This window comes from Cervus elaphus, chromosome 22 (genome assembly GCF_910594005.1).
Source record: "Cervus elaphus chromosome 22, mCerEla1.1, whole genome shotgun sequence".
Lineage (NCBI taxonomy): Eukaryota > Metazoa > Chordata > Mammalia > Artiodactyla > Cervidae > Cervus > Cervus elaphus.
The window spans coordinates 26,344,270-26,488,448 of NC_057836.1; the positions used below are offsets into that span (position 1 = coordinate 26,344,270).

The 144,179-nt window shown below is 37.3% G+C and overlaps 1 protein-coding gene across 6 annotated transcripts; it reads right to left on the reverse strand.

Moving 5' to 3' along the window:
* Positions 1 to 16,443: 16,443 nt before the first annotated feature.
* Positions 16,444 to 80,001, reverse strand: LMO3 (LIM domain only 3). 6 transcript variants are annotated; one of them, XM_043882304.1, is made up of 5 exons: positions 79,983 to 80,001; positions 77,940 to 78,006; positions 72,279 to 72,492; positions 30,314 to 30,439; positions 16,444 to 19,334 (listed from the first exon to the last, which is right to left on the reverse strand). In XM_043882304.1, exons 3-5 carry the CDS (start codon positions 72,482 to 72,484, stop codon positions 19,229 to 19,231), a joined length of 438 nt encoding a protein of 145 aa, XP_043738239.1. In that variant the 5' UTR covers positions 72,485 to 72,492; positions 77,940 to 78,006; positions 79,983 to 80,001; the 3' UTR covers positions 16,444 to 19,228. The 6 variants fall into 6 exon arrangements, with proteins under 6 accessions (XP_043738239.1, XP_043738238.1, XP_043738240.1 ...); XM_043882303.1 differs by lacking the exon at positions 79,983 to 80,001 and adding an exon at positions 79,855 to 79,924; XM_043882305.1 differs by lacking the exon at positions 79,983 to 80,001 and adding an exon at positions 79,284 to 79,302.
* Between the last annotated feature and the right edge of the window lie 64,178 nt (positions 80,002 to 144,179).

Below are 144,179 nucleotides of genomic sequence, written 5' to 3' on the forward strand. Positions count from 1 at the left end.
TTTTCTTCAGGAAGCCGCTGGTTGAGGGAGAAAACCTCTCTCTTGTTTCTGATTCTGTTCAGGGCCACTACAGTCTCGTTCTTGTTTGCTTGCTTGGGGGCATGGAAAGCACTAGGGCTGGCCCTGCTAAATGTTTCATTCCCTCTGCATCCCTGGTCATCTCTGTCAAAGAAATTGAGCTAAAATGGTTGCTGGGAGTTAAAAGAAAATTAACATTCTCACCACAAAAACTTCAGATTGGAGGAAAGAATCTGTGAGTGGTGTTTAATGATCCATCAAAGCTATAGGGTTTAATTTTAGACCAGAAATATTTTTCATTTATGTTTATTAACGTGTGAGATTATTTTCCACAGAGGAAAAAAGGAAACTTGGAGCTATAAACCAGAAGCATAAACAGTTGACTTTCTCATCGGGGATAACAGTCCTTTTAGCTATATGGAGTTGGAGTGTTCAGGGGTCCACCAAGGTTCATCCCCATCACAGGTTCTTATTCCAAACAACCTGGAATTCTGCCGTTTCCCGAGGGTGAATGAGATAAACGTGGGTTTTTTTTTTTTTTTCACCTCTCCATAGCATACCACCTGAGCATTTTGACAAGTATGCTGTTTTGTGGAATGCTTTGCTCATATCATTTTACGTTCGGTAGTCAAACAATACTGAGAGACCTATAACACTTCTGCTTGGTCTTAATATTTGAAGTCACTTTGGTAGCCAACATATGAAATTTTGCATGGCTCACCTGAGACATGCCACAAATCCCATGAGAGATTATTAATAACGCTGATCAGAAATGTCCTCTTGTTGAATCTCACGTGAAGCTCAAAAAGATGTGTTACCATAGCTTGGGACCGTGGGCTGTCACAGCACCTCCTTCTTCTTTCTGCTACTTTAAAGAAAGCTGGTGAGTTGAGTTGACTGCATTTTATGCACTTGTATTTAAAGAAACAAGTCTGGTTCTCTCTCTCTTTTTTGTTTTCTTTCATTTTGTTTTGCTCTAAAGAGCTGGCATGGGAAAGACAGAGGACTCTAATTTCTGTCTGTTTTACTGGAAGAGGGGCTAATCTGGCACTCCACTGTAGTAGTCACTTGTCAGGGAAAATGTGAAAGGTGAGGCTGTGCATGGTTCATCGCAGCCTCTGGGTGTGAACGAGGGGCTGTGCACCCTTGATGTGCAGAACGAGCCTTGCCGGCGGCGGTGTCACTTAGACCCAGCAGCTGGGAGACGCGGCCCCTCATTTGTCTCTAGGCCACATCCCCCGCAAACAGGCACATCTGCTTTTCCGTGAGCCATACTTTATTTATGGAGTCTTGCTTTATCCCAGGTTAATTTGTTCCTAAGTTTTGTTTCCCCCCGGGCTTCCTAGGTGGCACTAGTGGTAAAGAACTCTGAGGCCAATGCAGGAGACGTAACAGAAACGGGTTCGATCCCTGGGTCAGGGAATATCCCCTGGATGAGGGCATGCCAACCCACTCCAGTATTCTTGCCTGGAAAATCACATGGACAGAGGAGCCTGGCGGGCTCCTAGTTCATAGGGTTGCATATGGTTCATAGGGTTGCATATGCATAGGGTTGCATACAGTTCAGATGGTTGCAAAAAGTCAGACTGAAGCAACTTAGCACGCACAAGGTGTTTTCCTAGCTCATCAGCCTCTTTGGCACATTATTGAATACTTTAGCCATGAATTATTGAACTGGAGACTCCGGATCAATTATATATCAATTTAGATAAACATTCCCAAATGGTAAATCTCTTTGTCCAATTGAGGGATTAATCTGTCAAATTTTTATTAAGCACCTATTCTCTGCCAGATATTGTTATTCATCCTGGAGAACTCTTGAGGTGCTCATGGTCTAGAGAGAAGGATGTGAAACACATTTGCCACCAACTAGAACACAGTACTCTGAGTGCCGGAGTGAAGGGATACTGAGGAAACTAACTCAGTCTTTGAGATTAGAGAAGCTTTCCCATGAGTTATTTCTTTAGAGCAGGCACTTGTGGGTGAGTAGGTGTTTGCCAGGCAGAGGAGTCAGCCTAGACAGAAAGAGGAGGCTTCAGAGAATACGCTTACGTAGGGAAGAGTGAAAAGTTCAGTGTGGCTGGAGCACGGGGCATACAGAAAGTAGAAGATGATTCTGGAATAGAAGACGCCATGTTTGCTATTGGGAGGGTTGGAAACTATCGAATTTTAACTTTTGCTTTAAGGCAGTGATGTGTCAACTCAAACTGAGCATATCCTTAGGTTGTTACTTCCTCTGATGAAGAAGTGTTGATAAAATACTCGGAAAGAGGGAATTCCCTGGCGGTTCAGTGGTTAAGACTCTGCACTTCCACTGCAAGGCAGCACGGGTTCGATCCTTGATCTGGTAACTAAGATTTCACATGCTGCATGGTATGGCAAAAAAAAATTTTTTTTTAAATACTCTGAAGGAATAAGTATAAATGATTTAGAAACATGATCTGTATGTAATACATAGGGTAATCTAGACAAAAATAACATGAAATGCCTACCTTTGATATGCATGTCTGAGATGAATACGGTATTTGTGACAGCATATTCCTTCCTCCCAGAATTTTCTGGCAAGACTAGCTTTTGTATAAAGAGCATGTCTCCCCCTCAATATAGCCACTGTTTCAAACAAAACATCTGCAGTCAACACTGGCTGGATTCCCACCACTAGGTTCATTTCTAATGTGCTTTTCATTTATCTTTTTATTATGTATTCTAGGGGGCTGCATATAGTCAGGGATGGCATATGAAACACAAGGCTAAATGTTCCCTGATGTATTGTGTGGAGCAAGGATACGGATGGTTTTCTAAAGAGCCAGAAAATAACCTCCCCATATCAAAGACTATAGAAGCTCTGATTTTTAATCCAGAAAATAGAGTTGCTAGGAGAAGAAAAAGGGTATTGCATCTTTATTTCTCCAAACAACGACTTTTTTCTTTGGTTTGAGAGATAGTGCTCCACTTGGTAGGATCAATGGGATATGATAGTCATTCTCAACTTGAACTTCCTCTTTCCAATAGCGTACGTGCTCAGTTGGGTCCGACTCTGCAACCCCATGGACTGTAGCCTGCCAGGCTCTTCTGTTCATGGAATTCTCCAGGCAAGAATACTGGAGTGGGCTCCCATTTCCTTCTCCAGGGGATCTTCTCAACCCAGGGATCGAATTCGAGTCTCTTGCATCTCCTGAATTGGTAGGAGGATTCTTTACCACTGCTCCGCCTGGGAAGCCTGGTAATCAGCCAGGAAATTTATCCGTACCCCCTAGCTTAGGTCCTTCTTCCCAAGCCTTTTAAGCAGGCTGTCATATCCCTGATCCCTACCAGATCAGTTCATAATGGGAAATATAAATTATTTTTGGGAAAGATTGTTCCTGGGTAATCACCATGTGTCTGCTCCTTTCCACCCATTTACTCTCATGGGTTCTTACTTTTATAACCTGGATCTTAGCCTTTGACCTTGAACTCAGTGCCTCCCTCTGGTCTCCTTCAGGTTTGATTCCCTTATAGGTTTTCTTTCTGGTTCTTCTGTTTTCCAGTATTTAAAAAAAAATTCTGCTCTCACTTTTTGTTTGGGTTTCCTCATTGCCTTCAGTAATAACTCTTCTTACTAGTCCTTAGCCTTCCTCCCAGATCAGACACAACTGAGCAAACACACAGACACACACACACACACACACACACACACACACACAGGTGGACACAAAACTGAAAATTTTACCAAAAGAGTGATCATCAATGAACAAGTAGTTTTCACAAGAGTGGGCTGTAGGCTCCATGTTGAATATAAACAACGGCTGACAAAAGAGAGCTCACAAAATATGCCTGGGAAAGGTAGTGATATTTAGCAATTTTGGGGAAATTCCCTGGTAGCTCAGTTGATAAAGAACCTGCTTGCAATGCAGGAGACCCCAGTTTGATTCCTGGGTCCAGAAGACCCCCTGGAGAAGGGATTGGCTACCCATTCCAGTATTCTTGGGCTTCCCTTGTGGCTCAGCTGGTAAAGAATCCACCTGCAATGTGGGGGACCTGAGTTCAATCCCTGAGTTGGGAAGATCCTCTAGAGAAGGGAATGGCTACCCACTGCAATAGTCTGGCCTGGAGAATTCATGGACTCTATAGTCCATGGGGTCACAAAGAGTTGGGTATGACTGAGCAAATTTCACTCACTAAGAATTCTAAAGAATCTTAATATAAATAGAAGACACATTCTTTTGCTGGATCAATTTCAACATAACAGATAGGGACAGACACATTCATTTGTGACAGAGAAAATCAGATAATACAAACATTGTGAGAATCCCTCAGCAATATGAAAAAATATATCTCTGGTGCAAATTGGCCATGAATTAGTGAAATTGCATTTTCATTAGGAAAAAAGGTGCTTTGATATTGATATCACCATAACCATGGTTTGATCCCTGGGTCAGGAAGATCCCCTGGAGAAGGGAAATGGCTTACCCTCTTCAAGATTCTTGCCTGGAGAATCCCATGGACAGAGAGACCTGGAGAGCTACAGTCCATGGGGTCACAAAGACTTGGATACCACTGAGCAACTAACATACACACACAAACCCAACTAACGCAATCAAAATAATACATAAAAAATAAATACAAAAAATAAAGAAAACATTTTGAATCTTACAGTACAGTAACTTGAAAAGTATGGTAGTTCAGTACAACAGCCTACATATAGGGACTGGCATCAACGGAACTGGCAAGGAGAGTTACTGACTGGAGGAGGGAGAGAAGGAGAGAGATGGTAGAGCTGGAGGATCATCAGCGATAGGAGACAGAGGGCAAGCTGCAGTTTCACGCACGCTTGACATTGATGGCACTGGTTCCAGTTCCTTGTTGGATTCAATTCTAGCTACCCACTTGAAAAAAAAAAGATCCAGTGATGTTTGGGTAGTAGTTCTTTTTTCTTGTCATAAGTGACATTGTAGCACTTGTTTGCATTCTGAATGACTGCTGCAAACTTTGTGTACTATCCTTCATTTGGGTTCTGTGCCTCAAAAGCTAACAGGGCACATTTGCATCTTTGAAAGTTCCTAACTTGAAGGTTCGTATGTAGGAGATTTACTGTATTACCACATGTCATGGCACTTTCTGTGGCTCAATGTGTGTGAAAGAAGCAGGTGGATGAATAAAACCCACAATTTCAGAATCATAAATTCCAACTAGTTCTAACCCTAATAGTCTTCTTGAAGGACTAGTAGAAGAAATGGTTCTGAGAGAAGTAAAACCGTTAGAGACTAGTTGTTGGGATCATGGAGGATTACTAATAGAAACTGGTCCTTCTGTTTTGGTGCTAAAAAGGCAACCCTGAAATGACACCTTATGCAAATGAATAAGGTGGGTTAGGGTAACACATAACCTGTCTCTCTAATTTCTTTACTCCATTAACCCTTGCATATCTCACCAGCTTCAGATAACATTTAACATTTAATTGAGATTTTACACTCTAAAGAGTAAGATCTGTGTTACGATTCAGTGGGTTGTCGAAGTAACACAATTTAAAGAGTACAGAGTAGTACCTTTACCATCCAGTGGCACAAAATCCAATTTCTTCAGGTTCCTCATTGTGAACTTTTAAAGTGTAAATACCTGTATTTCCAAGTTCTGTTCCAAGGCCATTCAAAAGCAATGTGCTAAAACTCATCTTCTTCCCCAACACACTACCACCCACTCCTGTATTGACTGTCTCCTAAGTGTCTTTGAAGTGTACCTTTTCCCCAGTTCTGCTCTATTGCTTTTAAATCATTCTCTTTAACTGCATCAGCTGGTCTCCCAGCCTATAGTCTCGGCAGACTCCACTTCACCTTTCATAAGATCACTAGACTGAACTTCTTCACATGTATGTCTGATCATGTCTTCTTCTGCTTTGTAATCCTCCAGCCTCCCTTCATCTAGGGTGGAGATATTCACACCTGATGAATCATTAGAATCACTGTGGAGTTATTCGGATGCACAGAATTCAGGGTATGACAACATACCTAGTGAATTGGAATAGCTGATACACACATATGCATACACAGGCATACACACACACACACATCTATACTTCTAGAACTCCATAAATTTGGAGACCAGTATCCTACACTGGGGGCTTCCTGGTAGCTCTGCTGGTAAAGAATCTGCCTGCAATGCAGGAGACCCTGGTTGATTCCTAGGTGGGGAAGATACCCTGAAGAAGGGATAGGTGATCTACTCCAGTATGCTTGGGCTTCCCTGGTGGTTCAGACAGAAAAGAGTCTGCCTGCAATGTGGGAGACCTGGGTTTGATCCCTGGGTTGGAAAGATCCGCTGGAGGAGGGGATGGCAATCCACCCCAGTATTCTTGCCTGGAGAATACAGTATTCTTGCCAAGGACAGAGGAGCCTGATGGGCTACAGTCCATGAGGTCAACAAGAGTTGGACATGACTGAGCAACGAAGCACACAGTATCCTAGACTGGTGTAGGGAAATAATCCCTTCCTCACTGGACTTGAACCTGTAACTCTTCATGTTAATTGCAGTTCTTTAATCCACTGAAATCTCTTCAACTTTGAAGTCTTTATACATGCCTAGAACAACATTCCTCTTTTCCCTAATCTACTGGAAACACTTCTGCTTCTCAAGACTCAGCTGATTTCTCTCAGAATTTACGACTGATGCTCTCGAAATTAGGCACTCCTTTCTTTCTGCCCCTAAAGTATCTTGTGCATACTACAATAGATTCCAGAAGTACAGAGTTGTTTCCCCCTCATTTTACCAATAGACTGTGAGCTCCTTGAGGGTAGAAAGTATGCCTTGGACCTTTGGTGTGGTGATTCTTCCACTCCATTTCTTTTGTCTCCATGCTCCTGGAGGTTATAAGGTGACTGGTGTATAGAAATTAGCAAATAAGTGATCCTAGAAGCATGGGGAGGAAGGAAAAATGATGAATAGAGATACTCTTGAGATGATACCTTGGAAGATAGTGAATTATTAAGTTAGCTTTTTCTGTTGACAGAGGAACCCATGGTACTTGGAATCTGGACAGAGCAAAGCTTAAGATTAGTATGGAAGCTAGTTAAGAAATAGGGAGGTTTTATTTGAGGGACGTAAGGTTGAAAAGAGATTTTTGGATTTACAACAAAAAACACCCCAAATTAATGGATTTCACAAATTTATATATCCACATTTAAATACATCTATATATTTTCAAAAGGGAAAACAGAATGAAGTGGATGACTGTTTATTTCATCAAGTAAGGTAATAAAGAACAAAACCTATTATCTACTATCACCATATTTCCATAAAGGAGAGACTATTTGTACAACCCCCCAAAGTCAGAAAGGTAAACATCAGATTGAAAAACTTTTTGAGTAAATACAGTCATGTAAAACATATGTAAATATGTTTTTTTTTCCTTTTTTTAAATTTCATCAGTCAAGAATGATCTTCAGACAGAATTTTAGAAGAGGCAGAAAAACTTTCAAAACTTCCTTTATATCCAAAGCAGGGATCTGACATTATCTCCTCAAGGTGAAATAACCTTGAATGGCCTGACATTTGCACAATGGCTTTCTTTTGATCCGTCTGTAGTTCTAACTAATTATTTAAAAATACCTTCCCTCTTTTCCTGCATCCTTCTACCTATAATATTTTGTGACTCTTTAATAAGAACTCAGGCTTATCCACTGACCATGTGTAAAATTAGATAAATTGTAATATTCCAACAGAAATGCTACCTTATGTCAAAAATCCAGGATAGAGTTTTGGGAATATGAATTGTGGTCACCTGTATCCACTGACCATGTGTAAAATTAGATAAATTGTAATATTCCAACAGAAGTGCTACCTTATGTAAAAAATCCAGGATAGAGTTTTGGGAATATGAATTGTGGTCACCTGATGCAAAGAGCCAACTCACTGGGAAAAAGTCTGATGCTGGGAAAGATTGAAGGCAAAGGGAGAAGGAGGGGACAGAAAATGAGATGGTTAGATAGCATCACTTACTCAATGAACATGAATTTGAGCAGACTCCAGCAGATAATGAAGGACAGGGGAGCCTGGCATGCTGCAGTCCATGAGTTTGCAAAGAGTTGGACGTGACTTAGCAATGGAACAACAACAACAAAGATCAAAGAGAAAATAAGATATACACGCTAGAAAATTTATCTTCTGGCTCCTATTGTTAGAGGATTATGGGTGCTCATGTGACAAGTGAAAAAGAAAGTGTTAGTCACTCAGTCATGTCTGACTCTTTACTGTCTGAGCCACCAAGCAAGCCTACGAGGGAGATAAACTCGGAGGAGAAAAAAATAAAACCATAATGTTGGGGCCTTATAAACTCAGTACAAAGTTTCCCTTCTTTGAATCAGGCTGCAACTGAAATCTTATAATGTACCGATAAAATTTCAAAGTTTCTGTAAACAAATATGTCAGTTCAGGGCTGCTTTTTACCACATGTAACACAAACCTAACCACATTGACAAGAAGTAACCCAATCACAGGGACAAAATGTCTAGAGGTAAGTTGGACAGTTCCAGTTCAATCTCCCACTGGGATTTGTTCTGCAAGCTTCCACTTACATTCCAGGCAGGAAGAAGGGACCAGTAGAGAGGAAGAAGAGGTGTTAGGATCAGGAAAGGCAAACATTGCCCCCAAATCTCCCAGTGACTCATTTTTGCATCCTATGATCCAGAATGGTATCAAATGACCCCAGGTGCCAAAGAAGCTGTGAAATGGAAGTGTGTGCTTTGACACATCACTGCTTCTTATGGTGTTAGTAAGAATGAAGGAGAAATGAAAGAAGTAAGAATGAAGAAGTATGTGGACACCAACAAGAATGATAGCCCTATGTTTAATTTTAATAGCCCTACTGACCGATAGCCCTATGTTTAATTTTTCCTTTAGAAGCCCAAAGAATTTTTGAAGCAGGACTATAACTCTCTACTTGAGATGCATGAGATATCATGTTCCTTACATCCAGAGCATCATCAAACAGGATACATTTCTTATTCTCTCTTTTAAAGGTCTGTTTGCTATGTTAGCTATAATAATTTAGGGTAAAAAATCCCCACATCTTAAGAGTCATATTTGACCTTTCCTCCTTGTTCCTTTTACATTTAGCCAACTGTCATGTTTGGTACAATTTGTCTCTTTTGTATTGTGTCCACACTTTTATTCCCCAATAGCTATTATGCTGCTTAGGTGCTTATCTCTTTCCTTGTTTTGTTTTTGATTGTTTCTTTTTTCTTTTTTTTACAAAGTTCTCTTGTCTGAAAGAACTATCAACTTCCCCTCTTGTCTCTCCCTAGTCCCCTCTGTACTTTTCAGGGAGTCAGTTTGGTCCAGTTCAGTTGCTCAGTCATGTCCGAGTCTTTGTGACCCCATGGACCGCAGCACACCAGGCCTCCCTGCCCATCACCAACTCCCGGAGTTGACTCAAACCCATGTCCATTGAGTCTGTGATGCCATCCAACCATCTCATCCTCTGTCGTCCCCTTCTCCTCCTGCCCTCAATCTTGCCCAGCATCAGGGTCTTTTCAAATGAGTCAGCTCTTCGCATCGGGGGGCCATAGTATTGGAGTTTCAGCTTCAACATCAGTCGTTCCAATGAACACTCAGGACTGATCTCCTCTAGGATGGACTGGCTGGATCTCCCTGTAGTCCAAGGGACTCTCAAGCGTCTTCTCCTACACCACAGTTCAAAAGCATCAATTCTTCGACATTCAGCTTTCTTTATAGTCCAACTCTTAGATCCGTACATGACTATTGGAAAAACCATAGACTTGACTAGACAGACCTTTGTTGGCAAAGTAATGTCTCTGCTTTTTAATATGCTATCTAGGTTGGTCATAACTTTCCTTCCAAGGAGTAAGCGTCTTTTAATTCCATGGCTGCAATCACCATCTGCAGTGATTTTGGAGCCCCCCAAAATAAAGCCTGCCACTGTTTCCACTGTTTCCCCATCTATTTCCCATGAACTGATGGAACCAATGACCATGATCTTAGTTTTCTGAATGTTGAGCTTTAAGCCAACTTTTTCAGTCTCTTCTTTCACTTTGATCAAGAGGCTCTTTAGTTCTTCTTCACTTTCTGCCATAAGGGTGGTATCATCTGCATATCTGAGGTTATTGATATTTCTCCTGGCCATCTTGATTCCAGCTTGTGCTTCATCCAGCCTAGCGTTTCTGATGATATACTCTGCATATAAGTTAAATAAGCAGGGTGACAATATACAGCCTTGATATACTCCTTTTCCTATTTCGAACCAGTCTGTTGTTCCATGTCCACTTCTAACTGTTGCTTCTTGACCTGCAAACAGGTTTCTCAAGAGGCAGGTCAGGTGGTCTGGTATTCCCATCTCTTTAAGAATTTTCCAGTGGCCAACCACCATCACCATGGAAAAATTAGGGTTAATTGGGACTAAGCAAATTGTGTTTTGAGATAAAGAATAACAAGGTTTACCTAAAAATTAATCAAGGTGTGCAGAAACCCAATGATGACAGTATAGCACCAATGCGTCTTGTTAAATATCCTCAGTGAAGAGTGAGGTCAACTCTTGCAGATGTGGGTGGTTAAGTCACGGTATCAGCTCTTGAGTTCCCCTTCTGTTTCTTTACTCTCTTCTTTTCAATGTCCAGCTAATGTCGTCCTGATACCCTCCTTCTAAAATGATTTCTTCTGCCTCTGCTTTTACACAGCCTCTGTTTGACTGCTGCAATTTTCAGGTTGAGTACCCATTTCTGGAACAGTTCACCTTTGCTCACCTTGTTGTATTACACTCTGCCTTTTCTCTCAAGCTCTTTATTTTTGGCTTTCTGAGTTTCTAAGATAGTATCTTTCAAGACAAACGTTTTTGATTGACACCTACAGTAAGAACTACACATACACAACACACAAATAGTTGAAACATAACCTACTGCTAAATCCACCTGCAATGCATCTGAGTCTATGAAAGCATGGGTCTACAACTGTACTCAAATAGGGAAAAAAATGTCAAGTACACATAACAGTTACAGTATTGAACAGTTAGATAAAATGGTACACAGTTTTATAAAGTTAAATAAAGTGGCCTGTTTCTCCTGAATGTATACAGTGTCAATTCGTATTTGTTTGTTTTCTGAGTAGAGATTAAATGTAGAGAGTTGTAAGTGAAATCATACCAAGAACACAAAGTACTAATCAACATAGGTAGTGAGGCATTATAATCAGTTCAAAAGAAGCTCCAATAATTTGTGCAAGAAAGAGGATTAGCCATGTGTCCTAATAGGAAATTTGACTGGATTGATTCAATTCCTTACTTCTTAGGAGATAAAAATCTCTAACTGATCCTATAGCTTATAATAAGATATTAAAATGGCAGACCTAAGCTTTCAATAATGTCAGCACATATCAATTTAGGAAAAGCATTGAGTTGTGGGAAATTATAACCTAGGTGAAAGACTTAGACTTTGAAGAGTTCCATTGATGTAAAAGAAAATCATGGCAATTAAATTATTGGCCAGTTGATGTCACTGACTCAAATTTGAATCATTTAGATCAAAGCAGTTCATTCTCGTGCCCTAAACAAGTTTCAGAGAGTCAAAACCACAGATTCTATAACCTCACCTAGTTGAGACAAAATTCTCTATTTTTTTTTTTTTTTTAATTGGCTGTGTGGCATGAGGAATCTTAATTCTTTGACCAGGAATCCCTGCAGAGGAAGACTGCCCAGAGTCTTAACCACAGAACCACCAGGGAAGTCCTCCAAATTCTCTAATTTTAAAAGGATTTACTCCTTAGAAAGATATGAAGCAAAATATAGAAATGTTAATTTTTTTTTTACAGCTTTAAATTTTTTTAAAAGAAATTTTGACTTGTGAGAATGTCTGGTTTTAAAGAATTGAAGCTTACTAGATGACATTTTATTGAAATGTTCAGAAGAATTTGACTAAGATTCTAATCAATGTTTAAATGGCTGGGTTTGATTTATTAAGTTTACAAGTTTTGGCTTATTAGCTGTTTAAATGGTGTACAAATGTTTAAAGAAATTGCATTTGTTAGAGTGGTATGTTTAGTAAATTGAGCATTAAACAAATAAGAAATAGCAGTGAACATTATATTTTATGCACCGAAGTTTCTCCAGCACAAAAGTTTAGAAAGGCCTAATATGGTGCTACACACATGGAAGGTGTGTGATTTGTTTTCTTTTCTTTACAAAGTTTCCTGGCTCTTTCCATGTAAGTTTTATTCCATTTTCAGTTTTTCTCCCATATCTTATTCTCATATATCAATAACTGCTGCAGATGTAGTTTCTGTGTTTTCACTGAGCTCCTGATATTATTCATACCAAATTGAGGATTCTCTAAGAATAATATAGGAATTATAGGTCAAGATTGACTTTGAGACAAACTTCCAGCTCCACCAAACTTGGGCTGTGAGAGTTTTATGATTTTTGGATATTTTAGTGAGTCACGTGGAATTTAACCCAAGGTCTCACGAAATTAAAAATTCCTGGGGCTTCCACTGTGCTTCCTAAGTTGAGGAATTACATGTTGTTTATGCAATTGTGTTTGACCACTTTTCTCCCTAATCATCACAGCTCTAAGCTTTTCTGATTAAGTACTAATTATATATTGAAAATACAGGAGCTGCTTGCAGGATGGAAATTCCCACTGCGACCACTTAATCTGGAATGATTTATGTTTGGAAGGATCCCAATGTATGGAAGTGGCCGTGGTAATAGTAGTAAGCAGTTGAAGCAATGGAAGGAAGAAAGTCTCGGGGATCTTTCTGTGGTCAAACGAGGATGCTGCCCTTGGCTAACTGCATTTGGTTCTAGTCTGTGTTCATGATAGCTACTTTGGCTCTAGTCTATGTTAAGGATAGCTGCTTTGTCCACTGGGCTTCCCAGGTAGCACTTGTGGTAAAGAATCGCCTGCTGACACAAGAGTCTAGGGTTTGATCCCTGGATTGAGAAGATCCCCTGGAGAAGGAAATGGCAACCCACTTCAGTATTCTTGCCATGGAAATACATGGACGGAAGAGCCTGGTAGGCTACAGAGCATGATGTTGCAGAGTCGGACACAACTGAGCACGCGTGGACTTTGCCTACTGTGGTTTCAAACTTGTTTGCCACTGTAAATCTGAGACTAGAGAATTCCCTAATTATTTGGCCACTGATCTGGACCAAACATCCCGGATACCTTGTATATTTTAGCCCAGTGGAAACACTGTTTGCCACAGATTGCTCTTCTGACTTTCAGTTTGTTACATGTCATCTTATGGAAGTAAGTTATAAAACATCAAATACAGGTAACACGCTTTCAATGTTTTGACTTCTGAGAGCAGTCTAGCCTCACCTCATCACAGCATCTTCATCCTGATGCAGAAAATTGAAGGTTTCTACTAATGCTCTCTAGTCTATGGTGACTGCCTCTTGTTTCTGACACAGTACTCCTCTACTAGGGATCCTCTATTATTCCTAGCTTGGCAGCTTCAAATAAATTCCTTAAAGGTTGAAAGAAGGAGCTACTAAGTGGATTGCTTTTAGGAAAACATAGGGAGGCCTCATGTGCGGCGGTTCATGGGGTTGCAAAGAGTCGGACACGGCTGAGCGACTGAACTGAACAGGTCATTTTTGTTTCCAATTTTCATCTTTAAAGATGGCATTCACTCTGAAATGTTTGGAATTTTTCCTCAAGCACAGATTACTTCTAGTTTTTGGCTAGAATATAATAATAGTGATGATGATGACAATGACAAAATAATAGTAACAAGAATGAAAACACTCTGAAACAGTGCAGTGGTTAAGCTCTAGTCTGAAACCTTATATTTAAATCTATTTAGTGTGTGACTTTGGACAAGTAATGTTTACTTTCATTTAAAATCTGCAAAATAAGGATAAATAGAACCTATGATGTGAGGGAGTTTACATGTAATGAAAACCCAATACATGCCATGTTTAGTAGGCATGTGTGTGTGTGTGTGTGTGTTCAGTTAAGTCCGATTCTTTGCAACCCCATGAACTGTAACACACCAGGTTCCTCTGTCCATAGGATTTTCCAGACAAGAATACTGGAGTGGGTTGCCTTTTCCTTTTCCAGGGGATCTTTCCAACCTGGGGATCAAACCCATGGCTCCTGTCTCCTGCATTGTAGGTTGATTCTTTATTGCTTGAGCTACTGTGGAAGCCCTTAAGTGTTGAGTGTTAGCTATTATTAGACACTACTGATAATGAGGCACATAATATTGTGTGTTAAAAATGGACTGTTTTCTTTTATGTGATTCAAAGTCTTTTGCAGAAGCAGGGTTAAAAAAGATTTGTATCATCTATTACCTGAAGGCCTCTTGCTCCTGTTTTTCTTTGTACTGTGTCCATTAAATTTGGTATAGTTAATGATGACCACCTTGCCAATAAAGCCAAAATATCTGCTATGCCGATTCATGAGTATTCAGCTCCTCAGCCCACAATACCCATTGTGTAAAAAGTGCAATGAATTCTAACTCACTTTTGATTGCAATGATCTGAACCAAACACGAAACCTATCTGATCCAAGAGGACTTGGGCTTTACAATGTTGAACATTATGTGATTGGCACGCTCCAAACAGGAATATCTTTGAATTTCTTTTTCAGGAAACAGAATTCTTTTAATTAACAACATTTTTAAAAATTTCAGTATGTGTAATTGTTAACACCTGCTATGTGTTGCCAACAGATGTTTCTTTCTTACCTAAGGGAACTGTTATAATTATTCTATAAGCTTAATGAAATGGCATTTACTATGATAGTTGGAAAACTTTAGTTGGTGACTTTGTTTGTAATATTTGGCTTTTCTTTTAATCTTGTTCCCTATTAATGCCAGTCCCCACACACCCTTCCCAAGCTGGGTCACCAAAAGCAAAAATGCCCTTTTTTTCGGAGGGCGGGGAGAGGGTTGCTAAATGTTTCAAAACTGATCATGCATAATCTAGTGGTTGTGAAAGTTTTCTGACATTATGTGTATTCTAAAATATTGTAAAACTGTACTTGTGTTTTAGTAGCTAATCCACATAGTGTTTAACATGTAAGTTTTACATCTTGATTGTAAATATAAAAATATACTTTTTAGAAAGGTAATGATACTCTTCCAGTAACTTAGCTTCGAAAGAAGCTACAGCAAAAAATGAGATTTTTCTTGATTTTTTTTCAATGATGTAAATCGTTTTATTTGTAGCAGACTTTCAGAATTCTTCATTTATGATACTAATCACACAATTACCTACAGCCATGTGTTAAATATGACCCTAGTTTCAGTCAAATAATAGGCCAATTGCAAACAATGAATGGAGGCAGCTCCATTTATAATGGCTGTTTCAACAGAGCGCTATTGTCATCATAGTGATCTGAGGGTGACTCACTAATTAATTGATGTTCTTTTTTATTATGTGCTATTGAGTTAATGAGTAATTTGTGTGAAATAATTCTCTGAACACATTGATTACTTGAGATATTTTCTGGGGCTTTCATATCAATGACATGCTGACTAGGTAGAAGATGGTATGTGCTTTTGTGTGCTCACTGCTCCTAGGTTTGAGATAAGAGCAAATCAGTGCAAAGACTCCCTAAGGTGATCAGATGTAGGAAGTATCCTAAGGCAACCCTCAGGAGGTTGAGGACCCAGGGCAAGACCTGTCACATAGTAGGTACTCAATTAATGTCACGTGAAAAAATGGCTCTGCTTCCATTTACCTTGCCTTGCATTAAAATCACACTTAGGAAGTATCTGTAATGGCATTTTTAAAGAAAAAGTAATAATCAAAGGGCTTTTGCTAAAACTGTACTAGGCGTTAATGGTCTATTACAATAAACATGCAGATTGCTTTCCCAACTTAGTTAAGTGAACACTAAATATGTTTGGCCTGTATCATTTCTACGAAATTGTTTAAATGACTAATCAGAGAGTAGTTTGCCTCAAGTGAGAGTTAAAAGGAAACCACTTGCGAATGGTGTGTTTGACTATAGATGTAATTTTCAGCACCCTGGTTCAGTGAAGGTAAAACATTTCTTCCTTGAAGAGGTAGGATTTAGTTGGGTTTTGTGTTTTAATTCATTATGCAGGAGTGAGGAAATCTGAAATTTAGTCTGACAAGAGCAACATGGTTGCTTTCAGAAAGATCATTTAAAATTTGTATAAACGTACAAAATTATACCCACCAATTGCTACCTTCATTTTGACAGTTTTATTTTCCCCACAGAAGTAAATAGCAATAAACTACCTAGATTGGAGATCCTGCATATAACATTTGGAGAAAGCATTTGGGGTACTTTTTTCTACTTCTGACCTGTTAATACCTTTTGAAAGTAAATGTTCTTAGACACTTTTTTTCCTTTTGCATACTATGCTTTCTAGATATCATCTTAGATTTTTGCCAATTAAGTGCAATCGAATAGTGTAATGCCCCTTTTATTAAAAACATAAATCCAAATATAAAAAAGTGAATGAAAGAAGCCAGCAGATATTTATTAAGCAAGATGGAAGTGAAATTACAAACACAGGTCAGCTTTTCAACTCAGCCAGCACTCTGGTGGATGGAGGAGCCTGGTCCTTCATCACAGGCAGCCTACATGAGATGCATGTAGGCAGCTTCCGCTGCTTGAAGAAAGCAAAGCTCCACTGGAGGTGTCCTACTGGAGCTTTCAGACAATAAGCTAAATGACGTCAGGGTCACACAACACAAAGAGGAAAGTTGACAACAGTTTAGGGACTCTGAGGAGTCAAGACAATAAACTTAGTACTTCAGGTCAAAAATGCTACTATTTTCAGGCAATTAGCTGTCAGATGGCCTATTTCTATCTTGTTCCACCATTTTATGGAGATTAAAGATAATCTAAGGAGATTAAGGCCTTAATCTTTAATCCAGGTGAGTCATTTTGTTTGTAGAAAAAGCATAAGAATGAATTCCCAAAGGATTAAGCAAAAGGAAAGGCAGTAAAAACCTAGTTTGGTTTTTGGGTGGCAGGAATAATGGAACAGCTTCAAGAAGCTGAGAGACGTTTGTGCCTAATTTACAAGTATTTTGACATATTGATAAACATATGCAAAAGTATTTAAATATAAAAAAGATCATTTGCAAAAAGATACCGACAATTCGAATTTTACATTCACATGAATTTCAAACAACTCTTAATGGGGACTAGGAGGGCTGCTTTAGGAAAACCACTCCCCACATATCTCCCCCACCTCCCTCCCATTTGTTCAGTTTTGTTTTTTTGGTTTTGGCTATGCAAGTCTTTTCATGAAACAAATATAAGTTTCTAAGGCTAAAACAATAATTTTGTGGACCACATACTGCTATTTTTGAAACATCTCTGGGGGATATCTCAAATTTGGAAGACACGTGACTTGAACACTCTTAACCATGAATCCTTTGTAAAAATACATACCATTCACTTTTCACAGTACCATCTTCTTAAAAATGAGAGGCAATATCCAGATCCACATGCATGTTCATAGTAAAGCTTTGTTTTAAAACAACTCAAATCCACACCAGAGTTATTTTCAGTTTAATGTTTTGGCCCCAAATCAAGAATTCAGGTATCACATTTAATTTTCATCTGCAGTGCATATTCAGCAGGACAAAGAAAGGATGCAAGTAACACTGGGAAATATTGTTTCCTATACAGGTGATCAATGAAAAATAAGAGAGAAAGCCCACAGCACTAAAATTTGCTCTAGTAAAATATGCTTCATTGTGTCTGTTGTGGAATTAGGTCTGTTGAATAGTTTGAATACAGGGAGCAGAAGCAAAGAAGCAAAGTGTGAACAACCCAGAAGAAGGGAACACAGTCTCATCTTTATTTCCTTAATTGTAATTTAAATAATCAGTCTCCATAATTTTTCTTTCTAGAAAGCTTTCTTCTTTATCAGCTATCATGTAGGTAAGGGAATAATTTTTCACCTTTCAAAAATGGAATGACAGATTTCAGCCTAAGTGTGATCAATTCTGAATGGGTAATTACTCAGAGAAAGCAACGAAGAGTAAGACACATCAAACTTTGAAAGTGTTCACTTTGGAACATTAAAATAAGAGGCAGGTAAATACAGAAAAATATATAATCACCAGTTCTCAGCTTTTTATCAATCCCTTTGTTTCTCTTCTTCTAGAAGATTCTGTGAGCACTATGTTGCTCTGATCAAAAGTGACTTCAATCCTCAAATATCATCATAGCTTCAATGTGCATTATCATGATTTCAGTAGATTCACACTCAAAACCTTTTAGTGCCAGAAATGCTTCAAGCCATAATGTTATTATACCCTTAGCTCTTATGGAGAGGTCTGGGCAAAATTTGCACAAGAAATTTATCATTTTAAGATTATCTCATAATTGCAGTAACACTTTTTTAAAGTAACCCTTTGGAAAATTTTTAAATGATACCCAAAGGCACTAGTTCACATAAGGGGTGAATGGCGCTGAAGGAAGCAAAACAAAACCACTGACTAGGTAAAGAGCACAAAAAAGGATATTAAAAGGATAACTGTTAAGCTTTAAAGTTATTCTAAAAATGGCACTTTTCACGTTGGTAAAAAATGAAAGTGCTTTAAGATGAAATTTTTATGCATTATTTTAAAGCTGATCTTTAACCCCCTGAAAATAGGGGGTTATAAATGAGAACACTGATAAAGACTCTAAATCATAGCGGCAATAATAGTGGATGTTGCTAAAATGCTTTGTGTGTCTTTCTTTTTCTGTATTTTTAATGATGATAGACTTGTTTAATCTATACGTATCATTAGTGAGATTTGATCTTCAATTCTTTACTAGAAAGTTACAGCTCATTTAAAATAGCTGGTAGATACAGAAAGCATAAATATACAGTAAGTTTAAACACTGATTGTACTAAATGCAACAATACAAAGAAGCAAACAGAACACAAATGGTAACACAATAAAACTGTATTACATTTGTGCTTCAAATATTACAATACATTATATACAATAGTCCAAAATAAACATCTCATGCCAAGTGACACAAAAAAACGAATAGCAAGCAAAAAAATCCAGCAATATGTACATTACATTTTTCTTTAATAATAAACATTCAACTCTGAACTGGGGCAATTTCACTACATACAGATGCAGTCCGCCTTTTATTCCATATAACCATCCTGCCTTCCTATATCTACGCTATTCAGTTGGTTCCCGTGTCAATTCTTATATACACGTGGAGCAAAAAGGATAAAAGAATGTAGTGCTTTGTATTCTTAATGGGGTGATGTTGATAGATCAGCGAACCTGGGGTGCATAACCTTCTTTCATTAAACCTTCCTCGTAGTCCGTCTGGCAAAGGATCATGTTATTCTTAAGGAAAAATTTGTCTCCAACACAAAATCTGAAAATATTTATAAAAATAAAATGGTTAAGATGACTTCATTCAGATCTCTAATTTTGAAGATTTATTTTCCTAATCATCATTTCATATGGTAATTCCCTGAGTTTGAAAGTTTGGCTTAGAAAGTTGCCTTTAAGTCAAAATTAAACCATCCAGGTCATTTAATAAAACACTGTACACAAAATTTGAGATCCCACGTTTATACATAAAAATCATAAGAACATTGAGGAAAACACCTTGAGCAGCAAAGATTATAGTTTTTTCACATACATTGGAAAGAAAAAAAGAACTAACCTGTATTTACACTCATTAATACAGGAGACCTGGGTTTGAATCCCTGGATCAGGAAGATACCCTGGAGAAGAGAATGGCTACCCACTCCAGTATTCTTGCCTGGAGAATCCCACAGACAGAGGAGCCTCGTGGGCTACAGTATATGGGGTCGCAAAGAGTCGGACACGACTAGGCAACTAACGCACATAAAAGAAACAATGATAATATTTCATGGCAGTGATTATGGAAGCTTTCATCACTGCCCATTTATCCACTTTATTAAAAAAAAGTAAAAACATTAAAATGAATCAAATGATTAGGGAAGAGCCAATTTTAGAGTTTCTCATTTAAAGCTTCCTTTTATTCCCTGTTATTAAAATGTGATTAAATTCTGGTAATTTGGAAGTGATTGTTCTGAACTGAAAGCTGTTTTAGCGTCAGACTTAGATGCTGGGCCATGGGGCTTTGTTTGTGGCAAGTTCACTAACTATGAAATAGTAAGTGGACTTCTTAGAGTACTTCCAATTAAACCTAAAGGAGTAACCTGATGAACTTCTTAATACTGATGTGATAAATAAACTAGTTTCTAGTAGCTAATTATGAATTTTATTCTATAAAGCATTGTTTAATGTGCAAGATAGTAATGTTTTTAATAAGTGCTCTGTTTGTATAATTTCCCAGTGGTGACAATTTGGACACAATTAAGGTCAGAAATAAATGCCTATGCTGTTTCCGGTACATTTAACAATAAAGTAACTCTGGGGAGATCTGTATATATTTTTAATTGTAACAATTTAACCTTCAAACAGCAGTGTCTGGTAGAGTTGACCCAGTAAAACTACTTGTAATTATACAAGTTGACCTCACTGACCTTTGATAGTGGTCTCCCTTTATCAGATAGTCAATTTCAAATGATGTTCAGGCAGAAATCTTAGTGGATAGATTAAATTGTGTCGTGAAAGCCACACTTTAATGTTTTGTGAAGTTGAAGGTTTAAATGAGGAGCAGTTGGGCTGATTTACATTTGCAAAGATTGGAATGCTAGACAAACAGTGAACCTATTTATTTTCCAACTGGGTAGCTTTGGAAATTTATCCTTATTCTAGCTAAGTAGATAGAGGGGAAAATAGTGTAATAAAAAAAGTAGATTGAAAAGAATTAGCTTTCCTCTTAAAGGAAGATTGGTCTGTTTATTTGTGGAATTTACTCTTTTTTCCCCAGGATTGCTGCCTGCTGATGATGCTGATTGAAAGTACAGACTATGCCCTGATCTTCAAATCCTGCAGTTGTTTGTGGTCAAGGCTATTGGATACAATGGACATTCAAGTCTGGACTTCAAGTATATCTTCTTTTTATTAGTTGCAAACTATAAACATGAAATATTGTGCTTAAAAAGTGGTGTTTGGATAAACCCGTTTTTGTAGATTATCCTGATCATTAGGATATGTTGAATAAAAGGAAATATTTCTTTTGTTGGGCAGGCTTAAATAGGCAAATTAGATACTTATCTTTTATGTGAGATTATATAAAATAACACGCAGAATACATTTGATTACCATTCAAATTTTTCACTTTATATTAATAATGAAATTAATTCAAATTGACTAACAAACTAATAAACTATCACATCAAAAATAATTTTAATAAAATATTCTTGTGTTCCAGCTGATGTTATTGAATCTTCTCTTTTCCTGAAAACCAACTAAACTAGAAGTACTTCTTCAACTCCATACTGTCTAAAATTATGCTTTAATTTTTAAAATCAGCCTCCAAATTCTATTTGCTGTCAAATAAAAATGTCATTTTTAAAAAATTTTGTTTTGCCATGTTGTGTCATGCCATTTTTACCTTCGGGGGCCTTGAAATATAGGTAATTTTATTTGTAGATTAATAAAGTCAGAGTAATTATATCAACAAAAGCACTGAACCAAGAGCCTGGGGATTTGGTACCGAGTGCTGTGGTTCTCATCTACCCAACACAAGATGTAGGATGTATTTCATACTTTGTCTGAGTCATTTCTCTATGGGTAAGATAAAACAGTTACATCAATGAATGGTTCAGTTCAGTTGCTCAGTTGTGTCCAACTCTTTGCGACCCCATGGACAGCAGCCTGCCAGGCCTCCCTGTCCATCACCAGCTCCGTAGGAATGTTAAAATAAGAAGTATATTAAAGGCAGAGAGACATTTGCAATGAATTGAGTTCAAATCCCAACCTTCTACTCACAATATTAAAAATGAAACTTCAGGATTTTTGTCTTCAACATCAGTAACTTTTGTTAAGTTGGTAGTAAAGAGTAGAAATGTAGGTGTAAAGCCTTCCCTCAATGTTTGGAATGTAGGTAATTAAAATAAACACCCCTGATAAAGTACTTACCATGTGCTAAGGCTGAATATGTATATAGATATAGTCATTGCATTTATTCCTTAAATCTAACCAATTTATTAACATTGTCCTTTTCAGATGAAAAACCTAACACCTTCTCCAGAATTTTTTAAAACCTGCTCAACGTTCCATAGCTAGAACATGTATGGTAGAGGAATAAAAAGCACCCTGATCTCTTTGGATTCAAGATTCAAGCTTTTATTATTCACAATAGGCAAGATATGGAAAACACTTCAATGTCCATCAACAGAGGAATGGATAAAGAAGATATGGTACGTGCACACACACACACACTCTCTCTTCTCTCTGGAATACTCCTCAGCCATAAAGAAGAATGACATAATGCCATTTTCAGCAACATGGAGGGACCTAGAGATTATCAAACTAAGTGACTTAAGTCAGGCAAAGACAGACAAACATCATATGATATCACTTACACATGGGATCTAAACTATGACCCAATAAACTTATCTACAAAAGAGAAACAGAATAATAGAGTATGGACTTATGGTTGCCAAGGAGGAGAAGGGTAGGGCAGGGATGGGTTGGAAGTTTGGGGTTAGTAGATGCAAACTATTATATATAGAACAGATAAACAACAAGGCTCTACTGTATAGCACAGGGAACTATACTCAACATATTGTGATAAGCCATAATAGAAAAATACAAGAAAGAATGTGTGTGTGTGTGTGTATCTGAATTACTCTGCCGTACAGCAGAAATTAACACAACTTTGTAAATCAACTATAGTTCAACTTAAAAAAAAAGCAAATAGATGACTGAAAGCAATTTAGAAAAAGACCTATGCTTTTACCTGGAGGCAGGAAAGAAGGAGGGTACGAAGTTAAACAGGTTTTTTGTATTATTACTCCTCTTTTACATAACTTTTAAAAAAGAGTGCTTATCATTCAGTGAGATATAAATGGAATACATCTAAAATATTCCTTCCTGAAATATGTTGTTACTAATATGTTGTTGACTGGATAAAGTACATTTTATGTGTGTATCAATTTATATTTAAAGGTCAAAATGAAACAGAACACAGGTGAGGAATGTCACACACATAAAACTTAAACAAAACAGCCTTGAAAGCTTTGGTTAGGAGCCGATTATGATTGCTTTGCAACAAGAGCTGATATCCTCCTTTAAAATGTTCTATACACAAACATGACAAAATTAGAGAAACAGCAACACAGATATCAGACATCTAACAAAATGATCTACAACTGTGATTTTGTGAGAAAGGCTAATTTCCAGTGTTCTATAACCAGATCCTGATGCGATTTAGCATTTGCAGAAAAACATTATAAAAATAGTGATGGCCAGAGGATGTTGAATATATGTATATTAACAGGTCAGGCTAAAATTATTGAAAATAAACTGATATTCTTTTTTATAATTTAATCATAACTGCTTGTGATACAGTCAGTTCAATTAATTCTGACATCATTAAAAAATATGTTGCTGCTGCTGCTAAGTCGCTTCAGTCGTGTCCAACTCTGTGTGACCCCATAGACGGCAGCCCACCAGTCTCTGCCATCCCTAATATGTTAAGGAGTAAAAAGATGCCCAATCAGTTTATTAAACCATCTAATCTTAAAGTTTAAGAATTAATCATAGAACTAATTTCCCGGTATTTTGGAGTAACTCTAGTTAAATTCATATGGTCTTAGATACTAGAAAAGTACAGACAATAAGTATAATTAAGAAATAATCCCTGTAAAATGTGGGGCTTAGAGTGGTTTTGAACAGGTTATCCAATGCCTCTGCTAGGAAGCCTTCATTTGCAACATCCTTTCTGAGAATGAAAAGGTTAACTTGGTCATCTTACTTTCCTAAGGTGAGTGACTGCCAATTATAATTAATTTCCATTTCCAGAGCACTTGGGAAAGAAAGGGAATCTAGTCCATATCTCCAACGTTTCTACCATCCTATTTAGCATACCTCTGTTACTAAAAGATGGAGATTTTGATACTGTACTTCAATAAGAAGTGCACGTTATATACTCATTGTACACTTGTGAACAAATTTACTGTCTTTTCCCAATGACAGCATAGTTATCATCACACAGAAACAATCTTCTCTGTACCAAACTATACTACCCATACCCCAAATCCTGCTATAAATGATTTAATATCTACCTCACTTAACTCCACTCTATCTACTCACATTTATATCCACTTAGCCGTGGACAGGGGCTTCCCTTGTAGCTCAGATGGTAAAGAATCTGCTTGCAATGCGGGAGACCTGGGTTCGATCCCTGGGTTGGGAAGATCCCCTGGAGAAGGGAAAGGCTACCCACTCCAGTATTCTGGCTTGGAGAATTTCATGGACTGTATAGTCTATGGGGTCACAAAGAGTCGGACACGACTGAGCGACTTTCACCCATGGACAGGAGGAGCCTGGCAGGCTGCAGTCCATGGGGTCGCTAGAGTCGGATGTGACTTAGCGACTAAATCACCACCACAGTCAGCAAAGAAAATACCCACCTTGAAACAGGCCAGGGTCCTCATACTGGATCTGAGTCCAGAAACTAAAAACCAGACTTTCTTGGTTCAAATTTTGAATCTACCTTTTTCTATCTGCGCAATCTTGGACAAGTTATTTAAATTCTCTATACTTTCATTTCCTCATCTGTTAAATGAGGCTAATGATAGTGACTACTTCTGGGTTATTTTGAGGACTAAATGAGCAAGCACATGTAAAACAAAACAACGTCTGATCATCACTGTACGAGAATTTGCTTGCTACCATTATTATTTGCTACTGACAATCTTCTCATCTTTGCTTAGCTGTTCCCTAGTCAGGGATATTTCTTCCTTTTTCTACCTACTTAAATTTCAGAAATTCTTTTTTTTTGGGGGGGAAGGAAATATAGGAATAGGTGAGTAAGAGGTACAAACTATCAGGTATAAAATAAGCTACTAGGATATACTACACAACATGAGGAACATAGCCAATATTTTATAATAATTATAAATGGAGTATGACCTTTAAAATTGTGGATCACTATACTGGGGCTTCCTTGGTGACTCCGTAGTAAAGAACCCGCCTGCCAATGCAGGAGACACAATTCAGTCCCTGGGGTGGGAGGATCCCCTGGAGGAGAGCCTGACAACCCATTCCAGTGTTCTTGCTTGGTATATCCCATGGACAGATGAGCTTGGTGGGCTACAGTCCATGGGGTCACAAAAAGAGTCAGACACAATTAAAGCAACTGATCACACACTATATTGTACACCTGTAACTTACATACTATTATACAGCAATTATATGACTTAGCATGCACATACTTCAATAAATGAATAAAGATTTTTTAGTTTCTATTCCTTCCTTAAGTATTCCCTGACCCCATCAACGCATTCTGATCTTGTCCAAAGCACTTACTTTTTGGTGTATCATTTACTGTGGCATTTCAAATTTTCTCGTGAATGTGTAACAGATTTCCCACTCAGAGTGGTAGAGCTGAGGTAAATGACCATGAGTTAAATTTTGTTTGACCCCTTTGAAATACCACCATAAACTATACTACCACTTGAAGTGGGTGTCCCATAAATGTTGGTGAAGACAGACTTATTCTAGAACTGAATTCTTCAAATAACAAAGCTATTTTTGATGAATAATTTAAATTTGGATTCATGTTGACTTTAGTTCACTGACTTCTTACCTTCACAATTTCCTCTCTGTTCCCTCCTCCTCCACATCCTCACCAAACTACTCCACAACTGCCAATCTCTGAGCCTCTGTTCATTTCCAGAACACATTACATGGCTTCACACCTCCATGTCTTGCCTCTGCTCCATCTATTTGGAAAGCCCTTTCCTCACCGCACCAAGGCTTTGTCACCTCCCCTACCCCCCAACCAGACACACTTCCTAACCCTAACCAGTCTTAGAGAATCCTTTAAAATCTAGCACATCAACCCTTTGATGCTTTCATAAGAAGGACAAAAGGGACAGACCTCTCTTCCCTCAGTATAGATCTGTTTTGTATATTTAGTAAACAGATATTTACATTCTTCTCTTCTGTGAGTCTTTGATGTCCAGTCTCTTCTATAGTTCTGAACACCCCGAAGACAGAAACTAGAATTTATTCACCTCTGTTTCCACAGAGCCTAGCACAGTGCTTTCTTTTTTTTTCAAATGTCACACAGTTATATATATTTGAGGCCATTTCATTACAAAGGAGCACTTTTTTCCCTTCTCTTATAAAACCATCACTTAGCTTTCTAGAATTTTCCGGGGGGGGGGCGGTCACTCATCTTTAAGAAATTAACCAGAATTTCCCAACTCTGAATAAGATTCAAGTTATCATACAAGGTGCTCAAAATAATCTTATTCTGGTCCTTTCAAAATAGACATACTTTTAGATATCTTTAAATTCAGATCCACACATTTTTAGCCATGAAGTGAAGAAGTGTTGGTCACTCAGTTGTGTCCGACTCTTTGTGACCTCACAGGCTGTAGCCCTCCAGGCTCCTCTGTCCATGGGATTCTCCAGGCAAGAATACTGGAGTGGGTAGCCATTCCCTTTTCCAGGGGATCTTCCTGATCCAGGGATTGAATGTGGGTCACCTGTATTGCAGGTGGATTCTTTACCATCCGAGCCCCTAGGGAAGCCCATTTTTAGCCATACCCTTTTACTTAAAGGACAGAGAAGACCACCAATCCTGAAGGTTCACTGTTACTACTACCTTAGTCAAAAATTTCATTTATTTATTTATACTTGGCCATGTAGCATGTGGGATTTTGGCTCCCCAACCAGAGATGGAACCCACACCCCCTGCAGTGCAAGTGCAGAGTCTTAACCATGCGACAACCAGGGAAGTCCTTTTACTATCTTTTTTAGACATTCAGCAATGCTTTATATCTTACTGATACTTTGATTTAAAAGTTAAGATGAAACGGCTTGCTAAATGATTGCTCTTATTGTAGTTCTGTCTCTAAGTTGTGTCCGACTCTTCTGCGACCTGTGGACTGTAGCCCACCAGGCTCCTCTGTCCATGGGATTCTCCAGGCAAGAATACTGCAGTGGGTTTGGGATTCTCCAGGCAAGAATACTGCAGTGGGTTGCTAATTCCTTCTCCAGGGGATCTTCCAGACCCAGGGATCAAATCCATGTCTCCTGCATTGGCCGGCGGATTCTTTACCACTGAGCCAGCAGGGACTCCCACTGCTAAATAATACTCAGAAGCATTTATGATACCACAATTTCAGATATCAAGAAAGTTTGCTTAAGGGCAAGTGCCTATAAATTACCCATTGGTTTTGCGTGTCACTTGCAAAGGTGTACTACTGGGACAATGATGCGGCTACTATGACTACAGGCTCCTGTGGTGAATGGCTTTACTGGGGAGATTTCCCCAAGCAAACATCAATGTAAAAGGAGAGTCTCCTGTACTGAAAACCTTCTGGATTCAGAGTAACACAATTCGTCTGCTTTGCTTGACTGATGAAGATTAGCTGACTTCTTGCATTAAAGGAGTTTGTCTTGTAGGGATGGAAGTGACAAGACAATAACTAAGTGCTAATTGTGCATAGCCAGCACTAAAGATATGCAGTCCCATTATGGCATGTAATAAATGAAGCGCACACAGAAATATATTACGCACTTTAATAATGATACTAGAACAGTATTTTGCAGCAATAAGAAGGTGAACAGTTTTAGAGTCAAAATTTAGGAGTATTTGTCTTACTTGACTGAGTTCCACTGAGGAGACAAACTTAATTGTGAATGCAACTTTTTATTTCAATGGTGAAATAAAATTGATATATGATTTGTAAATAGCATTAACAACCTACAATTACTTTGCATCATAATGGAATTTAGGCTGGGCTTAGCACTTGAATGATGTTTTAATTTTCTGTGTATAACATGGATAAAATAGGTAAGTCTGCCTTAATAGAAAAATGAATGAAAGGAATAAACAGGCAGTTTCCTAATAGAAAAATATCAAAGGGCCACTAGTAATCAAATAAATGCTAATTAAAAATGATAATAAGATATCATCTTTCATCCCTCAAGGTGACAAGGATATCTTTTAAAATAGTAATTCCCAGTGTTAGAACTTCCGTAAGGGAATGCATTATTTTTTCATTTCTGGAGTAAGGATAATTGGTACAATTTTTCTGAAGAGCATTTTGGCAATATATAACATAAACCTTACACTGTTATATGCTTTGTCTAATTAAGCATGTGCCTGCAAATTTAGCTTGACACAGATTTGAGTATTTGTTTATAAAGTCCATATTAAGTTGATGATACTGATACACAAAACCAGAAGATAAAAACTACACATTTGATGATAAAAGACTGATTTAACAATATATGAAGCTCTATCCATAAAGCTGAACACAAGAAAGCTTAAAATATCATAAAATAATTTTTAAAGGCAGGTAAAAAGGCTCACTATATTAATGAAAAAGTACAAGTATCAAATATTAGGATTCTTCCTTGCTACTTTCCTTTAAGATGTTTAAGTGTGGATATAATATAAAGCATATGTTATGTATCACTTGTCACATGTGCATAGAAAAATGTATGACTAGCTAGACAACAAAACACTGAAATAATTTCTTTCAGAGTAGTGAGACATGGCACAATGTTGTTTTACATCCTTATTTTCTAAATTTTCCACTATCAATCTGTAACATTCTATAAGTAGAAAAGCAGTAAATATTAGAGTTACAGAAAGATATCTCTATTGTTAGTAAATGTTTAGTGGATCAATGTGATAAGTAAACAAAAAAATTCTAAATTTACTACTAATATACCTTTAAGACATACATATGCATGGTAATGAATCTATAAGGGTGTGCAGGTATTTATATTTTTGTATTCCTATCTTTATAATAAAAATATGTACATATGCCAATTTATTTCTGGCTAAATGTCACCACAGACTGAATCAACCTACTATGATTCCAAACATCTGTTGAGAAGACTCAAGATGCTGCAAGGTGACTTCTTGAATTATTTCCTGGGTCAATTACACATCGTGAAGTATATTGGGCAACATTCTGAACATCTACATTTAGCAAGAGATACTTCGTGTAAAAACCAAGTTAGTGAAATATTATAAGGTTAAAAATAAATCATAGATATCAAGGTAAAAACTGATTTTTGAGAACCTATTATATTCCTCGTATTTGTAAGTTTTTTTTCATTTAATTTTCAAAATCTGCAGGATAGGCATTATTGTCTGCATTTTAAGGATGCACAAACCAAACTCAGAGGAATTAAGCAACAAACTGAAGCCTGCACAGCCAGTTCATGGTGGGACTGAAATCTGAATCCAGTTATCACTGTAAATACATGTTCTTTCCATTACTCTACAGCACTTCATAAGAAGATACTACATTTGACAGTAAAACAAGGCCAATTACAGTAACTGAGAACTGGACAAAACTAACTGAATATTTATTACATTCAGGTGTTTTCACCCACATGCTGAATTTATTTTCATTAAACTCCATCAAGCACAGTAATTTTTGAAATGTATTTTGATGATGTATCTTTTAATATTCTAGTATCCTCTGCATTTATCACATAAAACAGGCATCATAGTATATAGCTCCCACTAGAAATAAAAGTTATAATTTTCACTTTAGAAAAAATGGAATGAAATCATAATACTTTGAGATGAGAGAGTTCTCTAAAATGGACTAATCTAACTCTATTTTGTTATAAAGGAGAAAACTGGGGTCCAGAGGACTAAGATGGTTGGTTTATGCTCATATATCTTGTTAGGGAGAGTCCAGGCTAGAATTTAGGTTTCTAGATCCCCTCTGTAACATCCTTTCCATCCTTCAATGCTGCCTCTCCGATACTGATAACTATATCCAGCCTAGTTCCCAAAGAGCTTTGAAGCAACTTTAAAAGTACATATACAACAAGGTTAAAATTCAAGATAAGAAATCAAGAGATAGAGCAACTGTATAGAAGGAAAATAAGATGAATACACACTGCTTGCCATAAATTTCTGTATGTTTTCCTCTGCAAATTTGTTTGCTCAAGTAGTAAAGACATTTTAAATTTACTTTTTAAAAGAAAAACAAGAGAAAAGAATGAGTAAGAAGAGAAAGTTTTCATCTCCTATCACATCCTGTTCTTTGATGCAGTTCTTTGAGGGACAGGATAGAATTGAGACCTTTCTCTTCCTCAGTGATGTGTTTCTGGCCTCGAATGAGTTGTTGCAGAAAACAAAAATGCTGAGATAAGTTGCTTTAAGTAAAGGATACTAAAATAATTCCCACCATGAAACACACAGCCAGCAAAAGGAGATTTACCACTTTTTTAGAAGCCAGAATGATCGGTGCTTACCTCTGATTACAAAGCTGACATGCAAAGCAGTCGAGGTGGTAAACATTGTCCTTCGCGCGCATCACCATCTCAAAGGCGGGGATGAGCTTACTACAAGCAGCACAGTTTCCCGTTACTCCGAAGAGCCTAGAACAATAAACATTTTTTTTTCAGACTCTTCCAGGGAAATCTGATTTGGTGACCAGAGAAGATGCTAATAATACCTTGTAAAACTATCAATACACAAGTGAGTTTTATCCTACGTGTATACATAAATATTCTTCGCTGATACATACTCAGTTGACCTTTCTTGATGAAAATCACATCTTGTTTGAAAAGAAAAGAAAAAGACAAATACATTAGGAAGCTTACATAACCGCACACAAACAGAAGTTAACAGGGGTGAATTCACAGCAAAAATCTTCTACTTGTTAGAATATAAAATATAAAAGCAATATAACTTTGATCTCAATGCCTCCTATTAAATGTTTTCGTTGGGAAAGAAACCCATTTGAATGACTCACTATTTTCTGATACCTAGTTACTAAAAGCTTTGCCATTATTATTAAGGAACGTTTATGAACAAGCCCTTAAGTAGTCAAAAAACATTAGCGTTGCAGGCACCCTGTGGCCCTATACCATAGTTATAGCTATGATTATGTTATTCAGGTAGCATATTAAAGTAAATGAGGCTATAAACTATAAATAGCTAGACCAGGAGCTGAAATATACTATAAGAGCTACTGGAATTGTCTGGGAAAAAAGGTATTTATTAAAAAAAAACCTATTTGCTGTAGATTCCTGAAAATAGTTATTGTAATGACCTTAAAAAACAGTACAAAATAAAATGTCTCTATAGTTTCATAATGGCAGGAAATAAAATATTTTATCCATTTGCACTGGCAATATTTAAACCAAATTTCTTTAAAGTTGTTAATGGTGGTGAAGAGTTATTATAAATAATATTCCATGCATACAAGTTAATGCACTTTTTAACTAGGAAGCAAACTAGATGAAAAACACCACGTCTGCCAGTTTTCTTTTTTCTCCAGCATCAGGCTGACAGGAGAAAAATATAATGGCTCTCATGGGAAAGACCAAATTAAAAGCAGTTCTAAACTAATGAATTCAAAGGTGCTACGGAGAAAACTCGTTTTAGTTATAAAAATGTACTTTAAAATATCTTAGCCTTTCATTCTACTGAATTTAAGGATTATGTACAAATGTGCTGAAGTTTCTCTTCTTATTACTTTCTATATACTCCAAAGATAGTATGCCTTTCCTTAAGGCATACATATTCATTTTCAAGTTTATAACTATTTCCTCTTACCAGGATAATGGCAATTGTCAAAAAGAGTTGTGAGAACAGCTTCTAAGTATCTGGCAAAATGTGTAATAAATGTTTATGCTTGTGTTTTTGTTAGGTGTCTCTTAAAGAACATAAGCGCCTTGAGGGTAGAAACTGTAGATGCTTGTTAAAGACTTTGCTAGCAAAATCTGGGCTCTTGATAAAAGTAAGCCAAGGTTTCTATTCACGAAGACTAAATTCAAAACCATGTTCTTTTCTTGAAAGAATTTTAAAAACGTTTTAATAGGCTTATTTTAACAAATGTAACTCTAATAACCTCTGTGTTCTCAGTTTATAGTCCCTGCTTTGGGAAATAATTTCTCTTTAAAAAGAACTTCACTGAAAACGTAATATGTCCCATCTCCTACTGCATTGTTACAAATGAAACCACCGCAAACTAAAGCTTTCATCTTATTCTTTTGTCAGCAGAATTTTCCCTGTGCCGTCTAACATTTCACATTTACTTTTCTGTGCACCTCACAGAATCAGGAGTCCCATCACTTATGTGTGCCATTTGTTTCTTCTGGTCTCTTGTTTATTATTTTTGAGAAAGAAGGAAATCTTCAAAGTTCTATATTGTTTGCATGTGGATGCACTTGTGGATGTAAAATGTGGTTAGGACGAGAGCAAGCAGTTTTTCAGAACGACTCAGTTTGCTTATATCTAATAAACACACACACACACACACACACACACACACACACACAATGCCATTTTGAAATTCTGGACATAGTTTCCCCCAGTTTCAATTGCTCTCGCTAGCTGAGCATTTATCAGCTACCTGATTAGAATTTGTTTCCACACAAACCATTGATCATCAGCCTATTACTAGGCAAATGACAGTTAATTACCCACTACATTAACCACTGGGACCTGAGACCTGGTTCTGCTGCCATCAGTCAACATGATAAATGTGGCAAGTTCGGTAATGCATGGCCAGCCCTGAGCTGCCTGCAATACTGCGAACAACCCTCAATCTCACTTCCAGGCCCAGGAAAATCTATGGCAATCTGCATAATTACAAGCTCTGGGTTAATAACAGACAAATGATTTGTTGCATCTAAACAAAGTCCTTGGAATGGTCCTGGTCTCTGGCGGCTGCCCGTACAGCCTGCTACCACGAATGTACTTTCTACTCCACTGTGCACAAAACAGTCCTCTGACGTTCCAGCCTTCCAATTTGTGGCCCTCCAATTTATGGATTCTGCATATGTGATTTTTAATCATTAAAGGACTCTTGAAGCAATATTATCTTAATTATTCTCTGCTGTAACCAGGGAATTAGGCTTCAGATAAAATTTTCTTCTTCCACGCACTTTCTCTGCCTCGCTGGAGGGCTCCATCAGTTTCTATCTACACCTGGACTCTGAAATCCTAATGATGAATTATTGCCCCTTTTCCTAAGAGGGCGAACCTTACAAGGGAACATTTTACTGAACTGTCAGCTCACAGACTGAGTGCGGAGATGCGGAAATCTGATCTAATTTACTGCAAAACGATGCATTTGTTAGACTTTTTCCTCAGTTTTGTCCAAGGATCAAGAGATCATTCTATAGCCACGTTCATGTTCTCCTTTTTCTCTGTGGGACGAACCAAGATTCTCTGGGGGCAGGAAACAAAATGTATTTTCTTTTTTTGAAAGTTGGGTTTTCAAAATATATAATGTTATCCTTTGGTTTTCAAACACACCATTTGGATTCTCAGACAAAAAGAATTTTCACATATATCAATTAAACTGAAGGAGTGCACAGTCCTCATTTGCAAGATTTTTTCAGATATGTCTAAGAAATATTCAAGAAGAGTCTTTTAATTATCTAATTCATTTAGACGATTCATAATCTGAGAAATTCCTGTAACCCCTTCCTCTCCACTCCTTACTAGCAGACTCATTTTTAAAGAAGAGGGATCCGCTTGTCCGTGTAAGCTAAAGATCCTTGGAATCTGTTTATAGTGCTCATATCATCTTAGTAAGTCGTACACTGAGATAGACAAATCTTTATTTCAAAAAGAAATCATTTGAGATTTACCTAAATTAATCAAACGGCACTAGTTCCATAAGGGATTCCCAGCTGGTGCAATGCTAAAGAATCTGCCTGCCAATGCAGAAAATACTGGAGATGAGGGTTCAATCCCTGGGTCGGGAAGATCCCCTGTAAGAGGAAATGGCAACACACTCCAATATTCTTCCCCCCAAATCCCAAGGACAGAGGAGGCTGGTGGGCTATAGTCCATGGGGTTTGCAAAGAGTCAAGACACAACGAAGCACGCATATATGTACTGTACTGGCTCATAAATTTACAGTAAGGAAAGAAAATAAGTTTATTGATCCATTTTGTCCATCTTAAGATGTCTTACAGATTACTAAAACATAGGAGGGGTTAATTTGTTAATTTATGAGCTGGATTGCTCCCTACCATTTATGCTCATAATTGGCTTAAGCAATATGACCTTTATCTTCTGACAGACTACCAAAAGAAGACATAAAATATAAAAGGTAACAACTATCATTTATACAATATCAGTGCATATTACTGTTTGCAGAAGTCCCAAAGGACGTTTCTATCCCTTTTCCATTCCATTTTCTTTTTCACTACCTGGTATTGACAATCTAAACACAGACCTGAAGACAACTTTCTTATGGGTAAAAACGCTGCCTATCTATGTGCTGTATAGCTCCTCCCAAACAGTACTGAGCATGTTTGAGAAATACCTAATAATTCTTGTGTATGGGTGGCATAGCAAGAACTAAGGCAACACACATTTGTACATTTTAAAGATACACAGAAAATTCTGCATTTTTACTAAATGTTCAACAGCTTTTGTAGCATAGTTATAAATCAAGTAAATTCTGTATAGGTTAGTATATATCCATTACTAAAGTTCCTGGGGGTGGTGGGGGTGGAGAAAAACTCAAGACATATAATCATTTAACACAGCAATAATGAATATGGTTTACTACAGGCATCGGGGGAAAATGAGTGTTCATTGTATTAGTGTCTTTTATTTCACAGCACCAGATGTTTCTATAGATTTTTTACCAGGTCAGTGGCTCAAGTCACTAAATCAAATTCCCCCAAGCCAATGGAAAGCACAGTATTTGACGCAAATTAATTTATTATTTGGGGAAAAAAATGCATAAATAAATATCACTGCAGTAAACTTTAATTCTGAACAAAGATCAAGTAAATCTTCTAATATTCAAGCAGCTTAAATACACATGAATTTAATGAATGGTAAATATTCTTTAAAGTACTGAGGATAAGACAGTGTAGTTATCCTGTTAAACCCCGCCCCTCTTCAGAATAACTAGAGTGAACAGAGAAAATTTAGTTTTCTAAGGATCTGAAATTGTGATCAGTTGAAAAGATCTTTAACTTTTGACTGCCGAATGGGGAAGTTTTTACTGAGTATGTTCTGAGGGAAGGAATGGAACATTTTCACAGATCAATAAGGGCAATTGCTTTTTTTGTCTATTACAAGTATACTCCTCATCTTCTTTTCCATTTCACTCTTTTAAACTAACGAATGTAGTGTTAGCAAATGAAAACACTTTAAACATTCAATTCTTTTATTTAAAATGGAAAAAAAAAATTCACACCCATAACGGGCTGAAGAGAGTTCAAGCTATTGTTCTCTCTTGCTGTTGGGTCAAAGAAGGCATACCACTGTCACAGAGATAAAGATAATGTGGGAGAGAAAAGCAGCAAAAAAAGGAAACACCGAACATTTGAAAATACATCAAGGAAAACATAAGAAATGTTTAACATTAGTTTGAACTATGCTTCTAATTGTTACACAGTTAGGCTGCTTAACACATATTTTTAGAATACATTGGTACATGGAGATGACTTTGAATTTTTCTAACATTAAGCTAAAAAAAGACAGCTGTAAAAGTTGACCATATTTTTTTTGGTTTTGGCTGCACAGGGCGGCATGAGGGATCTCAGCTTCTTGACTAGAAGCCATGCCCCCTGCTGTGGAAGCACAGAGTCTTAACCACTGAATGACCAGGAAGTCTCAAAAGTTGATCATATTTTAAAGTAACTAGATATATCTTCTGTTTAAAGGAGACTTACAGATTATTCCTTTCATAATAAGCACTTTTATTCCATGAAATTAACTCTAATTTAATTTATTAAGTCCAGCCTTGGCAAATGATAGTTTTTATTAACATATGTAGATTATGACAAACATAAACATAAAAGCCATTTGTTAAATTGTTACTACATATATTTGAATATATACAAGTATATTCTCAATGTATGTTACATATTCTCATATATATGTATTTTCTCTTTATATATAAAATTTTACAACAGATAATGGATAAAATCTATATATCTATATATAGATATCTACACAGATGGATATATATATATATATATATATATATATATATATATACACACACACATAGAGAGAGAGAGTATACACATACTTACTAGGTAGTCAGATATTACATTGAAAAAAAGGAAATAAGGTTAAATGGAAAAGTTAAGTAAAACTAAGTGCTTATATTATATTGTGTATTATGAGAAAATATGCCACCTGCTACCTGAAAATCCCACAGACAACTTATGGTACAGACAGAAAGCTCAGGTTCAATGAACCCTTTTTAACGAAAGTGTGTATTAATTGCTCAGTTGTGTTCAACTCTTTGAGAACCCATGAACTGTAGCCTGCCAGGCTTCTCTATCCACAGAATTCTCCAGGCAAGAATACTGGAGTGGGTAGCCATTCCCTTCTTCAGGGGACCTTCCCAATCCAGGGATCAAACCCAGGTCTCCTACATGGCAGGCAGATTCTTTACTATGTGAACCTCGAGGGAAGTAGATGCCTATATGGGCAAGGTACTTAGTGAGAGATGCTGAGGTGAATATGTCTGGGCGTGTGCCGTGGAGGAATTAGTGAGGACAATACCAGGGCAGAAGGTGAGGAGTGTTCTGTAATCAAAACAGGATGGGCAGTCACTAGGTCACTGTGCTGTAGAGTCAGTGGAAAGATGTCATTTGAGGCAGGACTGGAATGACAGATATCATGTCAGAAGGCACAGAACTGGTGGGAACTGAAAGTAGAGCATCTTAGGAAGTTAGAGGGTAAGCAGAAGCCTGGAGATGGTCAAGATCACGGTTTATTTACAGTTCATTTGCAAAAGGGCAAATATGAGAGCTGTCTGTTAGGCTGAGGCTAGGTTCAGTAAGAAGAGAAGCCTGGAAGATGGGTGACTCTGGTCTGGGTGCCTGAGGCTTCATGTTCAGTGCAGCAGTAATTTTAAAGTTTTCTCAGCACGTATCTCTCACCCATGCTGGGGCAAAATTCCACTCTTCTTTGAATCAGGCAGAATTGCCTCAGGCAGCCTGAGGCTGGGTATTCAAACAGAACCAGAGGTCTAATTTCTCAGCATCTGCCAACCACCCATTGGATGTAGAGTATCAGCTCATGATCCAACCCACTCAATGCGGTGAGGATAACAAAATTAATAGGTTAAAAAGTTACCCCTGAATAGGAAGGGAGATGATTTAACTTTTTAGTTTTCAGACTTAGAACTACATTGGGAACAACAGAAAGATAAAAAGGAAGGCTAAAGGTGAAGGAAGAGATTTTGGTGGAAGCTAGTGCCATTGATCTCTCTGGGTCTGGCATTTTAGGTAAACAAAAGACCAAGGAGACATTCTAGGAAGACTTTGTTCTATACATGTGCAAGAACCAAGTCGAGCTCCATGAATGATTGGTTAGGTATCCCTACCCTAAATGATCACAGAATCTATTCCAACTTGGGAACTATGATTCAAAATAGGTTGCTTTTGACTTTAGATAGTCCAGGAAAACAAAATAAAGCAGCAGTACCTTCTACACCTAGAGTACAAATTTTTAATTTCACCGTTGAGTTGGTTTCTTCTTTACCTCCAAACAAGTCATTAGCCAAGCTTTGATCCTTTCACTCATTGTCTATAGCTAGGCTGACCAAGATAGTAACCAGAAGCCACATATGGCTACTGACCACTTGGCATATGGCTAGTCTATATTCAGATGTGTTCTAAGTGTGACGTACACACCAAATTTTGACATTTAGCACAGAAAAGTAAAATATCTCATGAATAACTTTCAAACTATTGACTATATGATGAAATGATAATTTCTTGAATCCATTAGGTTAAAGAAAATATGCTTTTTAAAAAGTTAATTTCACCTTTAAAAAACTTTCCTTTTAACAAGGTTGCTAGAAAAATTAATATATGAATCATATTATATTTCTGTTGGACAGTGTTGGTCTACATTCTTGCAACCACAGATATACAAGACTTAAGGCAGTTAAACAAATGGAGAGACAGAATTTTCTAATTGAAATTCATCCTAGAAATCTCTCTGCCAGTGTCCTATGTCTATAGATAGAAAAAGTTAAGGTCAGAGGTATTTTATTATTTTTTTCATTAAACTACAGTTGATTTACAATATTGTGTTAGTTTCAGGTGTACGGCAAAATGATTCACATATGTATATAAAGAGTATATATATTCTGAGAAAGAATAGTGATATATAAATATATTTTGAAAGAGAATACATATTCTGAAAAACATGTATACATATCTTTTTCAGATTCTTTTCCATTATAGGTTATTACAAGACATTGAATATAGTTCCTTGTGCTATATGGTAAATCCTTGTTGTCAGCCAAAGATATTTTATTCCAACCTAAAAAGTATATATGCTAATAGTGTGAATCATTATAGTACATACATAATCTGAAATAGAAGACGTTTCACCTACTTTTCCACTTATAGGCTTCCTCAGTACTAACTTTACTCTAATTATTTTCTGCTCCATGAAGGCAGCAAGAGAATAACATGTAAAGAAAGTGAGCTGATGGCTTGTGCTTCTTCCCTATTCCAGTGTGATATGAAGGGTAGGGGATACCCCATGTCTTTATACAGAAGCTTACACCATTATTTAGTATCAGAGTTGACGTGATAACCTAACCCTCCCAACCCAAATCTGATCCTTTTCTCACTATACTTCTCTGGGTTTTTTTTTTTTTTTCATCTGTAAAAATCTGGCAAGAAGGGACTGCTCTGGACAAAAGTCTCTAGGTTGCAGACCTGAGGGCTGATTTAGTTAAAATTAGCGTCTCTCTTCACACCTGACTCAGTTTAAAGTTGCAAACAGGGTTTAAATATTATACTTTCCCTTTCAACAAATAACTGTCAATTTCTTCTCATACCCATTTCCCAAAGCCTTATGAGCAGGTGTTTCTGCTGTTTATGATCTTCACAGCAACCTACTGGGAGAAGTGATTCAGAGAAAAGCAAAACTGTATTTTTCCTTCAACATTTGATGAGGATAACACTTCTGGGCAAGTATGGCAATTGTACCAACATTTCATAGAATCATAAAAATTTTAGTCCTCAAAAGAATCTTCAGCAGTTAGAACAAAAGAAATGTGTCAAGCCTGCTACTTATTGTTGTGATACTTAAAAGACAAGATTTTTCAAATTTTTAGATTCAGTTGTGGAAAAAGGCTAGAATAATAAGAGGCAGAAATAATAAGAAACAGTAAAATAAATAATAATATACATGAACTGAAATTACAAATAGATTTTTTAAATAACAAAGGTGGATATTTCAAATAATTATTATAGCATCTCTGCTCTAATTTTAAGATAGGCTTTTAATGAAAGGGAAGGCAAATCAGTCACAATTACATGAGCATAAAAAATCTATGACTATTTTTACAGATATTGTGGGCAATTTAATTACTGTATATCTCTTCCTTGATATAACTAAGGAAGTCATTGGTACCAAAATAAATTACTCACTGGTTTCAGCCACAGTATTATAAATGCTAATTGGAATATGCTATATACATTTTTATAATAAAAGTTTTAAATAATTTTGTAAAGTGATAATCTGTTCTATCATGTGTTTTCCAAAAAGCTTTGTCTGCTTAAAATTGTAAAGGTCTTTCAAGGTGGAAACTTTTAAAATAAGTAATATTTTCCTAAAAATCAGCAAGGAAGTCTTTTTATATCTTTACAGACTTTCTACAGCAACAGTCCCCAACCATCTGAGGTGGAGCTGATATAATAATAATAAAGTGCTCAATAAATAAAATGTGCTTGAATCATCCTGAAACCATCCCTCTGGCAGTTCGTAGAAAAACTGTCTTCCATGAAACTGGTCCCTGCTGCCAAAAAGGTTGAGGACCACTGCTCTAGAGACCCATAACTACCTTCTCTTTTATCTCTCTTTTCCATACCTTTCTTTGCATATACCATATAATAAATGAATAAGAAAGTAAGTAGACAGGTGTCTTATTTAAAACTATTATTTTTACCCATTTTATAACTAATGAACTTGAAGTACTGTAACATTTCAAAAGAAAAGGAAAGAAAAACAGGGAGGTGATAAGGGTCGTTTTATAAACAGTTATTTGAGAACTAACCATGAGAAAGACCTTTTATTTGATCTTCAAATAAGCTACCTAATATTTTAATGTGTCAGTTTTACCATATTTCACTCAGTCATTCATTCAGGCACTGACCAAGACTTACTAAAGCTCCACTGGTAAACTCTGACTCTATGATGGCAGTGTAATTGGAACTGCAATGCAAAAGTCATTTATTCTAATGTAAAGTGTACCTTTCATATCCAGAGATAATAAGTTAGTGACAGTAATTGCTTGATTATTTATAAAAGGTAAACAAATCACTTAACCTAGAATAGGTAAGGCATTTATTTATTCTTGCAACTAGCAAGTAAAATTTCTGACAAACATTTCTTCTAGGATTAATTATTATGACTTACTTCAAAGAGAAAGTGCTTTATGGCAAAATAGTGACAACCTATCTAAGATCTTATCTACAATTTAGTTTCAAATTTTATTTAAATCTTTTACCTTACTTCCTTGAAGAAACAACTTAATTATAATTTTCTTTTAAAGTATATAGCAGGATTTGGGACATTGTGTAACTGATTTTGTAGGTTAGCTTTACTAAAGAAAAGAGGTGCAAAAAATGGTATCACAGATATTCACCCTTGTTTTCTTGGAGGGCAATCACATATACCCTAGCTCTGAATTCTATGAACATAACTACCACAGATTCATGGAATATATCTTATTTGTTTCTTTAAAAAATTATTATCTGCAAAGCAAATTTAACAGCTGACACCATTTACTTCTTTAGGATTTTAAGGACAATTGCTCTTAAGTCTTATAAGAAAATGCTTTTAAAACTACCACTAAAAATATTATCATTTAAAAAACTATCATTAAAAAATCATATATATGGTGAAACAGATCACCAGCCCAGGTGGGATGCATGAGACAAGTGCTCGGGCCTGTTGCACTGGGAAGACCCAGAGGAATCGGGTGGAGAGGGAGGTGGGAGGGGGGATCGGGATGGGGAATGCATGTAAATCTATGGCTGATTCATATCAATGTATGACAAAACCCACTGAAATGTTGTGAAGTAATTAGCCTCCAACTAATAAAAAAAAAATCATATATATGGGTTAATTATTTATAATAGCAAAAGTATTCAGAAGTTAAAGTTTGTCCAGGACAATCTGGTATACATTCTTTTGTGTGCCCGTCAGGCTCCTCTGTTCATGGGATTCTCCAGGCAAGAATACAGGAGTGGGTTGCCATTTCTTCCTCCAGCGGATCTTCCTGACCCAGGGACTGAACCCACATTGCAGGAGTCATCAGGAAAGCCCATATATACCTTTAACCCAGTCTAATTCTCAGCAGTGGTGTCTTTATTGACAGCATCCTGGGTTGAATAGAAAACTATATGGCAACTCTAGCAAAGCCAAAGATCATTGAGAATTCAGAGGTTTCAAATTTCCTGTTCAAACAGTTCCTTTTTTTGATCCAGTTAGGCATATTGAGCTAAACACCCTTCAAGGGATTTTACATAATTTTAAAATTCTGTGATTCTTCATTCTAGTTGAAGTGGTTGATGCGGGTAAAAGCTAGTTTGGAGAATCTGACTTTTAGTTGTCAGACTAAATTTGTAACAGTCTCTTAAAACTCAGTTAAAAAGGAAGGTATATAACTTTTATGCAACATGAATATAATATGTATATATCATGTTATGTATAGTCAAGTTGAATTTTTAATTTGAGAAACCTTTAAAGGATTCTTGAATTGCTTCAAAGTAGGATTTAGGAGAATTATAAAAATAAAGCTAAGAAAACAATTATTGGTAGGATTAGACAAATTTCTTTTTGGAATAAGAAATCAAAAATGATAGACGACCTCTCCCCACCAAGGAAACCAAAACAGTTTCGTGGAAAGAAGCGTAATTCTTGAGTATTAATTTGCCCAAGCCTAATGCTTTCCATAATAAATTAGCATAATACAGTATTATGGAGGAGATATATTAAAGTTAAGTTTTTGTATAGTAAAACTATACAAAAAGAATTATAACCCAAATCTGCAAATTTTTGTACATACAAATACAATATTATTCATAAACATAAATGACTTTTTCTGTATGGTTTTTAAAGCATTTTTCTTTGTAAAATGTTATTTCCATAGCACTGAGTTAAGTGAAGACTTCATTTTTGGAATGTGTATGTATTTTCTTACATACATAAATAGAGCTACTAAGGTTATTTCCTTTGTTGTGCCACCTTTAGGACTTATTATTTGAAGTACTTCTTAGAAATTGCTATGCCACAGTGTCTAGAATTTTAACTATTCCTTAAACACTTCTAAAGCTGGATGTCAAACCCTTCATAAATAGAATGTGTAACATCAATAAGTATCCAACTTCCAATTTATAAAATACACTGAGTTCAGTTATCTGTAGAACCACGCATATATTATTAACTATATAAAGTTCTGCTCAGTGTCAATAAAGTAAATAGTTTTGTAAGAAATCGAGGCAAAGCACTCTGGGAAAATCTGTTTATGTAATATATGTAAGAATAATTTACTTGAAGAATATTACATTAAGGTAGACTCTGCTAAAATATTTGAAATTAACTCATTCAGCTAATTTTCCAACAGCATGATAATACCAAGCGGATATGAAAGTGGGTTATCAAAACTGGAAATTACAAATATAAAACCTAATAGTGAATGAAAGTAGAGATGTTTTCATTGTAATGAGTACAATTCTCAAAATATTTTTCTATGCATTTACTATGTTTTTTTGCCCAGATACATGGTATGAAGGAAAAAAAAGTTATGCTTAAAATCAGTTAAATTTTGAATTTTTCTATTAAATTTGGCAATAAGCCATTTAGTTAAATCATAGATAAGGAAAAAATATTAACTACATATATTTTAATGCTGATGCATTAATGCCCATTACATCAACCTTCAATTAACACACATTATTCACGTTAAGTATTACCTGAAGTTAAGTGGGAAAAAAGGCTCTGAAAAATTTAAAATTATTTGTGAATGAAGTCACAGTAGAAATAAAGATTTTGAACTCAGACATATTGAATATAGAGAAGTGAGGTATTAGAATCATTTGACAGCTGATATTTACCAGTAACCAGAGGCCATGAAAAGACAACTTAAAAAGATATTTGAACCTGTGCGCGTGCGTCTTTCTATATGCTTGTGTGTCCACATGTATAAATAGAGTACTAACCTACTAGTTATCTCTTTTCACTCTCAGCTTGTCAAAAAAAAAAAAAAAACTGTCAGCTGCAAAAGCGATAAGGGGGGCAGTTTAAAGAAGATACTGGAGCTTTAAGCTTCTTAATGTGCCAAGAATCAATCCCATGAAAGCGAACAACTTGAAAAAGGGTTCTATGCATTTAGGAAAGCTCTCGGGCTCCCTTCCCGGCTCTGCTCAGAGCCCGAGCTGGTGTTCAAGTTTTCTCACCCTAATGACCCCTGAAGCAGCCCTGAGGGATTGCAAAACAAGGCCGTTACACAAGGCAGCTTGCTAATTGAGAAGTTGATCGGGGGTAGAGAAATCCTGCTTTCCCACGTTAAGTGTCGAAATCAAGCATGACTGGATTGACGTCGCCAAATCACTGTCTAGAGGCCACTCCACGCCGGGAGCAGCAGGGCTTTTCACACCTGATAGGCCCTCACTCCATCTACATCAAGTCACATTAAGAAAGGAATGTATTAGGAACCGGAGCCCGCGCCCAGAAGCACGTTACTACACCGCCTAATTGCTGCTCCTCTGCGCTCCCCAAGTAGCAGACGTGTCCACGTGGTGGATGTGCAGCTCACCTGTTCCCTGCGGAGGACCAGCCTTCCTCCACCCACTCTGCCCATCTTCCCTATTACAGACCCTGGGATCGGCTAGAGGAAGAAAGTAGGGTTAGAAATTCGGTATTATAGGTGGCTATCACATGGATGTAAATTGCAGAGCCCTTGGAAGGGTTTTTAAAGGATGGTTCTTTACAGTCTTTTGTTTGTTTTCTTTCCTTTTCTCTTTCTTTCCTTTCTTTCTCTTCCTTTCTTTCTGTGTTCTTTCTTTCCCTCTCTTTTTGTTTTGAATGAAGTTGCAGATTCACGATGTATGATCAATGGAATCGTCCGCAAACGGAGAGTGATTTAAACGCTGTCTGCTGTGCAGAAGAGGAGAGACCTCCTGCTTTTGAACTCCGAGTCCCCAGTCATGGATTTGCTGCTCTCCAACCTAAAATCTCCTGTGACAGATGGCATAATAGATACTGCTGACAGCCCAGACTGGCAGTCTGATATTACTTGGTGTTTTTTCCTACTATTTCTGACAGGTTCAAAGGGATTCACCAACAATGTGTTTCAGGTGTGTGGGGCGGGGGGTAGGGTGGGGGGCAGGAGGGCTGAATCAGGAAAATTTCTCCTTTTACTTCTCCCCCTTTTTCATTTTAAATCTTAAGTTTTTTTTAACTGAGACAATGGAATTAATTCCTATCTGTCCTCTAACTGCAGGGCACATGGGGAAATAAACAGCGTGTTTCTAAATGCACAGTGATTTTTTTTTTTGCCATTATAAAAGATATATTGTGAATCTGTAATAGGAAAATTAATATTTACCATACTTATCAGGCAGTGGGAGTGGCAGCCATTCTATAGGTGGGGAAACTGAGGCATGGAGGCAGCAGTAACATATCTCAGAAGTTTCAATGGGCTAGTAGCACTGATGGAAACCAGGCAGCTCTATGTTCTCTGGTACCCAGACAGGCACTCACCACATGCTGGATTTCCTCTCTTGCCCTTAATCCATATGATAGAAAGATAGTATGGTAATAAAGAGAAACACTCAAAAAATAGACAAGAGAAAAGATATTTTGTTACCCAGCAAAAGATGACAAGGCAATCCAATGTGTTATATAACCCAGCACTGCCTTCCAAGGCATAATCTAAACTTAATGTTATGACGTCTGTCATTTTTTAATAAAAAAAACAAAACACATTCTCTTTTGGAGCTCAAAATTAATAAATAAAGCCTCAAGAATAACACACCACTAAAACTGAGGCTTTACTTCTTTTAGAAAACACAAGCATGAGATCAATTTTCACACATTAGAGGTAATTCTGTCTACAAAGTATTTTTAATGGAAAAAGCAACCAAAAGACTAAGTTCTCGCTGATAATTAGACCTTAGCAAATTAGACAAATCAGTCAAAAGATTTTCCTCTGCTTACATTTTAAAGAAACATCTCAAATCAATATCAATATGAAATCTGGCCAATTATGTAAGGGCTTAGCCTGCATGGGCTAATGTTTATTTAGCCCTACCTCTGTACCTGATTCTGCGCTAAGCATTCTGTGTGGGTTATCTCATTCATCCTCACAACAACCAAATGACCCATTTTATGGGTAAGAAAAATGAGGCCTTCCAGACTTTTGTAAATGCCCAGAGTGAACTCCATGGATCCCCTTATCCCAACAGAACAGAAGGAGGAACCTCAAGGGCAATTCACAGTTAGGACCTCTTAAGAATCCCTTTTCACTTCCTGACATCTAGGAAGGGCTTGTACTTCAAGCTAAACTCTGACTCCTTAAACCTTCCACTCACTGGGGCTTTACAGGACAAGCTTAGTTCTCCTCACATAACATCTTGCTCTTCCACAGACCACATCCCCGTCCTGCCCCGTCATATTCAATGTCAAAATGAGGACGTCACTGGTGGCCCAGAGGTTAAGAAGCCACCTGCCTGTTCAGGGGACATGGGTTTGATCCCTGGTCCGGGAAGATCCCACATGCCATAGGGCAACTAAGTCCATGAGCCACAACTACTGAAGCCCGTGCGCCCTAGAGCCTGTGCTCTGCAAGAAGAGAAACACCGCAATGAGAAGCCTGCGCGCTGCAACCAGACAGTGGCCCCCAACAGCTGCAACTAGAGAAAGCCCATGCATAGCAGCAAAGACCCAGGACTGCCAAGGAAGTAAATACTTTTTTTTAATGAAGAAATGAACATCGGAACTCTCAAACCAGGCTTTTCAAATTCATTTCTGACCATTCCTTCTCTCCTCGGACCCCCAAAGCTAACCCTGCTAGTTCATTCTCATAAATGCCATCAGAACCTGTCCTTTTTCTTCTCCAAGACCTCCTTCTAGTACATGTAATTTCTCCCCTGGACTCAGCTGTGGTCTCCTAGCTAAAAGACTTTTCTACCAGTCTGCCTTGCCCTGCTCACCACTCTCTACTCTGCAGCCAGCTACCTTTCTATGACACAGATTCAATTCATTGCTTCGGTCTATAACCTTCTATAGCTCCCCACTGCATGTGAGGTAATTGCACTAAGGCATGAATGGGCCACTCTATCTGGCCCGTCTGTCCTTCCACAACTGTACCTCACCCCCAAAATCTTCTTTCCTCTCTGAACTTATCATCTACTTTCATGCCTGATCACCTATCATACTTGCCTACTGAACCCCTACTAAATTTATTCTCCCTGGCTCACTATGACTCTTTTCTACATTCAGCTCAAATGCCACTGGATCTATGAAATTCCCCCTGCTTTCCCTAAGGCAAAATAAATAACACTTTCCTCTGGCTATATAACCACTCATTTTCATATACTACATGGCCCTTAGAGCACGGGTACTAGTTTATGTCCTTCTCTTTGTCAATTTCTTACTGGATAATAAGCTCCCTGATAGCACACCCTTTCCTTTCCTCAATGCCTAAAATGTTAATATTCCTGTGATTTGAAACTACTAAACTAGAGAATTGGGTCATAACTGGAAATTCGTACTCTTTCCTTGACAACTGAATAGATTCTACAGAGGAATTTACTACCACATTCACATCACCTATTTTTTTTTTTTAAGCTTTATTGGAGTATGGGGCTGTCTTGATGGTTAACCAGTAAAGAATCCATCTGTAATGCAGGGGACACAGATGACGCAGCTTGATCCCTGGGTGGGGAAGATCCCCTGGAGGAGGAAATGGCAACCCACTCTAGTATTCTTGCCTGGGAAATCCCATGGACAGAGGAGCCTGGGAGGCTATAGTCCAAGGGGTCATAAAGAGTTGGACACGACTGACCACAAACACACTGGACTATGGTTGGCTTACAATGCTGTGTTAGTTTCAGGTTTACAACAAAGTGATTCTGTTCTACATATACATACATTCATCCTTTTTCAGATTCTTTTCTCATATAGGTTACCATAGATAATTATTGAGTCAAGTTCGCCGTGCCACACAGTATTTTTGACATCCCACTTTGAACTCAGTGTTCAGGCAGAATAGCTCTAAAAGCACACCCACATACAGCCTCAGTGTTATGAGGAGGCCCGATTCCTTCTTATTCTCAAGATCCATCTCCTCGATCTCCAGCTTCTAGAACCTTGTCTCATTGCAACTCTCCTGTGAAGCTGAGCTATTAAGTCACATTTTTCTAACCATCTGATAATTATTCTTGTTTTTTTTTATTATATATGTTTTCACTTTATTGCAATCCTGGAAGCATTGCTAAGTATTTCAATCTACCCTGCCCTCTCCTCTGGCTTTCCATCAGTGTTTATTGAGCACTTACTACCTGTCAGGCTTTCTACCAGATGCTGATATAATCAAATAAATAGGACACTTCCCTGCCCTCAAAAGGTTTACAGTCTAGTTCTGGAGTGACAAACAAATAGGCATATCAAGAAGTAAAAAGTGCATTTTCTCCTCATAGCAAGCCAGTCTGCACACATTCTGAAGAGGGTTTTTCCGTAAAACACTAATTTCCTCATTTCATTAATATGTTCAATGACTTTCAGTGGCTCCATATTACCCATATAATTATATCATTCTGTCCAAGATGGCTCCCTGAGCCAACTCTACAGGACTACAGTTCTCTCTGTTTTCTAAATTTAAGATTCCCCAATATAGCCTGGGGTCCACTAGTACTAAAGATATTACCTATTACTGCCCTGAAATTTAAATTTAACTGGGGATGCTGGATTGTATCTGGCAACTCTATACTCAGGTTTAGTTCAGTTCAGTTGCTCAGTCGTGTCCGACTCTTTGTGACACCATGAACCGCAGCACGTGAGGCCTCCCTGTCCATCACCAACTCCCAGAGTCCACCCAAACCCATGTCCATTGAGTCAGTGATGCCTTCTAACCATCTCATCCTCTGTCGTCCCCTTCTCCTCCTGCCTTCAGTCTTTCCCAGCATCAGGGTCTTTTCAAATGAATCAGCTCTTCACATCAGGTGGCCAAAGTATTGGAGTTTCAGCTTCAGCATCAGTCCTTCCAACAAACACCCAGGACTGCTTTCCTTTAGGATGGACTGGTTGGATCTCCTTGCTGTCCAAGGGACTCTCAAGAGTCTTCTCCAACACCACAGTTCAAAAGCATCAATTCTTTGGTGCTTAGCTTTCTTTATAGTCTAACTCTAACATCCATACATGACCACTGGAAAAACCATAGCCTTGACTAGATGGACCTTTGTTGACAAAGTAATGTCTCTGCTTTTCAATATGCTGTCTAGGTTGGTCATAACTTTCCTTCCAAGGAGTAAGACCAGTCCATTTGTCTCATTGTTAAATTTGTAATGGACTCCAGCACTTGGATGGGCAGCTACCCCATTTGAAATGTATTCTCTCCTCATCTTTCATGCCAATCTCATCTTCTCCCATAAATCTTCCCAAGCAACAGAGGCTGTGGTTTGATCTCTAATGGTTTAACTGAACTTAGAAAATATCAAGTAACTACCTAAAGTGACAGTACTGCAATGGTCTCAAATGGAATGGAATAATCTGGGGGATTCTGAGAGATTTGTTTTTTCCTTCTAAAGCTTGAATAAAACTACTCAAGCTTGAGAAATATTGTTTTACCTAGTTTACTTGGTCAATATAAATTCAAGATGACTTCCTACCTCTTCAATGGGAGGAGTTGAGTAGAAAGGGAGCGGATGGGGGGAAGGGTGGAAATTGTGCTCTCTTTAGTATAGATCCATCAGATGGTTGGATGGCATCACTAACTCAATGGATTTGAGCAAACTCTGGGAGATAGTGAAGGAGAGGGAAGTCTGGTGTGCTGCAGCTCATTTGGTCTCAAAGAGTTAGACACGATTTAGCAAGTGAACAACAATAACTTTGTAACCTGGTGCAGGCTCGGTTCTCACTCTAAAAATTCCATACATCACACCTGTTAGAAAGGCTATTATCCAAAAGACAAGAAGTAACAAGAGTGGGTGAGAATGTGGAGAAAAGGGAACCCTCATGCACTCTTGGTGGGAAACTAAACTGGTATAGCCACTATGGAAATCAGTATGAAGCTTCCTCAAAACTTTGAAAATAGAAACCTCAGATGGTCAAGAAATTCCACTTCTGGATATCTTGCCAAAGGAAACAAAAACACTAACTTGGGAAGACATATGCATTCTCATGCTTACTGCAGCATTATTTATAATAGCCAAGATGTAGAAACCACCTGACTGTTCATCAGTGAACAAATGTGTAAAGAAAATGTCATACACGATGAAATATTGCTCAGCTATAAAAAAGGAAATCTTGCCATTTGCAATATGGATGGTCCAACATGGATGGACATCAGAGGCATTATCCTAAGTGAAATACATCAAACAAGAGAAAAACAAATACTGTATGAATTAGGGTATATATGAAATGTAAAAACAAATAGCAACCAAAAAAAACCCCAAATTCACAGATGCAGAGATAAGACTGGTGATGACCAGAGATGGGGGTTGTGGGAGTGAGCAAAATGGGTGAAGGGGGTCAAAACGTACAAACTTCCAGTTGAGTATAAAACAAACTAGTCCTGGGGATGTAATGTACAGAACAGTGACTACAGTTAATAATACTGTATCACATATTTGAAAGTTACTGGGACAGTAGATCTTAAAAGTTCTCACCAAAAGAAAAAAATAGTAACTATGTGTAGAGTGTGTGTGTGTTTGTGTGTGTGTGTATACTTAATCGTGTCCACTTCTCTGCAGCTCCATGGACTACAGCCTGCTAGGCTCCTCTGTCCATGGAATTTTCCAGGCAGGAATACTGGAGTGGGTTTCTATTTCCTACCCCAGGGGATCTTCTCAATCCAGGGATCGAACCCACGTCTCGTGTATCCTGCATTGGCAGGCAGATCCTTTATCACTAGCGCCACTGGGAATGTGCATAACTATGTGTGGCAATGGATGTTAACTAGATTTACTGTGGTGATTATTTCACAACATACGCAAATATTTAATAATTATGTTGTACACCTGAAACCACTGCAATGTTTATGTCAATTACATCTTAATAAACAAAAAACTTTAAGCATTAGATTAAGTTACCTTAATTGACCAAAGGAATATATTCAACAAGAACTCATTCATAGTTCTATATTTTAATAAAGTCTCACTTGAAATAAAAAGCAAAAAAAGTTCTTCATTCCAACGAAATATATTACATTGTTAAGGTCTAGTATATTACACTTATACATGCTCTTGACAGAATATATCATTGCAAATAGGTGACCTTTTCCAACCCAAACACTCTCTAGAGCCTAGTTTAAAAAAGAAAAAAAAAAAAAAAGCATTGATTACAAAGGTCATAAACTTCCAAAGGGATTTTTTTAAAAAGAGAACAAATTTCTTCTCTTCCAGCATTACATATATATGTGTGTGTACATATTTATCTGTGTGTGTGTGCCCATACACACACATTATTAATACATTTAGAGAAACCATTATGAAATGGTTTGACTGTTATCCAATAGGCTTAAGAAAACAAAAACAAAGAATAACCTAAATTTCTCTATTTGTTCAGAAAATTATTACCAGAAAAATAATGAACAGGCTTCACAGGGAGCTATTTGGTGAGCTTCAGAACAGAATTAAAATCTAATGTGTCTGATGCCACAGAAACACATTTCCTGGCATGTATTTCATACTCGGGCTCCCCAGGTGGCACTATGGTAAAGAACCTGCCTGCCAACGCAGGAGACACAAGAGATGCAAGCTCGATCCCCGGGTCAGGAAGACCCCTTGGAGGAGGGCACTACAACCCACTTCAGCATTCTTGCCTGGAGAATGCCATGGATAGAGGAGTCTGGCGGGTCACACTAAGCCTATAAGGTCTCACGGAGTCGGACATGACTGAAGTGACTTAGCAAGCACGCACTTCATACTCTTCCAGATGTACATTTAATTAACTAATAGGTTAGCCAGGGTGTACCAGTAGCTTAAAGAGGTAACACAGATGTATGAGGGAATAATTCTCTAGCATCATGGCGCACTATGACTACAGTTCTATTGTTGTTTAGTCACTAAGCTGTGTCTGACTCTTTCGCAACCCCACCGACTGTAGCCTGCCAGGCTCCTCTGTCCATGGGATTTCCCAGGCAAGAATACTAGGCTGGGTTGCCATTTCCTTCTCCAGGAGATCTTCCTAACCCAGGGATTAAACTCGAGTCTCCTGCCTTGAAAGGTGGATTCTGTACCACTGAGGCATCAGGGAAGTAGGACCACAGTCACTGCAGACTGAAGTATACCCTTGCATCTTGGGAACTTTGGCTAAATAACCTAATCATACTGTGCCTCAGTATCTTTGTCTCAAAAATGGGCACAATAATAATAGCCTTTAGGCTACATGAGATTATATCTGTAAAACACTCAGCACAGTTCCCACCTGTGAAAAATACCTCCTAAATAGCAGTAAAATAGAAGATATAAAAGGCAAAGATTTTTGTCTGTTTTTCTTTCACCTCAACTACCTCAATATCTGGAATAAAGTAGATTGTCAAGAAATCTTCACCACCATCTAAGTCTAACTTCTGTTGACTTTATCACACAATGTCAAAACTAACTCTCATAATTCCATGCTATTCTAATAGCTCTGCTCTTGGTCCAGTTGAAATTTTTCTATATTTACCCAGTATTTGTAAACTGAAAAATATAGAACGATATTATTAGAGTTTTACTTTGAAAATATTTCTTCATATAAATGCTGGCCTAATGCCTAAGCATTTGTAAAGTTTTATTACCACTCAATGAATTTCTTTTCTTCTCCACTGCTAAGATGTCACTTTTCAGCATAGAGTAAAACTGCAAATTCTATTTACCTTGTACTTTATCTGGCTACTCTGCCAAATTTTCTTATTAATTCTTGAGTTTTCCCAATTACCGCCAAAGAAAATAATTCTTGTTAATATTTATACTGATTACTTCATTTTCTTATCTTGCTACATTAACTGAAACCTTTAAAACAACACTGAATGGAATTGACAAGAGTAGATATCTCTGGCTTCTCCCTGAATTTAATGGAAGTAACTTTAGTATTTAACTGTTTTCTAATTTTCTGTTAGGTTTCAGTAAATTTTCTTAATCATGTTAAATTGACTTCCTCTTATTTCTCTTTAGCTGGACGTTTTGCAGTGGCTGCAGAATTTTATCAGTTGCCTTTTTGGCACATACTGCTCTAGCCATGGTGTTTTCTTCTTTGTGTGTGTGTGTGTGTGTGTGTGTGTGTGCGCGCGCGCGCGCACGTGTGTGCACATGCACTCACTCAGTTGTTTTGGCACATACTGCTCTAGCCATGGTGTTTTCTTCTTTGTGTGTGTGTGTGTGTGTGTGTGTGTGTGTGTGCACATGCACTCACTCAGTTGTGTCTGACTTTGCAACCCCATGGACTATACAGCCTGCCAGGCTCCTCTGTCCATGGAATTCTTCAGGCAAGAATACTGGAGTGGGTTGCCATTTCCTCCTCTAGGGGGAACTTCCCAACTCAGGGATTGAACTCATGTCTCTTCCATCTCCTGCAGTGGCAGTTTTTAACACTGCGCCACCTGGGAAGCCCATTTTCTTCTTTAGTTTGATAATATAATAAATTATGTTGCAAATCATCCTGCTGTTCGTCCTCTGCATTCCAGAAATAATCTTGCTTGTTTTCTCGTGTATTATTCATTTTATACACTGACAGACTAGTTGCTGGTACTTTTCAAGTATTATTCAGAAACACAATTAGTTTCTATAAATTTTAATATTATCTTTATCAGGTTATGGTATTACATGGTACTATATTAGAGTTATGTTAATTCTGTATAAGTTGAGTTGTGGATATTGTTTCCTGTTAGCATTTACTGCAGATGCCAAAGAAGTTGCTAAATATATATAGCTTAAGCCTAGAGGAGAATAATGCACTGCAGGTAGAGATTTAAGAGTATCACAATACAAGAGGAATGAAAATCATGAAGACAGATAATATCTTCCAGGAGAAAATGTGCGCCTCAATAAGATCAGTGTTCCTAAGGTATTTTCCTTCACTCTTTTAAGTGTCTGATGGGGATGAGATACCCAGAAAAGAGTCTGAACTGTGTAGGGTCATGGCATCTAAGATTGTAGAAAGCTTTTATAAAGGAGTGATCAACATTATTAAAAGAAAAAGAACCTAACAGGGGATCCTTGAGAAAAAGTCCATTTGTTTCAGCAATTAGATACCAAGAAAAGCAATTTCAGTAGATTATTTAGAAGTAGAAGTCAGGTCACAGGTGAATGAAATTGAAGAGAGGGAGATTATTCTTCTAAAAACACTGAACAATAAAGGAACTGGACAACAACATATATCGGCACAGTGGTAAAGAGTCCATCTGACAATGCAGGAGATGTGAGTTTGATCCCTGGGTCAGGAAGATCCCCTGGAGGAGAAAATGGCAACCCACTCCAGTATTCTTGTCTGGAAAATTCCAAGGACAGAGAAGTCTGGTGGGCTATTGTCGTGATGTTGCAAATAGTAGGACATGACTGAGCACACAGGCATGTATGAAACATATATCTGTAGGATAAAGATTTTCTCCTTCAGAACCAGAACATTTTGAGTATATTCACATGTTGAGGGTCAAAAGTTTATAAAGAAGAAAATACTAAAGATACTAAAGAAAAAGGAGATACTACATTAAAAGAAAACCCACAGGATACTGGAGGGAATGGAGCCAAGGACAAGCAACAAGAACACCTCGTTCACAGAGACGAGATTAAAAAAAAAGTTAAAAGTAAATAGAAAAGTAGATTAAATGTAAATGGTGGTAGAGAGCTGATTTATATCAAGCCTGATGGCTTCAATTTTGAAGGCAGCAGCAAAGACATTGGACAACTCTCCAAAAACGGGCCTCAAGGGGAACTATGAATGTTCAGTAGAGCTGTTGAAGGTCATGAGCAAGGATGGTGGCCAAGTACAAATAACTGGTTCATCCCTTGAGGCTGAGTGAGAGGAAAACCAATTATTTGTGGGAGCATCAATTTATATTTTATTTGCTTGTTTCCACCAATGCTCAGTCATGCCATTGGAGTAGAAAAGCAGGGAGTGGAATACCAATGACAATTTGTCACACAAAAGTCTTGCTGGGCACTAAGATAAAAGGGTAGGCATGGTAGAAGATGGAAGGGGGCTTACATGACCAACAGTTGGGTTCAAGCTGGACAGGGAAGAAGCCTGATAGATTTAACCAAATTAGGGGAAAAAGACATAATGGAAGAGCTGAATGCTTAAAATCAAAGAACAGCTGTACTGCAAGTGAGTCAAGGTGATATTATGGAGTTTAAGATTCTTGAGATGGGGACTTCCCTGGCAGTTCAGTGGTTGAGACTCTGCACTTCCACTGCAGAGGGCACAAGTTCAATCCCTGGTCAGGGAACTAAGATCCCATATGACACAGTGGTGGTAAACACAGTCGTGTCCGACTCTTTGTGACCCCGTGGGCTGAAGCCTGCCAGGCTCCTCTGTCCTTGAGATTCTCCAGGTAAGAATACTGGAGTGGGTTGCCATTCCCTTCTCCATGGCCCAGCCAAAAAAAAAAAAAAAGACTGCTAAGATGAAATATTTATCTTTAAGGACAAGAAGCTGTGTATGATCCTAGGAATGGAGGGCTGATGTTTAATAAGGGAGTTCAACAAGGTATGACTGGTTTCAGATAGGTCCTCTACAAGCCTTTTGAAATCGCCAATAATTATGACAATAGAGAAATGACAGGAGTGAGAAAGGGTAAAAATTAGTGTAACCAGACTGTATTGAGTTTTTTTCAGAGGATGATGCATTTTTATTAGTTGATAGAGATGGCTGTGTGTATCCAAGAGAATACCAGCTTCTTCTTTTGGTTTCATGGAACATGGGATTTACTCAGTTAAGTAGTGCTGTGCCCTTGTGGACTGCTGAAAGGAATGCCATCTCCTTAAAGGAGAGGCAAGACTCTGTTAAAGCAAAGATGAAACTCAGGTAAAGGCAATGTTCTGATGAAAAAAGGCCAAAAGATAATAGACATAGACAATGACACGAGGTTTCCAGAAGATCCAGTAGAAATGTGTTGAGCTGAGGCACCAGTAGAAATACAGCAAATGGGGAAAGGGATGGAAGTGAGAGGATTAGATGAAATTGATGGGCAAAAGGGTAGTGGCAGTGGATTTGTCCTTCACCCAGTGGTGAATAATTACAGGGCTGAAGAGCTCGTTTAGAAGTATATGGGAAGGGACTTCCCTGGTGGGCTGGTGGTTAGGACTTCACCTTCCAATGTAGGGGGTGCTCCCTGGTTGGGGAGCTAAGACCTCACATGTCTCATGGCCAAAAAAACCAAAACATAAAACATAAGCAATATCATAGAAAATCCAATTAAGACTTTAAAATGGTCCACATTAAAAAAAATCTTTTAAAAAAAGAAGTATATGGGAAAAGAACCTTGAAAAAGAGTGGATATAGGTATATGTATAAATGAATCCCTTTGTGGTACACCTGTGGAGAAGGAAATGGCAAACCACTCCAGTATTCTTGCTTGGAGAATCCCATGGACAGAGGAGCCTGGGGGGGCTACAGTTCACGGGGTCACAAAGAATCGGACATAACTGAGCATGGCATGCCACGTGGTACCCCGAAAGTAACACAACATTGTAATCAACTAAATTATAAAACAACGTTTTGAAAAAAATTTAAAAAGAAAAAAAACCCTTATAATTAAAAAAATAAGTAGATGACCTCAACTATCTTAACTTGGGCACAGCAAGGGCTCCTGAAGATATATTGCTTAATCCCAGGGAAATGGCAATCACCATGAGGTTCTAGAAAAGACAAAAGAGCTCTTTTCTTAGAAGGGACTTCCTCCCACCTCCCAGGGCAGTGAGTTCAGTCCCCACTGCAGTTCTCTCCAGTGTCATTTATCCACTTTGATTATTTAAACAATTTCATTTCCATGATTTCAAAATCTCCCAGGAGATGTCTGAAACAGGAACATAACGAGTATACATGGGATACAGGATGGTGATCCTGTCTTCAAGAATTCAGGATGCTAAGAAACACTTTCAAACATTTCAATCAACTGTATGGATTATAAAGCCTGGTCAGGAACTTTTTTATTCTAAGATGAGGGAGAAAGTTCAATACTGAAGCCATAGGACATTGTGTGATACAGCAAACAAAGCCCATAACTACATCTCTAACACACTGCAATGTCTGCGGTTATTTATAAACATTTTCTTCAATGCCAGCTAATGGTGAGCCCTCATGCACAATCCTGTGGAAGGTTTTCAGGGGTCAAGGTCAAGTGTAGAGCTCTCTGAAGTGATCCAAAAAATATATTAAAGCTATCAGAAGAAATAGGTTAGTATCTAGTTTTTCAGGTAATCAATCCACCATAGACACCATTTCCTTCAGATAACTTTCTAAGAAATAAGCACTGAGAAGCAGCATGTGAAATTGTAATCTCTGGCAAGAATACTGACTGCAGAGGTACTATGATGTGATATAGTTCACATAGGGAATTTCAGAAACATCGCTAAAAGGTGTGCAGACATGGAGAATTGAGGATTCCAGCCTTCTTCTGCATGAAATTCTGTGCCTGCTACAACATAGAGCTGAAGCAGAGGCCCTGAACAATGCGTCTGGACAACAGGCATTACCTTCTAGAAGAATCTGTGGTATAACATCATCAGATTGGAGCCAACTGCCTTTTGGAGGACATCTGCAAAGACGCAGCACTGCATCTTGGGACATCCTCTCTTGGCACAATCAGCTGCCTCCCTGGACCCATCCTGGTGGTGGCAATGAAACTACGCCATCGGGGCTGAACTGATGGTGCAGTCTTACTGGGCTTCCCCGGTGGCTCAGATGGTAAAGAAAACCACCTGCAAAGCAGGAGACCCGGCTTCGATGCTTGGGTCAGGAGGATCCCCTGGAGAAGGGCATGGCAACCCACTCCAGTATTTCTGCCTGGAGAATCCCACGGGCAGAGGAGCCTGGCAGGCTAGAGTCCATGGAGTCCTAAAGAGTCGTACACAACTGAGCATCTAACATTTTCACTTTCAGCAGGGTAGCGGACATAAGATATGCATTATTTGATTCTCCAAACCAGTAAATGATATATTTTCCATTTCTCTGCTACCCAAGTTAAACTTTGAAACTCACACTATATATTGCATTACTTTTGTAAACTTTCTCCCAAACGAACATGTAATCCATACACAGTTGGCATCAAATATCACTGGATGGCAGATGAGTTTTTAAAATGGTAAAATTAGACATTACATCTGATCTAAATTCATGGAGTTTTCTTCTCTAATACGAGAGCTATGTGATAGCTTAAAAATACATGTTTTGTCATCCTTACGTAGCAGTTTATTCATTAGTATATTCTGTATTCTTCTGCAATCCAATGTATCTCATCATATCTCATATTTGGTTATTTTCCTTCTCAAAACTCCCTGTTACAAACCCAATGCATTTAACTACCAAACTATGTCCATAGGAGACTTGGACAATAGCTTACATTTTAAATTATAGTGATTGTGGGTGCTGCTAACCTGTCAATCTCAAATATATTTATAAACTACACACACAAAAATGAAATGAACAAAGTGATTTCAGACTAACCAGCTCTGACTACACATTTTAAGAAAATCACGGGGTGTGCCTAGGATCCAATGAGAACAATTTGCTACGCACTGCAGTGTTACAGCTTTCTAAATGGTAAGTAACTGTTTAAAAATTCCAAAGCCTTCTTAAAATGTTGCACTTAAACATTTCTGCAATAAAATCTTATTGAACTGTTGCTTTCATTAATTTTCTACAGACTAGAGAGCAAGGAATTCAAGTTCGATTTTTTTTTTCCTTTTAACTTTGCCTACTACTAGCAAATAAACTGTGCCTCTTTTTTAAATAAACCCTTGGCCTTGAGTTTTGGCCCCTTAATAGTAGTCTACATGGTTGACTACCCTTGGTGTTAAATTTTCTTAAATTGTATTTCTGTCAGTGTATCATTTTTTTAAGCAATGGACCCTATAATAGCAAGCACTGGTCTGTCAGGAGTGCATTTTACCAGCACGACACAAGTATTTTTCACTACAGGAGACAAACAATGATATGTATTACATGCAGTAAACACTGCCTTTGGTACATAGGGTTCTTTTAGCATTTATCTGTCCAAACTCTCACTGTGTCCAGAATTGGGGGTTGCCGGGAAGGGAGAGAAACCCTGCCTTATATTAATGTTGCCAGTAGCTATAGTACAGTTTTAGAAAGAGTCCACATACACTGGATATTTCTCATGAAAGCAAACCTTGATTTAATATTAAATGAACAGAGTCAGGCAGAGCAGCTCATGCTCAGTCCTTTTCTTTCAAACAGCTACTACATCTCCCTTTTGAAACTCTTTTCCCAAGTACTGGTACTCCCTTCCTTTTATTCACATGTATCACTACCAAACAACTTGCAATCAAGCTTAAAAAGCTATTAAAAATAAGAGTGCTCTCCAAATTGGAGGTACATAAATCTCAGGGATCCTTAAACAAGGAACAGTTTTTCTGTTTATTTGATATCTTAGCCTTCCTAATTTTAGAAATGTACAATGGAATATTTATCGATATCTATTTAAATTGAGGGTGCCCACTTAAACTTCCTCAGGATAAAGGTATATAATCAAAATGTTGTCGAGGAAACTGTGAAAAAGAATACCAGTTAAAATATTGGCATTCAACTGTCCTTGCCACCTGAGGAAAAAAGATATATAAGTCAAGACTACAAATGAAACTTAAAGCAAGCTAACATTTTATATATAATTCTACCCTATGGGATATTAAATATAATGCTTTACAAGGTCATAGAACTTTCACATGCTTGAGTGTGGAGAACGTGGGCATATAAGACATTTGAGAAAACTACCACCTCAGTTACAAAGAAAATCACATGTTCAGTGATTTCCATCAAAGATTCAAATTCATCTTACTTTATGCAAAATACACTATAATCTTTTTTTTTTTTTTTTTTTTTATTAGTTGGAGGCTAATTACTTCACAACATTGCAGTGGGCTTTGTCATACATTGACATGAATCAGCCATGGAGTTACATGTATTCCCCATCCCGATCCCCCCTCCCACCTCCCTCTCCACCCGATTCTTCTGGGTCTTCCCAGTGCACCAGGCCCGAGCACTTGTCTCATGCATCCCACCTGGGCTGGTGATCTGTTTCTTAATTTAACAACCCATTCCAGATTCCCATAATCTCCACTCTTAAATTCTTTTTTCCTATATGGCTTCAGGTACATGTGGTATTTAAGCATTTCTTCATCTACCTTCTTTGTAGATGAAAAGTAAAAGATCTTATTATGTTACTAGCCTTTCATATTCTTGATTATCAATCATCCTTAAATCTCATCTTAATCTGTTTCCTTAGTCTTTTTATCTTATCTTTTTTCTTAGTCTCTTTTCTTCTTTCTTTTAATTTTCTGTCTTATCTTCATATGTGTGTGTGTATGTGTGTGTGTATGTGTGTGTGTGTGTGTGTTCAGTCATGTCAGACTCTCTGTGGCTACATGGACTGTAGCTCCCCTGGCTCTTCTCTTCCATGTAATTTTCCAGGCAAGAATACTGGAGTATGTTGCCATTTCCTACTCCAGGGGATCTTCCCAACCCAGGGATCAAACCTGCATCTCTTGCATCTCTGCAACGGTAGGCAGATTCTTTACCACTGGCTCCATCTGGTAGCGCCATAACTACCCATAACTCAGTGCAATTCTTCCTCTGTAACAACAGAAGTTTATGCTAGAGTGTTGGCCTGTGGGTTGATTCTTTCCTTATGGTGTTTCACTGACACTGCCTGAATGGGTTTGCTACTACTATTTACAGATAGGTAAACTGAGGTTTGGAGAGGTTCAGTAAATCCTAGGAAGATACAACTAGGAAGTAGCAGAACAAGGGCAGACATCACATCTGTACTCCTCACCTTGATGCCTCTGAAACCTAGGGATTAGGTCTAACTAGCATCTGCTTTGGGAGATGCTTAGAGAATTAGTAAGAACTGATACACATTTTTCTTTCTACAAAGTAATACCACAGAAGGTGAAAACAGCAGATGAATGAATGCATCGTAACAGTCACACATGACTAACATGCCATTAATGATAGCTGGAGTGGGGTAACACAATGTGGTAGATTAATGAGAAATACCCAAGTGAAATGATTTAAAATACACTGTATGTGTTAAAACGAAAGGCAGAATGAGCTTGTGACTTTATTTTCATTTATTACTTTTTTCCCCCCAATTTGTGACTTTAGAAGCACAGTGAAAAACTGAGTATTGGTGAAACTGAAAGGCCCTGTTTACTCTTAAGCAGATAAATCCACAAAGGAAAATAAAAAATGTTTTTAAAAATTTTAATCTCCTCAAAATACATAACTTTTTTCTTAGGTCATTGCAGCAATCCACAGTTAATTGAGAAGACAAAGCATTTAACACCTTTAGTGGAGTAAGCATGTGATTTCTATGCTAAAGATGATAGTTAATTTAATAACTATCAGTGACAAGATTATTTCAACACTTGGCAGACTATCAGTCAAGACCAAGTGTCTTTTCCTTAAAATCAAGCTCAAACTGGGGGTCTTCCCTGGTGATCCAGTGGTTAAAACTTTGCACTTTCACTGCAGGAGATGATAATTAGAGCAAATATGTTACTTTAAATGTTTTGTACCAGAAACTAATTTCATTAAACAAGATTCGGCTTGACTTTAGAAATAATGGCAAAAGATCACTTTTCAGAGAGAATAACTGACGTTTCTCCTTCAAGAGTAGAAACTGGCAGTCAATGAAAAATCCATATCTTTTTACATAAACATTCAAAAATATCAATCCTTGGTTGGGGAACTAAGATCCTGCATGCTGCATGGCATGGCCAAAAATCTTTTTTTAAAAAATCAAGCTCAAATTGATTCATTTTGGAAGGTGAGAATCACAAAGTGATTAGGAATATAGGTCTTCAGCTTAAAGGAGGACAAGATGGCCATTATAACACATGCCCCACCTACCAAACGGAATAGAAGGGCTACTAGAAACCGTAACAGGAAAAGAAGAAAACAAAACACTTAGGATGTGCAGGGTGACAGTAGGAATTAAGGATTGCAAAGTCATCTGGCCACCACTTCATAGCTTTCTGGAAAGTATGTTCGAGATTTCTTTGTGCATGAGGTGTAGACAATCACTGCTTTGAAAGCTCACTTGTTCATGCTGTGACTCTGTAAGATCAATGGGCAGCTTCTTAGCCAACACCCATAATGCATCCTAGCCCATTTTATACATTTAAATACAGGCTCAAGCACTTTGATTGTATTTACTGCTTGAATTTAACTTCTAACTTTAAAAGTACAAATAGCTGGCACGTCCAGATCCCACTCTCACAAAAAAGAATGCATATTAATCTCTTAGTTTGGAAGATGAATGCCTGGCTCTTCTTAATGTGAAATTAAAATTAGTGAGCTAGGGTTAGGTGAGGGGTGAGAAGCAGAAGTATAAACAGAACACTTCTGTAATAATTTATCTCATCTCACCGAGAAGGTGATTCAATTGTTTTAAGTAACAATACATCTTTGATGTATTTCCTCTAAATGCTGGATTTGGAAACATTGATGATAATCAGAGCAAATATGTTATTTTAAATGTTTTGTACCAGAAATTAATTTCATTAAACAAGACTCAGTTTGACTTTAAAAATAATGGAAAAAGATCACTTTTCAGAGTTAGAATAACTGACATTTCCCCTTCAAGAGTAGAAACAAGCAACCTATGAAAAATCCATATCTTTGCAATTTTTATTATATAAGTATTCAAAAATATCAATTATATTGTGATCAGGGCAGATTTTAATGACATCTTTGGCCAAGGTGTTACCTTCACCTGTGCTGTGTTGGCGGCTTTAGCTCATCAATATGAATGAACATTCCTATTGTATTATATAATAAATACTCCAATAACCATATAGTAGACATGTGTAGATGTATCAGTTTCAACTCAGACATACAGCTATACCATCTCCGTGAATTAGCAACAGTCAAATGACCTAATCCTGAGGACTATTTTGAGACACATACTTCACAACTATTATATAATCACACAGGGTCATCACTGAAGCCAAAGAAAAAAGACATAAAAAAAATACCAGTAAATCATACATTAAAATAATGCCATTCAATTTAGCAGATGAGTTCTGTAATCCCAAATGGGAATTCAGTCTATAACGGCCTGAGTTAGCGTCACAGTGGTTCTCACCTGACATTTAGGAAAGTGTAGGGGGCATTCGTGGTTGGAACAGTGATACCACGGTACCACAAAAGCATATAGTGGCTGCCTCTAACCCTTGCTTCTTCCTCTCTGTCTCACTCCAACCACACGAGCATCCTTGATTTTCTTCAAACACATTAGAAAATCTTCCACTCCAAGTTCTTCACACTGACTGGCCCCTATGCCAAGAACGTCCTACCTATACATCCCCATGGCTAGCTCCTTCACTTTCTTTAGGTCTTTATTCAAGTCACCCTCTCAACAAACTGTGCCTGTCTACCCTGCTTAATTTTTCAAATCCTTATCTCCTCCCCACTACATTCACACAGGCATCATCACCCATAAATACAAACTCTGCAAACCTCTTCAGTTCAGTTCAGTCGCTCAGTCGCATCCGACTCTTTGCGACCCCATGGACTGCAGCATGCCAGGCTTCCCTGTCCATCACCAACTCCCGGAGCTTGCTCAAAAATATCTGACACTACTCCATTATCCCTGTAGCATTTATTATCTTCCTAATGTACTCAATACTTATTTTGTTGATTACCTGCTTTCCCAACTAGAATATAATCTCTACACAGGAAGGAGTTATTTTTGTTTTACTCCGCCTTGCGTCTGACAGCTTTGTACAGTACCTAGAGTATGTGCTCAGTCGCTCAGTTGTGTCTGACTCTGGGACCCCGTGGACTGTAGCCTGCCAGGCTCCTCGGTCCACGGGATTTTCTCAGCAAGAATACTGGAATGGGTGGCTATTTCCTCCTCCAGGGGATCTTCCTGACCCAGGACTGAACCTTCATCTCCTGCAATGGCAGACAGATTCTTTACCACCAATGCCACCTGGGAAGCCCCACCTAGAGTGTATAGGATAATAGTTGTTTAGTGGAGAAACGGGGAACTATGATGCTAAATGTTTTGCCATCTGTTGATAACTTACCAGTATCTGCAGTGAGAGCTGAATGATACAAACAGCATGAAAGTTACAAGGCTAACTCTTCCTCTGCATCTAAATCTTCCTCTGCATCTAAAACTTAACTATGAAGCTTGAATCTCAGTTTTTATAAAAGGACTACTGGCTTACCGAAAGATTTTCAGAGCACAACTTTTACTTATTATTTATAACGTCCCTTCTGAAATTTTTTTTCTACTCATTCCTAATTATACCTCTTCTTATTCTCTGTACTGGTTCCTTCTGATAGAACCATACTAAAACTCTGTCTATTTTTTCCTTAGTTATTTAACAATGGTGAGTACATCAGCTGTAAAAAAAAGAAAATTGAAAAATAATTTGCCATTAAGTGCTTCCCAAATTTCCCAGACTATCTTATTCTTTACATAGTAAAATATTAATAGTTTTATATTTATGTATTATACAAAATCAATTAGAAATATAAAGTTATATATTCATTATTTATATAAATGAAAATATTGGCATTCAAATATTTGTTAAGCAACTAAATGGCTTCATTTTCAAACTGCTAGAGACAGCAAAACATGCAATCATAAATACCAAACATGTAATCATAAATACGAACCCCAATCCTATTCACTCAGCAAGGACATGTTGTCAAAAGAAGGGGTTCTTGTAGCTTAGAACCTTTTTCATTTTTTCTTCCTAATAAATGGTCACAGAAAATACTAGTTGCTAAATTTTAAGGCAATTCAGTAACATTATTTCTTTTTATCTCCCAAAACACAGACATCCCTCAATGGGTAGTCACATGTAATACTTATAGGCTTTAAAATTATGTTCATAGTATAGTACAGTTGAACTTCTCACCCGTAAAACTAAATAAACCTGCCAATTCAAACTACTACTCATTTTTAGTGTTAGAAGTTATGATCATTTTTTCATTCACCTCTCTACTCCCATCCCTTCCACTCATCTTAGAAAGTGAAGTGAAAGTGTTAATTGCTCAGTCATGTCTGACTCTTTGTGCCCCCATGGACTGTAGCCTGCCACGCTCCTCTGTTCATGGAATTCTCCAGGTACGAATACTGGAGTGGGTTGGCATTCCTTTCTCCAGGGGATCTTCCCGACCCAAAGATCGAACTGGGTCTGCTGCACTGCAGGCAGTCTCTTTAGAGTCTAAGCTACCTCAGTCTAATATGCAGCTGTTGGTCAGAATGTATTTTTATGGGATGGTTGATAAAAACAAAGTAAGCATCATGCTCAATGCCATAAGGTATTGTGAACAGTCTTGACTCTTTTTTAGTGAAATGTGAGCAATCTATCAAAGGGTACTACTTAAGAGATTTCAAAATCTTTTAAAACAAAAAAGGATAATAAAATAATTTCAATAATGATCTGTACCTCTGCTATTAATTGAATTGCTAGAATAAAAACATGGCATTGTTTTAAAAGTTTTCTGAAATCAGAATCAACTAGTGATGTCTAACTTCTTTTTGCTCTTGAAGTTGCCTGTTGGGATCCCACAGCATGAGATGGGAATTTATTTTTTCTTGGTGGTGTTTAGATCACTATTACATGTTATCATTAGCACATTTTATGATGTTCCCTGCCCCATTACTAATCCATGTCATATTGGATATTTATGTTTACTAAAACTGATTTTGTTTTTATTAATAGGATGGGTTTACTGTAGGCAATGCTTTACTGCATTAGTAATAACAATCTTAGTTAAATATGGCTTTGGTGTACTCCTATGCAAATAATCTTTGAAATCCTAAGAGTCTTTTATTTTCCCAGTAGCCCAGTTGGAGAGTTTTTAATATTACATTGAATCATAACAAAACATGCTGGTTAGAGTCTAACTTAACACATGCAGCTTAATGTTAATTTTCCAACTTCAAATCAGAGCTCTAACTATTCCAAGATGATTATTTATCTCAAGTGTGATTTTTGTTTTCAACTAATAAAGTCCACAGCTAGAGAATTTTGCATCATAAAAAACCTAAACTATGGAGCAAAAGAATTCAGCAAAAGAAATGTAATCTTTATATAACTAAAAAAATTCATTTAGAAGAAAAATATATATCAAGAAGTTTTGATGGTACAGAGCAGAAAGCAAAAATGGTGCAGGTGAATGCCCAAGTGACTGATGTGGGATTCATCATAACTATGTTTGTAATACAGCAAATATGCTTGATGAATGTAATAAAAGAGTATGCTTAGGTCCTAAGTTCTTGAGGGAAAAGTTATCCATTTATATGGATAATAAGAGGGGGAAAAAAACCTCAATAAGCAAAAGAAATTGCTTTAAAGTAAGAAACAAAACTAAATGTCATATTTCTTGCTTCACAATGCAACTTCTACTTCAAAATAAATTTCTTATAAATACCCTTGAGAAGGGGAACATACGGTTAATCATCAAAACAAGTATGTTACGATGGTAGAAACGGAAATGAAGCAGACAGTATCGAACTCCATCGGAGCTGAGAAAAACAGAATTGGGTGATAAAAATCACAAGGGAATAAAGTTAGGCCTTCCGCAGTACTATAAAACTTGTCTTTCCTCTTAGAATGGCAAACACCCTGTAGGAATAAGTCAGTGCTATGGTTTACAATACTAAGGAATTAGCTGGCATCAAGTATCTGAATTTTACAAGTTTCAAAGCCTGCCAAAGTATGGTGATCTGCTAAAAGTCAATTATAACCAAAGTCAATGCACATTCTAAGACTGTATAGATTCTAATATCTGTAAGTGCAATATGCCTACACACACCTACATCTCTTTAGGTGCTTACAAAGGGAAATGCCATGAATCAGTAGGAATAATTGCTTGTATAAGCCGATTAAAAAATTAAAAAGGAGGAAAATGCCTTTTTAAAGAAATGTGGCTAATGCCAGTGCTGTTTTAAAAAGCTATCTGGTTGATTGAGAGAGTATTGCTATTTTTATTTTTACTTTCCTTGTTTTCAAGATCTTGTCCTACATTTACAATCCACATATTTTAACATTTATTGATAAAAGTAAGAAACGTTAATTTCTTTTTGGAAGATAGGATGAGGTTACAACGTATAATTTTGAATGATAAAGGACATTCTCATAGGAACTGGTAAACTTTTTCAAACCAAACAGTAAAATAAGATTTCAATGACTCACAATATAATGAGAAAAAAAATACAATGGTCATTTAGATTGGTGCAATTCTTCTTTAAGGCTACATAATTTTTATGTGAGGCAGAAAACTGAACTACATAATGCATTTCTACAATGCATATATTCATCAAAACCATTTACAAAATTATTACTTTCAGCATATTTTTAAACTGATTGCTAAATAAATTATGTTTATGCAGTCAAAACAGCATTAACATTTACTATTAGTCACTTAATGGAAGTTAATGGTGAGCTTAAAAATGAAGTGCTGGCTTACTTTGATATACTTTAAGAGCAATCAAAAATAAGAGATTCTTTCCCAGAGTTCTATGTATTTATAAAGTGCAAAATAAGCAATTTTAGCAATTCTCAAATGTAGTTCTTCCATATGTATTTAATCCTAAATATACTTGTAGAAACAGAATATTTTTCTGCTAAGTCAGGTATGTCTAGCTTATCCATTTTATGTGTAAAAACTATCCTGATTGAAGTATTCATGCTTTATGAAAAGATAAAAATCAGTAAAGACATAGAAACAGTGTGAAGTATTTTATTTTTAATATTCTTGGTGGGGGTTATTTTCAGTGACAATATCTCAAGTCTGTAAAACAAACCAAAAGTCACAAAACTAGAATAATTAAGAAAGTACTCATTCCCTGAAAATGAGTATATTACAGAATTAAGGACAGATAAATTTATAAATAAGAAATTCTCTATGTAGATAGGATATTTTTAACAGAGACTGTTGCTCAGGAATTCTAGTGTGGATTTACCAATTTTTCGCTAAAGCAAGGGACATTCTCCCAAAGTAATGTACAAAATTATCCCTCTTGATTTGTGCTGGTCCATGAATGATAGATATACACTATAAAATGTTTGAAATAGAATGCAATAATGCTGTTCTATAATAAACAGAAAAATAAACTTAAAATTATAATACTTTATAAGGTTGTAAATAAAGCAAGATAATTTGCAGGAAATATAGCAGTATTTTTAAAAGACCCTAGAGTCTAATACACTTAGATAGCAAAATATCTCAAAATACTAAGATTAGCTTAGACATTTAAATATGATAAGTTATGACTATAATAAAATGTTAAGAAAGCTCAAATTAAAAAAAATTTATTTGGGAGGAGCTTCATCCATATAAAAGATTAGCTTTTTTCGGAATTTAAAACAATAAAAAGTTATATTTCCAATAATAATAATGTGCTGCTCTCCAGGGAAGATCTTTTCAACTGCCTAATATCTAAAAGAGGACAAAGCAGGAAAAACAGAATGAAAATATCAGTTAGCATTAAAAAAGAATCTGTGCAGTGAGCTGTCAGATAAAACAATATTAATAATATATTCATATTTACTTTTAAGGCCATAACTATCTACTAATATAAATTTAATCTCATAAAAGTTTATTTAGAAGCTCTAGTTTTGATCAGTGTGAAATAAAGTTATAGCTTGGCTAATGCTCTATGTAGCATTTAATTTTTCTATTGTAAAAATCATATTATTACATTGAAGCACATAAAATTTGCAATCAGCATCACAGTTTCAAATCCTTTTTGTTAATTGGTAGCTGTGGTGGAGCATGAAGCATCACTCTTTCCCAGTACTTTCATTTTAAACAAATCATCCTCATGTATAAAAATAGCAAATTGCATTAAAGTTTATACAAGATGTTTTCTGTTCCTTGTGTAGAAAAAGCTATATGTAGCTTTCCCTATAGCTTTGAGTACATTCTCTGGTAAAACATCATTCACAGAGATGCAAGATACAGTCTTTATCACCTTGATGCTTAAAATACACCACAAGTAAGAAAATGCAGGCTTAAACTTAAAACCTGGCAAAAATGGCCCAAAAGCTTAAGTCTAAGTGCTAATATTCTACACTGCCTCCAAGTTGAGAAGTAAAGTACTATGGTTTATCTCATGGTTCTGACTTCATGAAATTTGACATAAAATCTTAATTCTAAAACTGATGACATATTAACTACTTTATTCATATTTACCAAACAAATCAGCATGATAGATAGTTTAGCAGTAACTATAGTCCTGTAAACATCATTACTAAACCTTGGCTAGTTTTACATAGTAATTGCTAATTTACTTTATGCATTCTTTAGTTCGAGGCACAAAAATGCTTCCATGTCTACTTTGTCATAAACAAAAAAAAACCCTCTACCTGTATGGGATATATTTTTAACAGATACATTGTTAGGTCTTGGCATATAAATATCAGTGGGCAGATTGACTTCATAGTTTAAGTCAGAAAGCATGTTTAATACAGGAATTTTTAAAATGTCAATGTTTCTGTTCCTATTTCTAATGAGTTTCTGAGGATGGCGAGCAATCCTACAAACCGACAAATTCCTTCTCATCAGACACGTTCATCTTATACTCTCCAGAGAAAATAAAAAATACTATATCAGCCCTGTTATGGAAAGTGAACTGTCAAGATTTGAAACTTAGTAATAAACTGTAAAACTGTTTTCTTTTTCTTAAATACAGCTAAATGTGCCTCAAAGAAAAAAAAATTACTGCAGTAAGTTTCCAACACCCTAAAGAAAATATCTTATCATTTAAATTCTTATATTTATCATTCAAAGAACTTGTAAAAACCTGTCATCACCACCATTACTCAGAAAAAGGCAAAATATTAATAAAACGTAAGAACTTCAAGATTCACTGCTCAGCAATAAAAGTGCTTTTTGTGTTCTCGTTTGGAAGGAGAAGTTAACTAGGAAGTTAAATACACTTGGCAAAAAGTATTTCACTCTTCTCTAGATGTGAAAAATTATCTGGCCCAAGATAATATCTATAACCTGTAATTTACTGGTGCAGGTAAGCTACTTTTTCTTTATCATTTCCCATGTTCTTATTTAGATGCCTGGAAAGTTAGACCCAGAAATACAAACCTGTAAAGTATGCATGGCTCTTTTGTGCCTCAAAGATATCGCATGATATCCAAAAACCAGTCTAAACTACTTTTTAATAGGATTTAAATGGTTAAGTGGTGGCTGTGCAAAATACAAGAAAGCAATGTGGTGAACACAGAAGGAAATGAGAAGTTATTTTCAAAGCTCGGGAAAACAGCCACAGAATATTACTTGTTCACTGATCATACTGCAGATTTTATGTAATTAATAAATTATTAGATAGTAACAATTTGAGGTGCGCCTCCCTTTTCCCCTTAGTTAATTTTTGTCTAACTTAAAATCATGTCTCTCACAGAGCAGGCATAAGCATTTTTGAATGCCTGTTTATACACATTGGAAGAAAATAATTTGTACATAAAATCTGCTTGAACGTCTTCATCTATCTGACATACAGAGTCAGATTATTTTAATTTGCCAATCAGAGACATATGCTTTTAAACACAGAATTTCATTGTGCTATGCACTTTCCACATAAAACTAATACCACATCTACAGCATAATCTATACCACATAACACGGTGTTTCACACCCATCCCATTTACCCATTTCACTTCTGCAGTTTTTAAGTGTTGATGAACTACTTCTTGCCAAAGAAGCTACGTTATATACAACAAAACCTTCAGTTTAAATAAGGGATAAGCTTGCTGTTAACAACTCAGTTTGAAATGTTAACAACCCTTAGGCTGTTAACATAACAACTGGCCATTAATGTGGTAATGACCAATTTGAGAGGAAATTGCACTCTGAGAAATGAATATATTGGCAAACTGGACCAGGGTTTAAATTGGAAAGAGTTAAGATTAAAAAAAAAATAAAAAGTAACAAGATTAAAAGTTTGAGCTTATCAGAAATCAACTAAAGTTGTATCACACAAAGTAGCAGATAGACTCTTTTAAAGATTTCTGAGATGAAAACTATTTTGATAAATTCCCTTCAACAACACACTTACTTGAGACTATCAAATACTAGTTGAACAACTTATTTTTATTACCATAAGGAAGACGAAAACAATACAAGGTTACTTTCTCTGCTCTCGACTGTCAATGACCGCAAAAGTTTCACTCAGGACACAGGTATTTCATTGGCAAATTTGTATTTTTGAGTTAAAAATAGCCTGAGATTTCAAAAGACTAAATTTGACTCAATTTTTGTCTTTATTGCATATTAGAACACTTTAATCTTGCCTAGACTATATAACCTCCTTGTTTTCGAAAGTGTTGTTACATGAATCCACTGGAGATTCTGCAGTGGTAAACAAAAGTCAAAGACAGAGTCCAAAAGCCTGTGGCTATTGGTTAGGAGGATAAAGGAAAACTAGGAAGCAATGTCAAGTCGCTAAAAGCAAATACACTGTGCAAAAATCAGGCTCTAATTCGCAAAGAGCAGAAGAGAATTTTTTATTTGCAAGAGGAAAGTTCCAAGACTGCAGAGTCTACAAGAATTCATGCAATAGCTTAATTCTAATGATTAGTTGCAGTAGTTAGAGAACTCCTTCCCTTAAGCCACTTCCTATTTCCATGGCTAGGACCTTACATGTATTTTGTGCCCTTGGAACATAGAGAAGTGGCAGCAAGTGGTCATAATTAGTCAGGGGGCTGTCAGATGAAGCAGTCCTAAGAGGGGAGAGAGTAGAATCTGATAAACAGTACCAGGCGCACCCTCTTGTAACAACCATTCATCAAACAATATGTTCTTCTACATAGAAACTGAATTGGACTGAAAATAACTGAATTATATATGAAGCAGCACCAAATTCCCTAGAAAACACCTTCCGAAATGACCAAGGAGTTACTGCTGATTGATAAATTTTGTGTCATAAGGGAAAAAAATTCAAAATAAATCACTTAATGTCAGACTAGAAAAAATGATTAATTGTATCAAATATGAAAACCCAAATGATGCCATATATCATTTCTCTAATTTGATAGATCCTACTTTATTAATATAAGTAATTTGCAGCTGAATGAAGTCACAAAGTCCCCTGAAAAGCAAAATAATTTTTCTTAAACATAAGTCTATGTGTAGAGTACTAAACGCTAGAATGCAAGATTAACCTGCTTCATGGCTTCAGAAACAAGAACATCTGCGGTGTCCTGAAACTGTTCAGATGTTTATAGGTTGGAGAGTGGCTATCATTTCCCTATAATGATGGAGGTCGTTACTTTGTTATTTTCCATAAAGCCACTGGCAAGTCTGAGCCATATGAACATTCAAGTGCTATCTTTGCGAAGATCACTTGGAATGCTCTGGGGTTGCGGGCAGGAGGAGGTGTATTCACACTTAGACGAAGTTTTCAACATCCTACTAAAGATCCTTCTAATAAATATCAGATAAGAGTTTCAAACCGACTTTCTCCGACAAATCTGAAACAGAAAGATCCTGGAATCACTGTGTGCTATGCTCAGCCCGACCCTGTCACTTTCCTGCTAAGAAAACTTGTATGCTGATTCACACCGAACACCTTGACATGAACTGGAGGTTCACTTATGCCCAGGTAGGAGCATCAGGCAAGGCAACGGAAACACTGAGATACTGTGTTTTCCTGACCACGACTCAAGCCCTCGTTTGTGCTACGGACACAGTGCGTTGAAGGCTGCCAGGAGGACATCTTTCAGGAATAGAAGCTGGCAGGAAAGACACGAAACACACGGGTACACTTACAGAAGTATCTTAAAAGGAATCCAGTGATCACTGGTGTGCAAGGTGAATTCCTACCTCAGATAGTCTCTGCGACAAAGGATAAGGTTAGCTTTCGTGTACAGGGTAGAACCCACTTCTCCCAAACGGCAGTCACAGCAGGCACACTTCAGGCAGTCCTCATGCCAGTATTTGTCCAATGCCTTGAGCAGATACCGGTCCTTGATCTTTCGGTTGCAGCCAGCACAACCTTTCGGCTTGGTGTCTGGCTGGACTGAGAGCATTTGTATACCTGAAGGAAGACAAGAACGAAAAAGAGAGCTGAGGCTCCAAAAATCAAGAGGGTCCAAAGACCTCCATTAAGTTAAACGTTTCTGATTGCCGTTTTCAAGGAGTGTTAGACTTTCCACTTAAGGGCTAGGCAGAAATTGGGCTTCCCTGGTGGCTCAGATATAGGCTCCTGCCTATACTGCAGGAGACCTGGGTTCGATCCCTGGGTTGGGAAGATCCCCTGGAGAACAGAATGGCTACCCATTCCCGGATTCTTGCCTGGAGAATTCCATGGTCAGAGCAGTCTGGCTGGCTATAGTCTGGGATGGCAGAGGGTCAGACAGGACTGAGAGGCCAACATGTGAATATACAGAAACTGAGCTAAATTTTGAAAACAAAGAGGTTCAAACTTTGTTAAGTGTCTTTGTTAGATCATTCATGAAGTCACACCTATAAAGTAGCAAAAATAATCAATTCATCTTGTACCTGGTAAGATGATATCATCTACATGAAGTTAAGTAACAGTAAATAATTTTATATTGGTACAATTTTCTACTTAGAGAAGTTCCTTTTGGGAGAAAATAGGAGTCAATGGTTAACAATCTAGAAGAAAGCTATTTAACAGACTAATCTGTGCACATACCGTAGGCGTCAAGAATGAGTTGGTAGAAGGAAAGTTCACTTTTACGGGATACACTAACCTCACTTAGCAGTAGAGATGTTTATACTTAAGCATAAGTACAGTCACCCAAAAAGCTCACCAATCTTATAATACTTATTTACATCCAAATACTTCCCTCTATGTCCTTGATATTTCAAAGCATTCACTGTGTTAAAAATTTTTAAAATGCACTGACACTCACAAGCATTGGTCCATGCATCTATTAGTGGCAGATCATCTAACTATAGACTATATATTTTTATATAAAATTAAACTATAGGATTAAGTAATTTATTATCATAAACATGTACTTATTTTATAAAGAAAAGAAAAAAAAAACAACAGAAGACAAAGTTTCAATATATATAAAGTTATACAAACATCCACAGGCAAATATATATTATATACATATATTACACACTACACACATGCTAGACTAGACATAGGGACATTTATACATTTTAGAGACATATTTCCATATCATAAATAAGGAGACGAATTGAATTCTCTGGTTAATACAACTTGATTGAAATTTTTTTTCAGTGAAAGGATATTTGCCTTCGAGTTTCTTCTTTCCTAAATGTCAAACACTCAGCTTTTTAAAAAGCTGAACGGATTATTCACAGCTGCATATGTATCAACTAACACACTTCAAGCACTCTAAACTACTGTAGACATTGATTCCAATTTCTCTTATTTTACAAATTATGATAGCGTGAGAGGTTCAGGGACGGGCTCAAAGCGGAATGACAGTTTAGCCCAAGACTTGATGGCCTTCTTACAATCCACTGCTATATTATGCCTCCTCTCTTAGGCAGAAAGTTTTAAACTTGGACAGAGAAGGACACAAAACACCAAATGTGTCTGCAATTGAAACAGTATCAAGAAAGAAATGCCAAGCCTTCACCTAGAGCATTTTCGGTGAGTTCCCTGCTCCCAAACAGCTAAACCTTTTTTGGTTTCCTCTGATGCCTGATAATAAAGCCTTTACCTTTATTATCTTCGGCATCTTTTTCTTTTTTAATCACACTAAGAGACAACAAGACACCATACCCTCACAGCAGAATAACTTTTCTAACTACAGATGATACATGAATTTCACATAATAGTCTTAGATGTTGACTTTCCATTAGAAAATAGCTTCTCTGCTCAGGTGATGGAGCAGGGACCAGCAGCGAGGCATCAGAGTAGCTGCTTTTTCTGCACGGGATGCACAGCCGTGGTCCTCGGATCTGCAGATTAGTAGCTGGATGTGTACAGAGAAGCAGGTGGTATTCCTATAGCTAGCTTTCTATTCCTTTCTTTGAAGAAGCTCGGGGTCTAGTGTAGATTAATCATAACCCTTGATAGCTCTGCTAAATCTCACTCTGTAGAACTTCTAACAAATGAAGTTTCTTTGATCAGAACTAGTTACCGGCTTCTTGCAAGGTTCCACAAGGAATGAATCCCATTAATTACAGTACAGAACATACCCAAGTGCCTCTTAACCGTCTTCCTGGGGGAAGGAAAAACTGTGATATACTAAATGACAGCCTGGATTTCATGATTGAGAACACGAGAGGTATGTTTAGAGCAGCTAGTCTAATTACCCAATTTATAAGGCTATTGTTTTTTTCATATCATCAAGCTGAAAATGTTTTGATCCAAATCCTTCTTAGTTGTAGCTAAGTTCTGTTTCTCTGAGCTGTGTTCTCATCATCAAGCGTGGAAGGTCAACTATCTTTATTCACGATGCTTTGCGAACAAGACAGGAGATACCAACATTTGGCACAAGCAACACCACCCTGCTTGTCTTCACAAAATGTTTTTGTTGGGCTGACATTTTAATTTAGCACTCAGAGGCCAATTAATATTTGAAACTCTTACAGAATTCTGTTTGGCCTTGGGCGTAGAAGGAGTTTGAGATTTTTACACTCCATCCTGGTACCTTCGTGTCGAAAACACCATCACGTTACTCTTGAAAAGGAAATCTTTTTCGATACTCCGCAAGTTAACAGTTGTGGAAAAAAAGAACTATTTTGCAGTCACCACGTTACCCTGTACCAAACAGGCATAAACCAGCCGGCAGCCTCCCTTCAGCATCCGGCAGAACGCGTCTGGGTAAGAGTTATGTGTTCGGAGCTGAGAAACATTTTGCAAGTTGCTTATAGCACGTCAGGACCCATAACTAGTTTTAGATTGGCATGTAAATTGTTCTGAGGGAAATTCTTATTGCCTCTGAGACCTTGCCATTCTGAGTTATTTGACAGTTTAAGGGAAATCATAATTTTTAAAAAAGACATAAATAATAGCCTGTGCAGTGTGGTGTGCAGAAATAAGTAGAACCATTTCATTTAAACTCTGGTGAGCTTTTAATTGCCTGGATTGCATTGTGAGGCAGCCTAACGCTTGATTAACTCCATTATGTGCCCTTGTTCTGTGCCATTCATCCGCGCAGTCTCAGCTTCAGTAGTTAACACAACAAAGTAACCACAACTCCACAACACGCTGGGGTTTAAAAAAAAAAAAATCATAATAAAAGATCTGCAGCACGCAGACCCAGTCTTCTATATTTTTGGACTGACTACACCGCAGTGACTGGAAAACATTTTGTCCCCGTCGGAAGATGCACAGAGAACAGTTTGGGAGAAGGAGCGGGAAGAGGGAATCCATTAAAGGGGGTTGGCAGCAATGAGGTGCCTCAGGAAGATTCGAAAATGGGAATGCAGGTTCTGCAGCTGGGAGCAGTGACACAGATTAAAAGAATTTGGCCAACACCGGCCATTCGATTGCCAAGAGGTACCAAACAAAAGATTTTCTCTCCTCCTGCCCATCTTCATCCTCTCCCCAGCCCCCGGCCCCCGATTGGAGAACTGGATTGGGCCTAAAAGCTTGTTTCTCTCTGTTCACTGGCCCAGAGCGTCCCTACAGGCTGTAAGCCCCTAAGGGACAACAATGCAAATAGATGTCCCCAGATCTCAGGCGCTGGAGCTGCTTAACTCTGTTCTGCCCCTTCAACTCCCAACCCTCCCCTCCCCATCCTTCCACCACCACCCCCCTCCCCTTTTTGAGCAATGGAGCTGGGAACCAATTTGATTCCCTTTTTCTCCAATGCAGCTGCAAGGCTCAGAGATACTGACATTTTTCCACTCTTATCAGTTTAATTACAGTTACCATGGCAGCAAAGTGCTAGTGCTTGGCAAAGGCCAACAAGAGATTTGCAAGACTGGGTTCAATTTTGATGCAGCTCACATGCAAAATAAAAAAAAAAAAAAAATAAGAAACATACATACACTCTAACAAAGAATCCCTTGAGGAGTTTATGTTCCAGCCTTTTGTGGTAGTGTCTCTGCCGCCACACAAGGATGCTTTGCAAAGAATGTAGCAGTTATTTGTTGCACCTAGCAAGATTAATTGGTTTAAGCAGCCGTCTTTCAAAGCAGTTACAAACAATAATATTTCAGATCTTTTCGGAGAGACACAAAAGCCGCGGAAGGGCAAGAAGGCTTTGGAGCAGCCGAGAGTGCCGAGCGCCGGCAAAGTGCATCTATGATAGATTGTAACCTTACCAAAACTTTTCTCCTTTTTCTGCATGAGTTGACTGAGGCGTGCCTGAGTTGCCGCAGCTTCGCATGGAGCACCCAGCCCAGAGGTAGAAGTGGAAGGGGGTTTCCCTCGGATTTAGCTCAAGTGCGGACCCGGTGCGCAGCCTACACCCGCCGAGGACCGACTATTGTGAAGCCCACTTTGGGAGCGGGTCGGAGCGGGCGGCGGGCGTGTGGGGGGTGGGGGAAGGGATGAGGGCGGCCAGAAGAGATGCGGCGCACACCCGGAGCCCCTCGCCGGGTGGCGGCGTACAAAATGATGGCGAATGACAAAGCCACAAGCTTCCCTAACTCTGCCCGTAATCCCCAAATCCCAGCGGCCCCTTTTAGCTTCGTGGTAACAAATGGATTTGATTAAACTGTCACATGCAGCGTTAGCATAGCATATCATGTTCAATATGAAAAAGATCATAAATCTGACTTGTATTTCATAACAGCAATCTGGGTAGCCCCCGTAAAATAAAACGTGCCGCAGCAGTTTGAATCTCCATCGATTAGGACAGGGGCACCTTGCTCCAAGGATCCCCTGTCTTCTCGACACTTCTTCCCAACCTCCCCCTACACCACTTCCCCCCGCCCCCCAGACAGTCACTTTTCCATCTGGTAGGAACAGTATTTTTGCTACAATGGTACAGTGGACCGGAGGCAGAAGTGGCCTCAGGAACCCAAAGATGGTCATTTCAATTCTTGGGGGAGGGGGGTGATGAATTTCAGAAACTAAGGTCAAAGGGCGGGGGGTATCTGGAACCCACCTAGGACTGAATTCCCTTCCTACGGGCCGGGCCAGGGCGAGCATCTCCTCTCAAACTCTCCCAGCCTCTGTCTCCCCGGGTGTCGGGGGGCTGGGGTTGGGGGTGTAAATGCGGCAGTTGCTCGGGAACTTTGACTATTATCCACTCGAGTCGTAGTTGAGACGTTCCGCGCCGCAGCCGCTCGGCTCTCTCCGCCTTCCAGCCCCATCTTCCGCCCGCATCTATTTCATGTCTCATCATAAAAATAATGAAGCCTCACATGATTTAAACAAAACCGTCTCAGCAGAGCTGCAGCCCGAGTGAAAGTTGCAGTGCGGAGCCGGGCTGCAGCTCCAGTTTATGCCTCATTAGGAGAGGATGGGGAAGGAAAAAAAAAAAAACCCACATCCGCACACGCACGCGCGCACCCGCAGACACACACACACACAACCACAAATAAGCCGCCGCGTGTGCACCCAGTTGCTGCACTTACCTTCTCAATTAAGCGATACAGGGGGAGGCCGTTCAGAAAGCACAGTGGCTGCTTTGTAGCTCTTCTCCTTGGGAAAGGTCAAAAAGAAGCATTGTTTGAAAAAAAAAAAAAAAGGAGGGGGAGGGAGGAATCTCTCTCTCTCTTTTTTTTTAAGTTTAAAATAATGAGGTCCTCCAGGATCCGCCGAGCAATGGTGTTGACCGCATCTGAGCCACAGGTGTCCTCCTTTTAGGCAACTGCAGTCCGAGGCTGTCTCTCTCTTTCCGTCCTGGCTCAACAGAACTTACCCCGGCAGCACGCGAGGAGCCGAGCTGAAGCAGCCCCGGCTCTCAGCTGCAAAATGCAATCCCTTCCCAGCCAGACCTAATACAGCCCAAGAAAAGGTCACTCAGTTATTACTGAGCCGGCGGAGCCCAGGCAGCGCTTGTCAAGACCACAGAGAAGCAGCTCCCTTCCGATTTAAGACTATTTACCTCTCGCCCCCACCCCTCCCCTCTCCTCTCGCTTTCCTTCTCTCCCTCCCTCTCTCGCTGGCTCCCTCGCTCGCTCTCGGGTGCCTGTTCTGCAGCTTAGTCAAGTAACAGCCGCCCTCGGAAAGTGCAAAGCAGCCACAAGACAGATCGGGCTTTGTTGCTAATTTCCCAGGGTGAAAATTTACAAGCCTGCGAGTTGCAGTCAGCATCACCCCACGCATATGCTGCTCGCCAACGCTGGGGACGACCCACGCCCCCAACCACCGCCCCCCGCCCCGCCCGGGGCGCACAGTCTGTGACCTCGGCTGGAGTCGACTTGGAGGGCTTGGGGGGAGGAGGACAGACCCTACCTCCCGGTCCCGGCCAAAAGAAGTCCTGCGAAAGAGCTCCGGAGGCAAAGGGTAGGGATCCTAAAATAACCGGGGCATTTTTGGAATAGGTGGCCACGTTGAAAGCAAACTGTCTTCCAAAGCCAGTTCTGAAGCTGCCAATTATGGAAATTAAAATAAAAGCCAGGGAATCAAACTGCTAGCAGAATACACTGGGAGAGCGAGCAACCCTCCCCTTGGAGAAACGTCTGGGGGTGGCTGCAGTCGCCCGGTTATCTGACTTCTGTTCATGAAAGTCGCTCCAAAGTCGCTGCAACGCAGGACAGGTCTGCCACACCAGCCGGCTCCAGAGATGCCACGCTCCCCTCTTCTCCTGTGGCCTAAGAACCAAACTGTGAACTTGTTCCGCCCTAACTGATACTGAAACCCTTTGCACCCTCACAGAACACTTCCTGCAATTACTTGAATTCCTCACAATTTAAAACTCACAGGGTAGAATGAAAAACACCCAAGAGCACCTAGAAACTTGATTTTCAACTAACTTGGTCAAAAGAGTGTCTTCACCATCACTGCCTGGTCTTCATAGACTGGTTTTAGAGGCCTGGAAAGATTTCTTTTTCTCCTTGAAAAAGGTCCTCTTCTCCCCCAGCCTCTTCTCTTTACTTTGCATGCCAGCTTTAAAATATCTTATTATTTTTCTAAGTTTTCCAACTTCAAAGTCATCCTTTTTTTTTTTTTTTTTTGGCAGCTATCATAGCATCCCCACCAGATTTTAAAAAGCCCTGTCAAAGGTCAAGCTTAAAAATAGCCCAGATTTGAATGACACTGGCTGAAATGTTTTAAGGGCCAAGAAAGACTTAATTGTTGAACTCCACAAAACTTTTTTTTTCTTCTCAGCACCATCAGTTTTATTCTAGTTCTAGCTTGAAAAACAATCAATGCACCCCCCACCCCTGTAAATATTCAGGCTAAATTATGCTCCCCTTCATAGAGAATAATGTCTCAACATTGATAACTTATTTTTATCCCTTCTCTTTTATAAAAGACTCATAAGAAAATAGCTTGGAGTTTGCTTTCTTCTCCCTCTAAAAGGCAACAAAACGCAGAACTAACCTGAAAAATACCGAAAGTCACAAACGGCAGATTAACAAGGACCCCTTCAGTGGATTTGTTCTGCACACAGACAGATCTCTTAAGTTTGGTTTTTCTGGCCCGTGTAAGCAGACATACATGCACCTCACCCATTCACACTGCTCCTGCTGGTCTACCCCACCTCTCTGCTCCAAGCCACTCTGAAAACACCCCAGTGTGTGTGTGTGTGTGTATGTGTGTGAATGTGTGTGTCTGTATTTCATGTGCTCTCCCTCTCAGCCAATGCACTGAGAAGAAGAAAAGAGGAAGGGAGGGAGAAGTATGTGTGGGGAAAGGGAGAAATAAAATCAAAACAAATGGTACAGCTAATGAGGACAATTAAATTAATTATGTTCAAGGAGATGAGATTTTTTTTCCCTCCAACTGTATGATCTGTTACCCCTCGCTGGCAACTGCTGCTCAGTAATTCATGGCAACTGATTAGTGCATCTATGCAAATCTTTGTTTAAATCATTCAACTAATTAAATGATGGGATTATTCCTCTGCCTACGGTGACATCATTCGCAGTAATTAGTACTCTATTTGGACTGTGGCAGTAAGATTCGCGATATCAACACCAACCTGCAAAGACATTAACCACTTTGTCACCTTATTTTTTTTTTTAAGGGACAAACACCCAGATCTCTAATTGCATTTCCCACCCCCTCCTTTTCCCCTAATCTTTCTTTTCCTCTCAGTTTTACCATCTCCCCCACACTTGTACTGGCAAGCAAGGAAGAGAGAGAGAGAGGAACTTAGTGAATAATATGCCAAACCACATGTGTAAAGGAATAAAATGGAATAGTTAACATTCAGCTCCATGCCATTCATTTTCCCCTAAAATGTAATGATAATTAGATGGGTCATAAAATGCTCTTCTTTTCATTATGACTGATGAAATGCATTAAAGCTGACAGGGTATTACCTGACAGTAATTAGGTTTTGTCATGAATTAAATTATTTGAAAGCAGGCTATCTCCCCAATCACGCAATTTACAGCAAGATTTTTTTTTTAATCTGTGCTACAGAAGAGAGAGACAGAAAATAGCAGTTTTTCTCTTCATAATCATATGAATTATTCACAGAAAAAAAATCATCAGAAAAACCCCGTGCAGATGAAGAGGCTTGCCACTTAATGTACTGCACAGATGTGATCATCAGCGGTTGCCGACAATGAAATATACAAGTGCACACAAAGTGATCTGGTGAACAAGAGGTGGAATTTAATCATCTTCTGCTGACACTTTGCGAAAAACACCATTAACCCTCAGCAAACCCCCTGTTTTCCCGGCTACCCCCCCCAACCCCAAAGTCTCGCCCCTCCCGCAAGAGAGAAAAAGTGAAAGAAGAATTTGTGCTTTTGTTTACTCAGCCAAGCTAAAGGTTGGATCCAGCCAGGCAAGCAGTTTCTTCATTTCCTGAGAGTAAACTACCCAGTTTAATTACAGATCCTTCGGAAATCTTTGCAAAAGGATTGCCATAAAGAGCCAGATCTTCTTGGTCCGATTACCTTTTGCCTCTGCCCTGTTTCTGCAGCTCATCCTACATTTGATGAGAGAATTTACTTAATCTACCCCAACCCCAACCCTTATTAATGGAAAAAAAAAAAGGCAGACTGTCTTTTTCAGGGGACTTATATTGTGATACTCTTATGGGGGGGAGAAAGGGAGAGGAATGACAGGATGAAGGGGGTGCTGAGGGGGTGATTATATATATATATACTACTTACCTTGGCTCAAAGGAGATCTCCCACCAGAAAATAGTATATCTATTTGTATCTCTATTTCTAAATACGTCTTCAAGTTTTCAGCTTGTCTCTTTCTTTAAAACACACCTCACAGATTACTTTTGTGTTCGGGTGTTCAATAACGATTGCTGTGGCGTCCCAAAGATGTTTGTGTTGGATTGCCGTCTCTCTCTCTTTTTTTTAAGGGCAGCAGACAGGTTGTGAGGGGGGAGGAGGCCAAGGAGAACCCACCCTGAAGGTCCAGGTGTCGTACAAGGTCTCAGTCAGGGGAAGGATGGAGTGGCTAATACCCCCACCACACACACTCCGACCATCGCTCTTCGAAATTCAGCCATACAAATGACAAGAAGCCTCTGCCTCCCTGTCTTTCTTAGGTGCTTCTCTCTCTTTCCCACTTTCTTCCCGAACTGCATACAAAACCTGACTGGGCCAGCGCCGCTCCTCCAGTATTTAAACACCTCGCCAGGTCCCTAGTTAGCATCTTCCTTCAGCTCATCCAAGAAGCTGACAAGTACTGTTAGAGGAGGCTGTACATGTTGCTCTAATGGACCTCATTAAGTTCTACTTACAGATGTTCTCTTAACATAATTGATCTGCGGTGAGTTGAGAGGACTGCAACTTATTCCCTAGCCCCCAATTATGGTTGGGTAATTAGATCCCCAACCTCCAATTTTTCACATTCACCCTTCTAACATTCCAAAATATCAAAGTATCTCTCTCTCACCAAAGCTCCCCCTCACCGGACTCCACTCCACTCGCTGTATTGACAGTTAGATCTGCCCTAACCTTTGTAGTCACGCCAGTTTTAATGGCGCGTTCAGCCCATTGACAGAGCTGTGTTTTTCCCCCCAGTCTCTGCTCTCCTCTCCTTTCCACGCTACTCCCCCTCCACCCCCTTAACCCTCAGAAACAAAAGGGTGAGGGAAAAAAAAAACCCTCTAACTTGTATAGTTTGTACTTTTGATAAAAGGTTTCGGTGATGAGCTCTGGCAGTGGTGCTTCTTTTCTAATGTCTTTTTATCTGTATTAATTCCTCAGATGAAAACTTTAAGGAACAATGAAGGAGAGAGGTAGTGCTCTGAAACGGTGAGAAGAAAAAAATTACACAGCACACCTGGGACAGATGAAGCCAAACTAGTGCTTTTATAATGCCAATCAGCAGGGCTGTTATCATCTCTCTAATTAGGAAAGCAGCCTAAAACAGGGAGCACTTGGGGAAATGGTAATGTTATGGTTTTGCACTTAAAAGGAGAGACATTTCCTGCACGGTAAGAATCTAGGATTGGGGCTGACAAGTCCTTTAATTAATGGGCAGGATTCCCTGTGTGTGCAAGTGTGTGTGCATGTTTTAATTCATAAAAGTGGACAAAGGGTGTGATGAGGAGGGGGGCAGGAGAGTGATGGGGGAGGGAGAGTGAGTCCATTAGTTTGAAGATGAACAGAGTTCATAGCTACATTCATCTTTTTTTTAACCCCCAAAGGACTGAGGTGCAGAACTGGAGTGAGCCGTCTTTTTTTTTTTTTTTCCTAGGAATTTGAATGTTTAACTGAATAAAAGCCCAAGGCCAAAAGCAAACACAAAGTTTGAGAGAAGCCATATTTCAATTTGGCAAACCCCTGGGTTCTGGTTTCTCCTTTCACTGTCTCTTTGGACTGGGGTTTCACACAGTCCATCCGGGCTTTCCTTTGGACTAATTTCACACTCACAGGTGACCAAGATTCTCTTTCATTTTGTGAGTGCTAAAGAAATATGTAGCTTAAATAATTCCAGGAACAAGATCACTCTTACTGTTTAAAAAGAAAATGTGGCCTGGTATCCTAAGAAAGAGAGTTAATATTTGTCTTTTTTGAGGGTTTTGAAATTGAACACTTTGAACCCGGCATCATTCGATTCTCAATACTGTTTTATAGGGCTTTTTAATGTTTAGGAAAAATTCTCCAATGACTCTAAGAGATATTTTTCAGTTTCTTCTCTCCCTGTCTCTGCAATTATTGGCAAAGATGCCTATTTCTATTCACTTGCACACATAACTGCATAAGGGGTAGATTAGTTTCAGGGATAATTGATCTAAGATTTTACCTAATTTAACATTTCTTTTTCCAAAATATATCCAAAATATTGCATTGCTATCTCAGATATATCAGTGTGTTGCCTGAAAATAACTATTGAGCTTCCATGAACAGACTGAAGGGATTCGGATCTTAACAAAAAGTTGCCATGATTGATTAAACAACTTTATCTTATGTTGAACTAGTGCTTGACTTACAAATTTCACTATGTTAAATAAAAAAGATTCTTAAGAAGAATGTCATTACTTTTTTTTTGATCAGAGTATCAATGTCTTTTTAAGGGAAACACAGCCTCTGCTTTTAAAATATCACTAAATTTAGAGCTCGTAAGTTTAACCCGATAAGAACAGAGGAGCTTTAATAACAGTGTTTAGTTTATTTTACCATTTTGTAAACAAATTGGAGAGAAGAATAATCCTTAAAGAGATTAATGGTGTTAGCAGTTCCCTCACAGAGTAGAAATGGCAAAATACCCTCCTTCTAATTCAAAGGAAGCAGAAAGTGAAACCAAATAGTCTAATTTTCAATACTTCAATAAGATGAAGAGAATAAACTAAAATGAGGCTCCAAGATTATTTTTATAATTTTTCAGAGTTTATTTTCAGTAGAATCTAAAACAAAATGAGTATCATGTTGTAAGTACTCATGTGAGAGAAAATTTTCATCATTTGAAAACAAAATCACTTCCCGAACAAAGTAGTACACTCCACTTTCATGTTCCTCCAAGCAGCTTGGGGGGAGTGGGGGTGGAAATGCAGTATTTTAAATGTCCTTTCCTAATTTATTTAACTGTTAAACAACCACACCAAGCTATAATCCGCTGATGATTTTTTTTCATGAAAAAAATGTTTTTTAAAAAGGACAAATGATACCTCTAGAAAGAAATGGATATGAATTTTCATTTAGAGTGATCTAGGGTGGGTAATAAACTTAAGAAGAAATAGAATTGTAATAGGAGATATTTTAGTTTATATGACAGAAATCATCCCACCCCTTCCCGCCCCACCTCCCCCCAAAAATCAACACAGGCTTGACACTTTTCTTCTGAATGAATCCATAGCATCAGTGTGTTCTCAGCTGAAGTTGCGTGACAAAATTAAACTTTAAATGTTGCCAATATTCTAAATGATTTTCCAAAATATTTGCTAATTTTTTACCTATATAAATATCACAATAAACTTGTTCTGTTCTTATGGATTACAAGCTAAGCAATCAACCCTCAACTACCAGTTTTGTAAGTTTGGTTTCCTAGATCAAATTTCTCCTTCACAATTGCACATTTGTGTTTCAGTTTTCCAGGTGTTGAACAGAATCATCAGCCACTGCTAAGAGAAAACTTATCTGAGGCTTTAAAATGATAGCATGTTTTAGGAAACTGAGCCAACCACAGCCTTGACCATTGCTAATACCTCTTCAATCTGATAATAAGATTTTTTTTTTTTTAAGCAATATTTAATTTTTATGTGGAAAGCATTTGCCACCTCTTCACATTTCAGAGACAAACTTAATATGTTTATCTTGGTTGAATTCTTTTAGAGGTATGATATATATAATTCAAAAGAGGATGACAATTTATAATCCTCAAAGTATTTCTTTTCGAGTCTGCACACTGGTTGCAAAGTTTACATCTATATGTGGCTATGAGCCAAGTAGACAGGGGATGAAATCTGCCAAAGGTACTACATTTAATTCAGATCATGGTCTTTCCTGTCTTTCTTTTAGAATTCAATTGCCTAAATGTCTCCCATTTAACCTCCCCCACACCCCGCCCCCAAGAAATGGGTATTCAGATTTTCAAGCAAAATTTCAGGGCATGTCATTCCATTTGTTAGGCTCTCTGAACTGATACAGAAAACGTAATGTTAAAAATAGTCCCATTTTACAAGATTAGAGATAATGTACAGGAAACATTATATGCTATAGTAACTAGCATATAGAAACTTCTCAATAAATGGTTAACAGTTACGTTCATATTCAGTATGGCCTAGCTCAATGTTTTACTCTTTGATGAAGGGTCATTCTTATTGTAATCTGCTCTTTAACCCTCTATAACACTTTGTGTTCTTTTTTTTAATTATTAAATTTATTTATTTAAATTGGAGGCTAATTACTTTACAATATTGTGGTTGTTTCTGCCATACATTTGTGTTCTTTAATGAAAGTTAATTATAGTCAGTCTGTAGTCCCTGCTTGCTATAGTCTGTGTATTTATGTCCCACCAAAGTCTTGAAATCCTAATGCCTAATGTAATGGTATTAGGAGCGGGGGTCTTTGAGAGGTCAGGAGGGTGGATCCTTCATGAATGGAATTAGTGTTCTCATAGAAGAGACTCTACAGAAATCTTTTGCGTCTTCCACCATGTAAGGACTGAGTAAGAAGGCACAGCTAGAAGCACCAGGAAGAGGATTCTCAAGAAAACATGACCATGCTGGCACCTTGAACTTGAACTTCCAGACCCCAGAAATAAATTTCTGTTGTTTATAAGCCACTCAGTCTGTGGTATTTTGTTAAAGCACCCCGAATGGACTAAGAAACTAGGATTTAAATTTTGCCCTAACTAGCTTTGCATTCCAAACAGTACCAAGTGAAGTGTCTGGCTCACAGTTGACATTTACTAAATGCTGATTACAATGATTTGAATTAAACAAAGAAGTCACAGTCCCAAGGACAATGTTTAAAATGAAACTTTGAATCTAAGTAATTGATAAAAATAACTATTTAAACATATTAATATCAGATGCTACTTGATACTCGTATTCAGATATTTTTCATGCTATGGATACCTTCAGAAAGATTCATTACAGCATAGTATATGGATTTGTTTCACTATTGTCTTCATGATTACATCATAAGTTCTTGGAGGCAGAACCTGTATATCCATATTTTCAGGGACTCTCAAAGTGCCTAGTCCACATTGTTGTTGTTGTTCCCTAGCCATGGACTGCAGCACACCGGGCCTCCCTGTCCCTCACCATTTCCCTAAGTCCATGTCCGTTGCATCGGTCATGTCATCCAGCCATTTCATCCTCTGAGGACTTCTCCTTCAGTAACTACCTAATAAGTGTTTACTGCATAAATAACCACATAGAAAAATAATGAATGACTAGAAAGGCTCAAACAATAATAGATTTGAATAAAATTATTTCTTAAAATTACTACTTTTGTGAGACAGGTAAAAACGAGATGAAAGACGGAGATCAGTGGAATTTTCAACACCAACAAGAATAGCAACAATTTCCTGTGATGCACAGAAATACTGAGTGTTTTGGAAGGTTTATAGTGGTAATACTATTTAGGCAGATGATATTTATTACTATCAGTTGAAAGTAATATCTTTAAGAGGCTAATTAGTAGTGAAAGAACATCTTGAATAACTTATTTAAAACAGTCCTAATATGTAACTTTGGCCAGTTATGCCTTAAAATACTTAGAAAACACTAAAAAGATAAATCATTGAATGAAGTCTCAAAGAGCCTAAGACTTGAATCGGGGAGGAACTTCTGCTAACCAATGGTGGGTCAGTTTTCTTGTTATTCTCAGGTTTCTCTCAAGACAAAGGGAATACTTAAAAGTGATAGGAAGACATATTTTATTGATAGTTTCTTTATGTTATTTTCCTGGGTCTATATTCAGGGTATATAGTAAACCATAAAAAGACTATCCAGGTGTTGATTCTGAAGTATTTTTAGGTCTATTCTCAGACTTCTCCCAATTTCCCTGTTGCCACCTTTCTCACTATTCAGGAACATCTTTCAGGAACAGCTGAGCAGACGGTATGCAGAGGGACCACTGACTGCTCACTGCAAAGGTGGGCAGATGGTGACAGGAATATTCAGAAACAGTGGATGGATGGACTTTTAGTTTGTTGTCTATTACACCTTCTCAAAGTTTCAGAAGAACACACCAGAGGTAAAATACAGTTTCTCAGTCATGTCTGACTCTTTGCAACCTCATGGACTACAGCACGCCAGGCTTCCCTGTCCTTCACCATCTCCTGGAGCTTGCTCAGACTCATGTCCATTGAGTCAGTGATGCCATCCAACCATCTCATCCTCATGAGATGTGAAGAGAAAAAATAGAAGTGGTCACCTCAATAGAGTGAATGACTGCTAGGAGCTAAGAATCATATGGCAATCTGGCACATATACTTCCTTTCTGGGTGTGAATCTGAGAAGGAGATTTTGTTGTCACCAATTCATTAGAGATTGTGACTTAAGGTGATTCATCCATTCTATATTACAAGACTCACAGAGTTTATAAAGTGCCCCATTGGATAGTTTGTAAAGAGAAGAAAAAAGCAAAACAATATGTAACAAGAACAATGAAATACCATGGAATAAGGGAAAAGAATTACCAACTTGAAGGCTCAGAGAAAGAATATGTTTCTAAAAGTGATATCTTGTAAGAATCAAGAGAACATTCTGAAAATTTTGGCTCTACTCAATAAAATATAAGAACAGTGAGCCTCATTGAAGCAGGAACGGCAGGCACTAAAGAACAGAATGAAATAAAAATGGGATATATTTAAGTGAAAGAATTTCAACAAATGTTAAATGTAAAACAGGAAGTTTGAGGTCCACATTTTTAAAGGTATTGAGAGCATTGAACGTAGTAATAATAATACAGAAGTATGAATCAGTGATGTGGAATATGGGCTTGAGAAGCTCTCCTAGAATGTACACAAAAGGCTAAAGAGATAAAAATTGTGAAAGAAAACATGATAGTTAATAAGACCTAAAATGGAGCGTCTATATCTGACTAATTAGTGTTCTTGCCAGGGAACCAAAACATGAGAAACAGATACAGTAAATAAAGATATGATAGAAGAAAACTTGACTGATTAATTGGCATATGGAGATTTCAGTGACTTTACTAAACTGAAGATAAGACAATAAAGAGGACCTAGAAAACTCATACTGAAAACTTTTTGAATTGCAAAATAAATTAATTATAATTTAAAAATTGTCAAGTATCCAAACAGTGAGGGAAAAGGACAATAAAGCATTATCCACTGAGGAAAAATATATCCAGCTAGTTTCAGACACTACAAGTAAATATTCTAAGACAATGAAAAACATCTAAGAATTTTGAAAAGATAATTATTGTGACCTAAAGATTTCACATTGAAACAATTTGGCTTTTCTTATGTAAAAGCCATTTAAGGATGGTTTCAGATGCATTTGTAGTCAGAAAAATAATTTACATAACTTTAAAACAAATTACTTGAAAAGTTGCTTCAAATCAATCTCAGAGAATCAGAATTAAAAATCCCAAAGTGGGAAGTTCATGGCAAAAAATGTTAGGATTCTTTGTTGCTCTTTTTATATCAGAATATCTGGAGTTCTTTTATGTAAGGCATTGGTAGAATGATTCTGTAAGCCAGACATTTTTTCATTTGTTTCTCTGCAAGTCTCCCCTCTTTTCCATTTCTAGGAAACATATTTCTCATGCCTCATTCTTCATCTCACAGTTCAGATGGAATCTTTTCTTAGGTCCACTGACCTAGCAACTAATTAGGACTTGAGAGATGGCTAAAAAATATATTTACATGGCTGAGATATTACGCTTGACAAACTTTTTGTTTCTATATGTAAGACAATAGATTGGCCTTTTTCAAACTAACTCTTCCTTTTTAATGAGGTCTATATGGTGAATAGATTTGTTTTAGATTAGGACACTGTTAGGAAGGTAAAGTGATCCTCTCAGAATCCCACAGTTAGTAAGAATTGAATTTGTATCTTCTGACTTTAAATAAAATACTCCATTACTTGTCTAATTTATGACTGCTTCATGGATTTTCAGAAAATGAAACTTTATATTTTTTCTTAGTTTTATTTCAGCAAAAAATAAATAATGTTTATGTCATTAGTACTGACAGCTGTTGTTTAGTCGCTAAGTCATGTCTGACTCTTTTATGACCTCATGGACTGTAGCCTGCCAGGTTCCTCTGTCCCTGGGGTTTTCCCAACAAGAATACTGGAGTAGGTAGCCATTTCCTTCTCCAGGGGATTTCCCAACCCAGGGATCGAACCTACATCTCCTGCATTGGCAGATAGGGTCTTTACCACTGAGCCACTAGGAATGTCAATATTTATAATTAGTTTAACCTATATTGTTTAACTCTGAGGTATATGGTTATCCTCCATAAAGATATTCATGTCTGAAAAATCACTTTTCTAATTCCCAGTTGGTATGATAGATTCCAAACTACTTTATTTTTTTTTTATACATCTATTGTTTTGATTACTCTGAGTCAGATAATAGCCCAGCATTAAATTTTTTGGAGAGAAATGTGATGACTCTTAGGTTTAAGTAAAATTTAAAAGTTAACTTTGCTATAATTTCAAAATTTTGAAAAGTTGCTAAAATAGTACAAGAACTTATACCTAAATTCAGCAGTTACTTATATGTTTCCCCATTTACTTTATCATTCTCTTCCATCTCTATATTTATACACATATGCATATTTTCCTTCAAATATTTGAAACTACACTAGAGACATCATGAATCCACAGTCCAAAATTCATCAATTATCTCATTAAGATCCTTCCTGTCCCCATTAAGGATACAATCCAGGATCATGCATTGCATTTAATTGTCACATCTCTTTTTTTCTTTCATTATGAAAAGGCTTGAAGTCTTGAACATGTTTCTTTTCATGGTCAATGATGAGTAGAGGTTTATCTTCACATTTATCTGGGAAACCACACGGAACAGGAATCATTTTCTGCCTTTGGTCACTGACTCTCCAAGTAAGTTTTCTGAGACATGAGCTGAGTCTCCTTTTCACCCTGAGCCTGCCACCTCTTACAGGTTGATCTTGCTATGAACTATTACACAAAGCTGTCCTATGGAAATTTCTAGGATGATAGAAATATTCTCAATTTGCAAAACCATCTAGTACTCCAGCCACTAGCTATATGTGACTATTTAGCACATGAAATGTACTTGATACAACTGAAAAAGTGAATCTTTTTTTTTTTATTTTTTTTTTATTTTTTGTCATACATTGATATGAATCAGCCATAGATTTACACGTATTCCCTATCCTGATCCCCCCTCCCACCTCCCTCTCCACCCGATTCCTCTGGGTCTTCCCAGTGCACCAGGCCCGAGCACTTGTCTCATGCATCCCACCTGGGCTGGTGATCTGTTTCACCATAAATAGTATACACGCTGTTCTTTTGAAATATCCCACCCTCACATTCTCCCACAGAGTTCAAAAGTCTGTTCTGTATTTCTGTGTCTCTTTTTCTGTTTTGCATATAGGGTTATCATTACCATCTTCTAAATTCCATATATATGTGTTAGTATGCTGTAATGTTCTTTATCTTTCTGGCTTACTTCACTCTGTATAAGGGGCTCCAGTTTCATCCATCTCATTAGGACTGATTCAAATGAATTCTTTTTAACGGCTGAGTAATATTCCATGGTGTATATGTACCACAGCTTCCTTATCCATTCATCTGCTGATGGGCATCTAGGTTGCTTCCATGTCCTGGCTATTATAAACAGTGCTGCGATGAACATTGGGGTGCACGTGTCTCTTTCAGATCTGGTTTCCTCAGTGTGTATGCCCAGAAGTGGGATTGCTGGGTCATATGGCAGGTCTATTTCCAGTTTTTTAAGGAATCTCCACACTGTTTTCCATAGCGGCTGTACTAGTTTGCATTCCCACCAACAGTGTAAGAGGGTTCCCTTTTCTCCACACCCTCTCCAGCATTTATTGCTTGTAGACTTTTGGATAGCAGCCATCCTGACTGGTGTGTAATGGTACCTCATTGTGGTTTTGATTTGCATTTCTCTAATAATGAGTGATGTTGCCTGACTTCAGACTCTACTACAAAGCCACAGTCATCAAGACAGTATGGTACTGGCACAAAGACAGAAATATAGATCAATGGAACAGAATAGAAAGCCCAGAGATAAATCCATGGACCTATGGACACCTTATCTTTGACAAAGGAGGCAAGGATATACAATGGAAAAAAGACAACCTCTTTAACAAGTGGTGCTGGGATAACTGGTCAACCACTTGTAAAAGAATGAAACTGGAACACTTTCTAACACCATACACAAAAATAAACTCAAAATGGATTAAAGATCTAAATGTAAGACCAGAAACTATAAAACTCCTAGAGGAGAACATAGGCAAAACACTCTCCGACATAAATCACGGCAAGATCCTCTATGACCCACCTCCCAGAATGTTGGAAATAAAAGCAAAACTAAACAAATGGGACCTAATGAAACTTAAAAGCTTTTGCACTACAAAGGAAACTATAAGTAAGGTGAAAAGACAGCCCTCAGATTGGGAGAAAATAATAGCAAATGAAGAAACAGACAAAGGATTAATCTCAAAAATATACAAGCAACTCCTGCAGCTCAATTCCAGAAAAATAAATGACCCAATCAAAAAATGGGCCAAAGAACTAAACAGACATTTCTCCAAAGAAGACATACAGATGGCTAACAAACACATGAAAAGTGAATCTTTAATTTAAAATTTACATTTAACAGCAGAGAGTATTCATTTTTGCATTTTAAGAATTATTTTCTTGTCTTTCGTACATTTAGAAATTCTTTACATTTGGATAGCCTGATATTATTTCCACCGTACAGAAAATCCTACCTATTCTAGTAAGTCCAGATCTAGATTTATCTTCTTAAAGGCACTGTCATGACATTGAGTCCATGCCAATGTCTTTATTTTTTTTAATGATTTGGGGAATTTTCTTTCTCCTCCATTTTCTTTCTTAAAAATAATTTTATTTATTTTTGACTCTGCTGGGTTTTCATTGCTGTGTGGGCTTTTCTCTTGTCACAGCAAGCAGAGTCTACCCTCTCGTTGTGGTGCATGGGTTTTTCATTGCAGTGGCTTCTCTTGATGCAGAGTTCAGGCTCTAGGGTGCTTCGGCTTCAGTAGTTGCAGCTCCTGGGCTCTAGAGCACAGGCTCAAATAGTCATGGCACATGGGCTTAGTTGTCCTACAGCATGTGGGATCTTACCAGATGAAGGATCAAACCCATGTCTTCTGCATTGGCAGGCAGATTCTTTACTACTTAAGTTGAGTCACTCAGTTGCATCCGACTCTTTGAGACCCCATGGACTACAGCACGCCAGGCTTCCCTGCCTTCACCAATTCCCAGAGCATGCTCAAACTCACGTCCCTCAAGTCAGTGATGCCATCCAACCATCTCATCCTCTGTCGTCCTCTTCTCCTGCCTTCAATCTTCCCCAGTCTTTTCCAGTAAGTCAGTTCTTCACATCAGATGGGCAAAGTATTGGAGCTTCAACTTCAGTGTCAGTCCTTCCAATGAATATTCAGGACTGATTTCCTTTAGGATTTTTACCACTTAGCCATCAAGGAAGCCCTGATCTCCCCTTTCTTGTAACATTAATCATACCACTCCTCTAGCAATTAACTCACCCTATTATACATTGTAATTTATCTGCTTCACAAAACTGTGTTTTTCTCCGTAAGGCACAAAACCTCTTTGAGGTCAGAAACTGTGTCTAACATTTCTTTTGCATTCCTTTTGGCAACCTAGCATGTGCTGGGCACCTATTTCATGCTCAGTACATCTTTATTGCTTGTATGCATAAAGTAGGTTATATTGAGAAGCAGGGTAACTGGACAGGTGGTGATTGAAGGTCAAAACCCCCAATTTTTCCTCCTAGAAGTGATGGCAAATTTTGACAATTTTCCTGTCAGTTCCAGAAAAGTCTCACATAGTTAGGGAGTCTGGCAAGAAAAGAAGAAATATCTTAGGAATTGTAGTGTATTGTTTAGCAATATTGCATGTACAGGTTTCTCTGATTTTCTTACAATATAAAATACACCTAAGCAGAACAGAGTACAGGAGTGAAATTATAAGCTTTCTCTCATGTGTGTAGAAAGCCACATGGTGGCTCCCAGCACTAGTGATTTCAGATCAGTGTAATAGTTCTGTTTTGACTTTTTTACAACTTCTTAAAATGGTTGGCTATATTATTTGCATATTGTGTCTATTCAAACTGTTAGGGTGAAGACTGTTACTCCTGGACTTTCTAGACCGGAGTGGGACAAGAAAACAAAAGCTAAGACAAATAATAGAAACAACGGTAAAACACTGCTAATAATTTAAAATCGCCTAGACAAAACACCCCTGAATAACATGTTGAAATTACTGATAAGTTTGAAAAGATATACCATATTGAAGTAACAATGCAGTGTCAGTAACACTTTTGAAAATAGTCAACAATGTTTAGAATTTGTTTATACATATGGCTTGTATTTTAGATGGAACAGCCAAGAAAATCTTATTATTATAGACTTTACTAGGAGATCTCTGAGGTCCCTTCCAGCTTTAAAATGCTGAATGTAATTCAGAATTTATGATAATTTGAACTAGGCTAGGCTGAAATTTACTTTTGTATGATCTATGAAGCAAGATTTGCTAATAGTGTAAACAAGGTTGCTTGAGGCTTTTAACCAAGCTGTTCTTAAAGATTTTAACACATTGTGTGATACAAATGGGTCTAACTAATTTTAAATGATTCCCACCTATTTATTAAAGCACGCAATGAAAATCTCTTACTTACAAGTGCTTTTATTAGCAGCTAAATTTACAGTGTGAATTTGAAAGTAATATATCTGCATTTTTTTATTAGAGTCTATAGTTTTTGTTAATTCACATTGGTTTTTCCAAGGGTTGTATATATCAATGAGGCTTCCCTATAATTTGAAATTATTGTTTCAAATATAATTGTCTATCTCAGTAGTTTATTTTTCCTCTTGTTTATAATATCTCTTCTTTATCACTTTGAGAAAAATGTTTTTTAAAAATATACTTATTAACGATGGATACTATTTCATTGCCAACTGAGGTAAGATTGGACTTTTATGACAACTTAATTACATTTCAAGGAATAATTAAAAACCCAGAGCTTCCTATTTTTAGCTTTAAATCTAATATCCTTTTATAATTCTTCAAGAGAACAATGAATTAATATTGAAACTGTAAGATTAAGTTGATTCTTGTAAAGTCTTAAATTTTTTCTTCAATAGTTATCTTAATTATTTTATCTTGATGTTAAAATAATTCTCCATGTATATCAAGGCTAAGAAATATTCTGTACTATATTGTGGAACTGAAAATTTACTCTAGGCAACAGTGTTCAACTATTCATTTCACTTAAAAAACAGCAAAACATTTTCTAAAGACCTATACAGATAATATACATGCTGTAGTTTAGAAAAATGAATGTCAAAATGTTTACTTTAAATATCTTATATACAGTTTAGAATGATAATTTGAAAATCAATCAATTTAAAATACAATGTAGGAAATATTTGGTATCACTCACTAGAGTTAAAATATGAAATCAGGGAGCTTCCACCTTGCAATGCAGGAGCTGTGGTTTAATCCCTGTCTGGGAAGATCCCACATGCCAAGGAGCACCTAAGTCTGTGTGCCTAGAGCCTGTGCTCTGCAATGAGAGAGGTCGCCACAATGAGAAGTCCAACTCCACAACTAGAGAGCAGCCCCCACTCGCTGCAACTAGTGAAAGCCCGCACGTAGTGGAAGACTCAGTTCAGCCAAAAATAAATAAATAAATAAATGAAATCCGTTCTACCAGAATGTATCTGCATAAAAATCTCCATAGTCTCCTTTTACAAGAATATTTTTAAAATTATATATATAGTAACATGTACGAAAGTGGTATTTTATAGCACCATTGGCTTGATTCTACAGGCCATGTTTATATTGATAGGAAGCAGTGCTTATGATAATATCAAAGACATACAATTCAGTGTCAAGTTAATGTCTCAGAAGTGCTTGAAACATTTTAAAACATTTAGAATATACATTACTGTAATTTTCAGTTAAATATCATTTATTAAATATCTGATATACTGCTTGCATTAGCTTGAATGCTCTGTATACATTATCTTACTTAATCCTCATAAGAATCAATGAAGTAGGAGCTATGATTATCTTCATTAATGGGGAAATTGGGGTCTTAAGAGAGAGTTCCTACCAGTTCCTACCAGTATATGGCAAACAAAGCACTTGAATAAAGATCTATTTGACTGTAAAACCTATGCTCTTAAACTTCAAGTTATTGTCTTTCTAAGTAAGGCTTTTTTATTTTCTCACAATGTCACAGGCAGTAATTATCTTAATGCCTTAATCTCTCCATGTGCTAAATACAAATAAGTCATTAATGTTGCTAAAAAATTAGAGGTATTTTTTAAAAGCCATGAAATTATTACATTGGAATATGTGAAGGAACTAGTCTAAGACTTCAAATGATTTAAATGGTGGTGTATCAAAATTTGAATGTAGTTACTGAGAGATTATTTTGCAAGCAATTCAAATGAGCATCTTTTGAAATTCCATCTGATTCCATCAATTTTTCAATGTTAAATTCTTCAGCTGAAATTCCTTATAGCAATGAAATGATTTCTTGCTTCATTCAACTCAGGACTTCTGAACCAATGCCAGTTGGTTGGAAAGGGTAGGTTTCACTCATTACTTCATAACATAAAGAAAGTGCAATGATGTAGAAAATATAATCTGTTGAGGAAATATTGGTTTCTAGAGATTCTCACATATGACGCTTAAAATTTAGTGATCTCCAAATCCCTTCCTGGTTCATTTTTTTTTCCCCTCTCTCTATAAAGTGAGTATTATTCCAGATTTTGCAATAAGTATTACTTAAATGTAGATAGCAATCATCTCAAAGCAAGCTATTTTGATGTTACCATTTTAGCTTGATTTTCCCTAGTAAGTGAACAAACAATTGACACAAAAAAATAGAATCAAGGAAGGATATAAGTGCACATGAAAACAATTACAAGTAGGTGAAGAATAATATCTTATTGAAATATTTATGTAAAATAGTATTATAGATCCAATATAATGATGAAAATTCCAAGATGAAAATTCATCTTGGTAGAATAATGACCAAAACCAAGGCATCAGAAATTATAACCATTAAAAATTTGATTTTGATAAAAATTGATTTAGTAATCAAATTATTCTCATAAATTTCCATGGCAAATAAATGATCCCAAATTAAAACTTTTTAGTAAATGAAAAATGACAATGGAAATAAGAAAATTATTTAACTATAGTGTATAACACGTTGATCACAGAATTAAATTGGTTTAATGGATTTATTCTAAAAAGAAAATTTATTTAAAAATAAAAATTTACCAATTTTCCATAAGGATACAATATTTATGTACATAAGTAGAGAATTGAGTATCAATGTGTTACAGTTAGGGTTCAAAATATCCACCCATCAAAATAGTGCTGAAAAACAACAGGTTCAAATTATTTTATCTTGTTCCCAAGTCTAGTCTTCATTTCAAATCTTGTTGTTAACAAAATAAATATGATAATGATAATATTTGTCTTGACTACTAATTATTAGGATTTTTGTGGCAATCAAATGAGATAATTATAAAAGTGTTTTGTACAATTTTAAACATTATTTAATGTACAATACTTATTATTTTAAACTATGTTAGACATTCATATTTGCATATCTAGTACAAACTAAACATATAGCATCTTCCCCTAAAGTTCATCTCTATGACTTCTTTATTCTGTCAATAACATAACAATTCTAACAGATTTTCAGGATTTGAAGATTGAAAGTTCAGGGTTCTTTGGGACCCCTTGTCCATCATAACCACAAAAGCCAAACAGAGCCTGCTAATCAATCAGACTACAGATGCTACAACCAAACTGAAGTCACATCTCAGTTGCTTCTCAAATACATTTTATTTATCTCATTTTACATATACAGGCATGAGTGCACGCTAAGTTGCTTCAGCTGTGAATGACTCTTTGCGACCTCAAAGAAGGGTCTCTTTGTGTCTGTAGCCTGCCAGGAATTCTCCAGGCAAGAATTCTGGAGTGGGTTGCCATGCCCTTCTCCAGGGGATCTTCCTGGCCCAGGGGTCGAACTCGAGTCTCCTGTGTTGCAGGCGAATTCTTTATCACTGAGCTATCGAGGAAGCCCATATACAGGCATACCTCAGAGATATTTCTGCTTCTGTTCTAGGCCATTGCAATAAAGCAAGTAACATGATATTTTTCATTTCCAAGTAAATATAAAAGTTATGTTTACACGATAGTCTATTAAGTGTGCAATAGCATTCGGTCTAAAAACCAATGTATGTACCCTGATTTGCAAAAAATGCTTTAGGGAATTCCCTGGTGGTCCAGTGGTTAGGGGCTTCCCAGGTGGCTTGTGGGGTCCCAAGGAGTCAGACACGACTTAATGACTGAGCACACACACCAGTGGCAGGAATCTGCACTTCCACTGCAGGGGCAGGGTTAGGAGAGGTGGGTGGGTGGAGGCCCACGTTTACTTCCTGGTTGGGGAACTAAGATCTCAAAGCCACTCTATGCAGCCAAAAAACCCACTTTATTTGATAAAGGAAGTCAAAGATACAAACTTCCATTTGTAAGATAAATAAGTTCTAAGGATGTAAAATACAACATGATTAATATAATGAGCACTGCTGTAAATGTTGTTAACAGAGTAAATCCAAAGAGTTCTCATCACAAAGAAAACAGTTTTTTATTTCCACTTCCCTTGTGGCTCAGCTGGTAAAGAATCCACCTGAAATGCGGGAGACCTGAGTTCAATCCCTGGGTTGGGAAGATACCCTGAAGAAGGGAATGACTACCCACTCCAGTATTCTGGCCTGGAGAATTCCACAGACAGAGGAGTCTGGCAGGCCTGGCATGGGATCTCAAACACTCGGACACAACTGAGCGACTTTCACTTTTATTTTGCATCTGTATAAGATAATCGATGTCCACTAAACTTATTGTGGTAACCATTTCATGACCTATATGTCAAATTATTTTGTTGTATACTGGCAACCCACTCCAGTATTCTTGCCTAGAAAATTCCATGGACAGAGGAGCCTGGTGGGCTACAGACCATGGGATCGCAAAGAGTCAGACATGACTGAGTCACTAACATAGCTATACCTTAAACTTACACTGTGCCATGTATCAATTATATCTTGATAAAATAGAAGGAAAAAATAGTTTATTGCTAAAAAATGCCAAAAAATTTGCAATACTGACATCAAAGATCACTGATCATAGGTCACCACAGCAAGTATAACAATAATGAAAACGTTTGATTGCAAGAATTACCAAAATGTGACAGAGACATGAAGCGAGCAAATGCTGTTGGAAAAATGGTGTCTATGCAGGGTGACCATAAATCTCCATTTTGTAAAAAGTGCAGTACCTGTGAAGCACAATAAAGTGAGGTATGCCTTATAGATGCATTTCTGAAAATTAACAGAAGATGATTTTTTCCCCCACAAATTACTATGCAAAAAGTGATCTGAAGCAATCTACTTTGAAATTTTTGTATGGTGAAAAAATTCATTGTCACTGTAGATTTTTTTATACCTTCCATCATAAAAACATGGCATACAAATATTGTTTTCTTTTTCAGAGAGACTCTTGTAAAGGACATGCCAAATGTAGTTCATTGAACATCTGCTTCCATGGCAAATCTAGTAATTCAATGACCCATTGAATTAGTGTCATTGTGGTTATGTGGTTTGGTTTCCTGCTTTGTAATAATCCTAAAAGCTTTAAATAAATGTGTGTGATTAATTGAAAGTTTTAAGCAGCAGTAAAACAAAGGCAAAGAAGGAACAAAGAGTTATCTGTACTTTATATTTGAGGCAGTGCAGATGACATTTAAGATGTAACTGTAAGGAGCAACTAAATTATAGTGTCCATAACTTAGCTGTGTGATCAATTTTATTTTCAGTGGGACTTGGAATAAAATAAGTCAGTAGGATGAATTTTGTTATCCAGGATCACTATTGAAAGTGTTTGAGTGAATTCATTGCATGGAAAAGAGACATTAAGTTTTTTAATCTTAAATCTTAAAAAATGGCAATAATATATGTTATTAAAATTAGTGCAATAACGTCATCCTAAGCATTTACTTTCTTATGATAGGAAGTTTTTCTTATTTGAAGATTGTTTCCAGGTGATTTCATCATTTCTTATATATTCTTCAAAAATTTCTAAGAATTTCTACATGAACCCACGTTGATGTTATCTTGATCAATTTAAATTACATGTTTACGGGTCAGCCATACATGTTAGGCACATTTCCTATGTAACTACTGAAATTAAAAGCTGAGAGGCCCAAGTTTTTGGTATTTCTGTCTGACTAGTATGAAATTGAACCACAAAGAAGTCTGAGTGCCGAAAAATTGATGCTTTTGAACTGTGGTGCTGGAGAAGACTCTTGAGAATCCCTTGGACTGAAAGGAGATCAAACCAGTCAATCCTAAAAGAAATCAACCTTGAATATTCATTGGAAAGATTGATGCTGAGGCTGAAGCTCCGATACTTTGGCCACCTGATGTGAAGAGCTGACTCTTGGAAAAGACCCTGATGCTGGGAAAGACTGAAGGCAAGAGGAGAAGGGGATGACAGAGCACGAGATGGTTGGATGGCATCACTGACTCAAAGTACATGATTTTGAGCAAGCTGTGGGTGATGGTGAATGACAGCGAAAACTGGCGTGCTGCAGTCCATGGGGTCGCAAAGAGCCCGATGCGACTGAGAGACTGAACCAGGAGTATGAAAGTGAAGTGAACGTGTTAGTCACTCAGTCATGTCAGACTCTTGGCAACCGCATGGACTATAGCCCGCCAGGCTCCTCTGTCCATGGAACTCTCCAGGCAAGAATACTGGAGTGGGTTGCCATTTCCTTCTCCAGGGGATCTTCCAGATGCGGGGACTGAACCGGGGTCTCCTACACAGCAGGCAGATTCTTTACTATCTGAGCCTCCAGGGAAGCCCTTGACTAGTATAACAGAACCCAAATCAATGCGTGGGGAAATACTATAATATATCATAGTACAATTATTTAAACATTTTAATGAAAGCTAGGACTGGTACAAGGTAAGCATATCATTTTAAAAATATGAAGGCATTGAGACTGGCAGGACAAGTCATCTGCAATTATGTTACAGCTTTTGAAATGAAATTGTATAGATTTCCATGTTACTCTTAACAAAAAGGTAGAAAAGCAAAAAAAGCAGCAAGAAAGAAGCAGAACAAAAGTTTTGTATTATTCACCCACAACTGCTTTGGACCAAGTGGCATCTGAGTGGTACAAGCAATACCTTCATCCTTAATGCACAGGCCAAGGATGGAGGGAAACAAATTGACTGACTAGTGATATTAGCATCTGAACTGGTCTTAAGAGATAACATACATTATCACGTTGAGTCACAGTGTCATTCCCCAAGTGCAAAGTTCAAAGGGATATGGTGATAACCAAGTTTACCTCAGTCCCAGAAAAATACATGTATTTTTCATTAAATGATTGAAATTTTTATGACTAAAGTGAAGTTTTTAAATACATTTTTAAGTAGTCATTTCTTCTATGGTTAGTGAATGCATATTCTGGATTTTGTAGATCAGTCCAGATTTCATGCAAACCTTTTTTCAATGAACGCTGGTCTCTAAATGTGTAATTAAATGCAATTTGCTCTTTGCATTATTTTTGTGTAATTCAGTTTACAAATGCGAAAGAAAGAAAAAGTCTATTATTAGACATGCTCTGGTTTTAGATTCAGAATACATATACATTTTATCTATCGCCTAATAGCATGATATTCTAATATTGTGTTTTTTAATTCATTATTAGCACATAGTGTACCTCTTAAACTATTGAACTATAATCTCCTAAATCCTGAGCTCTCATTTCCTGGTTTAAACCAGGCAAGTTTAAAATCTAAATTCACCTCAACTAAGTGGCTGCTTTCCACTTTGAGTGATACCTTTTCTCTCACTTTCTTCCCCCAAATTTAATCTGCATTCCCAGTTCCATTTTGCAGCAACCCCACAGGACTAGCAAAACCAAGTTGTGGGGTTACTCTCTGTCTGTCTGTCTGCCTCTTTGTTGCTATTCACATTCAGATCCTTGTTACTCCTCAAGTAAACTATACAACTTCTGCTTTCTGCCTTCCATTTCCCAACCTATGTTCCATTCAGCTACCAGAAGTATCTATCCGAAATTTGAACCTGACTAAATGATTCACTCAGACAAATGATCACCCTCTTCAGACTTGTCTCTGATTACTCCACGCCTCACATTGGATGCTCTAATCACACTGGCTTATATGTCCCTCCCTTATCACTCCATGCCAACTTTGATGTGTGCACCTCTATCATATTAAAACATTTTCTTTCCTTATTGTGCCATTATTTAAATAACAGGGAATGGAGTCTTTCAATAAGTTCTTTTTGCAATCTTTTGAAAATGATAGCTGGTTCTCCAGTTTCCTTTAAACCTCTTTAGGAAAATTCTTTAAGCTGTTAGGAGAGGAGAGGAGAGGAGAGAACTCTGTCTATAAGCAGCTGTGATATGTCAGCCAGTTTCTGTAGATGGTCTTACTAAGTCCTCACACCAACTGTATGACATGGTGATTACTTTATAAATAAAAAATGTTAGAATTGAGCAAGTTTACATTGTCAAAGGCAATACCTCTTGTAAAAAAGTGGAGCCTCATGTATAAATATATCAAATCGCCATGATGTACACTTTAGACATCTTACAATTTTGTCAATTATACCACAGTAAAGCTGAAAAAAACCATTTCCTCAGGTAGAGGGAAGAAAGTGGAGTTTAGAATCAACCATTTGACTTCAAAGACCAAAATCTTTGCACTGTACTACACTCAGATTTTAGGTTTGTCATCAAGGTTAGTGTATCACACTATCTGGGAGGTTAGAGTGTCTTTGTTTGATTCAGTCTTACAACCCAGAATAGATTTTGGTCTTTGATGATTACCATGGTGACTTATCATCACCTTCCCAGCACAGATGACAATGTGCCAACGATCTCTATCCTGGATACTTTGATATTTTGGTCCAAAAGGACCACCAATTCCCAGTGAAGTCCCTCCAGATGAAACTTGGGCCAGATCTTGCCTTGATCTATGTTCCCTGGATAATCCATTCTAGGTATCTGGCTCCCCAATCATGAGTAAACCACACAGATGGGAAATTTTGGTAAACAGTATGTCTCAGAGTCCAGAGAAAACACTGTACAATGCCTTAGAAAACCATTTTAAAATGATATATTTTATATATATATAACACATATTTAGTTTAATATTATATTTTAATTTGAAATATGTATGTTAATGTATATAATATATAATGTATGTATAATATATAATATGCATGTATTATAATGTATATAATATAATGTTATATATTAACATAACATATGATATATTGTATGCATATATAATGTTATATATGTGTATATCATATGTGTGTATCATATGATATATAACATCAGATATTGATGTTATATATATGTATATATGTGCATATGTATATCATATGCATATAATATATAATATATTATAACATATATGTTACATATATATGACGTATATGTGTTATATATATATATATAATTCAAAATTCAGAATATCTGGCTAAAGAGTTTGGGGACAGTAGAACCAACTCATAGTATGAGGGAAACTTTATTTTTCTTTGAGTGAGAGTCACTCAGTTGTGTCCGACTCTTTGTTGACCTTATGGTCTACACAGTCCATGGAATTCTCTAGGCCAGAATACTGGACTTGGTAGCTCTTCCCTTCTCCAGGGGATCTTCCCAACCCAGTATCAAACCTAGGTCTCCTGCATTGCAGGCAGATTCTTTACCAATTGAGCTATAAGGGAAGGCCCCCCCTTTTTTTTCTTTGAAAATAGACATTAATACTTCGACATGAAGCTGATCAGATGGCAAAAATAAGGTTAGAGGACAGAGAAAGGTCATTATGTCTGTTTCTTGGCAAAATGTGCTTGAAAGAGAAAAGAGTGCCTCAGAGGTTACACAGCTATGACAGAAAACTAGTTTGTGACAGAATAACATGGGTAAAGATCTTATTTGGCTAGCAGGGAAACTGCTTGTCACCAAAAAAAAAAGGAAAAAAGTCTATGGAAACAAAAACCCTGTGTTCTGGCCTATTGAGGAGAATTTCAAACTGAGGTCTGTGATGGATTGGTTGTCACCATGGACAATGCTCTGCCTAATTTTGTCTTATTTTCCCCTTGCCCCATCTTTTTATTTCTCTCTTGATTTTTAACACTTCCCTGTAATTTCTGGTGCCTAAAAAAAAAAAAAAAAAAAAATACAGTGTTTGTAGGAAATATTCTGATTCAAATACTAACACATAATTTGAAAAATTTAAAATTCTATGGGCAATAGTACTATGTTCTATGTGCATTAGAATTGAAACAGTATAGAGTATTTCAGAAACTTCTTGTCTCACACTGAATAACGTGGTAAGCAAAATAACCTGCAAAAAGTTAATTTGTTTAGGTCTAGGGTAAATTTTAAATTTTACTTGTCTCTAGCTTACTTATTTCTCTAGTATTTATTTGACTTTTCCAAAAGCAGACAAATATTCATTTAAAGCTAATCGTAGAAACAAAAGCAACACAGAAGATTCTACATTTTACTCTACTTTACCACCAATTTGTGCGACCGGGAAGAACAAGTTTTTGCTGTCTGGAAGAAAAATATATTTATAACATTGGCCTACTTGCACAGAGTAAGAATTCATATTGAGAGAGGGCAGTAGCTCTTCCTTTCATTTGCTACCTCAGTCGAAAAAAAAGTAGGCAAGTGAAATCATCCACCAGGTGCGCTGACAAACATATGGTCTTTATTCAGTGCACGTATATATAATGTTTTAAAACAGTTACCCCGTTCAATAAGACCACAATTCCTTGTGTTTTTAGTACAAATTACAACATGATATTTTTTCTCCTTGCATAGCTTGAGCTTCTCTTTCTTTGTTAGGAATTAATAATCACAAAAATTGTCACATAGTTTGAATTATTTAAAATATTTGTGAGGACAAATATATGTCCAGGGGAATGACTTCTGAAGTTAATATTTTATAATACTAAATGAAATAATTTATGATTATACATAAGCACACATATACATGTTATAAGTATCCATATTTGTAGGACGTTTCCACATATCTTATGTAGATATTGAATTCTCCAGTGAGATGTATGTGGAGAGAATGGAAACAAGTTTCCTGTAACTGGCGAACCATGCTGATAGTGGATTTCCCTGTAAGTAGTTAAGTTGCAGAGAAAGGTGGGGGATGAAAATGGGTGATGGTCAATAATAAATCCAAATTTACACAATAAGGACAGGATTTGATAGTCCAATAACATAGCATACATTTCTTTGTAGTATGATATTATATTAACATCAAGATAAGTACATGCCAAATGAAAAATAAAATTTTTAAATAACTTAAGTTCAACTCATTAAAATATGGTTGCATTTAATAAGATAACATTTTACAAACCACTCACACAGACTTTCTGTATCCAAATTGTCCAGAAAATATCAGCTCTTCTTGCTGAAAAAAATTGGTTTAAAAATCTTTAAAAATAAAATTTACAATAAAATAAAGCCACCAGAACAATAGTATAAATTATTAGATAACTATGAATATATATAGATATTTTATTACAAAAGAAGAGGCAGTTTGTGGGGATTTTAAACACAGAGATATTAGAAGTCTAGGACAGGATTTTTGTATTTAGAGAAGTGTTTGTTTTATGAATGTGTGTGTGTGTGTGTGTGTGTGTGTGTGTATGTTTTATGAAGGGAATAGAAGGAAAGTACTCAATAGACTAGGACCTCTAATATGAAATTTACCAGCAGTGTAAATAACTATTCCCAGAACAACTCTAGATCTAGAATTTAATGTCATATCATAAGAGCATCTCCTTTACTTTTCTAGGCATGTTATTATTTCCCCACATTTTGAACTTTCATATAGTCAATTTCTTTTAGAAAGAATAATGCTATATTGTGTTATTTATATGTCAGAGGAAGATGGATACATTTAAGTGATATTATGGAATAGACATATAATCTCTATTGTCAAATATTTTAGTGCTCTCAAAGAAGAAGATCAATTTTATTATTTACAATAGAGATGAGTGCATTCTTTATCAAAATTTTAGCCTTGTGTAGGATCATTTATTATTCTAGTTAGCTAAATTGGTTAAAAAATCCTTCATTTTAATATCTGAATTTGCTAAATATTTGACTTTGCTTTTTTCCTAAGCATATAATAATTATTCTGCAAAAGAGAATTTAGATTAATTTTTATTATACTATTGCTGCTACTTTCTTGAGTTTCATTGGCACAGTACAAATATGAAGTCTTCATGGACTTGAATTAAATTATAATATATATTTTTAAGATAAATTTTTAAAATGTTGAACTACGTAGAGAAAACAAGTGTACAGTATTAGAAAATTATATTTCATTTTTCACTTGATGTATGGTTTAATCCTGGTTGGTGAAAATAATACTTGAGATGTTTATCTCAATGTTTTAACATGCAAAACTTTCCACCTTATTTGTTATAAATTTTGGATTATGGTGGTCACCAATTTTGTAAAGGAAGAGCAAAAATTGCATTAGTCAATGATTCTTTGTCAAGTTATAGCAAAAAATATTGCTGTATTTTGCAAATTTTTTCACTAATAGTAAAAGCTTTGATCTTAAAGGAAGACTTTCAATTCAGGGCCAGCAAAGATAAGATTTCTCAAATTTGAGATATCTGACAGTAAGCCCAGGTAGGCAGTTTCTTAACAAGTATTATTCTTGCACTTGAGAATAAAGATCAGTCAATAAAATGTAAGCTATTTCTCTGAATTCATTTTATTTTCAATTTATTTTAGAATCCTTGCTTTTTCTGGGTGACACTCTATGTTCACAAGTTTTTACACCAGAACATGATAAAATATACAGACACATCCAACTCATGTTTTACTTAGGAAAAAAACCAAATGAATTTTCATGGTTTGTTTTGATAATTTTGTTCTTAAATAATCTAAAGTCTGTTAATTTAGTTGTTACAGTAATTGGTAGAAATGATCATTCATGCCACAATTGATTTTGAGAATCCTTAAACAAGCATAGTATATACAATCATGGATGTAAAAGTAGAAGTGATTTATTACCTGCAGAAATATAAAATCTAGCTATAGAGAAAAGAGGGATTATAGCTCAGCTAGTTAAGAATCCGCCTGCAATACAGGGACCCTGATTCGATTCCTGGGCTGGGAAGATCCCCTGGAGAAGGGAAAGGCTACCCACCCCAGTATTCTGGCCTGGAGAATTTCATGGACTGTATAGTCCATGGGCTAGCAGAGTTGGACACAACTGAGCAACTTTCACTTCACTTCACATCATGGAGAAAAGAATTATGTATGCGAACCCAGAAGACACATTTTTGGGAATGACAACACAACAACAGCTTTTTCTAAAGGAAATATCCCTGTTTTCAGACCCTGATGGAAGGTTATTCTCAAGCTGCCATTTTTTGAACAATGGATAATTGCAATAGTGTGATTTTAAAATACATATATACATATTTCTTTACTTGATTTTTCATTTTATTTTAGTTTTTGGCCACTCCATGTGGCATGTGGGATCTTAGTTCCCTGAGATCCCAAAAATCAAACTCATGCTCCCTGCAGTGGAAGAATGGAGTCCTAACCACTGGACTACTGGGGAATTCCCCAGTAGTGTGAAAAGAAGACTTTGCAACAGCCCATTATCTAGAATAAAGGATGAGTGAAGCCAAGCATATGCATTTTTAGGTTCAGTTCAGTTCAGCTCAGTTCACTTCAGTCGCTCAGTCGTGTCCGACTTTTTGCAACCCAATGAACTGCAGCATGCCAGGACTCCCTGTCCATCACCAACTCCCAGAGTCCACCCAAACCCATGTTCACTGAATCGGTGATACCATCCAACCATCTCATCCTCTGTTGTCCCCTTCTCCTCCTGACCTCAATCTTTCCCAGCATCAGGGTCTTTTCAAATGAGTCAGCTCTTCACATCAGGTGGCCAAAGTATTGGAATTTCAGCTTCAGCATCAGTCCTTCCAATGAATATTTAGGACTGATTGCCTTTAGGATAGACTGGTTGGATCTCCTTGCAGTCCAAGGGACTCTTAAGAGTCTTCTCCAATACCACAGTTCAAAAGCATCAATTCTTTGGTGCTCAGCTTTCTTTATAGACCAACTCTCACATCCATACATGACCACTGGAAAAACCATAGCCTTGACTAGACAGACCTTTGGTTAATAAATACCTCAAGAATCAGTATAGCTTACCTGGTCCTGAAAGCTGAATTCAGACAAAGATGCCTATATGGGACCACATGAAAAGTAAGGTTTTGAAGAGGCATAGAGTGAAAAGAAACCAAAAGAACTAGTTATTAGAAGAGAAACACTTGCGAAGAGTAGGACTCGGTCGAGGATGACAGAATCCTGGGAAGTTCTTAATTTCTTGCTCTTAATGACACCCCACTCCAGTATTCTAGCCTGGAGAATCCCATGGTCAGAGGAAGTCCATGGGATCACAAAGAGTCAGACATGACCGAGCAACTACCACTTTCACTTTCAAAGTAGCTACAGCTAACTACATTTCAGAAATGCCCTTTAGCCCCATTCTCTGTGGGACCTTTTCAAAGATGTCTTGTAATTCTGGATTTCTTATAGTTTCAAGTATTTCCTTAGTATTCTATTTTCATTAGTTCATTTGAGTGTGTCTCTATTCCATGCAACCAAATTAACTTGACAAAAACAAAACAATTCAAACCCAAATAGTGCAGAAAATAAGTGTAAGCGCAGCTTTTTCAATACATTTGTAAAAAAAAAGTTAGTTTGATTAATTTGATATTACTTACAGATTATTTTTTGACTGGTTAAATTAGAATGCTGGCTTCAGGACTTATTTCTGCAATTCATTTCTTGAGACAGTGGTCAACAGACTATTTCTGTAAAGAGCCATATGGTAAATATCTTTGGCTTTGTGGGTGGTAGTCATTGTTACAACTACTTTCTTTGTTGTGTGAGAGCAGTCACAGCCAATACACAAAAGAATAGGTGTATCTATTTTCTAATAAAACTGTATAAATACACACTGAAGTCTGAATTTCACATAATTTTCATATACCTCATTTATTATTTTAAACTCTTAAAACATATAAACTATGTAGTGAAAGCAAAAACAGATGGCAGGTCTGTTTTAATCTAAGGGCTATGGTTTGCCTGGCTTATAAGCATGCACTGGGATTCAAGAGTTCTCAACTTGACTACTGTCTGACGCTTGTTCTCTTGGCAAAACTCTATTAGCCATTGCCCTGCTTCATTCTGTACTCCGAGGCCAAATTTGCCTGTTACTCCAGGTGTTTCTTGACTTCCTACTTTTGCATTCCAGTGTCCTGTAATGAAAAGCACATCTTTTGTGGGTGTTAGTCCTAGAAGGTCTTGTTCTTCAGTCACTGACCCCATGGACCTCAGCAAGCCATGCTTCCTTGTTCTTCACTCTCTCCCAGAGTTGCTCAAATTCATGTCCATTGAGTTGGTGATGCCATCCAACCATCTCATCTTCTGTCACCCCCTTCACATTTTGCCCTCAATCTTTCCCAGCATCAAGATCTTTTCCAATGAGTCAGCTCTTCTCATCAGATGGCCAAAGTATTGCAGCTTCAGCTTTAGCATCAGTCCTTCCAGTGAATATTCAGGGTTTATTTCCTTTAGGATTGACTGGTTTGATCTCCTTGTGGTCCAAGGGACTCTCAAGTCTTCTCCAGCACCACAGTTCAAAAGCATCAATTCTTTGTCACTCAGCCTCCTTTATGGTCCAATTCTCACATCCGTATATGACTACTGGGTAAACCGTAACTTTGACTATCTGGACCTTTGTGAGCAAAGTGATAACTTTGCTTTTTAATATGCTGTCTAAGTTTATTATAGCTTTTCTTCCAAGGAGCAAGTGTCTTTTAATTTCGTGGCTGCAGTCACCATCTACCATGATTTGGGATCCCAAGAAAATAAAATCTGTCACTATTTCCACTTATTTCCCATCTATTAGCCATGAAGTGATGGGACCAAATACCATGATCTTAGTTTTCTAAATGTTGAGTTTTAAGCCAACTTTTTCACTCTCTTCTTTCACCCTCATCAACAGGCTGTTTAATTAATTCCTCTTTATGTTCTGCCATTAGAGTGTGATGCTGAGGAAGTGAAATTTTTTCTGGGCCTCATTTTCCTCCTTAACAGTGACTTGACAGGCAAAAAGAGTTTAAAAACCCATCCACCTTTCAGTTCAGTCACTCAGTCGTGTCTGACTCTTTGTGACCCCATGGACCGAAGCACACCAGGCCTCTCTGTCCATCACCAACTCTCAGAGTTTACCCAAACTCATGTCCATTGAATTGGTGATGCCATCAAACTACCTCATCCTCTGTCATCCCCTTCTCCTCCTGCCTTCCTTTCCCAGGGTCTTTTCAAATGAGTCAGAGCTTTGCATCAGGTGGCCAAAGTATTGGAGTTTCAGCTTCAACAACAGACCTTCCAATGAACACTCAGGACTGATTTCCTTTAGGATGGACTGGTTGGATCTCCTTGCAGTCCAAGGGACTCTCAAGAGTCTTCTCCAACACCACAGATCAAAAGCATTAATTCTTTGATGCTCAGCTTTCTTTATAGTCCAACTGTCACATCCATACATGACTACTGAAAAACCATAGACTTGACTAGACAGACTACTGTTGGCAAAATAATGTCTCTGCTTTTTAATAAGCTGTCTAGATTGGTCATAACTTTTCTTCCAAGGGGCAAGCGTCTTTTAATCGCATGGCTGCAATTGCCATCTGCAATGATTTTGGAGCCCCCCAAAATAAATTCTGCCACTGTTTCCACTGTTTCTCCATCTATTCACCATGAAGTGATGGGACTGGATACCATGATCTTAGTTTTCTGAATGTTGAGCTTTAAGCTAACTTTTTCACTCTCCTCTTTCACTTTCATCAAGAGGTTCTTTAGTTCTTCTTCACTTTCTGCCATAAGGGTGGTGTCATCTGCATATCTGAGGTTATTGATATTTCTCCTGGCAATCTTGATTCCAGCTTGTGCTTCTTCCAGCCCAGTGTTTCTCATGATGTACTCTGCATATAAGTTAAATAAGCAGGGTGACAATATACAGCCTTGATGTACTCCTTTCCCAATTTGGAACCAGTCTGTGGTTCCATGTCCAGTTCTAACTGTTGCTTCCTGACCTGCAAACAGGTTTCTCAAGAGGCAGGTCAGGTGGTCTGGTAGTCCCATAGCTTTCAGAATTTTCCACAGTTTACTGTGATCCACATAGTCAAAAGCTTTGGCATAGTCAATAAAGTAGAAATAGATATTTTTTCTGGAACTCTCTTGCTTTTTCGAAGATCCAGCGGATGTTGGCAATTTGATTTCTGATTCCTCTGCCTTTTCTAAAACCAGCTTGAACATCTGGAGGTTCATGGTTCCTGTATTGCTGAAGCCTGGCTTGGAGAATTTTGAGCATTACTTTACTAGCATGTGCGATGAGTGCAATTGTGCGGTAGTCTGAGCATTCTTTCTTCTCCACAGAACTACACATGAAGAGATACCCCACGTCCAAGGTAAGAGAAAACCCACTAAGATGGTAGGTGCTTAGAGAGGGCATCAGAAGGCAGACAACTAAAACCAAAATCACAGAAAACTAGCCAATCTGATTACATGGACCACAGCCTGTCTAACTCAATGAAACTAAGTCATGCCGTGTAGGGCCACCCAATAGGGATGGGTCATGGTGGAGAGTTCTGACAAAATGTGGTCCCCTAGAGAAGGAAATGGCAAACCACTTCAGTATTCTTGCCTTGAGAACCCCATGAACAGTATGAAAAGGCAAAAAGATAGGATACTGAAAGAGGAACTACCTAGGTCAGTAGGTACCCAATATGCTACTGGAGATCAGTGGAGAAATAACTCCAGAAAGAATGAAGGGATAGAGCCAAAGCAAAAAGAACACCCAGTTGTGGATGTGACTGGTGATAGAAGCAATATCTGATGCTGTAAAGAGCAATATTGCATAGGAACCTGGAATGTTAAGTCCATGAATCAAGGCAAATTGGAAGTGGTCAAACAGGAGATGGCAACAGTGAATGTTGACATTCTAGGAATCAGCGAACTAAAATGGACTGGAATGGGTGAATTTAACTCAGATAACCATTATATCTACTACAGTAGGCAGAAATCCCTTAGAAGAAATGGAATAGCCATCATAGTCAACAAGAGTGCAAAATGCAGTACTTGGATTCAATCTCCAAAACGACAGAATGATCTCTGTTCGTTTCCAAGGCAAACCATTCAATATCATGGTAATCCAAGTCTATGTCCTGACCAGTAACACTGAGGAAGCTAGGGTTGAATGGTTCTATGAAGACCTACAAGACCTTCCAGAACTAACACCCCCAAAATATGTGCTTTTCATTACAGGGCACTGGAATGCAAAAGTAGGAAGTCAAGAAACACCTGGAGTAACAGGCAAATTTGGCCTTCGAGTACAGAATGAAGCAGGGCAAAGGGTAATAGGGTTTGGCAAGAGAATGCATTGGTCATAGCAAACACCCTCTTCCAACAACATAAGAGAAGACTCTACACGTGGACATCACCAGATGGCCAACACGGAAATCAGATTGATTATATTCTTTGCAGACAAAGATGGAGAAGCTCTCTACAGTCAGAAAAACAAGACCAGGAGCTGACTGTGGCTCAGATCATGAACTCCTTATTGCCAAATTCAGACTTAAATTGAAAAAAAAATGGGGAAAACCACTAAACCATTTAGGCATTACCTAAGTCAAATTTCTTATGATTAACAGTGGAAGTGACAAATAAATTTAAGGGACTAGAACTGATAGAGTGCCTGATGAACTATGGATGGAGGTTCATGACATTGTACAGGAGACAGGGATCAAGACCATCCCCAATAAAAAGAAATGCTAAAAGGCAAAATGGCTGAGGAGGCCTTACAAAGAGCTGTGAAAAGAAGAGAAGCAAAAAGAAAAGGAGAAAAGGAAAGATATACCCATTTGAATCCAGAGGTCTAAAGACTAGCAGGGAGAGATAAGAAAGCCTTCCTCAGTGATCAGTGCAAAGAAATAGAGGAAAACAATAGAATGGGAAAGACTAGAGATCTCTTCAAGAAAATTAGACATACCAAGGGAACATTTCATGCAAATATGGGCTCGATAAAGGACAGAAATGGTATGAACCTAACAGAAGCAGAAGATACTGAGAAGAGGTGGCAAGAATACACAGAAGAACTATACAGAAAAGATCTTCATGACCCAGATAATCATGATGGTGTGATCACTCACCTAGAGCCAGACATCCTGGAATGTGAAGTCAAGTGAGCCTTAGCAGCATCACTATGAGCAAAGCTAGTGGAGGTGATGGAATTCCAGTTGAGCTACTTCAAATCCTGAAAGATGATGCTGTGAAAGTGCTGCACTCAATATGCCAGCAAATTTGGAAAACTCAGCAGTGGCCACAGGACTGGAAAAGATCAGTCATCATTCCATCCACCTTTAGACTCTAAATTTATTTCATACTTTATATATTTTTTCAATAGAAGTATAGTTGATTTACAGTGTTTTAGGTGTATAGCAAAATGATTCAGTTATAAATGCATATTATACATATATATATACACATATATATTCTTCATGAAAGTGAAAAGTGAAATTGCTAGTTGTTCAGTTGTGTTCAACACTTTGCGACCCATGTATTGTAGCCTGTCAGGCTTCTCTGTCCATGAAATTCTCCAGGCAAGAATACTAGAGTGGGTAACCATTTGCTTTTACAGGGCATCTTCCACCCCAGGGATGCAACCTGGGTTTCCGAATTGCAGGCAGATTGTTTACCATCTGAGCCTCCAGGGAAGACCAGAACACACACACACACACACACACACACACACATTCTTTTTTAGATTGTTTCCATTATAGGATTATTTTATGCTTTATACTATATTTTAAGGGTTTATTTATTTGATGCTTTAAAACTTCTTTCCCCAATATTCAGTGTTAATTGCTATGAAAAATCTCTGTTGTTGTTCAGTCATCCAGTCATGTCTGACTCTTTGAGACCCCATGGACTGCAGCACACCAGGCCTCCCTATCCCTCACCATCTCCCAGAGTTTGCCCGAGTTCATGTCTATCGCATTGGTGATACCATCTAGCTATCTTATCCTCTGACACCCTTTTCTCCTTCTGTCCTCAGTCTTTCCAAGCATCACAGACCTTTCCACTGAGTCGGGTTTTTGCATCACGTGATCAAAATACTGGAGCTTCAGCTTCAGCATCAGTCCTTCCAATGAGTATTCAGAGTTGATTTCCTTTAGGATTGACTGGTTTGATCTCCGTGCTGTCCAAGGGACATTCAGGAGTCTTCTCTAGCACCACAGTTTGAAGGCATCAATTCTTTGGCTCTCTGCCTTCCTCACGGTCCAGCTCTCACAACCGTATGTGACCTCTGGGAAAACCACAGCCTTGACTATATGCACCTCTGTTGGCAGGGTGATGTCTCTGCTTCTCAACACAGGTTTGTCTTGGCTTTCCTGCCAAGAAGCAATCGTCTTCTGATTTCATGGCTGCAGTCACCATCTACTCATTTTATTATTATTAAAAAAGTAAAATCTAATGTAAATATAAATAAAGATATGCCCAGCCAAGGTTATTTAAGCAAAAAAATTTGTTTATATCTAGTTTATAAATAAGATCTTGGTCTTGCTTTAATTATTGCCAGGTTTAGGTAGTGATCTTCTGACAATACTTCCTCTGGCTTCTTTTATTATCTGTAGTCTTCTGGGCTTCCCAGGTGGCGTCAGTGGTAAAGAATCTGACTGCCAGTGCAGGAGACATAAGAGTTGTGGGTTCGATCCCTGGGTCAGGGACAATCCCCTGGAGGAGGGCATGGTAACCCACTCCAGTATTCTTGTGTGGAGAATCCCCATGGACAGAAGAGCCTGGTGGACTAAATGCCATAGGGTCACAAAGAATCAGACACAGCTGAAGGGACTTAACATGCAGGCATGCACAGGTGAGTGTGATGAACAACTTTTTGTGTGAGGAGAGTGGGTCATGGCTCTATAAGTCAACTAATTCTTATTTTATTCAGGTGTCCATGTCTGTGGGTGCTAATTTGCTTCAGTTGTGAGCAGACAGCAAATAAACAGAAAGTAACTAAAATTTTAAAGGCATTCATTAAATTTTTTTTCTACTATTATAAAAGCAAGTTGATCTTACATTTAGATCTTTAATCCATTTTGAGTTTATTTTTGTGTATGGTGTTAGAAAGTGTTCTAGTTTCATTCTTTTGCAAGTGGTTGACCAGTTTTCCCAACACCACTTGTTAAAGAGGTTGTCTTTTTTCCATTGTATATCCTTGCCTCCTTTGTCAAAGATAAGGTGTCCATAGGTCCGTGGATTTATCTCTGGGCTTTCTATTCTGTTCCATTGGTCTATATTTCTGTCTTTGTGCCAGTACCACACTGTCTTGATGACTGTGGCTTTGTAGTAGAGTCTGAAGTCAGGCAGGTTGATTCCTCCAGTTCCATTCTTCTTTCTCAAGATTACTTTGGCTATTCGAGGTTTTTTGTATTTCCATACAAATTGTGAAATTCTTTGGTCTAGTTCTGTGAAAAATACCGTTGGTAGCTTGATAGGGATTGCATTGAATCTATGGATTGCTTTGGGTAGAATAGCCATTTTGACAATATTGATTCTTCCAATCCATGAACACGGTATGTTTCTCCATCTGTTTGTGTCCTCTTTGATTTCTTTCATCAGTGTTTTATAGTTTTCTATGTATAGGTCTTTTGTTTCTTTAGGTAGATATACTCCTAAGTATTTTATTCTTTTTGTTGCAATGGTGAATGGTATTGTTTCCTTAATTTCTCTTTCTGTTTTTTCATTGTTAGTATATAGGAATGCAAGGGATTTCTGTGTGTTAATTTTATATCCTGCAACTTTACTATATTCATTGATTAGTTCTAGTAATTTTCTGAACTCTCTGGGAGAAGGTGAGGGTGGGATGTTTCAAAAGAACAGCATGTATACTATCTATGGTGAAACAGATCACCAGCCCAGGTGGGATGCATGAGACAAGTGCTCGGGTCTGGTACACTGGGAAGACCCAGAGGAATCGGGTGGAGAGGGAGATGGGAGGGGGGATCGGGATGGGGAATAAGTGTAAATCTATGGCTGATTCATATCAATGTATGACAAAACCCACTGAAATGTTGTGAAGTAATTAGCCTCCAACTAATAAAAAAATTAAAAAAAAAAAAAAAAGCAAGTTGAGTGTCAAAGATAGTTACTTAATTTTTTTAAAAAAAAACTACTGGTTTAGTTTTTCCTCCTTATCCTTCAAAGTTATTAAAGTTTAGCCTAGTGCATGCACGATGCTCTGTCACTCAGTCTTGTCTGACTTTTTACAGCCCCCTGGACTCTATCCCGCCAGGCTCCTTTGCCCATGGAATTTTCCAGGCAAGAATGCTGGAGTGGGGTGTCATTTCCTACTCCAGGGGATCTTCCCAACCCAGGGATTGAACCTGGGTCTCTTGCATTTCCTGTATCGGCAGGCAGGTTCTTTACCATTAATGCCACATGGGAAGCCCCCAAGTTTAGCCTGTGTATAACCCTTAAGAGTGCTGAGAATTGAACCTCAGTTGTTGCTTTAATACATGATTTCTTTTCAAAACTCAGTCCCTATAATCATGATTTCATTTTGTACTATTGTTTGAATTTCATTTTTTACTGTATTTTTATTTGCGTTGTTGTTAGGAATATACTATACTTCTCTATTTCCACTCATAACTGTGAATATTTCTTAGCATCCTTCTATGTTTTATTAAAAAGCTACCTAAAAACTGAAATTATCACATTAATATTCAAAATGTAAATGTATTCTCACATTAGAGACTCAAGAAACAGGGTGAAATTTGTTTTCTAGGCTCTCAAAGGTTGCACTTATCTTTGGTTAGGGCTGAATTGATCTGGGCAAAATTGTAACACAGGTGAAGTTAAACTCATATTCTAATTACCCAGTGCTTTTTTGGTCAATGGCACCAACCCCACCTCTAAACTGGGACACTTACTCACCTCTCTCCACCTTGTAGAATTTAAACCCCAGAGCTTTCTTATCCTCGTTTTCTCTGTTTTCACTTCTCACATACTGTTGGGCTCTACAGTTATCTAATAACCTACTGATGATATATCTGGATATTTGTATTTTAATAAGGATCTTTGCAGGACCAATGGGATATCCTCAAAGGTAGTGGAGGTCCTATCTGAGGAAGGTGCCTTCAAGCCCAAGTCCACTCTGCCTACATACAAGGATAGCTTTGCTTGGTTTGTATGTATGTATGTATCTATCTATCTATATCTATATCTTTAACTTTAATCTAAAAAAATCAACTTAATCCATTTGTAAAATTTAGGGGGACTTCCCTGGTGGTCCAGTGGTTAAGAATCCACCTGCCGTGCAGAGGACACAGGTTCGATCTCTGGTCTGGGAAGACTCCACTTTCCACAGGGCCACCAAGCCCCTGCGCCACAAGTACTGACACCACGCCTAGACCTGTGATCTACGACAGGAGAAGCCACAACGGTAAACCTGCCCATCACAACTAGAGGGTAGCTCCTGATCACTGCAACTAGAGAAAGCCCACACACAGCAATGAAGATCTAGCTCAGCCCAAAATAAATAAACAAATAAAAATATGGAAGTCCTTTACAAAACACTCATGTCTGACTCTCTGTGACCCACGGACTATAGCCTGCCAGGCTCCTTTGTCCATGGAATTCTCCAGGCAAGAATACTGGAGTGGGTTGCCATTTCCTTCTCCAGGGGATCTTCCCAACCCAGAGATTGAACCCGGGCTTCCCTCATTGCAGGCAGACTTTTTACCATGTGAGCTACCAGGGAAGCCTTTACAAAACACACTGGAGAGTCCCCAGGATTGACATGAAAATGAGGAGGATGGTATCTTCTCAGTATTAAATCACTCTCGCACCTATAATATGTTAGACACTGTGCTGGAGAATGCACAGATAAATAAACTATGGAGTCTGTTGCTGAGGCACTGGTTATTTGGTAAAAACTGCAATCTTACAAATAAATCATTGCAATATGGTATTGCTAATGCTGTAACGGGGTACTAGGGACATAGATGACACGAAGGAAGGAATGATTAATTCTACTGGATGGATACTGCCACAGGATACTGTTGAGCTCGGTTTTGAAATTCTATTGGATGGATATTGTCACAGGATACTGTTGAGCTAGATTTTGAAAAATGAGCTTCCCAGAAGGAGAGAGTGATGCAGAGGAGGGGGGTGCACTAAGGCATGGTGACATAAAACTCATTTGTCTTGAATTTTGTATAAGGAACTAAATATTGTGAAGAATTGAAGACAATGGAAAATCCATTTTGGCAGTGTCAGTAACCACATCCAATATGTAGCTGAGAGTGGCAAGTAAATCAAGTTTTAACTCCAGCCATCAAAGCCTTTGATAGTGGCCCATGGTGTTCTTACTGGTTGGTTCAACTGTATGGTCACAGCTACTGCTCTGACTACTTAGATTGAATTTGAACTGCCATTTTCTGAGCTGCATTCCAGCCTTCCTGATCACTGTCTTAGTTACTCAATTTTCTTTCAATTTTTTTTTTTTCTACTTAAATTAGCAAAAGTTAGTTTTTATAGTACCTAGTTGCCTGGTTGATGTAGCAGTAACTGGGATACTGATTTTGGTTGGTTGTTTTTTCAGGGTTGGACTGATTCAAAGTGACATGCTTTGGGGTGTGAATGACTAAAACAGTGGATATAGACTCCCCACAATTGAGTCTATATCCACTAGTCTATGGGAGTAGGATGTTGGGAAAATTGTGTGCATAAGCATATGAGATACTCGAGATCATTACTGTATTTATAAAGAGAAGTTCAGTGTTTTTAATGAATTTGTAAACCACATAATATGTATAAAGCTCTTATTTTTGTCTGCCCAATATCTTCTCTCTCTTTCTCTTTTTTTTTTCCCTGTGGGCTATAGACCTCAGTCCCTGACCACATGGATTGCACATGGAGATAGTGAGAGTGGAGAGAAGTAAGGACTTTTGACATAAAATAAGCCAATTCCCTCCTCTGTATTCTAAGAATTTAAGGCTTGAACAGACACAGGAAAAGAAATGGTAGTTGGTACTGGTGAGGTTTATTTGATGCCAGCTTTCCCTGGAGAATTCCACGGACAGAGGCTACAGTTCATGGGGTCACAAAGAGTTGGAAAAGACTGAGCAACTAACACTCACTTTTTTACTTTCTAGAGAGATCTTCATTTTCCAAGATTTTTTTTTAAACTATTTAATCTAGAACTCTTTTTATAAATTCCATTTTTGTTAAATTAAGCAGGTGTCATTTCTGCTTGCTTGAAATCAAAGAATATTAGTATAGGTTGTAAGCAATCTGGTATGATGAAAAGATAAAGTGAATGTATGATAAAAACTGAAGTAAAATAGGTAGGTGGGGCCAAGTCATGGAGGGCTTCATATTTTATATTGTGATGTTTGGTAGTTATTTTGTAGCCTACAGAGATTTAAGTAGATTTCTAAGTCATTGTCTAACTTTAGATTTGATCAATCATCTGATATCAATATCAAAGATGGGTTTGAGGAGGATGAGCCTTGAGATAGAATGATCAGTTAGACGCTACTTAAGCTAAATGATATTGAAGATCTGAACTAGCGCTATTAGTTTTCCATTGCTGTCATAACAAATTACTGCAAACTTGTGGCTTATAACAATACAGATTTATAATATCATAGTTCTGTAGGTTGTAAGTCTGACATCAGCCTCGTTGTCTAGAAATTAAGGATGTTATTACAAAACAAGCAAGTAATAAGAGAGAGGGATGTAGAGTTAAACATTTAAATGCGGAAAGAAATAACATCCATCAGCCAACAATTTTGTATACAGTGAAATTATTATTCAAAGTTGAAGGAGAAAACCAATTTTTCAGAGAATTGTTGCCAGTAGATTTCTCAGAAAAATAAAATCAAGGAATTGTTGCCTTGCAAGGAATGGTGAAATCAACTTTTCAGAGAAAAAGAAAATATTATGAAACAGAATCCCAGATTTATGTAAAGAAATGAAAACCATTAAAGGAGAAATAAAAGAAGGTAAAATAAAGGCTTTAACTTTCTTATTCTTAATTGATGTTACAGATAACTGTTCAAAATAATTATAGCAAAGATGCATTGGGTAATTTCCCATGTATGGAAAAGTGAAATGAATGGTAGGAATATTATAAAGGACTGGACAGAGGAATTGGAAATTCTCTGTTATCAGGAAACCTAAACTCTGTGAAGTGGTAAAATTTTATTAGAAAATGGACTTAGGTTAGTTGTCAATGTATACTGCAAACTCTAGGAAAACTACTGAAAAATATAAAGAAGAAAAGAATTGATATCCCAAGTGAGAAAAAGAAAGAAATCACATAAATTCTCAATTTAAATTAGAAAAACTATGCCATGTTATCACAAATCAAAAGAAAGCTGGAGTATCAAAGTTAATTTTAGGAAAAAGCAGAGTTCAGAACAAGAAAAGTTATCAGGGATAAGATGGGCATTGTACAATGAAAAATAGGTCCATCCTCCAAAAATACATAACAACTCTTAATATGTATGTGCCTAAAATGCATGATATTACATGAGGTAAAAATTGATAAAAGTGCAATGAAAAATAGTTAAATTCACTGTTATAGTTGAAGCTTCAACATCCCTCTATCAGTAATTCACAGGTCCAGCCAGCAGAAAATTAGTAAGGATATAATTGAGCTGAACAGCACCATCAATCAACTGGGTCTAATTGACATTCATAGAATATTTTATTTTATAACAGCAGAATACACATACTTTTCAAGGTCACGTGGAATATTCACCAAAACAGATCACATTCTGGGCCATAGAACATACTTTAACAAGTTTAAAAGGTAAGAAATCATTAAAAAAAAATGCTCTGAAAACACAGTGGAATTAAACTAGAAATCAGTAATAGAACGATAGCTAGGAAATTTCACTTGGAGTTTAAAAAACACACTTGTAAATAACATAGAGTCAAAAGAATAAATAACAAGAAAGTATAAAAGTATTCTGAACTAAGTGAAAGATAAAACAAAATATAAACATTTATGGAATGCAGCAGAAGCAGTGTGTAGAGGGAAATTTATAGCATCCTGTGTATTCATTAGGAAAAAAGGAAGACCAAAAATCAGTAATCTAAGCTTCCACCTTAGGAAGCTAGAGAAAGAAGAGCATTATAAAATGAAGCAAGTCGGTTAGGATTCTGAACTTCAGCTAATGTGACTCAGGTTCAAACCCTGGTGAGGGAACTGAGATCCTGACAGCCAAGTGGCACAAGTTAAGCACATAGATTAAGAGCAGTAATAAAATTAGAGCAAATAAAAAAAAAAAAAAAAAAATTAGAGCAAATAATAAACATATAAGAAAAAAATTGATACCAATTCTCTACAGTTTTTTCCAGAAAAAAGAAGCAGAGTGAATACTTCCTGATTTGTCCTATGAGACCAGTTTTGCCCTAATATGAAAAGCATATAAAGAAATTACACAGAAAGAAAGCTACAGACTAATATCTCTCATGAACATTGAAATTCTCAATAATATAATAGCAAATGTAAACAACAACATTTCCAGCTCCCCCCCCCCAAAAAAAAGAATTACATACATTGACCCAAGTGGTATTTATTCCAGGTAAAGTCAAGACTGGTTCAACACTTGAAAATTAATGAAATCAGCCACATCAATAGGCCAAAGAAGAAAATTCATATGATTATATAAATAGATGCTGAAAAATCCTTTGACAAAAATCTAACATCCTTTGATATAAACCCTAAGGGAAATAACAATGGCAAGCAACTCTTTCAACTGTATAAACAACATCTATAAAACCACCACAGCTAATATACCAAATGGTGGGAAACTAGATGCTTTCCCCCAAATATCAAGAACAAGCCAAGGATGTCTTTTCTTACCATTTCTATTCAATACCACACTGGAAGTCCTACATAATTCAGTAAGATAGGAAAAGGAGATAAAACTATACAGTTTGGGAAAGAGAAGTAAAACTGTCTGCAGATGACATGAATGTCTATGTACAATATGCTAAAGAGTCAACAATAACAACAAAAAATTCCTGAAACTGACACAGGGAAGTTGCAGGATATAGCGTTAATACACAAATGTCAATATGAATGTCAACTGGAATGAACAATTGGAATTTAAAATTAAAAATATAGTGCCATTTTACTAGCACCCCGAATTAAATATTTAGATATAAATCAAACAATATATATACCAATCTATGTAAAGAAAACTATGAAACTCCAATAAAAGAAATCACAGAAGAATAAATAAATGAGATATTTCATGCTCCTGGATAGAATGATTCTATACTATCATGATGTCAGTTCTTCCAACTTGACCTATGTGCATGCTTAGTCACTCAGTCGTGTCTGACTATTTGAGACCCCATGGACTGTAGCCCGCCAGGGTCCTCTGTCCATGGGGATTCTCCAGGCTAGAATGCTGAAGTGGGTAGCCATTTCCTTCTCCAGGGTATCTTTCCAACCCAGGGATTGAATGCAGGTTTCCTGCATTGCAGGCAGATTCTTTATCTATACGTGCAAGCGATCCCAATCAAAATTTCAGCAATTTATTTTGTTGATAGCAACGAACTGATTCTAAAATGTATGTGGGGACTTCCCTGGTGGTTCCATGGTTAAGACTTTGCCTGCCAATGTGGGGGACATGGGTTCAATCCCTGGTCTGGGAAGCTTCATGCACAAAGCAACAAAGCCCATGCAGCACGACTACTGAAGCCCAGGCACAGCAATGAAGACCCAGTGCAGCCAAAAATAATAAAAAAAAATTAAAAAAAAAAGTATATGTCAGAGCAAAAGACCCTGAATAGCCAATGCAACACTACACAAGAAGATCAAAGTTGGAGAACTGACATCACCCAACCTCAAGACGTTCTAGAGAACTACAATAACCAAGACAGTGCGGTATTGGTGAAAGAATAGACAAGTTGGTAATAATAGAACAGAACAGCCAGCCCTAAAATAGGCATACACATATACACCAACTGATCTTTTTCAAATGCATTAAGGCAGTTCCATAGAGAAAGGACAGTCTTTTAAATAAATGGTCTGGAACAACTGGATAGCTACATGCAGAATACCAAAAATCTAGACACTGACCTTACACCTTTTACCAAAATTAGTTCAAAATGCATCCTAGACCTAACTGTAAAATGCAAAACTCTAAAACTTTTAAAAGATGACATCAGAAAAAATGTAGGTAATTTGAAGTTTGGTAAGTTTTGCTCACCAAAACCAATCAATGAATTTTAAAAAAATTGATAAAATTGGACTTCATCGGAAAAAACAAAACAAAACAAAACAAAACTTCTGCTCTGTGAAAGACAATATCAAAAGAATGAGAATACAAGCCACAGACTGGGAGAAAATGTTTGCGAAAGATATCTGATAAAAAAAATTATCCAAAATATGCAAAAAGTTCTTAAAACTCAACAATAAGAAAACAAACAACCCCATTAAAAAATAAGAGAAAGCCTGAATAGGCACCTTACCAAGAAGATATACCAATGGCAGTAGGCTTATGAAAAGGTGCTCAACATTTTATATCATAAAGGAATTACAAATTAAAACAAGAATGAGTCATTACTTATTGCCTATTAGAATAGCTAAAATTAAAAAAAAATCTGATAGTATCAAATCCTGAGAAAGATAGGAATAATAGAAACTTTCATTCATTGTTGTTGGGAATACAGCCACTTTAAGAGGCAGTTTGGCAGAATCTTAAAAAGGTAAATGTATTTTTACTCTGTGATCCAGCAATGTGCTCCCAGGCATTTATTTAAATGAGTTGAAAAAGTATATACATAAAAAATTGCACACAGATGTTTATAAAAGTTTTATTCATTATTATTAGAAACTGGAAGCAACCAAGATGTCCTTCAAAAGGTAAATGGGTACACAAATTTTAGTACACCAATACTGTGGAATGAGTGTGTGCATACTCAGTTGCTAAGTTGTGTCCAACTGTTTGTGACCCCATGGACCATAGCCTACCACACTCCTCTGTCCATGGAATTTTCCAGCAAGAATACTGGAGTGGGTTGCCATTTCTCTCTCCAATACATCGGAATATGATTCAGCAATAAAAATAAATGAGTGATCAAGCCAGGAATAGATAATGAGGACATTTTAGTGCATATTCCTTAGTGAAAGAACTATAATGAAAAGCCTGTCCTGTATAATTCTAACTATATGACATTCTGAAAAAGATAAGATCACTGAGACAATAAAAGAATTAGTAGTTGCCAGGGTTTCAAGGAGAGAGGAGGAGGGTTGAATAGATGGGGCACTGGGAATTTATAGGGCAGTGAAACTAATCTTTATGATACTTTCAGTTCAGTTCAGTTAAGTTACTCAGTTGTGTTCGACTCTTTGCGACTTCATAAACTGCAGCACACCAGGCCTCCCTGTCCATCACCAACTCCCAGAGTTTAATCAAACTCATGTCCATTGAGTCAGTGATGCCATCCAACCATCTCATCCTCTGTCATCCCCTTCTCTTCCCACCTTCAATCTTTCCCAGCATCAGGGTCTTTTCCAGTGAGTCAGTTCTTCACATCAGGTGGCCAGCATATTGGAGTTTCAGCTTCAGCATCAGTCCTTCCAATGAACACTCAGGACTGATTTCCTTTAGGATGGACTGGTTGGATCTCCTTGCAGTCCAAGGGACTCTCAAGAGTCTTCTCCAACACCACAGTTCAAAAGCATCAATTCTTCGGTGCTCAGCTTTCTTTATAGTCCAACTCTCGCATCCATACATGACCACTGGAAAAACCATAGCCTTGACTAGATGGACCTTTGTTGGCAAAGTAATGTCTCTGCTTTTTAATAAGCTGTCCAAGTTGGTCATAACTTTTCTTCCAAGGAGCAAGCGTCTTTTAATTTCATGGCTGCAGTCACCATCTGCAGTGATTTTGGAGCCCCCCAAAATAAAGTCAGCCACTGTTTCCACTGTTTCCCCATCTATTTCCCATGAAGTGATGGGACCAGATGCCAGGATCTTAGTTTTCTGAATGTTGAGCTTTAAGCCAACTTTTTCACTCTCCTCTTTCACTTTCATCAAGAGGCTCTTTAGTTCCTCTTCACTGTCTGCCATAAGGGTGGTGTCATCTGCATATCTGAGGTTATTGATATTTCTCCTGGCCATCTTGATTCCAGCTTGTGCTTCTTCCAGCCCAGTGTTTCTCATGATGTTCTCTGCATATAAGTTAAATAAGCATGGTGACAACATATAGCCTTTCCCAATTTGGAACCAGTCTGTGGTTCCAAGTCCAGTTCTAACTGTTGCTTCCTGACCTGTATACAGATTTCTCAAGAGGCAGGTCCATACATGGAAGAGGATCTCGACATTTAAAGATTCATATGATTAAATTTCATCAACCTGGATAATCCAAGAAAATGACTCTGTCTCAAGACCTTTAACCTTATTCACATATGCAAAGTCCTTTCTGCCATGTAAAGTAACATACTTGCATGTTGTTACTTCAAGTCTGATCTCTTGAAGAATTTTACACAGTCTGTGGTGATCCACACAGTCAAAAGCTTTGGCATAGTCAATAAAGCAGAAATAGATATTTTTCTGAAACTCTCTTGCTTTTTCCATGATCCAGCGGATATTGGCAATTTGATCTCTGGTTCCTCTGCCTTTTCAAAATCCACCTTGAACATCTGAATTCACAGTTAATGGTTTACGTATGATACTTTAATAGTGATTATATGACATTATACATTGGTTGAAATCCACAGAGCTATACAACACCAATAGTGAACCCTACTGTAAATGATAGGCTTTAATTAGTTATAGTGTATCTATAGTGGTTCATCAATTTTGGGGGGCATAGTGGTAAAGAACCTGCCTTCCAATGCAGGAGACTTGATTCCTGATTTGGGAAGATCCCCTGGCATAGGAAATGGCAACCCATTCCAGTATTCTTGCCTGGAAAATTCCATGGACAGAGGAGCCTGGTGGGATATAGTCCATGGGGTTGTAAAGAGTCGGACAGAATTGAGCACAAGCACAATGTAAATGTGATGTGAATAACTGTACTACACTAATACAAGAGATGTCAGTCACAGGAAAACTTGGAGGAGGGTTGGGAATGGAGTCTATTGGAACCCTCTGTATTATCTGCTCAATTTACTGTAAACCCAAAACTGCTCTAAAAAATAAAGTCTGTAAAATGAAAAAAAAAACCTAGGTGCTAGAAGGCTATCTTCCTTTCTGGAGTCTCCAGGACTCAAATTTTAAGCTTTCAGAGGTCATACACATACCTTGGTTTATATCCTCTTCTTGATCCTCAAAGTCAGTCATACATATAGTCTCTATAGGAATAGACTTTCATCATCATGTCTCTTTTTCTGACCATACATGGAAAAGGATCTCCACATTTAAAGATTCATATGATTAAATTTCATCAACCTGGATAATCCAAGAAAATGACTCTGTCTCAAGACCTTTAACCTTATTCACATATGCAAAGTCCTTTCTGCCATGTAAAGTAACATACTTGCATGTTGTTAGGATTAGGATATTGGCCTCTTCGGGGAACTATTATTCTGCCTACCACAACCAGGCACGTAGTAAAAGAATGAAAAGAATAAGGTAGATTCTAGAAATATTTAGAACAAGTATAGAGGACTTTGTGTTTGGATGGGTACATGAAGAACTGGTGGCTGCTGGGATGAAGAAGAGGAATAAGTTCACCATCACAAAGTTATTAGCTTGAAGACATGGTGGTAAGCAATCCATGTAGGACTTCCTACACGTCCCTTTCAAAACAACATAATTAAGAAACAAACAAGAAACACTGACTCTAGGCTTTTATGGAAATTTATTGATTTGTGAATATATTTGACCTAACATGAAAATGAAAATTTTGAAAAAGGTTTTTTAAATACAAAAGATAATTTTTTCTCCTGTTAAAACACTTTATAATTCCCTTTATAAGTTTCTTCTTACCACCATGTTTATGATAGTCATGATCTAATGAACCTGTAACTGACATTTTTGCTCCCAGTTAGGAATGTTTAATGTCTTCTCCTAGAGACTCAGAACTAAAAATAATATGTCCTTGCTTCTCCAACTTCAGCTCTAACGACTTTCCTCTAACTTGTTCCTGGTTTCACACCCATTGAATTTCTTTCACTTCTCACACTGAGCCATGCTCCCTTCTTACCTCTAAGATGTTCTTTCTGGGCATACAGCTGGCTCTTCTCACCTCTGGCTGGCTAATTCCTTTGGTTCTTCTGGAAGTCACTTCTTCCAGAGGCCTTTCCTAGTCTTCTGAATCTGAGTTAGGTAGTCTGTGCTCTAACAACCATCTGTATATCTTCTATTATAGTGCTTGCCTGCGTGCTAAGTCACTTTGGTCGTGTCTGATTCCTTGTGACCCTATGGACCGTAGCCTGCCAAGCTGCTCTGTCCATGGGATTCTCCAGACAAGAATACTGGAGTGGGTTGCCATGCCCTTCTCGAGGTGATTTTCCTAACTCAGGAATCAAACCGGCGTCTTATGTCTCCTGCATTGGCAGGCAGGTTCTTTACTACTAGCACCATCTCAGAAATCCCATTACCGTGTTTACTATTATTCTAAAAAGTCATTGCCGGTTTGTTTTCATCAGGAGGCTAAAAACTATGTGAGATCTAAGAGTGGAGAGCATACTTGGCCTGCTCAATATTTTATTCCAGATGACTAGCCTGGTGTCCAGCATACAGTAGATGGATGCAGAAACATTAAATCAGAATATTAGGGAGTGGTGTCTTGGGAATCGGTTTTTTCCAAAAACTTCCTTGGTAATGCCAATGTAGAGCTGGAGTGAAGAAACACTGATATATTCCTCCTTCTTCTTAATAAACTCCCTTCCCCACTCCTATGCTAACCAGTCCCTAACCCAGGGGATAAATGTTGCCCTGAAGGAAACTAGACTCAAAAGATGTCAAAAACTGGGAGAAATATAAAGGGCAAAAAATTGATTTTGAGAGAAACTTATTAAGTTCATTTTTAGAATGAGTTTTAGATTGATATATGTTTAATAGATAAATTTGATATATATCCTGAAGTTCAAAGGAGAGATAGGTCAAAGCTGCTGGTACATATTTAGATAGAAGTCTGCAGGGTTTTTATTCTGTGAGTACTATTAGTAATTCTTATCAGAGTTCATTTGGAGGAGTAAAGAAAGAAACTAAATTACAGGGAGAAAGCATAGTCAGCCAGTGTAAACCAATGTTATAAGATCTTTGAGGAAAGGTAAAAGCTGTTGAATAGTAGTTTATAAGTGTAGCAGATTAAAGGAAGAATAATTTCTTTCAAAATGATTTTCTTTCTATCCTATTTTTTAAACAGGAAAGAAGCTTGAAGAGCTTGGAGAATGTCACTATGGAATGAAAACATTTGAAGACAGAGTGGAGTAAAAGTCACTCAGTCGTGTCCTATTCTTTGTGACCCCATGGACTATACAGTCCATGGAATTCTCCAGGCCAAAATAACTAGAGTGGGTAGCCTTTCCCTTCTCCAGGAGATCTTCCCAACCAGGGGTCAAACCCAGGTCTCCCGCATTGCAGGAGGATTCTTTACCAGCTGAGCCATAAGGGAAGCCCTCTGAAGACAGAGGGATTGGAAGAAATGCTTGGTTCGAGGCTGTTCTTGAAGGTATAAAAATGAAGGTCAACAGTACAATTAGATAGACGGCCCCCTATTTTATGTAACCAGAAGTGAAAAGGGAAGTTTGAAAACAGGAATTTGACATGGATAACCCTGGTAGGCATGTCTCTTTTTAAAAAAATGAAAATCAAGGTGGTCTATTGAATTAAAATGTATTGCAGACTTAGTGCTATATCTGCTTATTGGACAGATAATTAGATACTAGATATAATCCCCATTTTTCATAAAATGTATATTGTTCAAATAAAAAATTAAAAGATGAAAAATGAAGCCGAGTCCAAGGAAACACTTTTCTACACTTCTCTTTTTTCGCAGAAATTTATTCCAGGTTTTATTTAACTTTTGCCTAGGCAAAAGTTAAATACATCTAAGTTTTTGCTTTTAATTTCAAGGAATACATCAGACTCCTCTTAATCATCCCCTTCTCCCCAAGATTATTCTCCATCTCTAAATTTCTTTTCAGAACTTTCACGCTTGATATCAAATTACATAATAATGGTTCTTACACTGGTTTAATCTGGACTATTAAGCTATCTTTGGAATATAAACTAAAATTGGTCTGAAAATCTACACATATCATTTTCAGTGAAAACTATACCTCAAGAAGCAGTGATATACGTGAGAAGGCTTTTTTTTTAATGATGAGATTACACACATTGCTTATATGGTATTTGTGCCAAATGAACTCAAAAAAGAAGGCATAGCATAAGTAACAGAATTCTAGAGCATAAAATAGGTAAATCTATTGTTAATTATTTACAATGCTAGAAGCAGCAGGAGTACAAAGGAATTGATAATTAACATATTGGATTATCAAAAATAATTTACAATTTGGATTTATGTTATATTTTTGTACTGTCAATTGAATACAGGATTCCTTGATATTTGGGGCAATTGCTTTACATAAAATAATTTTGGAAGATTGGAAACACTTGATTTTGAAGCAGATGATATCTATGTATGTATGCATGCATGTATCTTTCTCCTTCATCTGTATCTATCCATCTGTCTATTATCTGTCATTTATCCAACCTATTTATCTCTATCTCTCTCTGTTTATCTATTCTTTTATTCAATAGCTATCTGCAGGGTACTTGACTCAAGAATTTTCGGTTCTTCCTCAATCATGTGGGCATGTGGTTAAGTGTTTGATTTTCAAAGGTCTTCTCTGTAAATAAAGGCAAGTAAATCTAAGTAAATGAAAAGAGTTCTTAAGTCAACAGATCTGGAATTAGTAGGTGCTAATTGTCAATAGTGATTGCCTAAGACATGAATAAAACAAAAGATTTGAGTGGATGCTATCAACAAGCTCAGAATAAATAAAAAATCTACCAGACTACAATCTGAAATTTTTCAGGTTTAACCAATATATTATTTCAGTTGATCTTAAGTGAGTAGAAAAATATACTAGAACTATTACATTATGACTCTTTTTTCCTATTTCCCTTTGTTGTTAAGGACCTTTATTCTATTCAATAAAAATTCCCTTATCAATTAAATTATAATTTCACAGGTCATCAAGGATTTCTGTTTGGATGCTAAACAAGTATCTTTTAGTTTTTCCTAGGGTGATTTATGTTTATATTTTTCTACGTTAAAGGAGTAAACATGTAAGTAAATGAGAAGTTAAGGTTAGTTGAGGTCATAGAAAATACCTGTGCCAAAGGATTGGAAGAATTAGTTAATGAGGACATTTCCCAATGTACTTTATCCTCACACTCTGTGACTGTGATTATTGACTGATCTATCTCCATTATTGTTAATAAATAATGATGAGAATATGCTTACATTTTAGAAATAAAGATCTCCCAATATTTGAAGTTGTTCCACATTTTACTGCTTGTTTGGGTTTGCAGAAATATAGTCCACCTCTTTCTAAATGTGCTATTTGGCAAACATTTATTATAATACAGATTTAAATTAATTTTGTTTACATGTCATGGCATTATTGGCGATTTCTTCATGACAGCCATAGTGGAATATAGAATGTTGTTTAGGAATCACTAGCTCAGAAAGGAGAAAAGATAACGAGTTTATGAAACTACTTTTACTCAAATTAGACTGTCAACAATTTTTAAATGGAAAAGATTCAAGTGTTAAAAACTTGAAAATTATAGCACTTTGCTTTTTCTTAAACCTCATCCTTATTTATGATATTTAATTTTTAAGCTCCTTCGTCTTTAGCCTTCATGCATATCAACCTTTTTTTTGAATAGCAACTTTTTGCCAGTTACTAGAGATACAAAGGTATTGCAATAGAAACACAAATAAATTAGGTTTATTGAAATAAAGTTTTCTTTAAGCAAATTGTGTGTGTGTATGTGTGCTCATTAGCTTAGTCGTGTCTGACTCTTTGTGATGTCATGGACTATAGCCTGCCAGGCCACCTGGGACACCCCAAGTAATGGATTGCTGCACAGTAAAGGGCTAGACCTACATGATTCAAGAAGTAAATCTAAAAAAAAGTGAATTGCAAAGGAACAGGGACAGTATGCTGCCATTTATGCAAAATTTAAATGTGAAAATAAGAGTATACATTGTTTATGAAGTACATTTGCATGAAGAGAAAGTATGGAAACCTATTTAGAAGTATAGGAAATAGAAAAAAACTAGAAAAATAAGAGGCCATCCCATCACAAAATACTTGGTAAACCCCAAAAAGGAATTTAGACAATACCCTGAAGGACGTGGAGAGTTTTAGTGTTTGAGGAGTGGTACAGGGCCATGCTTGGCATAATTACTAAAGCATTTTAGAAAGCTCATCTGTAAGTCTGAGGACAGAAAGAAGAGATCGAATGGGGATAAGGTTGGAAAAAGAGAGACCAGTTAGGAGACTGAGGTATGAAGTATTAATTCAGATGGGAGATGACTATGGTTTGAACTAAGATAGTTTAGTGAGAAACAAGAAAGTAAGCAAATTTGAAAGATATTAGATATTTGAGATTTGATAACAAATGACTTGATTGACTTGATTTGGTGGGTGAGAATGGGAACAAATACGAATGTCTCCAGCCACCTATATGATGTGATCAGCCCTCCAAATCCAACCATTTACATGAAGTATGGTGGATGACAGCACATGTTGCGTTAGATCATGAATGTGTAATTGGCAAAATCCATCATGTGGACCACAGAGGACTCCACACAACAAACCTCCCAAGCTCTTTGATGAATAATCTTCAAGGGGGGAAGAGTGGGGGTGGAGGAGGAACCAACTGCAATTTATGGGCCTTCATACTATATAAAAATTGTTTAAAAAATTAACATTTACAACAGACACGAACATCAACTGGATATTTTCATATTTATATGATATTTTATTATATTTAAATGTCTGTCATTCACCATGATGTTAAAAATAACCAACTCAGTTTGTCTCCTGGTTTTTAGTTCTGGATGTGATAAGTTTAGCATGAAATAATTATTGATTTTGACCAGCTAAAATCTATTTTTCCTCTTTAAGGTGTTCTATTATTACTATTTTTTCTTTACAAAATAAATAAATAAACAAAATAAAAATTTTTCTTAAAAAAAAACAAAAAAACATTAATTTTTGTATTTAAAATAGCTAATTCTATTTAGCTTTTAATTTCTTTAGCTATTTGTTATGACTTCTTTTTTTTTCTGTTTTTGGAGAAGGGAATGGCAACCCACTCCAGTATTCTTGCTGGGAGAATCCCATAGACAGAGGGGCCTGGTGGGCTATAGCCCACGGGGTTGGAAGGAGTCTGACACGATTGAACAACTAAAAGTTCTGACTTTTTCATAATCATAATATTAATATTAGCATCAATATTAAATGTTTCATCAACTTATGATACCCAGTATTATCTTAATTCTCCAGGCAAGAATACTGGAATGGATTGCCATTCCCTTCTCCAGGAGATCTTCCCAATCCAGGGGTCGACCTCAGGTCTCCCACATTACAGGCAGATTCTTTACCTTTTGATCCACCAGGAAAACCCATTCATTTATTCAAATATTATGACTTCTTACAAAGAGATAACTCTATTAGCATCAATGATTCATCAACTTAAGATATCCAATATTATCTTAAAATACAATATAATATGAACTAGGATCTGTTTCTGTGCATGCCATTCAATTCATTTGCCAAATTGTGCATATACTGGTAGATGTATTTTTATTATTATTTTATCATTTATTAAAGGCTATGTTTTGATTTACTATATATTAAAATTCAACCATCTCACCTTCTGTCATCCCCTTCTCTTCCCACCTTCAATCTTTCCCAGCATCAAGGTCTTTTCAAATGAGTCAGTTCTTCCATCAGGAGGCCAAAGTATTGGAGCTTCAGCTTCAGCATCAGTCCTCCCAATGAATATTCAAGACTGATTTCCTTTAGGATGGACTGGTTGGATCTCCTTGCAGTCCAAGGGACTCTCAAGAGTCTTCTCCAACACCACAGTTCAAAAGCATCAATTCTTTAGCACTCAGCTTTCTTTGTAGTCCAACTCACATCCATACATGACTACTGGAAAAACCATAGCTTTGACTAGATGGACCTCTGTATTCTGCAAATAAGTTAAATAAACAGGGTGGCAATATACAGCCTTGACATACTCCTTTCCCTGTTTGGAACCAGTCTGTGGTTCCATGTTCAGTTCTAACTGTTGCTTCTTGACCTGCATACAGATTTCTCGGGAGGCAGATCAGGTGGTCTGGTATTCCCATCTGTTTCAGAATTTTCCATTATTTGTTTTAATCCACAGAGTCAAAGGCTTTGGCATAGTCAATAAAACAGAAGTTGATGTTTTCCTGGAACTCTCTTGCTTTTTGATGATCCAGCGGATGTTGGCAATTTGATCTCTGGTTCCTCTGCCTTTTCTAAATCCAGCTTGAACATCTGGAAGTTCACGGTTCATGTACCGTTGAAGCCTGGTTTGGAGAATTTTAAATGTTACTTTGCTAGTACGTGAGATGAGTGCATTTGTGTGGTAGTTTGAACATTCTTTAGCATTGCCTTTCTTTGGGACTGGAATGAAAACTGACCTTTTCCTGTCCTATGGCCACTGCTGAGTTTTCCACATTTGCTGACATACTGAGTGCAGCACTTTTAAAGCATCATCTTTTAGGATTTGAAATAGCTCAACTGCTATTCCATCACCTCCACTAGCTTTGTTCGTAGTGATGCTTCCTAAGGCCCACTTGACTTCGCATTCCAGGATGTCTGGCTCTAGGTGAGTGATCACATCATCGTGATTATCTGGGTCGTGAGGTCTTTTTTATACAGTTCTTCTGTGTATTCTTGCCACCTCTTCTTAATATCTTCTGCTTCTGTTAGGTCCATACCACTTCTGTCCTTTATTGTGCCCATTTTTACATGAAAATTTCCCTTGGTATCTCTAATTTTATTAAAGAGATCTCTAGTCTTTCCCATTCTATTGATTTCCTCTATTTCTTTGCCTTGATCACTGAGGAAGGCTTTCTTATCTCCCCTTGCTATTCTTTGGAACTCTGCATTCAAATGGGTATATCTTTCCTTTTCTCCTTTGCCTTTCGCTTCTCTTCTTTTCACAGCTATTTGTAAGGCCTCCTCAAACAACCATTTTGCCTTTTTTGCATTTGTTTTTCTTGGGGATGGTCTTGATCCCTGCCTCTTGTACAATGTCATGAACCTCCGTCCATAGTTTTTCAGGCACTCTGTCTATCAGATCTAATTCTTTGAATCTATTTGCCATTTCCAATGTATAATTGTAAGGGATTTGATTTAGATCATACCTGAATGGGCTAGTGGTTTTCCCTACTTTTTTCAATTTAAGTCTGAATTTGGCAATAAGGAGTTCATGATCTGAGCCACAGTCAGCTCCTGGTCTTGTTTTTGCTGACTGTGCAGAGCTTCTTCATCTTTGGCTGCAAAGAGTATAATCAATCTGATTTCAGTATTGACCATCTGGTGATGTCCATGTGTAGAGTCTTCTCTTGTGTTGTTGGAAGAGGGTGTTTGCTATGACCAGTGCGTTCTCTTGGCAAAACTCTGTTTGCCTTTGCCCTGCTTCATTCTGTACTCCAAGGCCAAATTTTCCCATTACTCCAGGTATCTCTTGACTTCTTACTTTTGTATTCCAGTCCCCTATAATTAAAAAGATATCTTTTATGATTAGTTCTAGAAGGTCTTTAGGTCTTTACAGAACCGTTCAACTTTAGCTTCTTTAGCATTACTGTACTGGTCAGGGCATAGACTTGGATTACTGTGATATTGAATGGTTTGCCTTGGAAATGAACAGAGATCATTCTATCATTTTTGAGAATGCATCCAAATATTGCATTTCAGACTCTTGTTGACTATGAAGGCTACTCCATTTCTTCTAAGGGATTCTTGCCCACAGTAGTAGAGATATGGTCATCTGAGATAAATTCACCGATTCCAGTCCATTATAGCTCACTGATTCCTAAAATGTCTATGTTCACGCTTGCCATCTTCTGTTTGACCACTTCCAATTTGCCTTGATTCTTGACCTAACATTCCAGGTTCCTATGCAGTATTGCTCTTTACAGCATCAGACTTCCATCACCATTCAAAACCATAACTGGGTGTTGTTTTTGCTTTGGCTCCTTCCCTTCATTCTTTCTGGAGTTAGTTTTTCCAGTAGCGTATTGGGCACCTATCAACCTGGTGAGTTCATCTTTCAATGTCTATCTTTTTATTTTTCATACCGTTCATGGGGTTCTCAAGGCAAGAATACTGAAGTGGTTTGCCATTCACTTCTCCAGTGGATCTGGTTTTGTCAGAACTCGTCACCATGACCCATCCGTCTTGGGTCGCCCTACAGGGCATGGCTCATAGTTTCATTGAGTTAGACAAGGCTGTGATCCATTGTCAGATTGGTTAGTTTTCTGTGATTGTGGTTTTCAGTCTGTCTGCCCTCTGATGGAGAAGGATACGAGGCTTATGGAAACTTCATAATGGGAGAGACTGATGAGGGGGAAACTGGGTCTTGTTATGATGGGCAGGGCCATGCTCAATAAATCTTTAATCCAATTTTCTCTTGAAGGGTGGGGTTGTGTCCCCTCCTGGTTATTTGACCTGAGGCCAAACTATGGTGGAAGTAATGAAGATAGTGGCAACCTCTTTCCATGCAAGCACTGCTACACTCAGTGCCCCCGACCCTGCAGCAGGCCACCACCATTTCACAACTCTGCCAGAGACTCCTGGACACTCATGGCAAGTCTGGGTCAGTCTCTTGTAGGGCCACTGCTTCTTTCTCCTGGGTCCTGATGAGCACAAGCTTTTGTTTGTGCCCTCCCAGAGTCTGTTTCTCCAGTCCTGTGTAAGTTCTGGTGGCTCTATGGTGGGTTAATGGCAACGTCCTCCAAGAGGGCTTTTCCCATACCCAGGTCTGCTGCACCCAGAGCCCCTGCCCCTGAAGCAGTCCACTGCTGACCCCTCAGGAGACACCCAAATGCAGTTCTGACTCAGTCTCTATGGGGTCTCTGGGTCCTGGTGCGCACAAGGTATGTTTGAGCCCTCTAAGCATCTCTGGCGGGTATGGGGTTTGATTCTAAATATGATTTCACCTCTCCTACCATCTTGCTGGGCTTCTCTGCCCTTAGACATGGGGTATCGCCTTACAGTCGCTCCAGTGCCGCACAGTTAGATAATTATTTTGGTTGTATTACAACAGAATTTCCCAAATCTAATCATAGATTGGACTATTGCTTGTTTTTTTTTTTTTTTTAAAGCAAAAGTCTTTCGTATGGACAGTTGAAGGAAGTTAAAATTATACAAGTAAAATTATGTCAGATAGCACTCCCTCCATGAGCATAGAAACAATCAAAAACTTGAACCACCAAGTTCATGATCACCTAACATCTGTATTCATTAGCTAATTCATTTCTATCACAATGTGATGGTGGTAACATACCTACAATGAGAAACGTTGGAAGTCAGAAACATTTCTGGCAATAGTAAAGATTTCTAGCATGCGGTTGTAAGGTAAAGTAATTTAGTAGGAGCAGACATGTCATGGGGGAAGTAAACTGCTCATGATTTGGCTGGAGAAGAGCAGTGCAGATAAAGACAGGAAGAAGACACAGAGCAACTGGGTACGCTCAGAAAATCGGTATCAGGATGAATGAAATTCACAAAAAATTCCCAGATCTCTGTTTGCTCCAAGGAATATATACATTCAGTGTTGCCTATGGTATGTTTATATAGATTAGTATTTTTCTTAGCTTAAATATATAAATGTATGTTGCACAAAGATAAGGTTTTCTAAAATTATATATCTCTTGAAAACTTCAAACCTAGTAAAAACATGTGAAAATAATTTTCACACAATGTTTTCTGGATAGATAAACACTTCATTTTCAAAAACAAGTAAGATTATAAATAGATGTATACCAAGTAATGGTAGAATGTTGAATGAACTGTGAATGCATGTCTTTATATATGTAAATAACTAGTGTTGGAATACCTTTGATGTTTTTATGAGATTTTTGTCGTATGTTTAAATAATGATCACAATATGAAATATCTAGGAGAAGAAAATTTTATAATACATTTCCAGTTGAATTATTGCAATGGACATGTCAGAAGAGAATCAAATCTTCATAATATCTTGTTCAGTTACAGCCCTAATCAAGTCCACAAATCATGCCTTTCTATAATGTAAGATAAATGATTAAGGGTCCATTTTGTTGTTAATTCCCATTAGCACTGATGAGTGCCAAGCACATGTATCAAAGGAAGAATAGACTCTTTCAGAACTAAGAAATATTAAATATATTAAAGATATTTAAAATGTCTTTAAGATATTTAAAATGTCTAGAGTTTAATAGCATTTTCTTCAAGATAATCATCATTTTTAAGCAGAGTACTCAAAGGTGCTGGTAATTCAATCAATAGAAGGGATCCCTTTTCTCCACACCAGTGCTGAATAATTTCTTCTGAAAATACTGTCATTTGGTTGTACCCAACGCTTTTCTGCAAATACTGTCAACCACTTGTAGCCACTGAAGACTTCATCGCAACAGAAAAATAAATGAACATTAGGATCAAATTGTTCCCTACCAACATGTGTCCGGTTCTGTTTTAGCCATGCATGTAATGCCTCTTACTGAGAAAGCTGGCTCATCCTGCCTTCTGTTTTAGAAACAATTTACAGAAAACAATTGTTTTCTGTTTTAGAAAACAAGTTATTTTTTATAACAGTGGGGTGAAAAATGTCTTTCTTTTGGGGCTCTGTTGTGCTAGGAATCCTTCACTTTGGTCATATAGCTACCAGCTATTAATAGCTAATCATTTTCTTAAGTAAACCTTAAAAATAGATAATTTCAACAATGTCAAACTATATTTTCCTAATTCAGTTTTTTTTTTAAATAAAATACCATGAATGAATATATGTGGAGCAGAGGAGCTGAAGTGGTCACAACGATTCCCCTTCACATTATTAATTTTATCAAAGTTTGCTTTCAAAGTGTAAATATGTGCCATGGCTAATGTTACCTTTTGCTTTAAAATTTCTCTGCTCTAATGTACAGATATTTCTGCCCAGATGGCTTAGGAGTGGTAATAATAGCACATAAAAACCTAAATTAAGGGGGAGACAGTAAATAAATTTTTAATCATATAAAATTTAATACTTATGTTAAAGAACAAAATATGAAAAGTCATTTTATACAGACTGAATTTATATCAGAGCTGAATTTAAAGTTGTGAAGCTTTGAGTCATACGATAATCACATTTTTTTCCCCCCTTCAGTTGTACTAGGGGATTGAAATTTATATACTCAATAACTAGAAAAGTATCATAATGGATCAGACTGTCTTTCTTCATTTTCTGTTGTCACTCCCACAGTGATTTTAATATTTTTCCAATGTCTTTGCTGATTTCTTGTGCCAAGCATTGTTTTCAAATACAGGCTGTTTTGAAATGAGTATGATGCATGTTTCTTACCACATACACAAATTTTACAGGTACTGCAATGGAATCTTTAAGAAGAAGAAGCAAAAAATAGAGAACGGTGATGCCTCCTGCCAGTTTCAAACTTTACTAAACATATTTTAAGTCTTAAATGTAAACTATTTTTATCACTTGACTCAAGCTTTATTATCTTTCCCAAACATGAAGGAAAAGGGAATCTTTCACAATGCAAACTAACATCACATTTGCTTTATTCCTGGTTTTCAAATGTTTTGGGCAAAATTCCAGAGACACTGATGGATTTCATGCATTTAATTCATGTTAAACTGGACTTGTGATTTATACAGTTACAGTACACTTGAGTTTTCTCCTCTGAGTAGTGGCCAAATATATTGTTAATTTATTGAATTCTTCACAGAAAGTGATGCATGCATTATGTGAAAACAGTAAAGTAGCTGCAATGAGTCATACAAATAAATTCGATGTCTTATGAAAAAAGGCATAAAACTTAAATAAGACCAATTGGTCTTTTCTTGGATCAGATCAGAGATGTGATACATTTTTTTTTTTTCTCAAGAAATGATTATAGGGTAATTTAAAGAGAAATAAGGCAGTGAGTTGCTCTAGCCACATAAGCCTTTTCTGCAGTTGTATATAAACTGTTATAGGCAGCTTTTTATTTATTTATTTATTTGGTCTTCATTAAAATGAAATACAGCCATGCACAGTATAATGGAATTTATCTTTTTCAAATTGGAATTCAAAAAATAATTTTTTAAACATTGCAGTTAAGGAGGCATCTATATATAATAAGTTATTTCATCAATAAACTTCAGTTAAGGGCACTTTTATGAAGCTAAATAATCTCCTTTACTTTTAATGAATACTACATATGATCTAGTAAAACACCTAATCCATTCTTTATCATGTGGGACCTACAGTTATAAAATGACAGCATGTAGATTGTATTATAAGATATATATGTTTATTTCATGAAATGCAAATGTTTTCTTCCCATGATAAATGAAAAGCATATATGAAAATTGTAATAGATATTTAAAATGATACTATGCTTTCTCTGGGTTGTGGTTCCTACACATTTTCCCAGGTGTCTGACATGAAGGTAGCAATTTTTTTTTAATTATGTTAACTTTGCGCATCTGATATATGGAAAATAAGTGAGATAACTTTTTCTCTAGAAAATGGTCTTTTCTTCTCAACCTTCACTGAATGATACCCACACAAGATATTTGCCACATAAGACACCTGCAATTACCACTAGATCACCAGGGACTGTCATGAAATTTCAGTTTTTGCCAGAAGAAATGTACTGAATTGCTCAGTTTCCCTAACGCCTGCTAAGAAGTTCACTCAGACACTCACAATCTCCACACATCACTTTTATCTGAGTGAACAGACTTGTCTGTAGAAAACCTTAGTGCCAAATAACAATTACCATTATATCCTACATAATTAACAAATCAATCCAGACCCTGGAAAACTGTCATAAATGAATTAATATTTTGTGCAAAAATTCATTATGTAAGCCGGGGGTTTCCAACCTCCAGGATCTAACGTCTGATGATCTGAGGTGGAGCTGATGTAACAATAATAGAAATAAAGTGCACAATGAATGTAATTCACTTCAGTCATCCCAAAACCATCTTCCCGGTCAATGGAAAAATTGTCTTGCACGAAACTGGTCCCTGCTGCCAAAAAGGTTGTGGACTGCTGATAAGCCATTCTTATATTTGTTATGGGAGACATTGGTTTTTCCTTCTAACTCTGAAGCTAATAAAACTACGAGGATACTTGTAAAATACCACAATTTTAGGAACATGACCCAGTTAAAAATAGTATCAGTGTCACAAGCAATTTAGAATAGAACTATGTATGAATGAATGACTAACAACTTAGACATAATAACCATATTTGAAAGGGCAAAGGTATTTCTGGTGTTTTAACAAAAGAATCTGTTATTTTTCAGGGTTTTATTTTGGACTGTTGATCAGCTTCTTACATTAAATAACCAGCACTTATTAAAACCAGTGTTCTCTTATTATTCATAATAAATAAACATGAAAAAATTATGGAAGGAGGAGGCCACGATCTAATTTTCATTCCAAAGCAGTCACAATGTCTGTGCAGGTGTGTGCTGCCCTACCCATAACTTGCTGGCTTACATGTATGGCAACCCCTTGCTCAACTTGGACTGTTGGAGGTGTCCAATCTGCATGGCTTCATGTGGTCACCCTGAGTTCACTTAATACTTACGCCTAAGAAACTTTTTTGGGGGGATGGGGAAGATAATACTCTTATCACATTAAGGGAAGACATTTCAGTTTATTAAAAATATGCTTTTCAATTTACACAGTAAAAATTTCAAAATTCTCTAAAACTCTGAATCATATCATTATTTGACAATAAAGTAATTTGTCAGTAATGAAGGATGCAATAAAATTTTAAACATTTTAACTCTGCTGTCCTGACTTTTAATAATGTTTGCCTAGATTGACTGTGGGCTTCCCTGGTGGATCAGTGGTAAAGAATCTGTCTGCAGTGCAGGAGACCTGGGTTCAATTCCAGCATTGAGAAGACCCCCTGGAGAAGGAAATAGCAACCCAAGTATTCTTGCCTGGAGAACTCCATGGACGGAGGAGCCTGGTGGGCTACAGTCCATGGGGTTGCAAAGAGTCAGACACAACTGAGCGACTAACACTTTCACTTTCAGATGACTGTATTTAATTTCTAGTTTTTTTACACAATGTCTGAAGTTTGAAAATACTTCTCTTTTGGCTGCCTTTCCTTAACATTGAAAAATACATAACTTAAAAATGGAGGGATACTGTCTTTATATTAAGAAGAAAAAAATATGCCACCCAGAATCTTTAACAGAAAACTGAGAAGATGCCAGCACAGTTTGAGGGCAATAGAGCGAAATCTGAGAAAAAAATATGGTTGAAGGAAACCTCTAGAGGTTATCTTTCTGCTTCATCCCACTGGCTTCAGGCAAACTTTACCTAAACTATTGTAGGCAGATGGGTATCTGGACTCTTTTTAAAGATCTTGAGGGAAGTAATTCCATAATCTCTTAATATCCTTTTTTATATCTAATCTATTTGTCCATTTAATTTAGTTTATCTTCAGCAGACATGGATAATGTTACCCTTTACAATATAATTCATCATAATCTTGATAATTGAAGTAATGTTTATATATGAAAGAAAAAATGGCAATCTCTTCAGAGAGAGAAGAGTATTATTATAATTTTAAATAGAGATGTTAACAGTTAACATTAATGGTCAATGTAAGAGAAGAATAAAATTATTAATTTTGAGACCTATTGATGCCAAACATCATATTCAATGTTTTTAATGAGACAATAATGCCACCTTCAGAAGTGTATCTAACTTTGTTTTTTCATAATGAAAAAAATTTTATTTTCAAACACGAATAAAATCTTTACACAATAGTTGCTGTAATACAGTAGCTATTTCAGAGGATTCTGTAGAATTCTAGTTTTCAGTGTCTTTATATTTAGTGTTTAATATTGTTTGTGCTGCATTAGTAACATAACTCTTCTTACACATTATCACTCTTGTAATTATCATTGTTAATAGCTGAACAGATCAATATTATTTTCAACACATTAAAAATAAAACATATTTTTGCCTTTCCAAAAGGCAAAAATAATTTGTTAAAAATAATTTTAACAAAGGCAAAATTTTCTACAAATTTAGGGATATAACTGTGACATAAAGACATTAAATTTGTAAGTTATGTGTAAATTTGGACATGAAATTTGGAGCAAACTCTGGGAGAGAGTGAAGGACAGGAGCCTGGTGTGCTGCAGTTCATGGGGTTGCAGAGTCAGACATGACTTAGCGATTGAGCAACGACAATGAAAGTAGATTTGTGTGGTCCTCTTCTAAGCAGTTAAATTAGTAGACTATATGTTTTTTTGTTATGATAAAACCTCTCATTTGAATCTGCCTGTCTTTTTTTCTTTAGCATTGTTCCAGCCAGACAATTTAAATGAGTGAAGCTGGATGGATGGAAAAAATGTAACCATCAGTTATACAAATTTATTTTTATCATATAATATTCTATAAGTATAACATCAGATATGTGATTTTATTTTTGGCTAAAATGGAAGCAAATATATAGAGTATTCAATAAGTTAATGATTAAAATTTCTTTTTTTTAAAATTCATGATTCCTTGGTTTGAATCCCAAGGGTTTCACTTTTTCTTCTGTTCTAGTGTCGACATTGGGTTTTATGTATTCTGTTGTAATGTATCTTTTATCTTTAAACGATGCTCAGTTTTCTTCAATTCACTATGGAAAACAGATGTTCCTAAATATAGCTACTTCCAAACATGTATAGGATCTTTGCACAAGAATTTCTATAATTTGTGGAATTCTGGTTTTTGGTGTCACCATATTTGGATTCTAAAAACTGTGTCACATGCTGGTTCAGTAGTAAATTGCTTGTAATTCTTCATTCATGCTATCTCTTTTATGGTTTTTTTTAAGAATTTGGTCTTTAAATGCATAATTTGGGAAATGTATTTCAGGCGATCCTTTTTGCATTTGTAGAACGATCTAAGCATAGGAAAATGAACCAAATGTTCAGTGTTATTTTGATTTCCCAAAGATAAAACTCCAAGAATGAGTTACTCAAATCATACATTTGTGTAGCTAGTGCAAAATTACTGCAAAGAAATTTAAACAATCTTGATGTTTAAAATATCAGCCTAAAAAGGCCAAGTTTTTGATTGAGTTTTAACTGGTGACAGGTGGTAATTTGCCTGACTGTCAAGAGCAAGAAATTGTTTTCAATCCCATGTGTTTGTATGTGGGTATGTGTGTGTATGGACACATATATATATATATATATATACATAAATTCAGCATCATGCTATATGAAAGTTACTAACCTGCATGTAGACAGCTGTCTAGTAACTGGGCTCTCATTTCATCAAACAAGGCATCAAAACTTCAGTTGTTCAAGCCCCGGAAGCACATCTAGGAAGTTTTTTTCTTGCTGTGTTCATAATGAGCTTACTTGTTAACACTTTTAGCTCAAAGAGGTACCTCATAACTGATACAGTGAACACAGGTACACTTTCTGTCCTTGTATGAGACACTGCTTTCTTTTATTTAAGTTTCACATAACTGCAAGAACCCTTACTCATGCTCACCCACAAAATCACGACTTTCACCTCTCGAGAATTTTTCTCACAAAGTAAATAATTTTCTGAACGTATGCCTACTGTTTCACCAGGCACCTAAGTATTTTTCTCAGATCAAAGTTTTCATGTGCAGCATGAATAATATAGCTAAATAAGTGTTACTATTTATACTTAGCCTTTTATCAGCTGCAATGTTGTTATTCAGTTGCGAAGTTGTGTCTGACTCTTTGAGACCCCATGGACTGCAGCCCAAGTCAGACTCCTCTGTCTGGGATTTCCCAGGCAAGAATACTGGAGTGGGTTGCCATTTCCTTCTCCAGGAGATCTTCCCGACCCAGGGGTTGAATATGCATCTCCTGAATTGGCTGCTGGATTCTTCACCAGCCGTAATAAAGAGCACAAAAGTATTGTAACTTTCCACAACTTTGTCCTATAAATTCTCAAGTCTTTTATACTCTAAATGGTATTTTTAACTAGACTTCCATTTGCAAATACTTGTTTCTGTTTGGGACTCTTAATTTCTGCTATTCTCTATGTTTAGTCGCTAAGTTGTATCTGACTCTTTGTGACCCCAT

Excerpts from the sequence above, each read along its gene's own strand:
- LMO3 (XM_043882300.1), bottom strand. The coding sequence starts at position 76,704 with ATGCAGAAAAAGGAGAAAAGTTTTG. Across the intron at positions 72,493-76,679 it reads GAAAAAGGAGAAAAGTTTTG|GTATACAAATGCTCTCAGTC; the intron begins GTAAGGTTACAA and ends GTCTTCCTTCAG. Across the intron at positions 19,335-30,313 it reads TGTCAGCTTTGTAATCAGAG|ATTTTGTGTTGGAGACAAAT; the intron begins GTAAGCACCGAT and ends AAATATTTTCAG.